This window comes from Boleophthalmus pectinirostris, unplaced genomic scaffold, assembly GCF_026225935.1.
Source record: "Boleophthalmus pectinirostris isolate CB_2022bp ecotype Guang Dong unplaced genomic scaffold, ASM2622593v1 HiC_scaffold_17, whole genome shotgun sequence".
In the NCBI taxonomy this organism is placed as follows: domain Eukaryota; kingdom Metazoa; phylum Chordata; class Actinopteri; order Gobiiformes; family Gobiidae; genus Boleophthalmus; species Boleophthalmus pectinirostris.
In genome coordinates this window covers 22623482-22747723 of record NW_026571115.1, presented here as the reverse complement: position 1 = coordinate 22747723, position 124242 = coordinate 22623482, and the positions used below count along the sequence as shown (strand labels likewise).

The following is a 124242-nucleotide window of genomic DNA, read 5'->3' as shown; positions in this document are numbered from 1 at the left end:
CACAGCCATCGCTGCAAAGGTTTCTAATGCGTATCGGTGATGGAGGAGAGGGAGCTGTTCTCCTGAGGATGTGGTTGTCAGGGTGACTAGCTCTGTCCTGGGCTCTGTGCAGAGATCGGTGAGGAGGATGTTATAAGCTGACGTCCATCATGATCAACAGGTCTCACCCACTGCACTTTTAGAGGCAGACTGAGTCACACTCTGTAAAGGAAGGAGTGCTACTGCAACTCCTCCTAATATACTCTGATAATGAATTACAAATTGAACTGTAGCATCATATTTGTAAATGACAAAATGTACATATTTGATAGAGGAATACATTGTTAGTTTGTTTATATGAATAGGTCCCAGATCCCACAGTTACTTACTATATAGACCAGTGGGTGTACGTTCTCATTTCTGGACGGTTATCTTTATTTTCAGCCCCCAGCACCATCATTGAGCAGCAAACCCTCTGAGCACCTTTAAAGCCATATACGATAGAGGCCCAGTGTTACCATGGCAACAGCATCCAATCCAGAATAGCTCACTCTGTTGTATCTTCTTCTTCGTGTACTCTTTGGTTTTATTAGCATCTTCTATCTAGAATCTTCTGCCTCCCCCTCGTTGTTGTTTTTTCAGGCCACATGTCTTCCTCATGTTCTCCGGAGCGTCATGTCAGCGCCGCACGTTGCCTCTCTCTCTCTCTCTCTCCCTCGCTCTCTATTTCTCTCTCTCTCTCTCTCTCTCTCTCTCTCTCTCTCTCTCTCTCTCTCTCTCGCTCTCTCTCTCTCTTGCACTAGCTTTCTCTCTCCATCCCCTTCACCTCCCACTCATCTCCCTGTTTTTTGCGGTCACATTGTGTTGAGAGGGAGATATTTTTAGCAGCAAAATGTGAGTCCTCCTCTGCTCTCCTCACTTCACATTGGGAGCGAATGTGCCTGTTAATAATGACAGATCCATCTGAGACATCTTTGGTTTAAAATGTCAGTGTATGTCAGTGTGTGTGTGTTTTTTTTTTTTTTAGAAATTAAACATAACAAAACTGCTGTAAGCTATAAACATTTAAGTTTATCTTTTGTCATGCTCAGTGGTGATACAGCTGCCCTGAGGCAAATAGACAGAGACATGGCTGCCATTCTTTGTCGATGACTATAATATGTTCAATGTTTAACCCAGAACTGAGCACATATAGTCATCAGATGTTCACGCCTTGATTTGCCTTCATTTTGAGAGAAAAATATTTCAAAATGCAGGCAGTATTTTGTAATAAATGTTGTAATAAATGTTGAAAGTTTGCTGCTAACATGAAACACTTTAAGACTTAAAATCCTACTAGTGTAGCAATGCTTGAATTACTTAATACTACAGCACAGTAACAGCATGGTAACTAAAAGTGTTACTACAGTTACTTCATTTGGTCTTCCAGGATTATTCTTAAATAAATGTTCTTTTACACAGACCATTGTAATGTTTTTTTCATATGTCATACTACTGACATGTTTCAGATGCCTTCTGCATCCGTCAAAGGGTCATGTGGTGTTATAGTGTTGACTGATTTACCAGTGCAGGCCTGGTGCCAACATTTGTGTAAATCAGCTGGCAAATCACGTCACTGTAACATCACGTGAGCCTTCAGATGAAGGATGCAGAAGGCATCCAATGTCAGTATGAAGTATGAAAAACTCATCACACAGGTCTGTTTTAGAGAACATTTATGACGTATGAAAAGCACACCACACTGTTGTGTTTTAAAGAACATTTAGGCCTACAGTTATTGTAGTTACAACAATTACATACAGGACGCACACACCTGTCATTCCACCTAGGATTAATTTCTCATAAATCTCTTTATCCCCAGTTATGATTGGTATTTCTCTCATACCACATTACTACTAAAGTAAAGTACAAACTAATATTTCTGTTATTAGATTATTTCTAATAATAACTGGTTTAATGGTTTATTAGAAAATGCAGTAGCCCATGTTTTGACAAAGTTAAGGTTGAAGTGACAATTTACTTTTATTTTTAATTATTATAACACATGCATAAAACATAATGCATTTGTAATGTATATATAAAGGGAACTGTTTTTTGGTGCTGAATTTATCCGTTTATTGTTTTCTTTTTTTATAATCAAAATATGCATTAAATATGACACTTCTTTGTGAAAGGGGGTAGACTCGAATAAACTTTGCTTCTGCCTACTCCTTTTGAGCATTGCATTTTCTGCTCAATGTATTTAAAAAAAAGTGTAGCAGCTTGCTCAAATAAAATAAATGAAATGAAAATAATGTGGTTGGAACTAATTACTTGTTGCAGGTTTTGCACCACTGGGCACTGATTCCTTCCTTTTTAGTTTTTATCACTGCAGATCTTGGGTAATGCTCCTCTCAACCTGTGGTCTGTGGTTGTTAGAATCATGCCTCTTTTCCACTTGCATACAACTTGGCAACATTTCATCCATCAACAGGTGTCATGATGTAATCTGTTTTGATGTGCACCTGCTAGAAGTATAACCGGCATTTTGACAATTTTGCAAAAGGCAAAAACTGCGAGCCCCTGCAACATGTCCTACTCGTCTGCATGAATATACGCAGAGAAACAATGAACCTTGTTTAGTTCTTGCTGATAACCTAACATGCAGAGAGCCTGTGTGTGCCCTGCTCGCCTGCCCGGGTGCCCGTCTCCTCGCGCACCCCGTTGGTTTCTATTGAGTCTATTTTTAGCTCGCGCAGACTGGTCACGTGGGGTGGAAGGACGTCAATAATGTTGTTGTTGGTGGTGGGTGCGAGGGAGGGAGAGGGAGGCACACTGTAAATATGGAGGCGGCCAAACGGTAGGAGGTGAGACGGCGATCGACTTTTCTCCCCGACTAAATTCCACGCGTTTTCATTCGGGACATTTATGGCGGATTTGGAAAAGGGACTGGGCGCACCGACGCTTTGACCGAGCAGACTCCGCGGAGAAAGCGACCTCCGCACGCGTACGCTTTCGGGGAAGAGCCGCTGACATCCACGGTAAGGGTGACTTCACGAGACGGGAGGAATGAGTATGTGAGATTACCCCGTAGAAAGCAAATAATGTCCAATAAGCTTTAGTAAATCTGTTAAATGTTTATAATAGTCAATCGGTGTTGAATTATATTTGCTAAGTTGCTGCACGCTAGCACATTCAGCTAACTTGGGAATAGTTCTCCGCTGCTATTGCTAACCAAAGTATACCTGGCAGGAATGAATGCTAACAGTGAAACTTGTGATTTTGAACAGGAATGAATCTTCTAAACCAAAGACCAGTTTATTCCCCCTGCATATCGGAGGACAGTGTTATTAGATTGCTTATAATCGAGGAACAACAAGCAAGTGACAGCTCAAAGTTGACTACTAGCCACTAAACTACCAGCACCATCAGCAGCTGCAGCCAGGAGCTAACGAGGAGGAGGAATTAATGAAGTTGTAGAGGTAATAGTTATATGCATGTGCTGTCATGGTGACAAGGGGCCAGGAGTGTCCAACCAAACAGGTACTGCTACTGCAAAGTCACCTCTCACCTCTATAGTTAAAGGTAAACCAAAAGAACTTTTATGGGGACTTTTATCAGAGTTATTTCCTGCACTGATACTGAAGATCCATTTGATTGATCTGTTTAGGATGCTGATACGAAGCATGACGTGAAGTGAAGGTGCACGAGTTGACACCCAAGGCAGAATATTATTTCATGTGTGAAGTAATCAAAGTTACTACACATTTTGATTAGATTGTACAAGCAGTGTTTGTACAACTTCTAAGCACATGCTCCAAAACAGTCGGAAGTTGGGTCATTGATTATTACATTATTATACCATAATTGTAAACATTTTTGGGCTTGCAATTCAGAATTCACTCTTTTTATTTTTCTAATTCAATTTCCCTTTAATTAAACTTTGAAGTAGCTCTCTCTGTGTTGTGCCCAAACATGTTAGCTCTTACCACTTGCTGTCCCTCCTCTCTCTCTTTGTATTTACCTACTACCTTTTTTCGTAGCTTGATGTATTTATTTAGTTGTCTTTTTTTTTGTATTTTTGTTGTTGTTGTTTTTTTGTTTTTACACAAGCTGCACTTTTATTTAATCAAGTTTAACTTTTTGCAGTAGCTTTCTTTCTTTCCAGCTGAACTTTTTTGACCCGGCTTTTTCCATCATTATCACAGGTATAATTTTGTGGATAGATACTCAAATATTGAATAAACCATGAGACACTGTAGGGGTGTAAGTCATTAGTTATTTAGTTGGTTAATAAGTCACTGGTGTCTTACTTAGGTGACTAATTATGTCATTATAATGATAAGGATTTATACTGGACAATAGTTGAAAGTAGAGGTTATGGAGTGAGTTAGCTGAAGGGTGAATTTAGTTGTGAATCTTTGTGAGTTTTATCTACTTTTTTACATACTGTATGAATACACATTTGCACTCCTGCATTAACTCCCGTGCTGTTGTAGTCTTGTGAGTGCAGGTTTGTTCAGATATAATTAGGGAAACGCCCCCTTTATAGTCGATTAATCAATCTGCAAGGCATGTCTCTAGTCAACCAAGTATTTCTTTTGTTGACTACAGCACTACTACTGTACTTTAGAAGTGTGCTTAAGAAGTTATGTTATGATGCTTGTGTTTCTCCTAGATTGCAGGTTACCATCAGGACATGTTGTTGTTAGATGCACTCCATCGAGCTTGGCATGTTTGATAATTACAGACTAGAGCAATGATGCATTCTGAAGCCCGGTCACACCTTATGTAATCGCCCAATATAAGCCTGTTCAACTCTTTTGGATATTGGCTCTGTAATTACCGCTGACGTAAAGAGGTGTGGGTATTAACAAGCCAAACCTGCAGCTTCTCTCCTTTCTTTCCTCACAGGCACCAGCTCGCCCCCCTCTCAAGTACTACAGTCACCAGGTAGACCACACAACACGTCAATGCAGTTATTTAGCGTGGTCACAAGTTTAAGTATAGTACTGACATGGCTAGCGGCGAGTCCATGCTGCAAGGCTTTCAATGACGGTGGTTGTAATAATGATAGTAAATGGTGATTCATAAGTGGTGGTGTTTGACCAGTGTCCACTCTAATGTGAGTCAACGAATGTTTTCAGGTTCAGTAAATCCTACAATTTTTTTTAATAGATTAGTTGTTTGGATTAGCATCTTGAGGATATATTGATTAAGTACACTTAAATAAAATACAAAGTTTACATATTTCCTATGCAATATACATGAAATTACTGCTTTATCAGAGTCATAATCTTTCTATAAACAGTGAAGATTCAGCCCCACGTTATGTTAATTACTATACTGTTCAATATATGAAAGAAGGAACCATAGTTTTGGGGGGGTCTGTATTTATTGGGGGTATTTTTTTCTTTGTACTAGAAAGGAACTGTTTGTTATTTTTCTGTACTATGATGAGATTTGAGGTATAGAGGATTGAATAAATTACTTCTGTTACTATTCCTTTATCGATGCAAACTAACTACAAGGGCGTCTCCTTCTGCTATAACTTTAGCAATGTTCGTTGTTTGAGAGAATCCTACTTTAGGTTTATCATGTCAGTGGCATAATTTAGTTTCAGTGTTATAATTTTTATTGGCTATATTTTCAACAGCAATATATCGCACTTCAGGCATTTTTATTGTGACAAGCCTAGTTCTTACGAAAGAAAAAAAGACAGTAAAACTAGTAGCAAACTACTAGTTTAGTTTAACCACTTTCTAATGACATAAGTTGGGCTGCATCATTTTTGAAACTAAAGGTAAAAGTAGTAGGGATTTTGATTTGATATGTTTTCTATAAGGATTCTTTTTAAACTACTTTGTAACTGCTATAAAACTACAAGAGTGACGTGCACATGTTTATAGGGGTTTAACTACAGGGTTAACAGGGTTATTTTGCTGCTTTCAGATGACAATGCTATACTATAAATTATGTAACCCTTTAATTTTATAATTGTAATTCATTGTACAATGGTAATTACAATATAACACACCTAAAAATGCTGCTCGTGCTTCTTCTGCCATAAATTATTATGAATGATTGGTTAAGTAGTTTGGTATCTTTCTGCATACCAAATGTAAGTAGCTAATCATAAGTATTATTTGTTTATTCAACAATAGTAGTAGTACTAGTAGCCGGTGGAGGAAAATAATAATTACCTCCTTGTAGGGTTTTTGAAACTACTAAAATCAGTATCGAAACTATATACTCATTTGAAGTATCAATACGATAAAGATCACATGAACAAGGCATGACCTTTCCTGGACAATAGGATGTCAAAAGTATTGAAAATCAGATTCAAATCAATACTAAAACTAGTCTTGAAACTAAATACTCATTTGAGTAGGTTTTGATACAAAATAAAATTATATTCACGTGGCAGAAATGAAACTTTCCTGAATAGCTTTAGAATGATCCTGAGCTGTATCAGAACACCACATGGTAATATAAAAGAAAGTACTATTTAAAGTTGAAAATCACACTCTTTTACTAGAAAAAGTGTTATTAATTATCATTCTGGTATCGGAATCGGTATCAACTCTATTCCTAGTATCAAAATCGAGTTTTAAATTTGTTTGTATTGTCACAACACTAATGGGTAGTTTAAAGTGGATCTTGAGCTCAGAACTAGTGTAAAACCACATGGTAACATAAATAAAGTTGCATTATTTAGTGTCGAGTATCAAGCTGATACCTTAGTAAATGAAAATACTCTGTTTACTAGAGAATGTATTTTTTTCTATGTTTCTACTCTCATGTGAAAGAGCATTTATTGATCAAGTGACGCTACAGGGATTCTTTACAATAGTCATGGGATGTCTGCGGGCAGTAAACACAGACTGAATTGTACTGTATGTCGTAGATAGAAGAGCTGGGTTAGTGCGGATCTAATGGGGCGTCTGAATGATTACAGCAGCAGGCCCAGTGTTCTCCTTAGTGTTTAATATGCAACCTGCTGCTCTGCGCTCCAAGGACATTGTGGATGTGTCAGGACTGTCATGGGTAAGCTGCAGTTTGTGAGACCAGGTGAAGTCACTACGTTACACTTGCTTCTATTTAAAACTATAAACTCGCTCCTAGTGTTTGTATCATGGTTGTGTACTGCTGCGCTGTAACAACTGAATGTAGAATCTGTTGAAGGAGCAGAATTCATAGTAATCCCTTTGGGCAAGCATTGGCAAGATTCAGCGTCCACCTCCCCAAGGTCATTACGTCCAATCTCTGTCAGTGTCAGCATGTGTCGTTTGTTCCATCTCCTTTTCTTTAGTTTTCATTGTGAACTGAAACGAAGCACAAACTCCTGGAAGAAACTATATCATAATAGTAATTAGGGATGCAACGGTACAATATTTATTGCAATATTTTGGAGAGGCTAATATAATTTTAGATGGGACTCTTTATTGCTTTTAAAATACCTTGACAAGATTTTGATGTCAGTTATTACTGTCATAATCCCAAGAATTTAAGTAAAAAACATGCACTAAAAAGAATCATGGGATATGTAATTCCCTATGTTTATAAGCTGTTGCTACTATACAGCCACCCATTTACGCAAAGGAACTTGTAATTTGATATATTGTGACAGCCCACGACATTATTGTGAGACTTTTGATGATATGATATCACAATATTTCGGTTATTCTTACATCCCTAATAGTTATGCATTTAATACAGCCATTTTCATGTTGCTGTACAATAGTATTGCTTTTCATTCAGTCCCATACTCAGTGATAGCTACAGCTACTTCTGTATACATATAGCTTTGCCCAAGGGCCCAACAACAATATGCAATAAATTAGTTGAAGTATAACTCATAATTCAGCTGTTAAGTTCCTTTATTACTTAAGTTAAGTTCCTAAATTACTCTTGTGAGCTTTAAGCCATGTTAGAATATTGTTAATGGGTCAAAAACATTCTGGTTGTGTTTTGTTTTATTCACATGTTTGAATAATCCTTTATTATTAGTCTGTCTACATTTCCAAAGCTCAAAACGCTCTGTTCCACCTTTGATGAAGTTATGAAGTGGTAGTTAAAAACTACCTTTTCTTTTATGTTCAGTAGAGATTGGCAATACCAGGGTTAAAATTATCCAGGTGTATAGAGTTTATAAACACAATGGAGTACTTCCTGTATAAGCACATGACATCACAAGGTGGAACAGAGTGTTTTCAGTTCAAGAGAAGAACTCAGCCTAAATATGTAGGGTTTGAGTGTTAAACGTGTGAATGAAACCAAACATAACTCTGGGTAGGTTTCTGATGAGGAAAAACACTATAACATAGATCAGAAAGTGATGTAATATGAACACTTTAAATAGGACCAACTTGTGTTAGATTTTTTTTCTGAAAACATTTACTTAAGTTAAGAATAGATCATAACAGATTTCACAGTTGTAAGGCCCTGCTCAGACCAAACTTTGGTTCTCCGCTCTCCATCTCCTGCTTGATCACACCTGCTGTTTGTTTAGGGAAGAGGTGTTCAGGTGAGCAGTTTCCACGGCAGCCCGGTTGCCAGGCAGCACTTCCGGCTGGCTCTTCTTGTCGGGAGGGGCCAGGTATTTTAGGAAATGCTGGTGTGAAGTGGAGGAGGTGGCGCAGCCAGATTGAGAAAGCAATATGGATCTATTTCTAAACAGCGCTGGCCATATGAGGGACTCTTTCCCTCTTCTCCGCCACACCCAAGTCATGTGACCACAGCTGAGTGTGTGGGTTTGCGTGCACGGGGCTAGCAGAGCAGTTGGCCAGCAGCAGGTTAGTCTGTTAGGATTGGGCACACACACACACATTGGCACACATACACACCACGGATGCTAACGTCTAGATCCCATTAACCAAGCGGATAGCCACTGACACTGACTTGTGTGACCTGCCCTGAGCTAATGAGGAGTGGATGTGCACAAACACCTCCTCAGTGTTCTACCGCACAGGGCTGCATGCTTGTGCTGTGTGGCAGTGTGCTCCTTTCACTGTGATTATGAGTAGTACAGCCATGTGATGTAATACTGCGTTTAGATCTGGCGTTCAGTTGACCCATGAGAGCTGCTTTACATTTTGTGGCAGTTATGGAGATTACAGTGGGATGTCCTGGGATGTCCTGTTTTCATTTTTTTGTGTCTTATCTTATGTAATGCTTGGACATGGAAATATCTGGGTATCTGGTGCGTTGCTACGGTGACTCCAGAAATGTTTATTGTGTCTCAACAGCAGACTGCAATTTCCCCAAAATTGCAGATTTGGCAATACCCGTTTTCAGAAATTAAAATGAATTCTATGCGTAGAAATCAGAAAACAGATTAAACTCCACTGTAGCTCCTTTCTACATAGCCACACTCACTGTCAACAGTAAGCACAATTCATATCCCGTTATAATGTGGTTTAGTCACCTGGAAACATGAGCCTGTTAAAGGATCAAAAAGGCAAGGCAAGTTTATTTGTATTGCACAATTAGACATAAAGTAATTCAGAGCTTTACAGAATAAAAAAGATACAGTGTAGAATAAAAGCCTTTCAGTCAAATGCACAGAAGTGTTTTGACTGAGCCTGGATTTAAACCTTGTCAAAATAGACACCTGTCTCACATGTTCAGGAAGACTGCTCCAGGTTTTAGCTGCATAAAACTGAAAAACTGATTCCTTATGTTTAGTCCTGTCTCTGGGCACCAGCAGGAGGCTGGTCCCTGAGGTCCTCAGCATGTGAGATGGTTCATATGGCAGATGCACTTTGATGGTAAGCTATGGAGAGACTTGAAAGCACTAACCTGTTGTGTGATATATGAAGCAGTTCTTCTATATAATCAATGCTTTTTTTATTATGTAATATTTTATACTTGATTGTTTTAATTGTTTTATTAGAGTCTAGGTTCATATGGGTTTTATTTTATTTATTCACTGAAGATGGGAAACACTTGCTAAAAATCTAAAATTAAAAACTGTAGGTGATGCATAAAACTGAAAACATTAGTGTGTTTTTTGTTTGTTTTTTTCACATTCTGTTCCTCTAGCTATATTTTCTATATTATATCAGTGACTGTGTGTTAAGGCCTTTATATTCATTTACTATAGAGGTTAATAAATATCTACACTCACTTGCTCCATGTTGTGTTATGTACTGTAATGTGTTTGTGAGCGTTAGATCGTTGGACAAAGTCATACACATAATATCCTGCTGACAATGAACAGCTGGAGCTCCTTTTAACAAAGTGCATTTTCAGCCTGTATGCAGTTGGCCTATCTCTGTTGAATAATGTGTTAAAACATGATTGGTAAATATCAGCTTTACTTATTGTATAAGCATCAAAGCAATTTCTTAAATATGTCATTTGCTGACTATGAAGTTGCAGTCAACAATATGCAATAATATGTGATAATAATGTGACCTGTGATATTCAAAGAGGGGCTATTTTACTTCTAGGGAGTATTCATTGCTATAACACATAACATATTTAGATCACCATGTTACCTTCTGAGCTTTATCACAACATAATCAGCATGTGTCATATTAATTTCTTGAACATAAACAATACAGTATAGGACTTTTAATCATTGTCATTTAACAAAAAAATTGTGACATTTCCAACTCATTTGTGCTCCAGAGGAGGAGTATAAGATGATAATGATGATACAGTGTAGAATTCAGTCCTCTTGTTCCTGGCCGTCTGTGTCAGATCCTGCAGTTTACTGTAAATCACATTATAGCTAAGACGGGCTTTTCTTGTGTCACACTCATCCTTCCCTAATGAAGGGCTCACGGATCCCCTGAAACTGAACAGTTTAGAAATCTAACTCAATTCTTAAAAAATAAATAAATAAAACACAGACATTAAAAAAGAAAAATATATATAAATAAAAAAAAAAAAAAAAAAAGATAAAGCAACTTTTTGAGACCTCCTCTTAATTTATGGTTACATTGTAATGAGGAACATTTTTAACCTGGGGAATGCAAGAGCCATACGTTTGCTACAGTTCTTTTATTTTTATAGTAGTTTATAGTTCCACAGTGCATCGTTTTTGTTTAACATTTGAGCAGAAACCCACTGGACCACATGGTGGAGCCAGACTACAGCTTCACTATAACTTAATAGGTCTATTTCTACCTTGTAGTCCACAGTGAAGCAGACACATCTTATTCTAACTAAGCTAATTCCAGTGTACATTAATAATAACATAGTTACAATTGATGATGTTTTCATTTTTTTATAAACCTTTGTAAATCCAAAATCAGGTTTTACCGCAGAGAATTTATGTTTTGCACTCAAAAAAGACTAGAAAGATAGATAGCTAGATAGCTACATAGATAAATAGATACATACATACATACATACACACATACATACATAGAAAGATATTTAAAGCATCCTGAGGGAAATTCAAGTTTACATACAGCAACTATTGCGCATCTCAGTCGTCCTTGTGTTTCAGTCAAAGGTCTCAATGTGCATTAACAGGAGAATTGGTCAGATAGGCTCAGCAGATCCTGTGTCAGTGCCGGTGAGTAGCAATCATCAGGACAAAAGTGTAAATCTTTTGCAGCGTCATAGCAGCCTCCAAGGGGAACCAGTTGATCTTCTTCTCATTCCAATCTGTTGTTTCAGTCAGTGATGAAATGGTTCATTCCCTCGAAGAGAGAATTTCTGGACAGTTTTAGAGTATTTCCACTGGAAGGTCTTCTGCCACATTTGGTGTAAAAAACAAATTTAGTGTAAAAGGTTTGTAGCATCTCAGAGGTTCATTGCTAGTTCCTTAGCAAGCTTCTTGCACAGTCTCAGTGGATACAGGAAAACAAACAGCTCATTTCACACAGTCCAGTAGTCATTCAAGTTATGTCCTTTGAACTGCACATATTGTGCTTCTTGGTTAAAATCCCAAGATAAGGTGTTAAAAACTGAGCTCAAAAAGGTTTCAAATACTATACTTCTTGAAATTATGTTTTTAATTTTGGACTTCAAAGGCTGCTGTACCTGCTGATGTAGTTACTTTTCAGTCTGTCAGTTCTCAATATTACATATGGTGTAGCTTGGTTTTCGTCATGGACACATATGGATGGAGGTGTGCTATGGGGGCTGCAGCCTGTTGCTTGGGTGATTTCCACATGACGCCCCACAAGCACACACACGCAGGCACACACACACGCACATGCACACACACGCGCACACACACACACACACACACACACACACACACACACACACACACACACACACACCCACACACACATACTGAGCCCGGTGAACATAGGTCACAGACACACAGAAAGAGCTAGACTGTTGCACTACAGTTGTACACCTTTAAAAAGAGGGCTAAAGTCATGGCACCATTTTGGGCTTAGCCCCTTACTCAAATAAACAGCAGAAGTTTTCACAGAGTTTGTCTGTTTAGGAAGGGATAAAATATTGCAATATAATTATTTTAAATATTTTTTAAACATGATTTCACTGCTCTGATTTTAGTAGATTCCAGAAAATTGCTTATAAATTTTAATTTAAAACATTTTTGTGTAACTATCTTAAGATTATTTTTGTTTTTGCTAATAGACATTGCATTGGTTCGTGTAATGTGAGAGATTTGCTGTAATATATTTTTCAGTGCTCTGGTGCGGTTTTGCCAGAGTGCGAGGAGGCCTATATTGCAATGGCAATATTTGATGGCCTTCTGTGTGGAAGTAAGTTGACTATACCTCATTTGTGCCTTTCTGATTGTATGCTGTTCTAATATTGTGTACTCCTACTTGAGCTTGTTTTTCCATGTAATCAAAATGACATGGCGCCATTCTCTCTACTCTTAAGTTGGATTAAATACAGCTCATAAGTGTGTTTTTGTAAGTACCAAAGTAGTGGTTCTCATTACAAGAATGGGTTTTGTTCTATTCAGGGGTTATTAGTGGTAACTTCATTAAAAGCAGCTCTGAAAAGACAAGCTTACAAAGAGAGAAGGAGCAAGGCTGTGTGACGTGAGGCTCAGGTCAGGAGGGACAGAAAGCATCAGGTGTGACTGCTTTATCTCAGAGCGGTCAATGCAAAACCCACACCAAAAGCAGCCTGGGTTTTCAATACATGTTATCTTCCAAACTACAAATAGTGAAGTGAATGCTAATGCGACACAGGGCCTAAATAATGAATGAGCTTTCTGGGAGTAGCATTTTGTACAAGGTTAACATTGATCAGGCCTTTTTTGCCGCTGTGCACGGTGCACACCTGCCCACACATTAAGTAAATGTCAGCGTGCCTTTATGTGTAATTAATGACGTCTGCTGTTGCGTTTTGTCTTGTTTGCAGAGAAGGAGCGTGACTCACCTGTCTCTCTGCACCTCCGCTGCCCGTCATGGAGGACTCACGCTAACGGTGGAAGGGACCAGGCAGGAGCAGGAGCAGCAGCCAGCCTCATGAGCTCACCGCACACCTCGGGTAAGCACAGCTGCAGTGAGGCTGGCCGGAAGTGCATGCTGAACTTTAGAAGTCCCAAGTGTTTGGAGGAAAGCTGTTTAGTACGACTGCACAATATGAGGATATTTGAATAACTAATACTTTAATATGCTTCTTGACACAATTATTTAATGTGGCCAAACCTCCTTGTCAAAGCCTGATCTCGTCAGATCTCTGAAGTTAAGCAAGGCTGGGCCTGGCTGGTACTTGGTTGGGACACTGGGAATACCAGGTGCCACAGTGGAGTGCAAACTTGTGTCATTGGCAAGACACTTCATTCACATTTGTTAGTGTGAATGCGGTGTGTGCGCAAGTGTTGGTTGGATTGGCCGATTGCACTGATTGGCAGCCTCTCTTCCCTCAGCCTGCCTTAGAGCAGCTGTGGCTACAATAGTAGTTTACTACCACCAAGTGTGGAGTGGATGAATAATGCACAAAACTGTAAAGCGACTTTCAGCGTCTAGAAAAGCACTATATAAGACTAATGCATCACTATTAAATCAAAACAAAAAACATAACACGCGTGTCAAATTAAAAACTAAACCAAGAAGTAAAATATGCTAATTTAGTTCATAATATGGAAAATCATTAATAAAATCTTCTTTTAAACTATTTACCTTCAAAAAACAGTTTATTTCTGCCATATGGAGAACTTTGTGTTGTTGTGATATGTTTATTTTCTTGAGATTTCTATTGCATGAGCCAATATGGAAATATTGATATTTCTGTAGCAGCCCTAGCCCTACCATTTATCTATAACAACGTTACTAATACATTATTTGTATATGTACTGTTATGAATAATGTAATTAATGACTCACTATGCATCAGCATCAGTGATTTATCAGAACCCACTCTCATTTTTGGGACTTGAACAGGAGTAAGACGAGACTTTAATGACAACGATTGGCTGAAAAGAGATCGACTGTAAAGGTGACCAATCAGCAGTGGCATTGTAGCCAATAATTTCCTGACATTTGATTGGTTTATTGGCATAGACAGACCATATTCTTCTCTCTGATTCTAAGGCATATGAGGAAATAAGTGGAGACGAAACTCACTGAGATCCTGTAACACACTTAACACTAACTACTTGTTTTTACAGTGACTTGCCCAACGCATTTCCTCTTTGGTGTATAGCACCGGAGCCTAGTTAATTCCTGTGATATAATTTAAAGGACACATTTGCCAAATGGACTTTTAATCGCAGAATTTTAATCACAAAATGTGTCTGCATAGAGTTGTGAATCACACTGTTTTTAGCTGTTCAGTTCTCTGCAAGCAACATAGACAAAAAACAGCACAGAACACTGAAGATGACCACATGTTTACAGCTAGAGTGGGGCTGTTTCATATGGATTCTGTGCAGTGTATCAGATCACGCACTGAGTGTGTATGAGTGAGTGTGTAGGATTCTATTTAAACACTGCTCAGTAACTCAGTTAGAGTTCATCACTGTGGCATCATGGGGGCTTTATTGTTGTAACAAAGTCACTATCCTTTATGCAGAGGGCTGTTGTTTTGTGAACTCATGTTTGTTGTCATTGTTTGTGATATTTTTATTACACATTCTATATAGGAAATAATGCTTGAACCACCAATGTCCAGTCCAAATGACGGATTGTCGGCAGTCCAAACTTTAGTTAATTGTAGTTGTATTTATGCACAAAAGAAACAAAGTTTGACTTGATTGTTGGGTGTAGAATTATTTTTTCAATTAAAGGTAAAAAAAAAAAAAAAGATCTTTTAGATATCTCTTTGTTTAGTGTGTCCTTTTTATGATCAGAATTTTAGCAGGTGACTTGCATAGTGCAACACCTATAGCATGTTTTGGCTCACAGTGTGACATATCTACCGCTGGGTCCTGGGGTGAAGGCTTGACTGACTGGCTGTAACTCGGTCGTCATGGATACAAATATAGTACATACAGGCGGAGTACAGACAGCCGCAGCACAGACTCCTGGGGTTGATGCGCCTCAAATAGAAACGCAAAGATGAGTCATCGGCCGGGCTGCTGCAGTGCTCACCTTTAACAGATGTGTTTAGTATGGTTCTGCAGGCACCTGGTCACTCACCTGCTCCTGTCTGCTGTGACGCTGGAGCTCTGAGCCTGGGCCAGACAGCCAATCATCAATGAATTATTAGACCTAACAGGACTGTGAGTTTGACACGGTGTCAGAATGGATGTTGTATACTTGTCTTGATGCCTGTTGTGTTCTTGTGAGTCATAGTGAGACATCCCTGAAGCTGCTGGAGGATACTGAGCTGTTTACACCGAGCTGAGGCAGAGGAGGAGGGAGGTGATGAAGAGGAGGTGGGATGAATGCACCAGGGAGTGATAGGAAAGCAAACAGGAGAATATTTGGGCTAGTGTCAGAAAGTTCACTTGCTATTTTTATGCACTATTCTAATATCAGTCTAGGAATTGCTTTGCAGAAATGTAGGTGTTTATTATAAATTTGTGTATTTATATGAAAGGGAGGTATTACAGGGAGTATTCATTATTAACAGATAACATATTAAGATCACCGTGTTACTTTTACTGTTCTGAAAATCCGATATTAGATGCAGACAATGTAAAATCTCAAATAATTTTCAGTTTTATTTTTTGACGATCCCCCTGCTCTCCATACTGCCTCTTCAGGGGGCTATTACAACTCCAACAGCGTGCATTTTCCTAATGAAACAACTTCACATCGCATCAGGTTTGTCGAGATGTAGTGTACTGTTTTGTATATTTATGAAAAATGGCTTTGTAGGAACATGAGTTACGTATGCTTGTGGACTGAGCATTGCACAGGGTAGTACTGCCCTAAGTGACCACACCTGCACAGATAAAACATTTTGAAGTACAGTATATTGATACAGAGAAACGATAAGCGAAAATATTGAGACTACTGACACAACAACAAAAACACAAGTAGGGCCCAACCCATATGGAAATTTTTTTGGTGCTGATATGATACCGATTTCGCATTGGTTGCCGTTGCACATTTGAACTGCACAATCACTGAAGCACTTCAAATCCTTGCTCACCATTTTTCTCCTTGGCATTTTCCCAGAGTTAGGAAGAGACACCTTAGCACCTTGCTGTTATTATTATTTTTATTTTTATCATTATTATTCTGGTTGATTTGCCTATTGTATGTTTTATTTCACTGTTCAGCAGTTTGGTAAGCGTTGACTGTTTAAAATGTGCTATACAAATAAATTAGATTTGATCTAACAGGCTTTGGAGGTGCTGATAGCCGATATAACAACTGATATATTTTGTGACGTTAAAATTCACTGTAAATCTTCAACTGCTTATAAAACTTAGGTTTGTTTGGTTAGATTTTAAGTTGGGTTTGTTTAGGCTACATTTACTGTTATTTTGCCTCTTTACAGTCATATTTAAAGACAGTAGGTAGACCTAATGGCATTTGTGCATGACATTCTAGCCTGTGAACAAAGTAAAAACTACCGCTGTCAGCCTTTAGCAGTAAATGCCTGCACGCCGCAGTAATTAATTATATGTGTAAATGCGGATCATTCACATCTCTATTTACGCCCATATCTGTATGTGTCTCATGGCATTTTACCTAATCTAGTTAACATTAGCACTTAAGCCCATTTCTGTTGCATATTTTGACCAAAAATTGTGAATGTTTGTATCATTTGGTGATATGGTTATTGTGCACGGGTTTTAATTATAATGTAGTAAAGCAGTGATCCCAATATGGTTATTCTCTATACTAGTCACCCCACTTTTCAATATTAAAAATTAACTAACTGGCAGTATACCAAATGCTGTAATACTTTTTATACACCAGAAACCTTCACTTTCATTTTGTGATAAGCAATATTTCTCCATTAGCTATTTGTCTGTCACTATACAGAAATATCGTTTTACCAAATCATGCACAGTTTGACATTGAACCAGTGCTATCTGTGCATTCTGCTCATCGTTATAAGTCCTTTTTTGCTTGGGACTCAAGTGAATGGAACAAACAAAGCCTATAAATAGCAGCCAGCACTTTCAATTAATAATATGCACACTGACACTGAAGTGAGTGCTGCCTCGTCTTCTGCTTCTAAAATAGGCTTTCCCGTGGTTTTCCGTGGTTTTCCGTGGACGTTCCCTAGCGGCACTACACCACCTGATCAAGTACACGACGACTGTTTTATATTGACTTAAATATTAATACAGACTTATTTTAGCTTTATTTTGTAAGTGCCTGGCTGCAGTATTTGGCCTGGCTATTTGTGGATCCCTTTAATGCATTATGTACATGGTAATAGAACTAAAGACAAGTGCACATGCATGGTAAGCATTAACGTTTGATATGCTAGAATATAAGAACTGCTAAAGTAATACCAGAACCACATCAGTGCTCAGAGATATGATGAAAAAAGAAGGATTTGAGATTGAAGATTTTTTTTTTCTTGTATTTGCTTGACTGATCACAATTGTTGCTTGGATTTTATTTTTTCTTGTCAAAACACAGGAAAATTGCTTTCAATATTCATTTTATGAAAACAAACAAAAAAAAAAGACAGACTTTAATCAGTGCCATTTAATACAACAACAAGAAACAGTCGAACTCTATTTCAAACCCGACTTGATTCAAATTAATTTAATTAACTAGCCCTAAATCAGAAGCTTTTAAGAACAACCTAAGCTACAGGGTTAGTTTATTTAATTAATTTCATTATAGTTTTTTTTTATATTGGAGGCTTGTTATTAGTTGTCTGTGGAAAAATTTTTAAAAATTCATTGTAGTGTTGTGACAATATTAAAATTCCAAATGCGATTTTGATAATAAGGATTAGGCTCAATACTCAATACCAATTCTGATGCCACAATGATAATAAAAAAAACAATTTTTTTCAGACAGCTAAATGTAATTTTCAGCATTGTATCATAGTACTTTCTTTTATAGTGCCATTACTAGTGATCCTGGTATGTAGTGGTCCATGTGCGTATTCTAATCTATGTGGTCTTGTTGCTCAGGTCAGGTTCAGATACAGCTCCACATTCTAAAGCTATTCAGAAAAGGTTTCTTTTTTAGTACTGATACTTGTTCAAATGCCTACCTACTTTCAATACTGGTTTTAGTATTGTTTTACTCTTGACAACACTATTCCATTATGTCTAATTTTACCACACAATCAACGATTATTAGCGTCATTGTTACTATCAGTAAATATGCCTTGAATTGCTGAGCATGTTTATCAAAGGTCAGTGCGTTCCCTATTATTTTCTATCCTTTCAAATCAATCTTTGGATGATTATGTAACCAGTGACAGGCCTCATTAATTCAAGCATCTGCTGCCATAAGCTGCCATCGTCCCACGTTGCTGCCGATCCCCAGCAGACGGGTCAAGGTAACAGCGCAGGTCGCCATAGCTACCGGGGTTAAAGAGTACACCAACCCCTCCTTCCCTCCTCTCACCTGGGGGAGGGCGGGGGGGTGCTTATAAACACATGGAAATGGACGAACAAGTGCTGTTTTTTGATTGACCACCAAAACTGTAGACAAGAACGTTCCATCTTGTTTCCAATCGGCAGGTGAAGAAGCCATATAGCGACACGACAACCCCCCACCGACAACACTGGCTGGAGGCTTACTGCTCTACTCTGCGCTATTTTTATCCAGCGGCTCCTCCTCCCTACAAGGCTATTTTCAGCTTCGTGCCCCCCACCACCTCCATCTCTCGCTCTGTTAGTAAATGTCTTTTTTCTATAGCGGTAAAAGCAGCACTGTGAAGCGAGGATCAAAGCTTGTATAAGGACTCCCCTTGTCTCTCCACTTCCTCTCCTCTCACTGATCCACTTTCCCTCCCCTCTCTCTCTCTCTCTGTCTCTCTCTCCCTCTCTCTCTCCCTCTCTCTCTCACCCTCTCTCTCCTCCCTCCCTCTCTTTTTCTCTCTGCTGTTGTTCATTCACACTCGCAGACACTCAGTATTAGCAGTCTGACCGGCAGCTGTTTCTCCAGCTCTGTTTTTTTCTAAATTTTTTCTCTCTCTTCTTTCATTTTTTTTTCTTTTTGATTTGTTTTGATTTCAACTCGTTTCTTCTGCTTCTTTCCCTCTTCCCTCTCTTCTGTCATTCTCTCAGCGCTTGGTTCTAATTTTGGAAGCATGGAACCTCGGGGAGCTCTCTCCCAAAGCTATTTGCGTCCTCGCCTCCCTTCCGCCGTGTCTTCTGGGCCAGTTCTCGTCAGACAGGAGGAGATGGGCACGAGGAGTCTTTGATGCGGCGTGCAGGGGAATTCACCTTCTGTTTGTTTTTCAGCTGCAGCCTCTCCACTTTCTCCACTTGCTCTAGTCTGCACAGAAGGGGGCTGAAGGAGTTTAAGAACTGATGCTAACGGGACTACCTTCATGTATAGGCATCTATTTTGTTACCGATATTTTTCAAATAACCAGCATTTTTGATTGAAATTACCAACATTGTCACTGCTTCAGAAGATTGGGTCTTTTACTCGCTTTCTAGACTCTTTCTCTTTTTTTAAAACCACCCAAAAGGACTGCATAACATCAGATTTGGTCTGAACTGTTTCTAGACTGACCATCATAACACAAGCTGGAATTTAAAAGCACATACTGGTGAAGGCAGAGCAAATCCAAAGCACCGGGAGAACTGTCTGAAGTTTGCTTATGTCCGGATACTTTCTGAGAGTAGGGCGCTTGGAGCATTTTTCAATGTCAGTTATTCAGTGACATTTTGCAGTGTCTCTTGAGAAAGCCATGCTGACATCTGTGCCGACACACTGACTGGTGTTTAGGGTTGATGCGCCTCTGGTCCTGGCATGCTGTTGCATCCCCCCATGTCAGGACTGTGCACCATGTTGCAGACCATCTATGAGACAGAGTCTTGCTTTTCCACGTCGGGAGCGGACAGCCACCAGCCTCTGGAGCTCCTCAGAGACAGCAGCAGGAGCTCCGGCGCTGCTGTGCCCACGGCCGGTGAGTCATCTCTGGGAGAGCAGAGGGAGGGAGAGGCGCACTCATAGGGAAACACACTTAGAGCTGCAGCTCTGGAGTGGAACCTCAGCACTGGTTCATTCTACAGTGCAGGCACACACTAAAGACAGTTTTGTGCTTGGTCCTCAGAGATGTGTCCTACAAAGTGGAGTTTGATTTAGTGGGCTTACAGCAATGGCATTAGCATCAGAATGGCTCTGCACTCCATCTGAGGGACTGTTTTCAGAATGATGTCAGGTATGGAAATAGAAATCGATGTGTCTGTTTAATCAAGGCTGTGTATTTAAGAGTCAGTGTATTTAATACAGACATTTGTGTTTTCATGTGTGCCACCATCTTCTAGATTACCTTTCAGAGCAATTATATAATCTTTACATTTGTCATTCATGTTGTATCAGGTTATGCAATGCAGTGCAGACTAGTATGCATATTGCTTGCCATAAAGCATAAAGTATGACTAGTTAAGTGCACATATCTTCTCATGGACTGCTTGTGAGCCAGTTTCTGAACTATTGCTAGGGCACACAGGAAGTAAATTCAGTCTAATCTTGTGTTGAGTTGCGTTTACGCTATTGGCTCACTGGCAGATGCAGGTCAGTGGAGTGCACAGACCTACAGGCTTAAGGTCACAAAGTCCAGTCTGTCTGTCAAGTCATGTTTGGAGGCCAACACCTTTTGTTATTGTTACTGAAGCTCCCTGATGTCATAGTGTATGTATGTGCATTTATTTTTAGTTGTGTTGTTATCACGTTGTCTCTGGTCAGTATATGTATTCTGAGACTGAAACTATAACTTATTTTGAGCAGCACTGGCCCATTAATACCAGCACAGTGGGCCTTTCCTAACATAGCTGTGTGCTTCCCCAGTATCTTTTTGCAGGTTTCTCTATGATGAACATCTAGAGCAGCAGTTTGATATAACACTGTGCTTTATAGGGCCTTCCCCAGGGATCTGAAGTGGCTCCGTCAGCTCAGGTGTAATACACTGAATGGAAATGCACAGTTAAAAATATGTTCTGAAAACCACAGATGCTGTCATAGCACCCTAATTATGTAGCACAGGTGTTTTTCACATATTTCAGCCTCGCAAACAATACTTAGGCGCTTAGTGAAATTACATGGTGGAGAAAGCGTACATTGAACAGAGCATATCAAACATTATGCCATTATAAACATGCGTCATTTCCTTAAGATTGATACATCCATTTGCATTCTTGTGTCATCATGCCCAGTGGTAGCTCTGCGTGCGTTATTATTCCAAATAGATAAAATGTTAAGTGTGACCAATATAATAAACTGTATAATTTCTTGTAAAGTACAGTGAAGAATAGTGAACCAAAAACTAAATCTGTTAATTTGTTCATTAAACAGACTTTGGCATGCCAACTCATTCTCATAGAGGTTTTATGACCAATATGGGGTCTATTTAAATTAAAATGCTGATTCAGTATCCACTCTATATCATTATTTGAATATCAAACAATTCAACAGTATTCAACAAGTTAACAGACCATGGTCACAATAACAAACTGCAAACACAGAACTGATTTAACATACTTTATACAATGACAAACTATATGCAGATTGAGTTGCAGACTGGCCATATAACTACATACAAGCAACGTTAGTGTTTTTCCTCATACTGTGTAGCAAAGGTCTTCAATTACATTTTTCTGGGGGCCAATTTTTTGATGGGCTTTGGTCTGAGGACTGGACTATTAAGCTGTACCACAATTTAATGTTTTATAATATTTTGAAACAATAATAATATTGTTGTATGTTATATTATGTAACATTATTATATACATTATAATATTGCTCTACTAATAGGCATGGCCAAGACAAACCTGCTGTGACAACCAGAAACCAGTTCTAGGACTACACAGGTTTAAACTAGAGCCCGACCGATATGGATTTTGTTGTGGCCGATATGAAACCGATATAATGGAAGTTGAAGCTGCCGATAGCCGATATAATCACCGATATATTTAGTGATGTAAAAATTCACTGTAAATCTTGAATTGATTAAAAAACTTAGGTTTGGCTCTAGTGGATTCTAAATTGGGTTTATTTAGGCAACATTTATTGTTATTTTGACTCTTTACATCATATTTACATACAGTAGATTGGCCTAATGGCATTTTTGCATCACATTCTAGCTGCTAGTGATGGGTATTCCAGTTTTTTTTTTGGAGAACCGGCTCTTTTGGCTCGGCTCACTAAAGCAGCTGGCTCTTTCGGCTCCCAAGCGACTCTTGAGATTGTTTTGTTGCAAGCAGGACTAAACCAGAACTGAACCAGGACTGAGTGTCGGGACTCGGTTTCTATCTCTCTCCTGCACTCGAGCCCAAGATTAGTCCTGGTTTATTCATTTTATGCTGAACTGCAGCCAAATATGTACTTTTTTTATCCTATGCACACGCAGATTTCTGAAAGTTTCGTTTTCAGCCGCTGCTGCTGTCAAACTACGGGTCTACATGCGGCATGAAGAGAAAAAGTGAGAAAAAGAGAAAACACGGCTCCCAATAAGAAGCAGGCTCCCGTTGTTCGCTCTAAGAGCCGCTTCGATCGCGATCGACCCATAACTCCTAGCTAGTAAACTATCGCTATTAGCCCTTAGCCGTAAATGCTGCGCAAAGCGGTAATTAATTATATGCATAAATGTGGATCATTCACACGTCTATTCACAGCTCATTTACATATCAATGCTGGTCCAGTAGCAAATATACGGCCAATGTAGTCACTTTACAATAGACCAATAGAAAACAGCCTGTTTATGTGTGGGAGCTACAGCAGCTAACCGCTAACAAAACCTAAGCTAGCTTCAAAGTCGATGTATTTCCAACACTCACCGCTCACACAGGCTCCTCCTCACATCACAAGTCTGCACTAATAAATGTCCTTTTAATCCAGACTCAAACCGATTGTCCGAAAAAGAATATAATCTCAATGTTGCGCACCGCTGCGGGTGTAAACAAACCACACGAGTGAAGTGACGTCACTCTGGTGGTGTGTTCAGGTACAGTAGGGACACAGACAAATTACACCGCAGATAAATACTGATGCGGAGCCACATATTAGGACATTTATCTGTCTGTAAATTGGATTAAATGAACATAATGTAGAGAGTCTAAGCTTTATAACAGGTAACATGCCCACGTGAAATATCGGCCCATATCAGCAAGCATATCGGCCGATAACCGATATGTCTCCAGGTGCCCATATTGGCCGATAATATCGGCCAGCCGATATATCGGTCGGGCTCTAGTTTAAACCAAGGCAGACTTACCACTATCTCCGATTTACAGTGTCTATCCTAAATTATGACTCCTTAACCATACTTTAAACAAGATTAAATTAGGTCTAAACTAGCACTAAAGTAGGACTAAGGTAGATTTTCTCAGGCCTAAATGTAAATGAAATTACAACAGGTTCAGGTTCAGTTGAAGTTTAATGCATAGCTCAGTAGGCTACTACAATAACAGAGGTAGCTTTGCTGCTTAGTGCAATAAGCAGAGATGCAATTATATTAGAACATACACAGGTGTCCTCACAGTCACAGGTTAAGCCCATTCAAACAGTGAAGCCTGGGAAATATGCTGCCAACGTGTCCTTCGGCGCCACTGCACATTAACATTTGTTAACATGCACTTCAAAACAGTTATCAATTAAGCTTTTAGTCTGTGTGTGTGCATTTCACAGATGTGCTTAGACACTGGTTTCAGATGAACGGGGATCTCTGGCTCACTGTGAACAGCTGCAGAGATGCCGCAAATTAGTGCAAAGTGTCCCAGAAGTGATGCGGAAGTGTCACAAAATATATATATTATTTTTTTAATCATGGGAAAATGGGCTGCAGGTTGGACCTTATTGCTTAGCTGGCTGAATTTGGTCCATAGACTACCTATTGATATCCCCTGCATATAGTATCTAATAATACATTATTAAACTACACAGAAGTAAAAGGTGTGAGTAATGCTAGGTTTGAATGTGCTTTTTTGCTAATAGGCATCTGAAAAAAGCTGTTCTAAAACCAAACATGCACCCAAAATATCATGCAGGTGAATATTAACAGTTTGTGAACACAAGGAAATAGTTAGATTTTAAACATACTTCCTTCTTTTGTGGTTTGAAAATCAGCTAATGTAGATTTAAGGGCTGGTGTTTTCTTGTTCCCTGTGACCTATACACAGCTGTAAATAGCTTACTGAACAAATTACCGTCCCAGATGTTTAAAAGATGTACTGTTCATGACAGCAGCAGAACATAGAACAGCCCATGACCTACACACAGTCAGTCCATAATACGCACAAGCCATGCCGGTCGTCTCTACAGTAACCTTGCACATGTGTCTCGCCTTGTTCTTCTCTAAGCTTCTAATTTGTCTAAAGTACGCTTGGCCATTATACTATTTTTACCTCTCGCTCTTTTCTTCTCTGCCGCTGTGTCTCGCTTTCTGCTGGCATTTTTTTTTTTTTTATAAGTGTTTTGCTGCACTGACGTCATAGTGCCTATTTATTTCAGCTACACACACAGGGGCAAGCAGAGCAGAGACCTCAGTCTGACGTGAACAAAAAGACAAAGTTGGACCTATATGTGTTGATTTTTCAATTCTGTGTTATTTTTTACAGTAAATATTTGAAGACCACGTTTAAAACAATGTTCTGAGAAGTTGAACAACATAAAGGACCTCAAAATTTGATCAGAGCTGACACACCTTACATTCCCAAAACACATGCACACACACACACGCTGGAAATTCCCAGTTGGTGGTTTGTAGCTCCATGCAGTGCGTTCCAGTGGTCGTCTTTATGAGAAAATAGCATCTGACCTCAGGAATAGTGTAATGTAAACAAGTGACATTGAGACAATAAGACCAGAGGCTGATGTCACCACAGCGTTAGCATTCCCCGTCTTTATAAACACCAGACATGTTTAATACGTTCTTTGCATACCAAGTAACTCTGATTGGTGGTCTTGTTAGTTTGGTTAACATCACTGGACTTTCTGAATGTTTACATGTATTGATAGATACTGGTATAAATATTAGTAGGTCTAAAGTTTAGTCTCGTCTCAAGTAAATCAACATTTAAAACATGATATTAAAGGTTTCAAAAGCATTGTCAATGTGCACTTAAAACAATGGTATTTTGATCCCTGATTGAGCTTTAGAGATGCCAAGGCCTGTCACAATGACAAATTTTGAAGTGCAATATATCGTTGTACAACAAACAATAGTACTAAAACGAATTTATGCCCCTCTAACCCAATAACCCTGAAGTAGAATTATCCCCCAAAACTTTTCTAAATGTACAATATGGTTAAAAAACACAAATTGCAATAAAAAATAGCAGAATGAAGCACAGTAGTTATTTTGTGTATATGAGTCATAAAAACTATTTATTCAAACGTCTACAGCTCAAATCTTATCGCAGAACAGAGACAAACTAAAAGTTCACCACTAATCCAAAGAAAATCTCCACGATAAATATTAACCCTAAAAATGATTGTTCCCTCTAACACATATTAAATGATAACTAGATATAGTAATTATTGTGACAGGCCTAGAGTTGGCAGTGTAATGAAGCAACATGTAAAAGGTTGACACCAAAAATAACCTCAGTTGGAAAAGTAAAGTTGGTTCCCAGCCCTAACAAAACAATAGCTTGCTTCCTTGTTGTTTCCCAAACCCTTTAAATGAGTTTTATAAGATGAGCATGTCCCATCTCATTGGCCTATCATGCTTGTAAAATATGTATAAATGCTAACCTAATCTATTGCTTGTGCTAAATGATACACCTAGTCAGTCTAAATCAGTCAAGGTTTCTAAATATCTATTTTCAAGTATATTTTTACACACGACTCTCTGCCCAAAATAACAGCCAATCTGAAAATAGTGGTTATATTTTACAGAAAGAAAAAAAGACATTAGAAGTGTAGAATTTAATGTGCATTGTTCTTGCACATTATCAACACTCCAGCTCCATGAGATTAAACTAAACACACTGTAGATTAGCTAAAACATCAAATAATTATTGAGTTTTTCTAGTTTAACTGACTAGACCAACTGAAACTATCCGAACACAATATATCTTTTTTCCTTTCCTTGGATACCTCCTCACTGCAAGAGAAGAGTCCGTTAGGAGTCTCATTATACGATCAACTTAGAACATTAGCCCTGCTTGTAACTAACTGTGTGTGTGTTTACCAGACTATAAATGTCCCTGCTTTGACGTCAGACGCTGGCTGTTGAGGAATGCTGCATGCTTGCCAAACGCGCACACACACTTGCGCCAGGGCCCGGACAGTGTGTGTGTTGTAGTAGAGCGGAGGACACGTGCGTCACTCTCAAACGCCACTATATTTGTTTAGGTCATTTGGATACGAGGGCCCGCCGCACACACTTAGATCGTTTATTCCCATCTCCTTGCACTTTTTCAGGCTTCGGAGGAACTTTTTCAACTGAAGTAAACCATCATAACAGAGTAAACTTAAAGCTCTACGGGACTGCGGCTCTTGAGTTGCCCTTTCATTGGATGTATGAAGTGAAGTCATAATGCCTCTTGACTGTGGAGGGGATAGAATAGAAGAGAGGCCATAGCAGGATAAGAAACTTGGAGGAGTGGTGATTTTAACTTGAGCATGAAGCATTGAGGAGTATTGCATTTTTAATAAATATTGTGTTTGTTTTTTGTTTTGTTTTTTTGCATTTTTTTTCTTATTTGATAATACAGTTATAGCACTGACTATATGTATAATACATTTCCAGTGCAGCTTTTCTTTATGCTTAAGTTATGTTAAGTTCTGTATTTTTTATCTCAGACTCATTGACTGATACCTTGCGTTCAGTTCATACAAGTGAAGTGAGCCTGAATCATGTCACGGTCAAAGGTCATGTCTGAGCTGTGGTTTCACATTTAAAACCATTGTAAAGCGGACATATTGTCTTCTGTTCACATGCCTCTTTGATTAGCACTAATTAGCTTATCGTTCTTACTTTGGCTGCCTGCACTTGATTGGCTTAGTTTCCAGTGAGCTCTCTGTCTGTCTTTAAACAACAGCGCTCCGCTTTGTATAAAAAGGTCAAAGGTCCTCTAATAGGGTTTGGGTGCCACATTGTGGGGTAGTGGGTTCAGCTGGAGTACCATGGTGAGACTAGAGTAATGGGCAGCCCTTCTCCTTGGCCTGTGGATATGTGCTAATCTGCCTGCAGCCTCCTGACCCATTGCCCCCCTGCGCTGAGAGAAAATAATGCATTTGACGTCACTGTGGCCAGGACTGCCTTACTACTGTACATATACATGTACAGTGATCACTGTAAGCTGATTGGAGAGACTAAGCTGATTGAGAACTTCCGATCTGAGTGACTCTGAAACGAGTTATTGCAGGAATACTGGGAAAATATCCAGAATATGATGAAGTGGTCAGTGTGATGCGGTGGAGGAGGAGGAGGAGGGGATGGGCAAATGCACAAATCATAAATGTGTGATAATGTTTACTAATACACAGTATTGATGCCATAGTTATATAATTTGTGTAATCTAGTTGTAATCTAGTCTCTGTTAGCAGCAACTGTGTGCAGACCCGAATTGCATAAATGTGGATTTTCTGCCATACCAGCATTGACAATTTAAACTTTGAATTGTTTAGCAACCTCATGAATAATCAACCATTATCATATTAACATTTTGCACCATTAAGATGCCCAGAGCACATTTCGTTATGCATCTACAGACATATACGTATAACATGAATAACATGGCAGGAAAAATCCTTTGTGACAGAAGGACAGTGTCATGGAGTTGCAGGATAATAATTTATAAAATACTCACATGAAATATCAGCCATAAAGATTTTGACCTTTTGGCTGATAATATCGAGAAACCGACACCTAGCAGGCCCTAATGTTAATCACCACAACCATAATATCAAGACAGCTTTAAACATTTCACTGAATAGCATCATTCATTCCTGCACATATAAAGCGTTTTACAGATTGTGAATTTTGCTTTTCCCTGCATTTTTTTAGCCTTTACAAAAATACAGTGACTGTGCCAAGTGGGTTTAGTTACAATTTGCAAACACATAATTGATCAATCAACCAACCAATCATTGGACCTGAGTTTTTATAAATTGCCTGTATGTTATTGTTTGAGTTATAATAGTACAGGATTGCACAGTTTGAATAGCTAAAATTAGCAAATTCCAAAGGCTGCAGTTATAGGCTGAGGTAATATATTATCCACAACAAACAAATAAAATATCCTGTCTCCAAGGGAACGTACTGTGTAAAAACCTGCTGACCCTGTAGTTTACAAACACATTGTAAAAGACAAGGCATGCTTGTATTAGTTTAGCTGTTCATTATATTTCAGTCTTATCTCAAATGCAAATGCTTCTGGATGTATTTACATTGTCCTCTTTGAACTGATTCTTGATTTCTAACCATAAGTCACACGTCTAATTACAACAAACATCTATTTGATATTTTTACCCAAACCTTTGAGCCTTAGTAATAGATACGTTGAACAGTGTTGTTTGATTTGCTCCATGTGGTTTCCACCGTGTCAGCTCACAGCTCTCCGGGGTCTGAGCAGCAGATCAATATTAATCTCTTGTAGTGATTAGCTCAAGTGGTGCCACAGATCCACATCAGCGTGAGGCGCGTTGTGCTTGTCACCAGGCACAGGCGGCTGCACTTACATTCACACTCACTAGAACACTGGAACACTAACACTTGTAAATTGTATTCACAGTCGATTGAATGCTCCTACTTCCTTTGTCCATTTACGATGACGATGATGAAGTTCCCCAATAATTATCTAAAGAGGGCATAGTCCAGTGTTCTTGTCAATTGTTTAGCTTAACATCACTGAAGCATCATAGAATTTACACAAGCAGCCAGGAAATAAATGTATTAATCAATTAATTAAATAATGTATTAAAGATGGCTGATTGTGTGTTGCTGGGCAGTGCTATATTCTTAGCTTATAATATGCTATGCTTTTTGTGTCTAGTTTTAGCCATGGTGTGAAGGCATTCTCTTGGTTAATTTATTGTGCACTGCTTTGCATACAAAAAATACATTTACATAGAAATTGGCAATGATTTTTATCCACAGCCTTGTTTCATTGCAAAGCTATGAACACATACAGAGCTATGAATTTAGTCCATCGCAATTTGTATTGGTTTTATATGTAAAATAATAGTGCATAATTTATGCATAATTTATGTGTATTGACAGACCCTCTGTGTGTGTGTGTGTGTGTGTGTGTGTCATCTATGAGGGCAATTCCATACACTTATCATGATTGAATAATAGAGAAAATATCAACTGTCAGATAATGTTGAATTTACAAATTCTGTATACCATGCTGCTTTGGTCAAAGCAAAGCATAGCATAACACCTCCTATTTAGTCTTAAATATAGGAAAAAGTCTGTCGATTTAGTCAATTTATATGAGTGTCTTAAACTGTGTTAGGGGATAACAGTAGCACTATAGTATTTCAAATTGTGCGTTGTGCTAATGCAGAGACACATGCTATATTTAGGTGTGAGGACTGGGTGTACTTGAGCACGATGGCAGCTCATGTGAATGAAGTGATGTCACACAACTCTCTGTGCTCTGTGTTACAGTGGAGGTGAAGAGCGGCCTCCCGTCCAGCATGCACAGTCTGGTCGGAGCAGCTGGAGAGCAGAGAGGAGTGCCTGGAGACACTGGTGAGTACCAGTCCAACTGCTCTTCAGACACTAACAACCAGCAATGGGGAGACAGCACACAAATACACGTATTTGTGTGCTGTTTGTGTATGACTCTGTATTTGAGTAAGAGAACGACAATAACTGAAAGATCCATATGAAAACTGTCAGAGTAATGTTTTGAACCTCATTACAAGCTTCTTTGCTTAAATGCAATCTTTTGTTCCAGCCCAAAAAATAGGAGGGCTACAGATTCACAGTTACAGGTTAACTTCACATTTTATGCCATATTTCAGCTACAATATGGACTGCAAAAATTTTTTTTTCGCCATATCGCAAACCTATACTTTTTATCAGATTAGAACTGTTTTTAATATACATTTGTCTTTGATGGAGTTTTTGTGTGTGTGTTTTAAAGATAAGTAACATGTAGTTGTTGCTGTTTGATTAAGGCTTCAATACAGTAAACGACACATGCATAAAAAGAAATTATTTTAGTGAGCGCTGCAGTCAAGTGTTTCGCATTTTGTTCCGGACATTTTGAGCTGTTTACAAAAAGCTATCATTACATGTCATTTTCTTCCACTCACTTTTATAGCAACAAAAGAATGAAATAAAAGAGTGAGTGAGTGGGTGCTGCAGGAGCTGCTTAATGTGGTCACAGAGAATGGCTCTCTGTGCACTTGATCATAATTATATGTGAACACGGCACAGCTCCACTTTCTCTTTCAGACAAGCATGACTTGGGCTTGTCTGTGGACTTATTCAGTTCATGATGAACTGTAGAGATATGTACCTTCGTCTAGGTACAAACTAATAATCAGCTGTAAACTACACTGTAATAATTACTGTCTGATTATTATAATCTTGGGAGGCTGATTTTGTAACACACTTAATATTGAATGAATTTTTCATTAGGAGTTTAGACATCTGAAACATTAGTCCTGTGTCCTGAGACAGAATGTAAGTAGTTTTTACAGCACTACACTGTAGGTGCCTTCCAAATGTGAATTAAGGAAACTCTTATTTATGGACAGCACAAATAATGGTGCGTAGGAGAGTTCCTGAGTGCACTCTATGTTCCAGGTGGGGGTCAGGGAGAGGGGCCGGCAGGAGCAGGAGGCCCAGTGGACCTGCGCACAGAGCCCAGGCCAAGCTCTCTGTCTGGGAGCAGCACAGCCGTGGACACAGCCCTGAGAGAACAGCAGCTCCAACAGGAACTGGTCCTCCTCAAACAGCAGCAGGAGCTTCAGAAACAGCTGCTGTTCGCCGAGTTTCAGAAGAAACACGAAGTTCTGACCAGACAACATGAAGTGCAGCTACAGGAGCACCTCAAGGTACTGCCCCTGCCACATTGTCCACTGTCTCACTTATTATATACAGTATTCAGTAGAGATGTAGTACTTGTGTCACACAACTTTACCATTAACATTCAAGATGTTCACAAACCTTCTAAAATGCTAAGTTTGCCCTGGCCCTGTATTTGGCTTCAAAATGGCTTTGGTGCTTTTGGTCTTCAAGTATATGAATTAACTGATGTGCTAGCCTTAAACTAGCCTTAATCTTCAATGCTGTATTGTATGTGTCATTGGATCACATCGCTCATTATAAACACATGGCTCTGTTGTGTGCCTCAGCAACAGCAGGAACTTCTGGCAGCCAAGCGTCAGCAGGAGCTGGAGCAGAAGAGGAAGCTGGAGCAGCAGAGGCACGAGGAGCAGGAGAAACAGAGGCTGGAGCAGCAGCTGCTTCTGCTCAGGAACAAGGAGAAGGGCAAAGAGAGTAGGCCTACTCCTGCCTTTAGCTCATACAGGCCTGTGTCACACCGTCCACCCCAGCCTACACGTCTCTCCTCTGGTCTTCTAGGTGCTATTGCCAGCACAGAGGTCAAGCTGAAGCTGCAGGAGTTCCTCCTCAATAAGAAAGAGCCTGGCCCTGGTGGACTCAACCATTCCTTCTCTCCAAAATGCTGGTGAGAAGTTCATTATGAACACAGTGTTCAAAAAAAGTGTAGTACTAGACATCTCCTTTTCAGTATAGTATACAGTAGCAAACTTCCTGTTTTCAAAAAAAAGAGTTTTCAATGATAATTGCTCGTGCAGTGACTAAAAGAATGTGAGTAATGTACTCCATACTATGGGTCCATTGGAGCAGGCTTATTTTAGCTTTCTCACATAAACAAAAAGTGGAAGTGTGTCACTGATCTGAAACATCAAACACAATGGCACCATTCACTGTCAGACCTTCAGAGCTCTTGCACCACATCCCCACACTGCAGCAATACAGGACAGCAATAAAACAGCGATGCACACAAAATGTCCACATTCATAGAAACAGGAAATAACACTAAATGCATTCTAGGAAATGAAGGAAATGGCTTTAGGATGCTGAGGCTGAGCTCCAGAGACTGCTGCATTACTATTGTTCTAGCAACTAGTTTAACCTGCTTTGTCTTGTTGTGCCTGTACATGCGAGTGCAGTTCTGTTGTCAACACTGTGATAGTAACGTTTAAGCCTTACACATACATGCATTTGTCCCCATATTAAAGTAAAAGTATTTTTATGTGTTCACAGGGGAGGCCAGCACCCATCACTGGAGCAGGGCTCACCTCCACAGAGCAACACCCCAGGAACTCCCCCGTCCTACAAACTGCCCCCTCTGCTGGGCAACTATGAGGGCAAAGATGACTTCCCACTCCGCAAGACAGGTATTGGCCTCTCAGAGTATTTAGATATGTATTCAGGAGTACTAAACCTCAACTTTTTTTGGTTTTATTTATTATTTAAATAACAAAAAAAATCACATTGGAGCTGCAATCCACAATCTGTAAATGAAAGTTTGGATAGCACTTTCAATATTTTACCTTTTTTGTCATTAGCCTAAATAGCCCACTAGTATTAGGTACTGCGGTCACCCATTAGCCTGACCTCATAAACTTAATAACTGAAGTGTAAACAGCCTTTTAATCTACATCCTACTACAATCCTACAAATAGATAAAAGCCTGATTTAGTCTCATTGAATCAAGGATACTATAGCAGCTCATCTGGTGAACAATCTGCCAACAAGGTCTGGCAGCCAAAGTTGGTTACACATCGTATCCGGCTTAACGCTGGCAGAAGTAAAAGAAGTTACAATACCTCCTGAAAACTTGGCGAACGAATAAATCCTAATAGGATTACATAAGTGACACCAATGGCAATTCTTTTATCTTATTTTCTGTATTTTACTTTTAGTGTCCGAGCCAAACCTCAAAGTGCGCTCCCGGTTGAAGCAGAAAGTTGCAGAACGCCGGAGCTCTCCGCTACTCCGCAGGAAAGATGGAACAGTCATCAGTACATTCAAGAAAAGAGCCATAGAAATATCTGGTAAGTATTTATTAATATTGATTTCTCTGTTCATATCCAACACTACTTTGCTTCTGAATGTTAGAGAGTGCCAGATTTCTGAATTATACTGGAACTCATTACCAAAACATTAACACAGGCACATTAACCTCAATGAGTTCAAGTCTCAGATCTCACTTTATTAGATTTTCCAGGGTTGTGTTGTGGATTTTAAAAATGTGTTATTTTTGTGTTTCTCTCCAGTGTCGTCTCTGTGTAACAGCGCTCCTGGTTCAGGTCCCAGCAGCCCCAACAGCTCCAACTCAGCCATCGCCAACGGCAACACGGGATCTGTCCCAAACATTCAAACGGAGGTACACACATGCTCTTTTATGATTGTTTATGTAAACACATTTATGACAAATTTAAGACTTTACCAACAAAAAATTTATAATTTGCACATATATGGACTATAAAAATGACCCACCGAGAGGTTTGCCAAGGAGTAATATACAGATATTATAACATATCAAAACAGTAAATGTGAATGTAAAATAATTATATACACTAACAACATGAATGTATGGTGATGTGCCTACAGCTGAGATCTCTGCACCAGACGCTAGGGGCTGATGGGACATTGAGTCCTTTGAGTCTGTACACATCCCCCTCGTTGCCCAATATTTCCCTGGGACTCCCTGCCAACACACATATCACGGTGAGTCTCTTTCACACGTATGCTCCCACACACTCTCTTCTATAGGCTCAATATGCACAAACTGTCTGCAAATATGGCCCACCATATGCATTGTCAGGCGCCCATATGTTTTGGATGTCTTCATTTGGCACACAGATTGTTCTGGTGATGCAAAGAATACATTGTTTAGCAGCTGATCTCTTTAAAGTGATGTCAGGCCTAATGCTTAGGGTGCAAACCATTTGAACTCTGAAACTCAAGTGATGTCATAATACTGTCCTGGTCAAATTAAAAACACTGTTACTGCTCTAAGGCTTTCATCTACACTGCTGTAGGCAGTGGTGAGAACTTGACTTTATTATTTTAAAACACATTTTTTCAATGAAGTTTTTGTAAGGGGCTGGCTAGATAGACTGCCAATATTATTTGTCCTGTTGTGAAATAGAAACATGACTGAAAACTACTAATATGAATAACTTTTATCTTCGTTCTCCAGGCATCACAAAAATTGACGGCTCAACAGGAAGCAGAGCGTCAAGCCATCCAATCACTACGAGGGGGCGGGGCTCTAACAGGAAAGTTTCTTTCCACGTCCTCACTACCTGGAGGTACTGAAACTTATATAATGTTATTCATTAAAACACATGCAAGGACTTAATAACACACATTTTAAGTGTTATCTACAAAATATTTAAAAAATATTTTTCAGGGGTTGGCCATGACGTAGAGACTCCACCCCCAAGCTCCCATTCTACCCATTCCTCTTTGTTGCAACACGTGTTACTGCTGGAACAAGCCCGGCAGCAGAATGCCATGCTCGCTGGTACATACACACTCACTTAAACACCTCCTCATGTTGTCAGACAAAGAACTGTACATAGTAAATGTGTCTCTATGCTCACAGTCCCTATGTACAACCAGTCACCGTTGGTTACAGCTGAGCGAGGTGTGTCCAGCAGCATGCGTCCTGTCAACAAGCTGCCTCGACACCGGCCCTTATCCCGCACACAGAGCGCCCCCCTGCCCCAGTCGCCCCAGGCCCTGCAGCAGCTCGTGGTCCAACAGCAACACCAGCACTTCCTGGAGAAACACTACAAGGTACAACCCTCACTAAACAGCAAAAAGACTCACCATACAGGCATACCCTAGATACCATAACATATAGTGACTGTGTGTTCTTAGATGTTGTCCAAGGGGGCGGAGCTTCCCAGGCCTCCACCCACACATCCCGAAGAAACAGAGGAGGAGCTAACAGAGACCAATGACATGCAGGAGGATGATGCCGAGCCCAGGCTTTACAGGTACGGTTGTTAATTGTGTAGTTTTATACTATTTCAGATTTTTTCTAAACACACATAGGTGTCTATAATAGAGACACTGATAATAAATATGGTCTTAGCATGTCAAACAATAAGATTTCTTGACAAAATATTTATGCAGAGCTGTTTATCAAAGGAAGTTGTTGTTTAAATTGTGAACTTATTGCACTGGCTCTGTTGTTTTCAGGCTACAGAAGGACGGGTCTGACGAGAGCATGCCCTCCTCAGAGCGACTGGGCGTGCATGTGAAGGGCGAGGAGGAGCGAGGGAGTGTGCACGTGAAAGGAGAGAGCACGGAGAGCGAGCTGGATGAGGAGGAAGAGGATGATGATGTCATCCAGCTGAGGGAGGGCGATGAAGATGAGAGAGGCTACAATCAGGTGTGTGGCGCTCTCGCCATAATGCAGTACTGCAGGACTGTTCAGGACAAGCACGCTGGCCCATAAGCAAAAGATAATGTTACTTTAATCACATCAGCTTAATAGCATCCAAGCTTTCAAGTAAGATCAAAGGTACCTGATTTTTGCATTCTTAAAAACATGAAAAATATAACTAGATCTTTTTAAACAGTTTCTTCACTTACTTTATGCATTCTGAGCATCGTAATTATGCACCGCTTTGAGTTTATAAGCTCTTTTGACAACCCTCAGCAGACCAGAGCTGAGTTTGCAGTAACAACAACTAGCATGCTAATATGTACTTCCTGATTATCAGACAGTAAAACACTTCAAAATTAGATGAAACGTCATGCAGCAGACATATTTTGACTTTATACAATATCTCCTGGAGCAAGACAAAAACTCACTCTGAATCAGTCCTATTTATTTTACCTCCTATCAATAAAATGTCTTTTTAATTTTTCTTTATCACACTCTTGTTACAGCTCATCTTGACTTTGCTTTATTGCATCCAACCCAGGTTTATGATAGCAGTTACACTCTACAAATCACCTCATAAAAAAGATGGTAGTGGCGATATGGGTTAGCTCTATTTGATTCCCAACTGCGCTCGCACTTATTGAGGCGTCATTTGTCCATTGTTAAAACAACAAAGCTTGTGTTTACGCCGCGTCATAAACACAGGGGATGAATCACGCTGTGCATCAGCAGCCCACCTCTGCTGCTCCCAGCCTCACTCTTAAGCTCCATGGCAGAGGCAGTTGTGCGCTAGTGTTGTGACTCATCTGAAACGCGTCGGCCCGCTCCTTCAGGTGATTCTCACCCTCCCACAACTGTCTGTTATTGTGATAAATACATTCTTTTTTTTAGAAACAGCCAATACAATTTTCGTTCTGTTTGTATACATGAGTCAAAGGGATGCTGGTTAGGCCTGTTAAAATAGAAGTATATTCTGGTAGCATACACAGTCAAAAAGAAAATGTATTGATTGTATTGCACATAGCCTCCAGCTCGGTGAGGTACAGTGAGCTGCTTCTAACGGAAGGAATTAAGGTTAAGGTACACTTTATGGTTCCCGTAGGGAGGTTTGCCCTCTGCATTTGACCCATTCTTCAATGTCACTGGGGCATCTCCTCAGGAGCAGTGGGCACTGTTCAGGGACCCATTTCCATGGTCTTGTGCTAGGCTTTATCACCTTAGCTGGGGGATTTGACCTATTGTGCATGTTCTGAGTTGATTACACTTGCACACTGAAGCTTTAAAAAAGGGCTGCACAAATTCAAAACAAGCGATTTTTCTGGTGACTGTTGTAATTGCGATACAGTTCTGTGAAGTATGTTTAAAAAGCTGAATTGTGTGCACATTGTAACATTGTCAACTTCTGGGGCATTAGTATTTGAGCAAAGACTGGGATATGACCTGCAAAACTATTACAAAAATCCCATGTTTATAGATATTTAAACTGTAGGTACAATGAGATCTTTCTATAAAAGACATATAGACAGTATAGATTGTTGTTTGTAGTGTACATTCGTTTTGCAATTTGATAATCTCTCCAACTCAATTTGAAATTTGTTTTGACTGCGACATATTGTGCAGCCCTGCTATTAACTGAAACGCTCTACAAGTTGAGCAGTTAAGTCCTTGTGTCACTATGGATAATGCTGCCGCTCAACACAGAGTTATACTGTTTGATTTCCTGAAAGCCAAAAAAGGTCCTGTTTACCCACAACATGCCACTCACTTTTGCTTCTTTGTGTCAGTTTGGCAGTTGGCTTGCACACAGTTAATTTAGTTGATGCATAACAGAATAATATAAAATGCTAATAGGAACCGTTCGTAAATGGCAGCCAATTTAAAGTCAAACTATTCTTTATATATCGGTGTTGAGTGGGCGCAGTTTGATTGACACATGAGCTGAAGGCAGGAGGAAGAGGCATAGTTTTAATAGGGCTATTGAAAAGTGACGGCCACATCATGTTGCATTTACTAGTCTGACTAATTGACATTTAAATGACAAGATCTCTGAGGAAGAGCATTGACATGGAGAGCGTGGAGGGGACTGTGAAAAGTACAGGCACTAATGATGCATGACATAGTTTGATTGACAGAGCCAACGTGTTGCACAGCCAATAGAAATAGATGAACTTGATGTCCATTTGGCATAAATACATTACATGTGAAATACATTTTAGCTAGGTTATTTTATGGATTTTTAACCCCTGCTCTCACAAGAGGAAATGAAAGCGCTACTATTTATATCTTTAGATCAGTTCACAATTTATGCAGCTTCTATCCAATGGCCCTAATTTTTCAGAATGATGACAAAGAAAAGGTCCTATGCTACGCAAAATTGATTCTTGTGATCTTTTAGGCATGTTAGAGTGTTGTTATCTCCTCAAAAATATACCTGGAGTTGTGTTTTGTTTCTTTCACACATGTTTGAGTAACCCTGATTTATCTACATTTTATGGATTGTTTACAACGCCAAAGTCTCCTATGTTGAATCCTTATTATCACTGATGTATTTAGAAGAGTCTTTAAAGACCCTGTATTACACAAAACTGGCTCTTGTGACTGTAAGCATTAAGCCATGTTATAATTGTGGTACCTTCTCAAAACATACCCAGAGTTGTATTTTGTTTCACTCACACATGTTTGCTAGAGAAATCCTAGTTTATTAGTCTGTCTACATGCTCTGTTCCACCTTGTGATGTCATGCAGTGTTAGTTTTCAAGTTACCAGCAACTTTTGTACGATCTTTAATAACCATCATCAGTTCAGTAGAGATTAGGGCTGGGTATCATTAAGAAGTTGCCAATACGATACCTACCTCGATACGTAGGTCACAATGCGATACATGTCTCGATACAGTGCGCTTTCAATTCAGTACGATATATATTTCAGATCGATTAGAATCGGTTCAATAAAAAATAATGGCTAAATCATGGCTGTGATGCTTAAAGTCTTTGTTAAATCACTTCTTGTGCAAAATGAATACGAAACACACACATTTTAATAATCAAAACAGTGAAAATATTCAAATGTGTCGCATAAATCAGTTTCCTTCCTCTAAACAAGCAACAACACTGTTAGCCTGATTCATCAGCCAGTTTCTATGAAATTAAACTGTTTCTACGGTTTCTACGAAGTGAAACTGGCTGATGAATCAAGGTTTTTGTGAACTGTCTAGTGTATTCCGATTCCAGACCTAGTTGCTGGAGAGAAATGAAATTGAGCAGAGGCACTAGGTGGCGCCACCTGGGCTACAAAACTGTAGCACTGTAACAAAATAATTTAGTAAAATACACCAAAAAAATACTCTTGGTGATATGTCGATACAGCAGACCACGATAATGATACTGTATCACATTAAATGGCATGATATATCGATATTTTGATATTTTTGCACAGCCCTAGTAGAGATGATCAATTCTAGAGGTTAAATTATCCAAATGATTCTAGAGAAGGTGTATGAAGTATTACCATACCATAGCCATATTACCATATGACATCACAAGGTAGAACAGAGCCTAAATAAGCAGGATTTGTGTGTTAAAACATCTGTGAATGAAACAAAACACAACTCCGGGTATGTTTTTGATGAGGAAACATTAAATTTAACATTATTATAACATTATAACTGAAAACAACATAATAAAGACCCTTTAAACTCCTGTCTCAAACACTTGATTAGTCCTAATAGTTGAATGCTTCATGTCTTCACTGTCACTGCTCTTTTGGAGAGTTGATATCCACACCTGCACTTTGAGCACAACTCTTGGACCTTTATTTACATTGATAGCCCTGGCTGATGACACTGCTTTAATGCCAGACTCCAGAGGAATTTGTCTGACTTCAGAATCCATCATCAATTTGTACTTTTTGTGCGCCTTGAGTGGAGGGTGAGTCATCGGCAGTGAGCGCTGACATTTCGCAGAGGAGGGGGGATTTGAATAGAAATGCTAGATGTGTGCTGCAGCATTTTTGTCATTAGTGCACATTTAAAAAGTGTGAAAGCCTCGCTGTTGGTTGTCAGTCCAGCTGTACGCTTGACACATGGCAGTGACATCATCAAGCGGTGACTCAACCCCTGGACGCACCGCTGTGGAGCTGTGTGTTTGTGTGTATTTGTGTGCGTTTGTGTGCGTTTTTAGTTGTCCACCCACTCCTGATGAGTCACCTCCAGCACAGCAGGGCCACAGCAACGCCAGCTATATATAGACAAAAGTGGAGATGCAGGAGGAGTCGGTCAAAGTGGCTAAAAGATGATGGTCATTAGAAGCCCAGACTGCGGGGACAACAGTGTCTAATGTGTGAAGACAGAGCTGTGGGACGACACATGTGGACAGGATGTGTCCCCTAAGCCACTGTTTCCCAAACTACTTATATTCACTTTGATGATTAGTCATGTGCATACATACGTACAACACACTTGATGCAAATGGTTGTAAAGTAAAAAAGAGATTTAGTTAAAATCACAGCTTCATCTTCATCCAGTTCTAGTGTGGTTCACATTTGTTGTTGCATTGTGTGAACAGTGTGTTTACGTCAGTAGACCTCACACCTCTACAAAATATTATAGTGAGGATAAAATAGACTACAAACTTCACTGAGTCAAATGATTCTGGCCACTCAGTTCTGCAGGAATCCAATGAATGAAGTGTGCTCTCATTAATGCTTCAATGATGACTCATATCTTTCTCTTTTTTCCCATCAGGCCTTGCAGCAGGTTGGAGTGTTCCAGTCGGCGCTGCCCCACAGAACTCTGGGTAGAACGCAGTCGTCTCCCGCCACAGCGACTGTCAATCCCATCAAGCACCTCTTCACCACCGGTCAGTGTGCTGCCTGTGGAGCTGGACTGTGATTGGATGACACCTTCACTTTAACTCTGCTAACATACGCCACAAGGCTTGTTGCCTAGCAACAGAGAGCTAACAGTGTGCTGTCCAACATCTCAAGTGAACCAAGTAGACTGAAATACAGACCATTATTTAATCATATTTATTGTTTGTCACTCATTTCTTCCTTTACATGAGTCATTGTTTTTGATGTGTTTATTAAGATGTCATGATATTCTTAAATGCAACTGAATGTTCCCTAGGCTTTCTTAAAGGTTGTATAGAGGATTTTCCAAGGAACGAGAAATCCAGCGACTGTTTGTCCTTTTTCAAATGTTGCGCATGCGTGAAACCACCCCCCCTCCCCTACAGCTCCCTACGTAGAAACGCCTCCTCCCGCCTCCTCCTTACGCCAGAAACAGGTTTGTTTACAGCCGGTGCTGCACATGACTTGTAAACAACTAACTACAGTGTTGGTTAGGCAAGACGGAGAAGTGAGGAGCGGGGGGAGCGGGTGTGCGGACATTTCGTTCGCGGACGAGAAGTGAGGAGCAGGGAGAAGAGCGGAGCAGGGAGAGAGGAGAGGAGAGAGGAGAGGGGAGCGGTGCGCGGAGATTCCGTGCCCGGAGAAGTGAGGAGCAGGGGGAAGAGCGGAACGGGCAGCGGGGACAGGAGCAGGAAAGGGGTGCAGAGAGGTTGCGCGGAGATTCAGTGCGAATGAACTAGCTACAACACGCAGCAGCAAGCGGACTCTTTCTTTGCCTTGAAAATTACGTTTTCAGACATAGGATATCGCTTTCGTGTCCTGAAAAACGTTTGTCTAGCTCTTGGAAATAAAGTACCTTTTCATAATAAGCAGAAGTGACCTGTCCAGGAGTAACTTGGCAACCAATGCGTCAGTCTTTAGACCCTGCGTCTGCTTCAGTTGCGCCATCGCTGGAATGAATCTATAAGAATCACCTTAGTTTGGCTTCGCTGCTTTTCCCCTTGTCTTCTTCTTTCAGCAATCTCAAAAACTGACTTTCTTTTGCAGCTAACTGCTCCTGGATTCTTGTCTGCCATTGCAACAAACTTTGTGCTAACTGCGAGGAAGATATAGGTCAAAAAAAGCCGCTAAGAACTGTTGCGTTGGTGAAGTAAACAGCGTCTGTGCGTCTTGCGTCTGTGGACTGTGTGACAGGCGTACGCAAACCACGTACCGGCGGCGCGCAGGCAAGTCAGTTACGCTAGAAACGTAGGGAGTTTGATTGACAGCCTGTCAGCTCACAGATAATGAGGCAATGTCGTTATCTATTGGCAAATGTTTAGCTGGCCCCACCACATCCAGAGTTGATGAATTTTTATTCTCTTTTTTTTGGTCATCATAATTACAAGGCTACTGCACCTCTATAATGCTATCATTGACAACTTGAAACAAAAAAAAATCCTCCATACAACCTTTAAGACACATAAGGTACATTTGTACCACCTCTCTTTTACCTGCAATAATTGTATGTTCTTAAACGTTGTCTCTCTTGAGTCTCTGACTAGGTACATTATGATGCATTAGGAGATTATTGATATCTGCATTATATGTGGATTAGAGATGTTATTATGAAGCTGGCTCTCCTTTTTTCTTAAAGAAACTACAGTTAACGCTGAAATAGTGAGGATTAAAGCATTAATGAGTGTAGTTGAGCAGTGTGAGATGTGGTTCTGTTGTTGGTGTGTGCAGGGCTTGTTTATGACAGTCTGATGCTGAAACACCAGTGTATCTGTGGGAACGCTCACATCCACCCGGAGCATGCGGGCCGTGTGCAGAGCATCTGGTCCAGACTGCAGGAGACGGGCCTGCTGAGCCGCTGTGAGGTACACACCACAATGTCTGTTATTACATCAACTTTGCTTCTGTTAACGCACATGAGCAGCTACAGTAGTCGTCAGATATCTCCATTATTTGTCTGGCAGATTTAAATGATTGAAAGATTTTTCACAAACCCAAAATCCATACATAGTGATCATTTCTATATGAAGCTAAAGACATTGATGTACAAATGCTGTATTATGAGAAAACAAACTTATTTGAAACTATTATTTATGTCAAAGGATCCATCTTTTAAAAGCCACTGCTACATATCATTCAGTGCAGGATTAAATAATGCATAATAATTGCATAATGCTGTCCCATCTGTCTGAAAATACTGTTTCTCGGTATTTTAGTCAAATGCCAAAGAGCCTGTTGCTTTCCTCTGTCTTGTGCGAATGGAAAAGCGTTATAGCTTTACTCATCATTGTGTGTGTGTGTGTGTGTGTGTGAGCAGAGGATCCGTGGGAGGAAAGCGTCTTTGGATGAGATCCAGACGGTCCATTCAGAGTTCCACACTCTGCTCTACGGCACCAGCCCGCTCAACCGCCACAAACTGGACCACAAGAAGCTGCTAGGTACAGTCCCCTCTGCCTGTCTGCCTGGGACAGACTCTCAGCCATCACTTTACACTCATCCATAACATGTGTTCCCAATGTCCAGGTCCAATCAGCCAGAAGATGTATGCTGTTCTCCCCTGTGGCGGCATTGGGGTAAGAGACATCATCTACTGAAACTACATAAAGCGGAGACTTTTCACATTAGCAGTTATTGGAAGGATGTTCTTGTTGCCTTTGAATGTGGTATGCAAGTGGTTATTGTAGGCAGCCACATTTCCTTCAGGCAGCTCCAGGGCAGCTGTTGCCACGCTCCACCACAGAGTGTGGAGAGTGTTTTGGTTGTTTCCTCTCTGTTTTTACTTGAACTATTTCTTTCAAGCCATTTTTATACTGAAGTGCACCACTTTAGGATGCAATGACTTGGCATAATGTTTTTAAAGAATTATTACCTTATGTTTTTTCTGCTCTACAGTTTTAATCTTTGACACCAGGGGATCATTACTTTATGTTTTGGGCAATTAATTGCAATATTGATCTAAATGTACTTTTTATTTTATTGTATTTTATTTATTTATTTCATAAACAAATGCACTGATTTGAATTTAATAATTGTGGTGCTATTTCCTCCTGCCCCATTACGGTACGTTGCCGTGGAACACATCCAGATGAAAAGCGCTGCCAGAGTATTTCAAAAGCCCCGCCTATTAGCTGCAGTACACAGTAGCAAACAATAGATTTGCCAAAATGGCTATGCAACTCTTCTGAATCCTTTGATTCACATATTGGGGGGAAGGTTGATGAAAACAGGAATTTTACAGCACTGGCGCCTTGATTTCAGGAGAATAAAGATGCATGAATCACTAAATACATAATTGGATAAAATGGGTAAATGAGAAGGAAACACATGATTAAGATTAAGGTCTTCAGTTTTACATAATATGTCCCCTTTAAACATTTTGCTCAACATGACCAAAGTTACTTTCACTATAGATCTTTGTATAATTTTGTTTTGTAATTTTGAACATTTTCAAGTAAATCAGGTCACCCTGCAAAGAAAGTCTGAATCAGCATCTATATAAATATTACTAGGGTTGAACTGAGGTGAGAACAGGACCAAACAACATCCTAAAAGTTAACCAATGGACTAAAGGCAAACATGAAGTACCTAAAGGCAATGAGAAACTGGAGTTAACTATAGTCAGGCCACTACTCAGCAGTAATTTTTTTTGCACAATCCTTTAAAGAACAACAAATTTATCTTTACATTTTGTAAATGTTAATCACTCATGTATGTACTTTATTCAAGCACACTCTTGGTGTAAAAACGAAATGCATTGCTGAAATGAACTGTCTCCATTGACCCTGTACTGCCCCCTACAGGTGGACAGTGACACAGTGTGGAATGAGATGCACTCCTCAGCGGCCGTGCGCATGGCAGTGGGCTCTGTCATTGAGCTGGCCTTTCGAGTGGCAGCGGGGGAGCTCAAGGTAACACACACACAAACATACACAAGCACACACAAACATACACACAAACACACACAAGTGCACTCTGTTTTTGTGCTCCTCTAATAATAAATCTAAAGGCACAGGGCCAGAACAAGGCCAGGGGACCTTCATCTGCTCACAGAAACAGGAAATCTACACATTCTCTCTGCACTTTACACATGTAATGTGTGTTTTGGGTGTTTGCTGTTTAAGTTCTTTTAAACTTCCCTCTTACTGGAATGTTCCCTGTTACAAAGACAATGTTTAAGGGATATGTTAAAGCAATGAGACTGTTGAGTGATGATTTTATAACTGTACTTTGTCTTACTTTTTAACCTGCTCCTGGGTTTTGCATTATGTTGTTTAAAAATGTATGACCAATTGTTTGTTAAGTGCCCACAGACAAAGATAATATTATAGGCCATATAAATTATTGTCTTTCATTATGTGAGGTACAAATGATTTATTACATATTCTGAACTGTCTTTGTGTTGTGTTTACCAGAATGGCTTTGCAGTTGTGCGACCACCAGGGCACCATGCAGAGGAGTCCACTGCCATGTCAGTACAAAGGACCGCTTACTGTACATCCTTTAATACTGTTCTTTACTCTGTGATGGTTTATAACCTGTTATCATCATCTGACCACAGGGGCTTCTGCTTCTTCAACTCAGTTGCCATCACTGCCAAGTTACTGCGACAGAAACTGGGAGTGGGCAAAGTCCTCATAGTAGACTGGGTAAACTCTCAGCTTATACTCACCATAAAAAGCAGTTTTACAATGAACTGCTTGGAAAACATGGGAGAGGTCTAAAGTCACATCTTTGCTGCAGGACATTCACCATGGCAACGGGACCCAGCAGGCGTTCTACAGCGACCCCAACATCCTCTACATCTCCCTGCACCGATACGATGACGGGAACTTCTTCCCTGGCAGCGGCGCCCCTGAGGAGGTACTGCTATTTCAGTTCCTGCTCCTCCTTCACGCACACATGAGCATGTAGTAACAAACATGAGCATGTAGTAACAAACATGAGCATGTAGTAACTCTCACATGAACATGTAGTAACAGTAGTATTTCTGCAGGTGGGATCAGGTGCAGGTGTGGGCTTCAATGTAAACATCGCATGGACTGGAGGAGTGGATCCACCCATGGGGGACGTGGAGTACCTCACTGCTTTTAGGTAAAGGACTGTACAAAATTGAGTTAAATGTGCTGTAACACATTGTTAAAGCATTTGCTACCTTTATGAAATGAAAATAACAAAGACATAAACCATAATGAGAATGTAGTGCCTGGTGATCTGTCCACACACATGTAGATGTGCTACTGAGTTTCTCTGTGTTCTGCAAATGTGATGTGTCTGTGAGCACACACACAGGTAAAGCAGTGTGAGCACACTGTGAAGCTGTGAACAAAGCCACATCACAGTGTGTTCAACTGTGAAGTAACAGGATTCCAACGTGAGAAGTAGGGATGCCCTCCCGCAGCGACAGGCTTTTAACAACATGAGTCTTGACTTTAACTCTGTATTTGTATCTCAGGAGTGTGGTGATGCCCATTGCCCAGCATTTCAGCCCTGATGTGGTGCTGGTGTCCGCAGGCTTTGACGCAGTGGAGGGACATCAGTCTCCTCTGGGGGGGTACAAAGTCTCAGCTAAATGTGAGTACACCTGCTTACCACAGTGAGGGTGCCTGGTTCATGTGTTTTGTGATGGGGTGCCACATTATTGCGGGTGTTGTTTGTGGGCAGGTTTCGGTCAGCTGACGCAGCTCCTGATGGGTCTGGCTGGTGGGCGGGTTGTCATGGCGCTGGAGGGTGGTCATGACCTCACTGCCATCTGTGACGCCTCGGAGGCGTGTGTATCTGCGCTGCTGGGAGAGCCGGTGAGACACAGCACCTGCCACTGCCCTACTGCTTTTGACAATAGGGCAGAGACACCACTCTGTGACACTGCAAGACTTCTACTTCTGTTGTTGGAAGTTTAAAATACTTTTCAATAACAATAATAGATAAGAATCTAACAATTAGGACCCCCTTAAACATGGACAATATTAATGATTAATATGTAATAACACAATAAATAACACAAATATAGACTGCCTCAGTCCAGGCGGGCAGCGTGGACTGACTCTTTTAAAATATACTGTCTTCATTTTATCATTACTGCAGCATTATGCATGAATGAATAAATAAATAAATAGACTAGTAAAAACAGTTTGTTATTATTTATAATATATTTTAAAGCTATATTAACTGACATTGTACATGGTTCTGCTACAGCATGGTGCCATCTAGTGTTGAAACATTTAACTACCACTTTAGAGCAATTAGCAGTACACTTGTCTTACTATTTGTTTAGTACATTTGATTTGTTCTTTGAGTGATTTTATGTGTGTGTTTTACTGTGTGTCAGTGTGAGTCGTTCCAGTGGCCTCAGGAGCAGCCCTGTCCAAAGGCGTATTCGTCACTCGAGGCTGTCATAGACATCCAGAGTAAGCAACAGCTTGTTCACTTTCATAATACTTCTCTAGTGTGTGTCATGTGTGAGACGGTCTGACTGTGGTGTCCCTTAGGTAAACACTGGCCCTGTCTGCACAGCCTGTCCCCGTCCACAGGACACATGCTGCTGGACAGTCCCCAGGGACAGTCAGAGAGGGACGAGGCCGAGACCGTCAGTGCCATGGCCTCTCTTAGTGTGGACGTGGAGTCCAGCTCTGCAGCAGACAGCTCCCACACCACAAGGTCTGAGACTACACTGTCACTAGAGCAAAGCATCAGTAGTTTATTACCAACTTTTCTACTGGACAAACAAACCAAGCACTATCCTCTCGTGCTGTTATGCACCACTCACATGAAACTCCACTCACAGCCCCACAAGTGTCTCCCGTATGACAGCTGAAGCAACAATTCAGCTACACACTGTCTGTGGTCCTTCACATTTATGTAAAGCAGTACACTCCCACTAGATAAGAAGTTTTATATATATATATATATATATATATATATAATATATATATATATATATATATATATATATATATATATATATATAATATATATATATATACATATATATATATATGTGTGTGTGTGTGTGTGTGTGTGTATGTATGTATGTATATATATATATATATATACACACACACACACACACACACACACACACATATACACATATATATATATATATATATATGTATATATATATATATGTATATATATACATATATATACATATATATATATTAGTGCTGTCATGCGATTAAAAAATTGAGAGATTAATTAATTATGATCTGTAATTAATTAATCTAATTAATCTCATTTTAATATCACCTAAAAATTGCTGAGAAAAGCCTTCAATTTGAGGTATTTTCATTTAAATTCATTATTACATTATTGTGGCAGATCAAAAGACTGATATAGAACAAAAAAAAGTGACTTTAAAAAGTAATTTATTGTTTAACAAATCTCTTCAAATTGGCTGTTGAGCCCAAGTCTCCATGAATAAGAAACTGTTTGCTGTAAAGTAGCAAAGACGAGGAAATCTGAACATAATAACTTTTGTCTACTTAAAGACAATAAAAAGTCCAGTCTTTCCTTAACCATATTAAAAATATTATTGATAGAGAAATGCTTTATATATGAGATCACTGGTTTTAGTCCTTGTTTTAGTCCTGGTTTAGACCTACTTTAGTCCTAGTTTAGTCCTGGAATGGGTTAATCCTGGTTTTAGTCCTGGTGTTAGTTCTGGTTTGGTCCTGGTTTAGACCTGGTTTAGACCTGGTTTTAGTTCTGGTTTTAGTTCTGGTTTAGTCCTGGTTTAGTCCTGGTTTTAGTTCTGGTTTAGTCCTGGTTTAGACCTGGTTTTAGTTCTGGTTTTAGTTCTGGTTTAGTCCTGGTTTAGACCTGGTTTTAGTTCTGGTTTTAGTTCTGGTTTAGTCCTGGTTTAGACCTGGTTTAGTCCTGGACTGGATAAGTCCTGGTTTTAGTCTTGGTGTTAGTTCTGGTTTAGAGGCGCACAGGAGGAAGCGCGGTTTACGCAGTGTACGCGAGAAAACACGATCCACACGCGGCTCACGGGAGCACGTCGGTGTCCGCGCAGTAACTACGGAAGGAAACGTGGTCCGCGCGTTCTCAGGTTAATGACGATGATGAAGGTGTGTGTTTGTTTGTGTGTGTTTGTGTATAGGACAGTAGTGCAGACATCATGAACCTATGCAGGTTGTTTTCACCAGTGACATTTAAGTTGTTGGCAATATTATATTTTACCTGTGCACTGCTGACTCTGTTCTACTGGCTCTTCGACCTCGTCCATTGTGCGACTGACGCCGCCAACGTCAACATAACGTTTACGTCGCTCTTACTGCGCGCGTTTTGTGTGGGTTTCCGGCAATGAGTGGAATTACCGAAAGAAAAAAGTGTATAAATGTGTTTTGTGTGTGTGTGTGTGTGTGTTGTTGTCCCAACAACACATAAAAACAGGTTTTATAATAAAGCAACTCGCATACAGAAACAGTAAAGTTAGAGATTAAAAATGAGATTAACGCGATTAAAAAACATAACGCGCTAAATATGACTGTAATTAATTAATCGCAATTAACGCGATAATTTGACACCCCTAACATATATATATATATATACATATACATACATATATGAAATATAGAAGCTGTCTTCATCTCATGAGTTCATAACACAGTGTACTCGTGTGTGTGCAGGTCCACAGAGGAGCCTATGGAGCAGGAGCCTGTTTTGTAGGAGGACTCTTAAGAGAAGCACATGTAAACTCTACGTCGCCTCCTTGTGGCACGTCCTCTTCTTTGCCCTGCCTTCACTGGTGTGTGGTTGGCACACCTGCAGCAGGGAGGACTTTTATTGTGAGGCGCAGGATCGGGGCTTGTGTCGCCCTTGGCACAAACTCACAGCGATCTTGTACTGGTTAGAGGAGGAGCAGACGACTTGTTGGCATCTCCGTGGCAACCAGAGGGAGGACAGTCGTTACAGCACTGAGCTTTGACCTCATCCCTTTTTCTCCTGTCTACAGAGGATTTTTTAAACAGGCAGCGAGTGGACGACTTGTCCACTGACCTGCTGACTTTGAGACAAAAAGGAAAAAACTCTGATATGATCAGAGCGGGATGAGGAACTAGGTGCCTTTTTGTCCACAGAAATAAACGGTTGAATTTCAAAACCACATAAAACCACCGCCGGAACACCTCAGCAAAAAACTCAACAAAACAAAAACAAAGATACAATCAGCCCACTTAGGCCTGAGTCATGCTCACCACTGTCAGTGTCACCTCATCTTCTCTTCATGTCGATGCCTTAATTTGTTGTTCATTTAGTGACCACAAGAGGGAGGTGTCATATGCTGTTTAGATTTGAGTATTCCAACATACAGTGAAGCCATCATACCTCACCACAGAGCGCCATGTAACATCTCCACCGAATATTGTTTTATGTAAATACAACTGTACATAGTAATAGTCCAGAATATTTACAAATGACACAGTACCTTTTAATAGGTCATCTTAAATATGTATAAATATTTATTAATGGGTCAGGGCCCGTTCGTCTGCACAAAGAATGTTACATAGAACAAAACATTTTGAAAATGTTAGAAAGGATTTAAAAAAAAAAAACTAACATCATAAGATTAAATAAGAAAATCTGCAGCTGGTAGTGAAAAGCCTAATTTCAGTGCATGAATGTTTTAATACTATAACTTTTGTACATGGGGTCTTGGTTCGGGAGATCAGTGGAAATGTTACATTCAAAGTGATTAATGAACCAAATTAAGTGTTCCAGATCCAAACAAAATGTTTCCATACAGTTGTATAATTGTATGTACAGCAGTTTGACTATTGTACTACACAATGAGCTAGTACAGTGAGCTCCATTTGAAATACACCTGTTGTACATTTCTTGAAAATGATGACAGTTTACAAGTGGCTTGTAATGACAATATTGCAGATGACCAAAGCCCTGCTAAGTGCTAATTTGCTAATTCAAATATTCTTGGAGCGTTCGATGGCGTCTCTGCTGGTGAAGGTGCCTCAGGATCCAGTGCTCATCATGTGACTACAGCCCCGCCCCCTTCTTTCCATTGGACAGGGAACTCTCCTTTTCCTCAAATATTCCTGTTGGATGTAAATACTGTGTCTTGTCCAGTCAGACTTTTCTATGACTGTACATGGCAGACCCTACTCTTGAGTGTGGGATCAGACTGGTACAGATGTGGAGGGCTTTGGGAGTTGGCACACATAGGGCTCACACCACCTGTCTGTTTACACATGTTGACTACAGCTGGAGCTGATGGAGGAGCAGTGGTCCAGCTCCTTTGGCAGGACCAAGCAGGCACGCTGCCCCCCACAGACCAACACCAGCAACTACATATTAGCTCAAAGGGGGACAATTCAGTATGCTGTTACTGGGGTTCTGTGAGGAACAAGATAGACATGTTTAATTTACATCTGTGTGAAACTTTATATCACCTTAATTGAAATAGGCTTTGCAACACTGCAAAACTTATTACCAAGCAATAAGTGTGCTTTCCAAATGTAATAAAAGATAGTCTGTACTTTCAGCAAATGTATATATTTATAAACGGAGTTCTCATTCAAGAAAAAAAAAAAATCACACGTTTTTGCATGTCCCGTTTATTCTGACAATGGACAGTGTGAACGTACAGGTTTAAAACATATTCTCAAGTAGAAATGGGTCACATACATAGATGGACTCATCCATACACATACGTGATATGTGTAAGTAGCACAGCACAGTTATAGGCAAAGTTAAGTCCTCATTCTCACTACAGTGCATTTACATTACGTTCAGTTAAGTGCCTGCTTTATGTTTGAGCTGCCATGTTTGTTACCCAAGTGGAATAATGATAAATATCTCATAGAACCCTTTGTACCAAATACTGAGCCCTCATAAAGGTCAAGGGTCAGGGACAGGCCCCGCCCTCTGGTGACACATTGAACACAGGTTTTTATCATGTCCATTAGCCATTGTACCACTCATCCAGGAACAGCTCTGGTGAGGTGAGACTGTTGAACTTTTGTTAGCTTGGTCAGCAATCTCCATTCATTTGATGAAGCACGGTTCAGAATTGTCCTTTACAAAAAGCGGATGCAAGCCCCATCTGAGTGTCAGGTTAACTATTCCGCAAAGAACTAAACATCCAAAACCATTATGCACCTATTATTAACTGTACATCACCTTACTTGAGCAATAATAGACCCCACCGCTGAAGACGTGATCCAACTTACATGCAAGTGAAAGTGAGCGAGTTTACTTTATAGCCATTGGATATTTTTGCACATTTCTAAAGCCATATTTTTTACTTATTTGTTGCTTTTTAATATGCATATAATTTAAATAATAAAGTTTAAATGGCAACTACATAATTCCAGTATAGCCTTAAGCTGCAACTTAAGCAATGGTTTTGATGAGGAATCCCACTCTTTTCCGTTTTGTTCATTTCCACCAAAACATCAAGACACATATTCATTGCAAAACGGTTATGTTCCCTGACCTGTTTTTTTGTTTTGGGAGTCTAATATAAACATTATTTGTATTGTAACAAGGTGAATTACCTGATACTCTAATGGGGCTGTACATCGGCTGTTTTTAGCACCACAAATATCAAATAGTACATTCCTGGGCAGGGGAGAGGTTAAGTTGATGCACATTGTAGAAAGCTTTAAGGCTGCGAAAGACTGTTTTGGTCGTCCACGTTAAAGAACAAAATTGGCTTAAAATTCAGAAGGAATGCGTTCCAACCATAGACTGTATGCACACGGTCAGTGGTTCCAACTCAAATAGGGACTTATTCAAATGTTAAATATTTGGTTCATGAATGTCTTTGCTACACCACTATGTTGATCATCTCCAAACTGACATCACAACGCTATTGAACAGTTCACTATTTTGTCTGTTTAGAGAACCTTCGGTAAGATAACTTCAAATCAAGAGACTGACAGCTGTAATTTGTGTCTTACAAGTGGAAAGTTACTAAGCAGTGAATAATCGAGCCTCATTTTCAGAAACTTAAGTGGTGTATTTGTACTATTGTTAACTAAGTCCATTTGTCTGTTGGTAGTTGGTAAAAGCAAGGCACAAACTGGGGCTGGTCAGATTTTTAAAGATGAGTATTAATGGTTAACAATAGACTGCTTACTGAATAATACCTATTTAGTCTGGACAGTTTAGTTTTGTAGGTGTAGGTTTCCAGACATTAAAGGAACTGTATGTAAGATGTTGTTTTTAGATTGTATAAACTTGACTTAAATGTGTTACCAGATAAGTTGTTTGTGCAAATCAAATATAGCTTTCACTGATATCAGTTCTAATGCAGATTTAATCTTAATTACAAAAACATTGGACATGATGGCTCAGTATGATCAGAAAGCAGAATGGGTTGACAGTATCGATGCTGAAATCCAGTTGGTTTAAATCTGAAGACTACAGGCTACATACAGTTCCTTTAACAAATATTAAATTTACTTAATAAAACATTAACACACCAAGTTTAACATATTAATAATTTCTTTCCGTTTTTACTTCAACACTAAAATACTAAATACTAAAATACAGATTAACTATTTTAATTATGCTGTTTTTAAGAATGGCTTAGTTAATAGTTGTCTATTGCTAAACATTTGAGATATCGAAAATGATCTCCCCAGTTAAAACCTTGCGATTTTATTCACTTCCAACCACACACTACAACAAAGCGCACACTACTTTTCTCTCACCATTTGGGCTCTTTTGCTACATGAGCGAATACTGTATATTTCTTGATATGTTTGATACTGTGGTGTAACTGTAGTGTCCTGCTCTAATCCGGGGGGCTGTATTTGGGGACGGGACATACCTCCTCCTTTTGTTTTTGTTTCTGAGGGGGGCCCTTTCTGTGTCGTCTATCGTTTGTGGCTAAAACCTGGCGCCAATCACAAGCACATTCCTGACTATTTCTTCTGTCCTTGCCGTTGTCTTTTTTTTTTTTTTTTTATCTGGAGGCTTTCCTGTTGCAACAATTCAACATGTGTGTAGTTCACATGTAAATAAAAAGTGCATCATTGTGTTCACATGTGCAATACACTATCAGAGCAATCTTATTACTGTGACTATTACTGGCAATGAAAACGCGCCCCTTTTCTCTGTCTTTTCTGTTGTTGGAGTCAGGAGTCAAAGGGAAGCTGATTGTTCACTCATTACAGGGTTTTGTGGACATTAAAGAAACCCTTTTTATTACTCACTGTATTGTTGTGACGTTGATCCTCAGTATCAGTTTCTTTTTTTAAGTGGGCCTGTTGTTAAATTTGTCTGAAAACTCAATAAAGCAATTCACTGACAAGATGTGACCCAGAAGTTGCTCATTTTGTTCAGTTTAAAACACATTTAAGTTTTAAGGATTTTCTCCACAGCTGCATTAGAAAGTTAAATTGATAATATTTTGAACTTTATTTCTGTAAAAAAAAAAAAGCAAAATCTATCTGGCACTATTACATAAAACTTCATAAAATATAATTAGATTGTATTTTTTATCAAATGTAGAATTTTAAGCTTATACAAATATTTCAGCAATACAATAATTTACAGATAATTAAATGTTATGAAGTCCATCTGCTAAATTGCTCATAGTTCTTGTTTATGATTAAGTCTGAATAGTTTGCCTGGTTTGTCTGGCGCTAGCTCTCGGGAGAATAGATCTTGATGAGCTGCTGCAATTCGCTGGGGTACCCAGTGACAGGGCATCGGCGGTGGGCCTTCACGTAGGTGTACACACAGCGGTAACAGAACACAAAGCCAGACGTGGACAGGACTGTGGCGTTGGTGCGTGGTCTGTGACACAGTGGACATGTATGGAGGTAGCGCTCGCACTCTGCAGCGCTCTGATTGGCTGGCTGCAAGTAGAGGGGGGGTGGAGGGGCGGGCAGAGTCGTCAGGGTTTTCACAGTGCTTTGATTTTCCGAGGAGTACCACCATTCCAGGAACTGCAGGAAAAAGACGCCCAGGGACAAGGTGGTGGACAGGGACACAGCGAACCCCCTGGTGGCCTGGGAGAGCAAGTGCCACATTCTTTGCAGAGGGCTGTGTAAAAGACAGGGACAGTCACAGCGGTTAGTATCACAAACACTTAATTGATATGATAAATGAGAAACATAGAGGTAAGTATACGTATAGAAGACCAACGAATGTATATATGATGAATGAATAACTGTTATTTTTAATCTGCTTCAAACACATAAAGTTTTCCATTTCTATTTTTCAAAAACAAACAAAACTAAAATAGTAATTAATCAAGTGTAATTTGGCCCTTTATTACAGTATTCCAGTGTATTCACAGGTTGTATTACAATACTTACCTCCCCCCTATAGGTCCCCTCTGGCTCTCCTCCCTCAGCTCCATTTCCTTGAGGTCCTGAGCGCTGAGCCGGGCTAGTCTAACCCGGGCTAACCACAGCAGAGGACTGTGAGTCTTGGCCACTCCAAACACAAAGAGCAGCTGCTGACAGAAGACCAGAGCCTGCCAGGCCGAGCTAACATAGGGGTATGCTGCCACCCCAGCCCGGTACATTCTCTGGAAGCGGCTCTGGCTAAGGCGAATAGAGAAGTCCTCCTCGTCTCGCTGCTTAGCCAACACTGCCTCCACTTTGGCTCGCAGATATGGCACAAGGCACAGCAAGAGGAGGGAGCGCCAATAGGACCTGCGGTTTAAAGGGAGCTGCCCCTGCTGGCCCCCACACACCCTTTTGAGGCCGTAGAAGTTCTCTGAGAAGGAGGCGCTGCAGTGGGACAGGAAGTGTTTCTGTAGCAGGAAGTCCAGGAGCAGGTAGAGCTCATCGAAGCACTGCCACAGGAAGCCGTATCGCGATGGATTCGATTCTGCCAGGACCTAAGGAGGGTGCAGCAATGTATAAAGTGAGTTAAACCACTAAAAATACCACTGTTCAAAAGAGCCGTTAGAGCTGAGGAGCAGTACCTTGACAGCATGTCTCAGAGCAGGTTTCACAGCATCCATGAGGGACTCCTGGGCCAGCACCTCAAAGATGGAGGGCTGCTCCTGAGCTGTGCTGCTGGTCAAGTGGGCCCCGGCCTCTGCCATTGTTCACACTAAATTATAGGGACACAGAAAAGCAACTGAGTAGAGCAACTGAATCAAAAAGTAAAGCAATAGTAAAACAAGCACAATCTGCCAATGCATGATTGGATGTGGTCTTCACATAACAAAGTAGCTAATGGTAATAATGCCTGCATCTGTTTGTAGTTTTATAGAACTTAAGTTTTAACTTCAAGCGAAATGTACTTCTACTTCTTACTTCATGGATCACATGCATTTTATAAACACTAATAAAAATAGGTGGTATTTGTTTTATAAAGGGCACAATTTGCACAATCAGATAAAAGTACATAGTGTGACAGTTAGCACTTACCTGTGGGCTGTGGCTAACTAGTTAGCTCTAAACCAACATAGCTGCTGTTAAAATTGAAAAGCTGTAAGTTTTCTTCGTGTATATTTGGTAAAGTACGGCATTAGACTTAATGTCATTTTTACCAATTAACAAATTAAGCACGTATTATATATCAACAACAATTTCATGTGCGCACAGTGGAAAACACAACCGTGCGTCACTACTTCCTGAAACCAGCGTGACGTTTACCAAAAGACCGCACATGATTTGTCTTTTTTTTTTTTTTTTTTTATAGTTGGACATTTTTTTTAAATATTGCCTATTTTGAGAAATGTAAATAATATAGAAATATTTCTGTCTTCTATTTTCCATAAAGAAAATCATTCTCGACATCTCGTTTATTTTCGTGTTGTACTTTCCACTGGCAGCCACCTGGTGGCGTCGTAGACCTTCATTTCACTGATGGTTACTCTAGTGACGGTTCACTTTGGCCTTTACACTTGGTGTGTGGTTCGGTCCGGTTATGAGAACTGTTAAAGGAACAGTATGCAAGATTTTGATGTGTTGGGTAAAATTTTCAATCAATTTTTAAAAGAATTTCTTTATTTAGAGATCCAAGCATTTGTATCACAGCTCCTGTCTGCACCTATGAATTGTGTCCACAGAAAAAAAAGGGCACAAGTTTGTCAAACCTGGCTCTTCAACATGCTCTGCACTATACACGTTATAGTATATATAGTTTTCAGTGTCACACTGAAAACTATAAATACTCAAAAATCCTGCAACATTGATTTGCAAGTTGGCTTGCCTATCTGTGCCATCCCTCCAGTTCCTTGTATATTACATATACAGGAAATGTATATTTAGCGATTAGAATGACATTGTCAGGCAACAAGTTTGCAGCACATTTAAGACTTTATGAATGAAGTGAATGGTTCAGTGTTTATAGGTGAGTAGGTTATTTGCTGCTGATGCTTAAAGGTCCCATATTACACAAAACTGACTCTTGTGGGTTTTAAGCCATGCTGTAATGTTGTTACCTCCTATATACTTGGAGTTGTGTTTTGTTTCATGCACACGTTTGAGTAACCCTTTACTATTAGACCATCTACAGCCCCAAGCTCAAAATGATCTGTTCCACCCTGTGATGTCATGTAGTGGTAGATTTCAAGTTAACAGCTTCCTTTTACTTTTACTTCAGTAGAGATGGACAATTCCAGGGCTGAAATTTCCAGTTGATTCTAGTGAAGGCTAATGGAGCTTAAAAACACATTGGAGCACTTTCTGTAGTACCACATACCATCTCAAGGTGGAACAGAGTTTTCTGTTGCAAGAAGAACTCTATGCAGGGTATGTGTGCTAAATAAAACAAAACACAACTCCAGGCAAGTTTGTGATAAGGAGACATTATAACATAGATCATAAAATAGTGTAATATAGGCCCTTTAATGTTCATCAGGCTACAACAGACTGTAACAGAATCAAATAACATTTTATAATATATACAACTGATATTACTTGTATCAAAAGCATGAGCAGAGCAGAAGGCACAGTATCAAGGCTAGAGCAGTGAGATGAGGAGTGGCTACAGAGCTCTGCACAGATGTCCCATACATGCCCCCTCCAAGCAGGGGACAGGAGCTGGACGTGCCCCCCGTGTTGAGCAGTAAGACTCCAGAGAAAGTGATGGTATTGGACGTAGCACTGGACCAGGCACAGCTGCCCTCTCGCTGCCTCACCCACACCATATCACCCTGCTTGAGAGATTCCACCAAATAACACGTGGTTAGAGTTGTGTCTCCATCAGCCACCTGAGGGCAAGAGAGGGCATGATTTATTTTTTAGTTAGTTATTCTATCATTTAGTTGCACAGGAATGTCAGCCCAAACAATACCAAGTTACTGAAACAAACAATACATAAAAATAAAAATAACATTTGGTACATAATTTGACAGTTGCCTGCTATCTGTATGCCTAACCTGAGCATGGCAGAGAACCTTTGTGTTTTTGTTGACCACAAAGTGCCAGAAGTTGTTGGAACCTCCGCGGCAGAGCTGAGCGCTGAACATAAACTGATAGATGCCCGTCTCCGGTGCTGTGAACACTCCGGTTAGGTTGTTGTACCCCGAACCTTGATTCATCCACACTTGGTTAAAAATTATTGGATCAAACAATATGTCCCTCAGCGAGCCTTGGTGTGCAGTGAAGAAGACCACAGTGGCCCCTGCACAGCACAAGAAGACATATTATGCTTGTGTCTGCTATACCCCCCTCAAAGTCCGCTGACTTCTGGATTAAACAATACCACAACAAAGAGTTGGCACCTCCAATGGACTACACAGTAGTGAACAGCAATTTTTTTTTTTTATTGCACCAAAATGACTACACGACACCGCCGAATCCTGCACGATTATTGATTAAGAAAATAAAATTGGAGACCAGAGTAAGCACAAAGCAGTGGCGGTGGTAGTGAAAACAGGGACTGATGGGCAATATTTATGGTGTCATGAAAATAAATGACTAAAGATGGCTCAAACATACATAAATCACTACAAATACAACTATGAGTGAGTAAATAGTGAGAGGTTGGTTAAAAGTTCTAAAAAGTCAAATTTGCATAATAGGTCTGCTTTAAGGTATGTATTTGCACAGAGAAAGAAACAATAGATTAAAAAAAAAGAAATAATCAACCAAATATGTATTTTATATTTCCCAGTGCCAGCCAGATCAACAGACATTCAGCAAATGGGAACAGAACATGCTATATATGCTGATAATGTTTACAAATTTAGAGATTAAGTTAATAAAACGTACTTTGTGTGGTTGCGGTCTGAATAGGTACCTTGAAAAAGAGAAGGATATTGAAAACAGTAAAATGCTGATTTGTGTATCTACTATGTTACTTACAAATTTGACTGGTGTCACCATGGTTGAACTATAGGTTAAAAATAAAGCAATTTTAACAGCATAATAACTCATCTGTGGATAAAATATAAACAAAGGTTAGTTAAGTGGATCTATACCAACTAACCAACAATTTAATAATCCACTATATAATAGCAGTCTTACCCTGTTGTTGCTCATTGCGAATTTGATGGTTAATTTAAGTCCAAGTGAAGTGGCTGCATGCCCATTGAACAAAGTCCCCACACTGTTTGACTTGTGCTGTGTTATTATTGCTGCACTCTTCAGTGTATAGCCAGTATTGAAATTTAGTAGCCCATATACATTATATTCACAATTACAGTATAACAATAAAGAAATCACTTTCATCAAGATGTGTGGTTTAAGGAGAATTTATTGATCAAACTAACCAAGCCAGTCAACAAAATCAGTAGATGGTAATTGAATATTATACAGCGGAACTAAACATTAAATCAACTTTTTTGCAACTAAACTGTATATTTGCAGCTTCCGGGTCAAAAATGTCTAAATCTAAGTGTATGCTGCCTCTAGAGGACACTGCAATTTCAAGTACAATGTGACATCACACAGGACTGCCCTGATTACAGCCAGGAGTTTGACGTGTGGATACCTGTTAGACTAAGATTAAGATGAGTCAACTCTGTGTACTTACATATGGCTCATCTGTATATTACAAGGCATTATCCCATACTCATTTTGTTAGGCATTATTTACAAACAGAGGACATGACTTCATGACAGAGGACTTCTATCTTTCCTCTTCCTGTTCCTCTCTGCCATCACCACAGCTGCCACTACAGTCACTAACACTGTTACTGTAATGACCAGTACCGTCGCGGTCTCAGCCACACACAGCCGACTGTCCACCCACGCCAGAGAGTATCCAGCCAGCAGTGGGGGCTCGTGGCATGTCACGTTGCGGTAGTCGTCGATGTGAAGGTAGCGCACAAACAAGATCTTACTGAAGACACGGTGTAGCTCACAGTCGCAGCTCCATGGGTTACCTGAGGAGAAAACATACAATGCAACTTAATAGACCTTTTTCATAGCGTCTTTTGCGTGTTGTTAATGTTTTTTATGGCAAAATGTCTGTGGAAATGTCTTGCGTATTCTCCGCCTTCTTAATAAATCTGCCTGCCCCATCACCAAGTTTTCAACCAAAAAGGTCGACAAAAGATATAAGGATATAAATTCTTCCATGAATTTATTTACAATTATCAATTCGAGAAAGTTTTGCTAAGGAGTAGTTCACTAATGCTAGTTGTTGTTTGCCTTTAAGCTTTTGTCTTTCTTACCTTGATAGTTGTGGATAAATTTAAAGAATTTAAGTCCTTTGTCGACCTTGTTGATTGAAGTGGATAATGGAGTAGGCAGATATATTAAGCTGGTGGAGAATACGCGAGGCATTTCCACAGACATTTTGCCAAAGAAAACCATTAACCAGAAGTTCCGCAAACCTACAGGGCAGGACTTCCGGCCACTGTGAAAAAGTTCTATTTAAGAGACTTAATTTTGTTTCCTTGTTTCCTATTAAATACAAAAAAAAAGTTTGTTTCCAACTCTGACCCATGCATACTGTTGTTGTGTCCTTGGGCAAGACTCTTCACCTAGGCTCTGTATGAATGTTGTGTTTGATTTGTTATGGTTGGAAGGGATGATATGTGAGGAGTGAATGAACAATGCTCAAAACTGTATTGTGAGCATTTGGAAAAGTCTAATGAATTATAAAGATGAAGTATAAAATGGATGTCAGTGAAACAAACACAGCAATTACACACCTGAGAGCTGAATGTGAGTAGCGGTGGTGTGCAGACTGATGAAAGTCTTAAATTTCAGGTTGTGCATGTTGTTTCCCTCCAAAGCTAAAACAGCCAGACTGTAGAGAGGAGCCAGAGCATCACTGTCAATCTGCGAGATGTTGTTATAACTCAGCTGCAGCACCTGCACATGGAAGAGCCAGTGTCATGGACCACTAGGAACACAGTATTTACTACAGTATGGACCACAGTATGTAAAGCAGTATGAACACAGTATGAACACAGCAAGTACACAGTATGTACAGTAGAAGTTGTGTGTGGTGTGCACCTCCAGGCCTGGCAGCATGTCCATACTGCCCTGCTGTACCACGCTTAGTCTGTTGTACTGCAGGTGGAGCTGCCTCAATCTGGACAGTCCCTTCAGCACACCGGGGCCCACTGCTTCCAGCTGATTGTAACTCAGGTCTAATTTTTCCAGACTGTCCAGATTCTCAAAGCTGCCAACAGTGGGTACATACATAGTTAGTAAAATCTAGAATAACCAATACATAATAAGATTATAATATAATTAGGTCTGATTTTTGGTGTGTTTATGTGCCATGCACAAGAAACTCTTTTGTTTTCTTTTCCACATTCGATTGTCCTTTTTTGTATTTTTTCCTTTTCAGGATGTGCACAGGTTGTAAACAATCTGACAGAAATCCAATTACCTGCTTCAGAAGTAACTGTTCATAAGACCTTTCAATAATCTGATCCAGAAATCAGATAATGATTTCATTTTTGACCTTCATATAATAGTAACCATTGACATACACAAGAAAGTTATATGCAATATTATGTGGGAAATTGTCTTCCTCAGTAATCAGTAGCAGGGAGATTTGTTTAGTTCTTGTTTAAGTGTTGACCTACCTGTTTGGAGGTATCCTCTGTAAGTAGTTGTGCTCCAGCCGCAGCTCCTTGAGTGCTGTCATGCTAGAGGAAAAGTCCACCGGGACAGTGGTGAGCAGATTCCAACTCAAATCCAACTTCTCCAGGAAGGACAGAGAGAAGAATGCCTGCACAGAAGAACCAGGCTTATCACTTCAACCACAGTCAGGTGGACTCCAAACTTTGAACAATTCCTTATGCTAATGCAATTTTAATCCTTTTGATCATTTATGCACTTTGGATAAGACAGCTTTGACTGCTGACCCTTATTTGATTATAGAATTTTTTTCTAAGAACAATTTGATATGAAATTGTAACATTTTAGTTATATTTTAATTTTTTATTATTATTATTATTTTTTAACCAATACCATCGTACAGTGTAGACAATCATGAATCAGTGCTACTGCAGCCTCAGGGTTCTGAACTTTCACAAGAGACATGACCTACATTGGTGTAGTCTGTTTATGCTTGATCAAACAAGTGCATTTCAAGTTGTATTATTGCACATTTTCACCACTTTCTAGTATACAGAAAAGTGCTCCAGTGGTGTACCTTGGGCCGTATGTATTGGGTCTTGCTGACACCGAGGTCGAGTACCCGTAGGGACCACAGGCCGACAAAGGCGTGGGTGCCGATCTCTGTCAGGTTGTTCCCTCCCAGCTTCAGGAGCCAGGTGCCGTGAGGGAGGCCCCGGGGCACATGTGCAAAGCCCTGGTCTTGACAGTCCACCAGGTTAGCATGCTCATAACACACACAACGCACTGGGCACACGCGAGAACTCAGGGAAGATGGGTGTGGGTACGAAATAGTCAGGAGAAAGAGGATGAGAGAAAGAGGAGGCATTCTTCATCCACACCAGGAGGATGGAGAAATGTTCACGCCATAGAACAGCAGCTGGAGCAGACGTGAAGATCAGAGGAGAGTGCAGACTTATTTCCCTTTGTTGTAATTTAGTGCATCTGAAAAATATGAAGATGTATTTAAGAATGTAAAAAGTTGTACAATGGAAACTTGCAGATTTTTTAAGTTTTACAGTATTGTGACTGAAAGATGCTACCAGCAAGAGAATAAAAATAACTAGATAAACAAACAAATAAATAAATAAATAAACAAACAAACACATGAACAGATTAATACAATGAAATCTACAAAATCTGTGGATAAACACATAAATCCCTTGCTATTGTAACATGCTTGTCTTTACGTAATAGGTCATTAGAGGCAGGGAGGTTGACAAGATTACACCGGTTAAGTGTGTCTGCCAACACAGTTTTATAGCATGTAATAATATGTTTAGAATAAAACAAGGGTCCATGACCCAAAACTGGCTGGGCCACTAGCCATCTGCTACCAGGTCCCAGAGGAAATGGTTTTATATATATATCTTTTTTATCAATACGGATTTTGTTATTTTTAAATATAGAATCAATTAACCAAATAAAAAGCAAACATGAGTAAAAAAATATATTTAAAAAATACAGGATAATCGGTTGTACTTGTTTTGAGCTGTTGCTACTGACTCTGCCCCTTTCTGTTTGTCCTTGGAACTAAATCTTGTGAGTCTACCGGTCCCTAGAGGAAAAAAGGTTGTATCCAAGTATTTGCTAAATACAATTTCTTTTTCAGTGGGCCTATATTATACATAGCATCAGCCACACTCCCTTTTAAAAACTCACCTGTTTTCCAGAAGAAAATTCCATCTCCATTCTGTAAAATAAACACAGGTAGGCTGTATTTTTCAGTGCAGTAGTGATGGTGAGACAGACTGCTTTTGTAATAGTGAGAAAGTACTGCGACCGATGTCATAATCCTCTAATCCTTCCATCACCAAATGTTCCTGTTAATGCTCGAAACTCTGGCAACTGCTGCTTTCATTATCATCCTGTGTACAGCTGTGTGCCTCCAATCATCTTTCAGTATTCATTAAAATTAATAGCAATTATTAATAAAGCAAAAATAAAAACAAAACTGAAAAGCAGGAGGATGAGGCAGCTGCCTTGTTGTTGGATTTCACATGTGACTGGTCCCATGCAAGATTTATTTGAATGATATTTGTCCTGTTCCCATATAGATATTATAAGATGCTTATAACCCTCTCAGGCTCAAATTAATTTTAGTATCAGGAAAAATCTGATATTTGAGGAAAATTATCATATGGGGTAGTAATACACAGTACAATCCTGACTTTTTTATCCTTTGTAAACAACAAAAGTACTTTGTACTTCTGACAGGCCGTTTGTGTGTAGCCATTCTTGCACAGTCTGCATCACCTACGTTTATCAGCATGGATGGGAGAAAAGGCTCCTGAGTAAAAAAAGCTCATAAAATATGGATGTGGAGTAAGTTGGTAATTGGCATTTAGCTGTTTCAAATCTGCAACGCCTGCTTGGAGAGGGTTAAGGTCAGTCTGCTGTGTAGTGTCTGCATCTAATGACAAAGCATTTCATTGTTCAATTATCAGTAAGTGCATGTTAGCATGCTAGCTCTGCACCTGTCTCTGAGAGTTGTGAAAAGTGCTCATCAATTAGGATGCTTAGATTGCATGAGGTAAGTGAAGAATAACTCGTTTAAAATGAACTAGTTCTGTTTTTATGTTTTTAATCAAGTGCCTTTAACTGCCTTCTGTCAGCTATGTAACAACAAAGTTTTTAATAACATACATTAAGGTGTCTGTTAAGACACTTTGAAAATGTCACTTCAGGTCAACATCACAAGGGTTGTAAAGAGGTTTCAGATACTAAGCTTCAGTTACAAGAAGATTTCTTTTTATTTATTCTTTTATTTATTCTTCTATTTTATTTATTCTTTTTATTATAATTTTATTTGACATATCAGCCTATAGCCTAAATTAGTCACACTGCTTCACTCACTGTCATGATGCAATTAATGTCTTATGAAAGTCCAGTTTTTTAAATGCTAGATTGGTGCATGTTTAAAGAATAATAAAGTAATCATGTAGTCTAACATAGGCCATGTCTAGTAGCCCCTAGTGTTTACTTAATGTAATGTTAATTAAAATGACTAGTCAGTTCAGCAGATTGTGAATGGTGTGAGTTCAGTGTGCCTCTGCACCTGGCACAGGCTCCACACAGACCAGTGTTTACCTTGTGAGGGCTTCCCCGGCTCCACACAGTACCTCCTCTGTGAGTGAAACCAGAGAGGGCAGCATTCCTCACACTTTACCTTCAAATAGAGACCCAAATAGTTGAAGAAATAATCCAGGGTCCCACAGGGAATGAAAGCCTATCCGCTTCAAGGTGGACAACAGTGTCTTTGTGCAGCCATGCTAATGCCCACAGCCTCAGCATGTCCCACACAAGCCAAGGCATTCACTCGACAGTCTCCAGGACGAGAGGAGTGCTTCACTGGGGATGAAAATGATGAAGAATAGTCATAAATACAACAGATGGATACACAAGCTTCCTCCATGGACTAGCATCATAACAAATGGATGACAGTGGAATATGGAATCTCAACATTGGATTACATTTGCAGAGAACACCTGCTGCCTGGGAATATCAGCACCCACCATGATGTCCAGTGAGAAGAGGTAGGCCATGATTTCTTATTTAGTAATTGTAGGTGCTGGAGTGCTAACAGCTAGTCATGGCTAATGTTAGCATTGCTACATATTAGCCACTATGTTTCTCAAAGCAATCACTGAACATGCATCTGAACAAATCAAAGTGGATACTCTTGCAGTTCAAAATTATACAGTTTACATTATTTTTCTAATTTAAACACAGTTACTACTAAAAAGAAAAGCTGAGTATCATGGGGCAGTCAGTGAGTCAGTCAGGGAATAGGCAGCGTTCAACATTTAGACCACTTAACATGCTTTATTTCAGCATTCAAAATAATTAAACACATCTCAATTATTATACACATACAAAATAGGTACAGATCCATGTGCTGTTGTCTGTCTGCTCACAAACTGTTGGCTCTCTTTCTGTACATTAAAGATTTGGGGATAGATTCAGAAGTAAGGAGTCTATGGGGAATGGGAGGGGAACAAAATGAAAATGTATAGATCCACTTTACAAAACTTGACCGTCTCAATCTAGACATCAGAAAATTTTAAGATGGATTTTAGCACCAAAAAGGTCCCGACATTCCAACACGACCTCAACGATACAATATCACCATGTTGGACGTCACAGGACCCTTAAGAAACAATAGCACCTTTAGATTTAGCTATTTTTGCTGCTGAAAGCGATCTGGACTACCCCACTGACTGCCACAACAGGCTTCCCTTCACACATATGGGCCCCTTTTCGAAAGCTGGAGGTAGCCGTAAGACATTTTGTTCTTTAAAAAAGAGGTTTCAACCCATGTGTTCTCTGCTGGTGGTTTTAATGAAAGAGGACAGGAAGGAACAAACAAGAATAAGTCCATGCCAAGTCAAAGGAGGGGCAAAAACAAACATGGCTGTCAGTTTCACCGTTTATTCATCAACACCTGAACGTGGTACATAGCATTTGGGTTCTGTCTGTTGGGACTGTCCTTTCATTCCTCTCATTGCAGTGGTGTAGAAAAATAAGTCACTTTGTAAACTCCAGAGAGGCCTATCGGGGCTTGGTGGGATGTAGGGGGAAGTACATTTTTACACTTTACAGAAGCATATATTATTTTCTTGTTGCCAGTGAAACAAAACGTCTTTACAGGATCCTTGGTGTTGTAAAAAACGAACTCAAAAATCAAGAAGAAAGTAGTGGTCCCAAACACGATGATGCCAATATTTCTGCATCAGCGCCATTTTGTTGAAGTGCAGGTTTTTAGGATGGAGGGCTTGCAAATTTCTTAATGTTATGATGGGTATTTTGTAGAGAGATGACTGCTAGAAAAAAACAAAACTCACTCACGCACACACACAACAACAATTTCAAGTCCAGATTGCTCTTTTTACAAGAAACAGACAGGTCCCACTTCAATGCCAAACTCTTGGTCTGGAGCACCAACGTCCATAGGAGCGATATCAATAATGGGCAGGCGAGATGTTTTCGTTGTCTTGTAGTCAATGACTGTCTTTCCCCATGTTCCGGTGTGTGACTGAAAGGAAAAGAAAGACATGGCAAATTAGTTTGGCACAAGGTGATCAAACATCTCAGGGAAGTACATCTGAGGTGTGTATTACAATATTATGCAAAATGTAGGCATATTGCCATTGTAATGTATGGCTACATCTAGTGGTGAAATTACAAACTGCAACTTTATACCTTTTCTTTTTAGACAGTAAAAAGTGAGCCCTACAAGAACACTTATTAAGGTGGGTCGACTGTGGTCTGATCCTGAAACCTTATGCTGTTTTGGATTATTTTTTCATATTGTGATTCAAATTTTTCCTGTTTTGCTCCTCCTATTGGTCAGTGCCTGACAGGTGGATCACAGTGAAGTGTGAACTTTCAACTTCATATTCTTCAGCACATTTTTGTGGCCTCTGCACAGAGAACCTTGTTACTACTTACCGTGCATCCGTCCTCCAGAACACTGTAGGTGAAGCGGCTGTTGCCTTCGGCTCTGATCTCAATCTCGTTAGAGCCCTGGAGGAGCAGGGCCTTCTTGAGGTTACCAGCAGCAGCGTCCATGTAGGCCACGCTGTTCTTGCAATGGTAGGTGATGTTCTGAGATGCCTCAGTGGACATGAGACGCAGGAAGGTCAGCTGAATGTTGACATCCTCTGGCTGAGAGCCTTCGCTGCCATACTCGAACTGGGGACACAAGCGCAGTAATGCCATTGGTCAGTTAAAAAGTCTAAGAAGAAGACTAATGAAAATAATGAAATGTAGTACCTGGAAGCCATCGTTCATGGTCTCGCCGAACCAGACGTGCTTCTTCTCCTTGATGTTCTTGCTCACGTACCAGTTCTTCTTGGCCACCTCAGGCTGAGTTGGTGATACACATGTCTCGCCTGTCTCCATGTTGCAGTAAACTTTGATGGCATCCTGAGTGCAGCCCTGGTCAGGGTCGATCCAGTAGAAATCTAAAGTAATGGTGAATGTCAAATCATGGCTATATTATCTGCCACATCCTAACAAAATCTTAAACATTTGTAGTACTCACCACTCTTCCAGTCTGGGTGGCACATCTTCAGGTCACGGCAGGTTCTAGCAGGGTTCTTACGGGTTCCATCTGGACTGCGGATCTGCTCGATTTGCTGGCTCAAGCTCTTGAGGGTGCTGTCCACCTCCAAATCGCGGTCACGCAGAACATTAGCGTCGTCAGCACGGAACATACGGAAGGGATCAGGGGCCTTCTCCTGAGGCTGGGCAATGAAGCCGAGGTCGAATCCACCACCAGGAGCACCTGGGGGTCCAGGGGGTCCAGGAGGTCCAGGAGGACCCTGGAATAGGAGACAAGAAAGTGTTAAGTACATTTAAAATTACTTTTAATAACTGCACTGCAGTTTTAAGACTTTCACTCACAGCAGGTCCCATCTCGCCAGAACGACCACGAGGTCCTGGAGGTCCAGTTGGTCCAGGGAGACCACTCATACCATCTTTGCCAGGAGCACCAGCAGATCCAGCAGGGCCCTAAAGATGACAGTTAAAAAACACTCAGTCTCCTCGGGAACAGTCATGAATACACATCTTCAGGTAATGTCATTAACTTACTCTAGGTCCGGCAGGTCCAGCTGGTCCAGCTGGTCCTTGCTCTCCATTAGATCCCTTGATTCAAAGAGAGATCATTTCAGAGAATGCTCTATGTGATGTTTGGTCTATATGAGCACTAGAATTTTAACTCACAGCTGGTCCAGGAGGTCCCTGCATGCCAGTGAATCCTCTGTGTCCCTTCATACCCCTCTCACCAGCCTCTCCTGACTCTCCCTTGTCTCCACGGGGTCCAGCAGGTCCCTGTTTGGATGATTTTGAGTTTGATTTCATATATGTTTGGCATTCGGTGGTAGACATGATTTTGTCAAGTTACTTACAGCAGGGCCACGAGGTCCAGCAGGGCCAGCGGCTCCAGCAGGTCCAGCAGGTCCCTTTCACCAGAAAAATTTATATTAGTTATCAAGTTGATCAAAAAACATGTACTGCCCTCAGGATTGCCTTGACACATACAGACTCTCCACGGTCACCAGTCTTTCCAGCGGGTCCAACAGGTCCAGGGGCACCAGGAGGTCCAGGAGCACCAGGGGCACCAGCAGCGCCGCTCTCACCACGATCTCCCTGATAGCAAAATTAATATACATAAATTAAATGAATCAACAATCTTAAGCTCTCTGTTCACTCACTGTGCACTGTGTTGGACTTACCTTGGGTCCAGGAGCGCCATCACGTCCAGCTGCACCCTCGTTACCTGGGGATCCCTACAAACAAACATAAGGCAAGTTAACAATGTTAAATGCAGTGAAAATGAAAAATGTATTAAAAGTTTGGAAAGCGGTCTATACCTCACGTCCAGGCTCACCGGGAGCACCAGCAAGTCCTGGGGGTCCCATGGGTCCTGGAGGTCCACGCTCACCACCGGGGCCAGCAGGTCCTTGCTTTCCAACCTCTCCCTATAGAGAACAATAAACATCAGTAACAATATTTCTGCCTCTCTGTGACTAACATCCAACATTGTAAGTAACTTACAGCGGGTCCAGGCATTCCAGGGAAACCTCTCTCTCCTCTCTGTCCAGGGAGACCAACAATACCACGCTGTCCACTAAGACCCTGAGGGCCAGGCAGACCAGCACTACCCTGAAGGGAAAAGAGAGAGACATAAGAACCTAAACCTGCCAATTTTCAGGACATAAATAAAGGAGCATTAGCAATATTATTTAAGAACTTACAGGAGCACCCTCAGCACCAGCGCTACCCTTCTCTCCAGGAGCTCCAGGAGGTCCAGCGGGACCGACCTCACCAGGACGACCAGCAGGGCCAGTCTCACCACGGTTTCCTTTGGGTCCTTCTTTGCCAGCGGGTCCAGCAGGTCCGGCAGGTCCAGCATTGCCCTAATCAACAGGGGAAAGTTGACCAATTGAGTTTAAAATGCTGTCATAAGTAAAAAGTTGCTTCAACAAATCCATATAACCGACAGAACTTACAGAGGGGCCGGGAGGTCCGACTCGGCCAGCAGCACCAGGGAAACCAGTAGCACCCTAGAAGAAAATATTAGAAACACTGTTGTGACTTATTAAACAATATGACAGATTGTAATAACACACCCAAATAAAACGTTAAGAGGAGAGTTGAAATAAGTGACTTACAGGAGGTCCAGCAGGTCCACGGGCTCCTTTAGGACCAGTGTTTCCAACAGGACCCTGGAAGAGTAATTGTATGTTTAGTCTAATGTAATATGTATCAGAGACTTCAGATTTGTCAAAGCTCTCAAACCTGAGGTCCTGGGGCACCAGTGGGTCCAGCAGGTCCAGGGGCACCAGCATCTCCCTTAGCACCATTGTCTCCAGCCTCTCCCTTAGCACCAGGCTGTCCATCAGCACCCTAAAGAAGCAATGTATACGTTAGCCCAAGCTTGACTTTAATCAAGATTAAAATGAAAAAATATAAATGAAATTCACTAACAGGAGGTCCAGCGAAACCAGCTGGTCCAGGTGGTCCAGACTCTCCACGCTCACCCTAAATGAAATAAAGAAAAATCAGAGGACCTGCAGCATTATTTAAATGTGTAAACAAAAATTGCATTTTATTTTGTACATACAGGGGCACCACGAGCTCCAGAGGGTCCAACAGGTCCAGCAGGGCCAGGCTCTCCCTTGTCTCCAGTGGAACCAGAAGGTCCAGGAAGTCCAATAGGTCCAGCCATACCACGGACACCATCCTTGCCAGGGGCACCATCAGCGCCCTTTGCTCCTTGATCACCCTAAAGGAATAATTTCACATGTTTAACAAATAATTCAGATGATCTCATTCATGTAATGAGATTTTTGAAAGGGAATACACTGAGCCCTTACTCTGTCTCCCTTCAATCCTGGAAGTCCAGCAGCACCACGCTCACCAGGCATTCCCTGCAGTCCGGGGGGTCCTTGGGCTCCGGGAGTACCAGGGGCACCGGCATCTCCCTTGAGTATTAAGAAACAAGGACATTACTCATAAGTTTTAGTAAATTAAACTGAAAAATAATACTATAAATTTAAATCTTACCTTAGCACCATCATTTCCAGCAGCTCCAGGAGCTCCACGAGCACCAGCAGGTCCAATAGGACCAGGGGCACCACGCTCACCAGGGAATCCTCTGTCACCCTGAGAAGAACACATCAAACTGTTAAGGAAGTTCAGAAAAGAATCTTTTTTCCTTCACAACTGTGGTTTCACAAAATGAACCAAAGGTTGAGCTGAGACAGAAGTTACTTACTCTAGATCCAGCGGGTCCTGGGGCTCCAGCTTCTCCGGGCAGACCCTACAAAGGGACAAGAGGACACTAATAAGATCAAAAAGTCACATTTTGATATGTCTGTAAATAAAAATAAAGGTAAATACCTGCTCTCCAGGTTTGCCAGTCTCACCAGACGCACCCTGAGGTCCTGGAAGTCCCTGGAATCCAGGAGGTCCAGCAGGTCCGGCCTCTCCTCTCTCACCAGAAGGACCCTAGGCAAGAACAATAAGAACCATCAGTAGCTGCACATGCTTTAATAGTTTGCTTTGATCCATGGTTTAATTGACTTACAGCAGGGCCAGAAGGTCCCTGAGCACCAACTTCACCATCCTTTCCAGGAGCACCCTAAATATAGAAAAGCACATTTCAGTATCAGTGATCTGTTATTCTTTTATTTTTTGCCAAAATAAATTAGTTCTAATGAAGAAATGCTGAAACTTACAGCAGGGCCGGTAGGTCCCATCACTCCTCTCTCTCCAGGCTTTCCGGCCTCACCCTAGAGAGAAAGTGCATGTTAATATTGGTTCCTTTAGTCAAAATTTCTGTACACTTTAGCATCACATGAACTACTCACAGCAGCTCCTTTGGGTCCAGGGAATCCCATAACTCCAGGCTGGCCTCTGGCTCCAACAGGTCCTGGGGGTCCAGGGCGGCCATCTTGTCCAGGGGCTCCCTGTGAAAAACATCAGCATTGCTTTCAGTCTGGCATAAATCACAGTACCATGCTCATCATCTGGATGTTTGTGATTATGGACTCACAGCAGGTCCAGTCTTTCCATCAGGTCCAGGGCTGCCAGGGCTACCAGTCATACCCTTAGCTCCAGGCAATCCAGGCTCACCAGTGCGACCAGGCTCACCAGTGGAACCTTTGGGTCCAACCAAACCGGGGGCACCACGCTCACCAGTGACACCCTATTAAAACCAAATATGGGCATATATGAAAATAGAGACAAGTGGAAAGAATTGGTTAATAAATATGAGTGTTAACAGAGTTTCTATAACTGACCTTGGGTCCAGCAGGGCCATCAGCTCCAGGGAAACCACGACCACCAGGGGCACCCTGAATGAGACACAATCATGGACTATGATGAGCACATATGAACATATTGAATTATTCATAATTCATCCCTCATAACTTCACTTCTAAAATTCTGCATGTCTGAATGTATGTCTAAATGTATAACATATGTTGACTCCCTTGAAAAAGAGATCATTACTGATTAAATAAAGCTTAAATTAGTACATATATTTCTCATTTACTCCTACAGGGCGGCCCTAGAGAGCCTGCCCTACTTGACTGATCCAATAGCACTGGCTAATTAAAATAAATTGACAGCATATCAGATACGTACTCTCTCTCCGGGGGATCCACGAGCTCCAGCAGCACCAGGCTCACCTCTGGCACCTCTCTTGCCTTCCTCACCAGGAGGTCCTGGGGGTCCCTGAACTCCAGCAACACCCTGGAAATGCACACACCATATATCTAACTATGCAGTCATGCATTGAGGCATACTGTTATGCTCAATATGAATAGTGCTGTACTTACAGCCTCTCCCTTAGCACCAGGCTCTCCCTTGGCTCCAGGGGCACCAACATCTCCCTGAGAACAAACAAAAGTTATCAAACAAATGTAAGTTTCACTGAGTAAGACAAATTTAAGCCTTACTCACAGTGTTACCCTTGGCTCCAGGGGCACCGACAGCACCCTGAGGTCCAGGAGGCCCACGAGGTCCGGGGAAACCAGGAGCTCCAGCAATTCCAGGGGCACCCTGTAGAGGGCAGCATAGAACAACATTGTCTCATCTTGCTGCAATATTGCATTATTGTTTCTTTTTCAGTCAGACTGTTTACTGTCACTATCTCAAACTTGGCTTAGCTGCTTGAATTTAGCTATTTGAACTGAATCACTTACAGCTACTCCCTTAGCTCCAGGGGCTCCATCAGTTCCGGGGTTTCCCTAAAAGAAGAAGAACACTTAGCTTTAGCTTTTAGAACTTTTGATGCATTTACATGTTTGATGGCACATTGGGAAGCACAGTGATGATGGTTGTCACTTACAGCAGGGCCAGCGGGGCCAGCAGGTCCAGGGTTACCGGGCTCTCCACGGGAACCAGCGGGGCCTTCGGGTCCACGAGCACCCTGAGCTCCGACATCACCCTGAAAGAGAAGAACAAAAATCAGGAATTACACTTAAAATACATTATTTATCCCATGGGACAAAGATACATGGGATTATAACACACTAACAAAACAACCACAAAAAAATCATGTGACACAGATATTGGTCAAAGGTCAAAATTAGGTTAACCATGTAGACACAGCAAAAATCACAATACTGGCCATTATCATGGGTAAAATACATAATAATGAGAATGGAGCCTAAAACACATTGTCAGTAAAAATACCTTGGCTCCAGGGCCACCAGGGAATCCAGGAGGTCCAGCAGGGCCAGTGGGACCCTAAAAGATGAGACGGAAACACAATCAGTACAAATGACAAAATAATTTTGTTTACATTTGTGAAAAGCTGTGAACACTTACTGGAGGTCCAGCAGCACCAGCGGCACCATCGTTACCACGAGCTCCCTACAACATAATACAAATTACAATAAATTAACATATTCTAAGAAAGCATGTATAAACTTATTTAGGAGTCATATATATTATATTTCTTATTTTTAGACATGCCTTTATTTTTTTACTATTGTTTATTCTTATGCTGCACAATATGATGAAAGCACATTTGTAGTATGTGATCTGTGTGTTTGTGTACTCACAGCAGATCCAGGAGCGCCAGTGCGGCCCCTCTCACCAGGAAGACCACGAGGTCCCTGAAGAAGAGCAACAGGAAGTCAGACTCCAAACTGAGAAAAATGACTGTTCAAGATGGCAGCAATGTGGCTACTTACCATAGCACCAGGAGTACCATTCTCACCAGGGGAGCCAGCCTCTCCCTACAACATATAGGTATGCACACAAAATCAATTAATCAAATCAGTGATTCATACTTTTACATAGTATCTGTATGTCTTTCTACTGTTAGGTAATTATCTCATGGTCAATGGTACAAAAGGTAAAGAATTCAGTTTCAGTATATGTTTTACCCATATAAAGGACAATATCATTTAAATAAATGTCAGCCAGTCATGGCAAACAGTACACACAGATTGTATTATTTAACAACAAAAGCCAACATCTGGGTTAATAAATAAATAAATAACAGTATTAGTGTAGTAAATATGAATAAAGGTTTCAGCTTTCAAAAACTAGCAATTGGATCAAAACTTATTCTCAGCCTAAAAAGTTCACTTTTGTTACAGCTTTTGTCACTTGCAAACCTGCTTTAATAGAACTTATATCTAGGGGCTTCTGATTGCTCAAAATTAAGCCTTTTTGACAACTCATGATATTCTCACCTACTTTTGAGTGCTAACAGTTGTATTTTGCTCTTTATACAGCGAGTGTTTATATACAAAAGCTCAGCAAATATATATAGCTGAGGATATATATAACACAGCCATACCTTGGGTCCAGCAGGGCCACTGTCTCCCTTAGCGCCATCGGCACCACTGAATCCCTATAGAGACAAAGCCCAAACCATGAGCATATGTTTCATTGTCAAGCCAAATGTGCAACTGACAATGGGAAGACACTCACTCTGTGTCCTTTGATTCCGGGCAATCCAGGAGTTCCGGGGAATCCACGAGCTCCCTAAACACATGACACTTAAATAAGTTTTTTCCATTGTTATGGTTTCGTGCATTGTCATGTATGAATCGTTTATTGAGATTACCTGAGGGCCAGCGGGTCCACGCTCACCAGCACGGCCAGGTTTGCCAGACTCACCCTAAAAACACAGTCAGTGAAGTTTCACACATGCAAAAAGGAACTGATGATAACAACAACTGTTCTATTGATATGTTCTTACATCCTCTCCATTCTTTCCAGGAGGACCAGCTGGGCCACGTGGACCCATGGGACCCTAGTGAAATAAAAAGATGAGGAGAGTCAGGACACAAGATGACAAGCACAAGTATGTTTTTATAGATCAGATACTCACAGCAGCTCCAGCCTCACCAGGCTCACCAGGGGGGCCAGTAAATCCTTGAGGTCCCTGTAGGGGGAGACAAAGACCATTATTACTGAACTCTTTGATAAAGACAGAGATGGGGGAAATACCAGGACAAAATTATATACTGACAACACATACTCTCAGATGAGATAAATATGATAAATAAGCATGTTATGTGTATTTAAAATAGTGTTTCTCTATAGAAATATAGAATGTGTTGGAATGTTGAATTTTGAAAGCCTCTTATAACCATAGACGATCTGCAGCAGACTGGATTTGACCTCCCTTTGAGTGCATCTCAAGAACTTTTTTTTAGTTAATTATTGGCAATGAATGTGGCATACAAAACACAACACCATGTTTCTGACTTAGGCAGGAAAAGGCACGTTCTAAGTAAAGGGAGCTACTGTATAGCTAGTAGCTAGAATGTTTTTTGTTGTTGTTTTTCAAATTGCATATACATTTTAAATGCTGTATCATCATTTGCTTTCATTATTATTATTATTTTTTTTTGCAGCGAGTGGTGTACTTACACTTGAGCCAGGAGGTCCAGGGGGTCCTCGGGGTCCCATAGGGCCCTATATATATCATACAAAAACAGGTTAGTACTGTTTTTTTTTTTAAGGAAAGATATCTTGTCTCTATATGTTTCTGTCCATACACACCATAGGTCCAGGCACGGGCATGGCAGGGGATTTGTCATCATAGCCACCAGACATTTGAGGGGAGAAGTTCTGAGGGGAAATAAAGATTAAAAATGGTAGAATCACAGTCATCAAATGAAACAATTATTACTTTAGTAAGTTTCTAGTTTAAAAAAAAACATTCACATTTTCAATTAGCTGTTTTGCTTTTATTTCACTCTAACCAAAGGCATTTCTATACTAATCTTGCTTACAGATGTATACTTCATAAACCATTACAGTGTCTACTTCTCTTTATGACCCTGTGACCTTTCCCTGACCCCAGACTGACTGGAATTGTTATGGTTAAGAGCATAGATTATTAAATGGCAGCTGATGCGGCCTGAAAAAACTCTCAAGCACTTAACCTCACTGAAGAGATCAAGATTAAACAACGCATTTATCTGCAGTAGCATCTAGCATCACTCCTGACTTAACCAAAAAAGGACAAATTGAAAAATAGGAACATAATTAAACCCAAAACTTACTCCACCAAGGCCAGGAGGTCCAGGGGGGCCGGGAGGTCCAGGAAGTCCAGGCTGTCCTGGGATACCATCTCTACCAGGGGGGCCAGCAGGACCCTGCAGAAAAATTATAAAGATATATTAACCACACAAATAATCAAAACAACAACTGTTTAATAATGCACTTCAGTTTCCACTTAAGTTGCAAATCATGTGACCGATCAGGAAGTAAATAAGGTCTTGGTCATGTGATTCATTAAAAGGTCAAGTGTACAAAATAAACTTATGATCTGTATGAAGAATTCAACCAAACACATTATGAAATGTCTGTAAGGTCTATAAGTCTTCAACACAGAATAAGTACAGACTTTATTTAACGTACACATGTGCTCCCCAGACATTTGGTCTTAAATGAAACTGAACCAGGTAAAGAATCCACTTTTGAGCTGTGCGTGTCGGAGCTTGGCCTCAGCACGTTACATGACATTTCAGCTTTCACCCATCAGACTTTCCTGTAGCCCACACCAAAGTGGACTTTGTATAACTTGTCACTCTATATAGACATACTGATGCATCATTTATAAAAGAATAACATCCTCATAATAAACACATTTCACTTTTCATTCACTCATGAACTAGTTTTGCTAAGCTTCTGTTCCCACTATCATGTAGCATCCTAGCTAGACACTAGCTTTCTACACAGCATTCACTTGACGACAAACCAAAACTCCCACATCAGACACTAAACACACATAATGTCTCAAAAATGTTGGCTTACCCTGTCTCCCTTGGGTCCACGCTGTCCTCTGGGTCCCTATGGGAAAACAATAAAATGCATTGAATTTATTAAAAAACAAAACTATATGTACAAAATAAATAAATAATATAAAATCTGTGAATCATGAACTGCAATTAGCCAGAGTTTGTGCATTCTATAAAGCCATCCTTGTCATCATTATGTAAAGAGTGTTTTCTGAAATATCACATTTAAACAACTAATGTATAGAAATACATATAACTTTAAATAGAAAAAATACATATAAATACATCATATTTGCTTTATCTGAATGTGTCAAAGTGATTGCTTACCTCAACCTGAGCATCCTGGAAGCCTGTAGAAAATGTAAACACAATTAGCATTTGTGGTTTAGTATTTGTTGTGAAAATAGTCTACTCTATAAGTATTTTATCATGACTGTGTAAAACATGTATGTTACCAGGATTACAAACTCATTAAGATTACACATTTCTTTTGTAAGAGTAGAGGACAAGAATTAGCAGCATAAATGACAAACAACACCATCATCACATAATGCTGTCTGCTGAACAGTCCTTCTGTATTCATATTTCATATTTTTTGTATAATATACTGACAAGATTTACATTTACAGTTTATTTTAGCACTTTTATTTCTGATTTGAGATGTATATACTGTAGATATAATGCAGGGCTGTTTATGTTTTGTGTGACAATCTGTCCAGCAACATAAGGTCAAAGTAATTAATCGGAGAGGTAAACCCATGGAGAGACACAGTTAATAAATGACAAACTGAGTAAATAGTGCTCCCTGAAAAAGTATCAAAATCAGTGGTGGAAGAAATACTCCATTTTATAAAAGTACTAATACAGGATCAAAAGTATAAATAAATACTCAAGTAAAAGTGATTCATTCATTATTAATTAAAGTATCAAATAATAGTAATAAAAAATACAGTTAGTATAAAAAAGTATTTGAGAATGTTTTAGGTCCTAAGTGATTTTGATGACGAAGTGACAGAATTGATTTCTTTCTTTGTCTTTTTTTGGTTTAAGAAGTTTAGATATTTTTGCTCAGGACTTGAACCCAAAACCTTTAGGCAAAATGCTATCATCAGGATCCCCGGAGGTTGCTTGGGTAAAATCCAGATACCTACAGGACTACTTAAGTACAGTACTTTTACTTTTGTACTTTTGCACCATCACTGCTCAAAATTCAAATAAGAGAACAGCCACTTTTTCTGAGTGTGAGATTTTGTAATGATCAGCGTTGCTCCACAGTTCAGTCTACACGGGGACACCAGCTGACAAACTGTTCACAGACGCAAATGTTGAAATCTGCTCGTAACACGTGTCAATAGTGCGCATGCGTTTGGCCATACCGTCGTCGGGGCAGACGGGGCAGCACTCGCCGGGGGGGATGATGGGGTTGGGGCAGTCAGACTCCTCGCAGATCACATCATCGCACAACACTGAGCCGCTGTCACACACGCAGATCTGGCATGGTTCTGGTTTCCATACGTCCCTGTCATTAAACACCTGGCCGGCTACTTTGCAGCTCCCGCCTGTGCCTGAGGGGGGCGCCAAAGAGAGGGGAGAAGCAGAGGTCAGACATCTGGGATCATAAAACAACTAAGGCCTAGACTAATGAAAACAAGAAGATACAGCAAAATAACTAGCGAGGCTTAAGTTGTTGTTTAGTCTGTTTAAGTAATTTTGAATGTAGTTAGTACATTGTGAAAAGTATGTAAAGTTATGTTGTGAGAGGTACTGTATATTTGGTAGTATAATAACCAAGTTCAGTCGTAAAATATTTTTTTAAATATGGCCGTAAAAGCCTCTTGAAAAGTTTTTTTTTTTAAATTTAATACATCAGCTTTATGGTTTGTCTGTTAAATAAAATAATATATAGTGTTGTTGATAAAGACCTGTTTTGTTGTATTTTTGTTCTTTTAGGTGACAAAAGTGATAGAAGACATCTCCAAAGGATGCAAGATACAAAGGAACATGTTTGGATATGTCACGGGCAGCAAAGAGGCCATCTTACTGAGAACTTCCTAAAACTCCAATTGATACTGCTACGCCAAGTACCTAAGAGACCTGTTCCGTCAGATTTTCCTATATCATCTGCAGTATTACTCAAACCTAGGCTTCTCTGGCCTCCTACTAAGGCCCTACACGACGTGCCTTAGTGCTGAGCTCAGAGAGTGCAGTCGGCTTGGCAGCAGGGCCTGGAAACACTCCGCATGTGTTTGCCATTAGGAACAGCAAAAAAACCCAAAGAGAGTGGAGGGAGGGAGGGGGAGAGAGCGGGGGACGTGGCTACCAGATGTTGATGACCGTAACCTTGAGTCCCTCTAGGTGGCGCTGTGAGTCCATACACTTAGCACAGGCCTGCCCCCCCCCACCCCCCAAACCACAGCTGCTGAACTCCTCCAGACAGAAGAGCCACATCTGGAAAAAGTGACTTGGGTTTGTGCTTGGTTTTTTCCAGGGCCTCCTTCTCCTTTTGTCTTCCCAGATTTCACTCATTGTCATCCATTGCAGGCAGAAAAAGTGAAAAAGCATTCTCTTCTCCTGTCAACAGACAAGACTACGCCTGCTCACCTTAAACTCTCACCTGGCCTGCTCTACTGTTGGCCTCAGGGTGTGTATTTCCCTGCCACATCACTGAAGGCACTCAAAATAAATGATCAAAATAAACTCCTCATTTAAGGCCCTATCTGCCACCTCCAAATTCAAATCCCAAATTCAAAACCTGAACATTCAAACAATTCTTGCCTGGAAACATCTTGTACTTGGATTGTCATTTAGGAGCTGCCTGCAGATTTTTAAAGCTATTGAAGATATTTATTACCCTAGTAAGCCTGCCTGGTTGCTTTTAAAAGAAAGCCTTGCCTGGAGGAGAACCTGCAAAGACTCGCTCTACACTTCCAAAATGTGAGGACGACCCAGGCAAACTTGAGGAGACTGGTCTTGTGAGATGTGCTACACCCAGTTCAATCTCTCAGTATCCTTTTGACAACTAAAGCTAGAATTTTCAAGGTTGAGCATCATCAGGCCCGACTCCGCTCTCCTCACTCTCTTCTGCCTCTAGTTCTCTGCAGCGGTCCACGCCCGATGGCATATCCAAAATACGCAGCAGGTACAAAAAAACAAAAGCACAAGTTGCTGTCAGGACCTCCCGGCTGAAACTTACTGTCGTCCTCTCCCTGGGCATTGACCAGGAGCACCGCCGTGCTGAGCAGAAGCGCCAGCCGCATATCCACAAAGCTGAACATGTCTAGATGCCACCAGACATGTAGACTCTTTGGGGCAAGAAAGGAAGTTCAAAAGGAGGGAGCTGGAGGGGTCTTCTGCGTCTCCTACACTCCACTCATACACCGGGGTCTGGGGCAGGGTCCTCTTGTCCGATCGCCGGTGTTCCTGACCCCTGCAGAAAACTCCCTACTGCCTACCCTCGGCGTCCACAGGGGCTTTTATATGTGGAGCGTGGAGGACTGGGAGGTACCACGACGCACCCTCATTAGCCCTCTGCCTGCTCACGTTTAGGGAAGACAAGAATGGACCCCTCCTTCTTCCAAGCAGGAAAAAAGGACAAGAAGTGAAGTGGTAAAAGAAGCAAATCCCTCCTTCTGTAAGGCCAGAGTCAGAGGAAACCCGATCTACACAGCATCAACCAGGACTTCCAACACTATTCTTCTACTTCCTTGTTGTTTTATGTTCTATTTAGTCTTAATCCTTCTACTTTCTGCTGATTTGCTTCCATAAATGTCTTTAGTTTATCCTGCACATTTTGTTTGGTTTGTTTTACTTTCCAAGAGGGTTTTACGGCCGTGCTGTCAAGCTGTGAACATGTGCTGAACACGGCTCTGTTGTTTGATGTGTTTAGCTTACTTTGACTTTGTCTCATGCTGATTTAGTTTGACCTGAAACTTCCATTGTTCTCATACACCACGTTCAGCTTTGCTCATCAGCTCTTGGCCTATATGTGCAGTAATTGATTCCAGTTATTTTCTTCTGTCAGGAGTATGCACATGGCACCTTCTGTTCTGTATTGTCCTTCGTATATTCCTGTGCAGTGCTTAAGATGAATAGAGTTTATCTGTAACTTGTCAGAAAAAGGTTCATTATTTGTCAGTGACTTCTCAGAAGTAATTTGGATTGCTTAGTGCACAATGTAATTTGAAATGCTACACGACATAGTGCACTGTGAGGCCTTAAAAAGAAAAATAACTTGTCATCCACATAAATATTCAGCCATTGTATAAGCCTCACATATTGTTTGTGTCATGATTCAATAAGTGTGTTTGCCAAGGACAAAATAATACAATTAATAAAAACAAAAACTAAATTTCAATTCTTAGTCTTTTTTCATTATGACATGTGGCACATTTCTGGATTAACAGTGGATGCAACCAGGTCACGTGACTCATTTGGAAACAATGATCTCAAGGAGATCATTGATCTATACCACACAAATATATTTACTAGAGTGCTACCATCAATAATAGACATGATCTAAACTTGAATGTCAATGAAATGATCTGATGATGTTTGAGTTTGATAATTAAATATGTTTTCTTAAAATGCGATTATTCTGTTACTGAAAGCACAAAACAGAGATGAACATCTCTGACCTCCTGCAGTGGTCAAGGCCTGATGAAGTTAGTGTCTACCAAAGTTTAACCGTCATGTTCCCTATGAAGCAACCAGATGTTGCATTTTTACACAAGTTGAGGAGCTCAACTTGCCCCTTTTAGAAATACCTGCACAATTATGGGGTCTGCAGACGTTATGATTGTTATTGGCAGTCAATAATAAAAGCCCTTTTTAGCGGCCCCCAGTCCAAATAAAGGTTTATACGGACGATCCCCTGCCTCCCCCTCAGAGGGTGTGAGCGCGCCGGGGTGACTGCAGGTGGGCTGTAATTAAGGTCAAAGCACACATTAAGAAGCAGATGAGCTGAGGGAGACAAGCGGTCGTGCCATCTGATCCAGAGGAGCAGACACGTAGCAGTGTGCAGCCTCTAATCTCCTCCTCTGAGCGCTCGCTCGCCAGACACCTCCACATTACCCATGAGCCTTCACTGTGAGCACACATCATGGAATGCTCTGCCTCTGAGAACAAGAGAATAGAGCAGAGGAAAGGAGAGGAGAGCAAAGCAGAGGAGAGGGAACCGCCAGCTCATCACTCCCTCACTCACCTCTGATTGGATCATTGCAACGTCACTATTCAAAATACAACCCCATGTTCAGTGTAACAAAGTAATCTTTCTGTGAAAAAGAAGTCCCGTCTGCTCCAGACCAGTCTTTATTTGAACTAAATGCTATTTTCAGTAGACACTAAACAGTAATTAACCAATTGTATGCAAAGAGCCTGCCCATACATCACAATGACCTGAGTTGTGCATAACACATGTAGACGAACAAAACTGAACTTTATTCACAGGGCGCTTGACTGTAACTTTCTGCTCTCAGTTACACATTTACTTCACAATTAAATTTGTTCTTCAACACTTGGAGCTGAACAAGTCTTGGAAGGGAAGTGAGACGTCTTCAGCTCTTCAAACTTAGTCCAATTGTCTAATCGCCTTTTTGCAATGGACCTAACCTGGATCATTAAAGGAATAGATAACTACACTACAGAGTCTACCACCGAGTACCACCAAGAGTCTGTGGGAATTAATGAAGATCCATTTTGAGTGTATACAGTGGTAAACAACAAATGCATTGACTTTGCAATTTAAACTCTAGAGAGACCTTTTCCTTGACTGACCTTAAGGTCACGAGGTTAAGGCTGATTGTAAATGATTAAGGCAGCGTTGTTGGTTTTGTTTAACCTTTTAATTGAAGAGCATTCTTGGAGACACCAAGAATGCATTAAACAGACAGTAAATGGTTGTATACATGTAGTGTTGTGAGTGTTGCTCTGGTCTAACTTATTGCGAGGTTAAATGAGTCCTTTCAGACTGGAGTGCATGTTTGACCCAGGCGCATTATGTACTCTACACACCTCTATATCACTACATGCTAATTACAGCTTCTGCCAAAGCCTGGTTCAGTAAAGGCACAGTGATTAGTAAAGCAAATAAAATATAGTCTGTAATTTCCGATTTTTGTCCAACAAAGCAGCTGGACACAACAAATGTTTTAGATTCTTGGCATCAAATGCGTGAATGTAGAGTATAGGGAGTCACATGATAAACACAGGTTTGTTGAAGAAAAAACTTTATATAAAGCCTTAGATGTAAAACATGCTGTTTTTGAGACAAAAATAAAGAAACTCTGCATATTGTAGCTCATTTATGTTACAAGAGGGAGTTGTGTATGTCTTCGCCACAGGTTTACCCACTGCATAGTCTGTATTGTAGATGGTAGACCAATCTTCAGCCAAAAAGTAGATTATACTACTAGGCAACTAGTTGTTCTGAGCTAATGCTCTCCACAATGACGCAAGTGTATTTTTGCAAATTTAAGTTGATGCTGATTACAATAAACATTCAGCTGACTACACAATGGTGCACTGCTAGCTCAACTGCTTGCAACTTCACTGTTTTTTGCATAGTAGCACTAAAATAAATCACAATTTGAACCTCAGGCAGTGGACAGAGAGCTGCAGGCGGATGTCACTGACAACATGAAGACTTTACAAAAGACCAACCACCGGGTGAGAACAAATGGGAATTTAGACTGGGTTTCAAGAGAAAAGGATTTGACTTCTCACGCCTGGGGTCAAATATTCATTATTTCTAGATGTGACATGTCACTTGTATGATTGTATAGAAATAAAATGTTAAACCCATATTTCAAAACATTCTCCATGGAGATAGATATGTTTAATGTCATACTATGGAATATTATAGCCAAAGGAACAACATTTCCGTGGAAACAAGCTGGAGGAAGCCCACTCTGAGGCCAAAAGTCAGGTTTGTGGAGATGCAAGGCTGGTCACAGTAAGTCCCATATTTTTTCTGAGTTTTAAGTGCAATAAACACAACCAAATATACACTGTTTAAAAAGATTCATACTATGGTTTTAAAATTGTTAACAGGTACTAATACACTGGATGAAATGAGTACAAGCAGAAATGACTGCCCTTTTGTTGAACTTCATACAGGCTACTACCATCAGATTATTAAACAATATACAAAGATAATATAAGACTTAAATGTGGTAACAGTTCTTTTAGTTAACATTTTTGAAATATTTTCTCATTGAAACAGCTCCTTCGCCATTTCTGACAAATGACACGGTTTGTGCTTTCAAAAGACCAGAAGGTAAGCACGCAAACACTCATTAGAAGCGCTCAAGTCCACACTTTTGTCTCCAAAGTGCTTGTCAGGTTTAAAAGATGCTTTATCTATTCAACAATACAAGTTTACTGCCCTTTTCACTGTAGTGGGTGCACACTGCAGGTGAAGAGGGTTTGGAAATTTCATATAGATTCAGTAAAATAATAAATAGTAAATATAAATCAAATAGGACTCCAACTTTTCACTTATTTTAGGCATGTATAAATTAAGCATTTCACACATAATCATGCCCAATACAGAATGACTAGGTGCCATAATAATAATGCCATAACTCCAATTCAATAAATGCCTAATGCTGAGCATTAAAACTGAAAATAACAGTGGAAGTCCACTCCAACAGAAACCACGTTTCACGTGATAATTCATTGTCAAATTACGTCTCACCCACCAAAACTAAATCAGTCATGTAAATATCCTTTTGGACTTCTGAGGTGTAGAAGCAGGTTGCTGAGGGAGGTCCGTCCAGATGTTTTCCCCCTGGTAACAATGAGCTCTTCCTCATTTAAGTTCCTGCATCGTTAAAAACACATTTGACCAAGTTGAGAAGGTGGGTCAAAAATGTGACATTGACACATGGTGGAGAGGTGATATCAAACTTTCAACAAACTTTCTAAATAAATAAAACTACACAGATTAACTTGAAACTTGAAAGCACTTCATGAAGATTGAATTGACAAAAAAACCTGTATTTTGTCTTGGACTAAAATGCCCTAATATGACACTGGTGCTGGAGTCTTATGTAAAACAGCCTGATCATCATTTGACTCATTCAGTCTGGGATGTTGGGTTTACCTACAAAGTCTATGGATTACATGCATCTAGGCTGCCAAAAAAGCCAATCAGGAGAGAGGATATAAAGGTACTCGCCCCTTCCTACTCACACCGCTGATTTGGCAGGGGTGTCAAGTCAAACCTGTAACTAACTCTAGCGGTCGCCAGCCTCGGGGAGCACGTGATTGGCCTGTTATTACTGTGCATATCTTGAGGGACAAAATTGCGAAATCAGAAGGCCAGGATCATGTCGATCGGCTGCCTGACCAGCCAGTCCCTTCTAAATTCTGTTCAAATGCAGGGACAGTCCAACCACAGCCACGAACTTGTACCATGTGTCTCTCAAATACAGAAGATATCTCCAGGCAGTTCCTAGTGTCCTTCAGCGTTCTGAGTGGGTTTCCTCACTACTTTTGCCAGATTGTTCCAGAAGAATAAAATAATTAGTTAAATGGACTAGAGTCTTCCTCCATTTTGGAGATACTGAATAATATTAGTCCAAGATTACAAAATAAACAAGGAAAACATTTTATAGAAAGAATAGTGTATAGGACAAAGGAGTGTGTGCTTTGGCAGAGTAGTGCATTTTCCAAACAAACTGAAATAGAAACTATCATTACACTTTGCGAGGCCTGTCTGTCTGCCAGCCTGTCGCTCCCACTGATGCTTTACTTCTTTTGCCCTCTACCTGCATGCAGACTACTCCAGATCTGGTCATTTCAAAAACATGAAACAATCCACACAGGGATTTGGTGTTGCAGCAAAGTTACAGAAAGCTGTTACAGAAAGCTTCCTGAGTCAGGAAGGAATGCTACGATTATTACATTAAGAGCATTCGTCTCTTTTGTCTCAGCCAGAACATTCCTAATCATAATTCTACAGTCCATCAAAGTTTCTGTGCGTACATGTTTTGACATGTTGGCATTTTACATTTTATCACTTAAATGATGTATATGTACACAGGAAAATTGATAGAGCCCTTTATTTCATGAATAGAATAAGTCAGGAACAGTTCTTGTGCCCTTTGCTGGAGCCAGTGGGGAACGTCAATAGTAAATGGTCGCTGCCAGTGAAGCAGTGCAAATGACATTAACAACAAATGCTAAGTTGGACATTAGCAATGGATATATTTGAGATGAAGGCCTCTCAAGCTCTTACATAATGAAATGAATGAAACTCCCAGGACATGGATATTTGATGTACATTGGTGCTTTCAGCTCTTGAGCAAAACACACAGCCTCAGTACGCAGGATGACTCAAACTCTCGAGAATGAATCAAAACACAACTGCAGGTATGTGTTTGATGAGGGCACATGAAGACGTGGTGAAAAACTCCTCCAAAGTCCATTGGAACCTCATGGGAATGCAGGATGAAACTTAGGGCTACAGTAGCAGCCTCTTTGAAGTGGCAGTCGCGGCACGTTTGCACTTCCTCCTGTGTTGTAAAACTCAAGATACACAGCTGTCTGTCATCATACGCAGCCAGGAGTCCTGAGTGTGTGCGGGGATGACAAGCTAAGGTTACCTGCTGCTTTCTCATTACCACCTCTAGGACCCAAGCTAATGGCCAAGTTACCGTGTGTGTGCGGAGATCTGTGTGTAAAACAAGTCCTTTATGAACGGAAACGCTTGCCTGTTTGAACTTAACGCTACTGGCAAAAAAGAGGAAAAGTCTATTTTATTTTATATGTTTGTGGATGTATATGTATGTTTGTGTCAAGGGCCACCTCATTAATAGTCATTTACAGCCAGGGTCCTGATGGCGAAAGCAGAAGGGTCTTAGCCAATAAAAACAGTTCCGCCTCTTAGAACATTTTATATATGAGCATGGCAACAATTAGATTGAATAGACTTTTAGGGGAACCTCAGCATGGTGTATCTGAGCAGTTTCTAAGGTTGGGGTCTCCCTTAAATGGGATAAAGGTAAGTCTACTACAATAGTGATGATAGCAACACCTGCTTTAATGCTAAGTGCAACTTCTTTTTGTCATCAGATTTTATGAGAGAGATTATGAGAGGGTAAGTTAAAGACACGTTATGCTTTTGTCTGTAAATGTATAATCTATAACACACACAGGTAATTGTTTGACATTTGTTCATTTTTAATTTATATAAAACTACTTTATAGAAAAAAAACAGATTAGTTTGACTTCTTGTTGAAAACAGCAAAGCATGTTTCTTTCCCTTTGCGGAACATGAAAATTAACAACAACAGTTAAAGGGGCAGTCCAAAATTTTAATTTTGGACATAGGACCTGATTTCCTAGTTAGTCAGAGTGTTGGAGACGTGTGGAGACACTTTTTAAAATATTTCATCCAGTCCTTGTATTTGCAGAGGTCACTGGTGCTAGGCTAGTGCATGTCAATGGCCATAGTTATCCTGCCATAAAAACAGTCTTACCCACTCCACAAAACACCTGAGGCAAAACAGTTATTACACCAGATTATTGATATAAATGTTTGTGTTGATAGAATAATGTTTGAAATAAAACTAACCTTACGTCACATGAATCACTGCATGTTGAGGGACTATTTTCTCAGTAGCAGCGGAATTTTACTTTACTGGTAAGGTAGGTGGTAGGTGATATCAGTCCGCCGCTGCCAAGCTTTCAATCAGGAAGTACAACTCGCTGCTGCTGCTGCTCAGACATAAATCCTTCAAATGCAAGGTTGGTTTTACTTCTAAAATTATTCTATTGACACAGACATTCACATTGACAGTCTGGTGTAATAATAGATTTGTTTCGGGTGCTTTGTAGAGTGAGTTAGTGGCAGGATAACTATGGCCATTGACATGCACTAGCCTAGCACCAGCGACCTCTGCAAATTCAAGGACTGGATTGAATATTTGAATATTTTAAAAAGTGTTTCCACACATCTCCAACACTCTGGCTCACTAGGAAATGAGGTCCTATGTCCAAAATTTCGGACTGTCCTTTTAAACAGATGAATCCAGTTAAATCCACTTGTGAAATAATCTCTGAAAATCTCAAACTCTGCTTTTCGAGGAAAAAGAGGGAACAAAGTAAGTATGTATAGGTGGAATGGTGTATTGAATGCAGATGAGCAGAGTACTCAGACATATATGGATCACTCAAAATAAAATGTTAAGTGAGTTAATAATGAGGGGCAACCATTATCATGTGCTTACAAGCTCTTAAAGTTTATTCATAATATGTCTCCTTTAAGATTAAAAACACTGTTACACAAGCCATGTTAAGAATAAGACTGTTAACTGTCGTGATCTTATTTATTGTCCTGCTTAAAGTGTCAACAAAATATTTTCATCGTGGGTTAGACTCCATATTTCTTAGGACTTGTATATGAGAAAGTGACTCCCAACTTGAAGCAGGATTTCTGAGTTAGAATACAAAGCTCCAGGCCCTCCTCCTCTTTTGCTGCCAAGGACCCATAATTGAAGGCTTCGCTCTGACTTGGGAAGCATTCGGAGATGCTGGAGAGAGAGGCCACGTCCACATGTGAGTCACAGCTTTTCTCTCTGCTCCTTAAATCTGAGCTCTCTCTCTTTGTCAGGGAGGTCAGACTGAACCCAGCTGCAGCTAACTTCCACCAAAACACTATCACACTTAGCATTAGCAACTTAGCCTCGATCAGTGAGGGTCTTTAGATGAACGTAAGCAAGACAATGATTCTTCCTCAGTGGAATTACACGTGAGGCAGACATTAGCAGACGTCGGTCTGGTTTGATGTGTTTGCCAAGATAAACTCAGACAGACTGAGAGGTGGGTGTCTGGCATCCCCTTTTCTGTTAGGACTAAATGACACGCTGCACAGACAAGAATCTTTATCAGCAAGTCAGGAGAACATGCTAAACAATAAATGTCAGAACATATAACATAGACGTTTACAGTGCTTTTATTTGCTCTCACCACAAAATCATGGGGTTTACATTCTATGTGTGAGAGGTCACCAAGTACACATAAAAGAGAGTACAAGCCAACAGCGTTTAAACATAAAGTCTACCACTTTGCTACAGAATGCCTCAATATAGTTCATAACCAGGATGCCCTTTGTCACCTGAACTGTTTGTGAGGAAAAGTAAATTGATCACTGGGGCATTCACATTTGCCATCTGAATAATTACCCAGATAAACTCTCATGTAGGCATATCAGTTTCTCAACTCTAATAATGCAAACACATATGTGTTTATGCATGGCTGTGGTAGCTTTCAGGGCTGTTAGTTTGTGAGAGGAAGGGGCGGAAAAGCAGGGTCAGGCCTCACTCTGGAGCCTTCAGAGGGGAATGAACACAGTGTGTTTCTCTTGACTTGTACTTACTCTGTTTCCAACATGTGAAGAATATCAGGCCCATCCCCCGCCTGGACTCAGGCAGACACGCTGAGGATGGAAACTATGAGCTGTGCTCTGCTGCCAGACAGCTCTCAGAAAAATGATCAACACACAGAGAGTCTGAGCTTCTGCAGTGCTGTTGTGTCCACTGTGCTTCTGCAACTTAAGACTTTATCAGAGGCAGATCAGGTTACACACATTAGCACATACAGGTGACTTATTTGCTACAACAAACTACTTGTTTTGTTCTTGTGAGAATAAAACTGATAGAGCCATAGAGTCTATCCATCCCATCCTCTCCCATAAGAGTGTCCAAACATGATGCCCTTCCCAGCACTAGCAGACATGTACTTAAGTACATAGGGGTGCTAATTAGCATCAAATGTTCCCATGTAACCAAAGAGAGTCTGTATTTCAAGAAGAAAACACTGGTGATGTCAGCTGCATTTTTTTCCAAGCAACAACTAAAGAGGCTGTATGCAAAGAATCATGAGTATATTGTGATTTTGTGGACATAAGATTTGGTAAAATGCAGCTCTTGGTGAGATCAGATGAGTGAGTATTTGGACTACCACCTGTCGGGTCCAGACTTTGTAATGTAGCACAAGTCCTTTAAGAGTAGGCTTGTGTACAGTTAAGGACTTCAGATGCTTCAGATGTTCTAAGATCACATTAATTGCATTCATTTCAGGCTTACCAACATGTATTTATACAGTAGGTGTTTAGGAAATGCACACATGCCGCTGTCCCCTCAAACACTGTGAGACCGCACTGGGTGTGTGTTAAGTGTGTGTCATAAGTCGGTTGTGTAGTTGTGAGCTGTGCACTTCCTGAGCAGTAAACCCAGTGCCTGCAGCCTGCCTCCACACCTGTACATGTGCCGCTGTGGGCCCACCTGATGTCACGGTGGGTTGTGGCGCCATTTGCATACTAAAAACAGGCAGCCTGCTGTGTGGAGACTGGAGACGCTGATTATGCTCAAACTGGTTTTGTTAACCACTGGCATGCTAACTCACCAAGGTAAGAGAAATCCTATGTTTCTGTAGTGTGTGTATTGTAATGCACAAACATGGCAGACTTCTAATTTTAAATAGTGTCATTAACATGTATTCATAAATAGTAATGCTGTCACAGTTTAACTATTTGTAAATCCAAATTATTTCATCCTAAAAAGATTTACCAAAAGTGTAATTTATTACTATTATGAACAGAGGAAAAGCCACCAATCCAATGTTTTAAATTGGGCTTTTATTAAGTGAAAACCTGAATTCTTGCATTGCAGTTCTTGCAGTGAAATATGTATTACTTGCATTAAGTAATAAATATATCACATAAAATGACAGGCCTATTGATCCACAAGGGGAATTAGGCCTACTTAGATACAACAACAACATAATAAGTGGCATATTGTAGTGAACAGGGGGGCCTCCTGCAGATTTGGGGACTGAGCTCCAGGTTGGTGCACATTCTCCCAGAAGGAAATGGAGCAATGACATAAGCAGGAGGGTCACACACATGGGATGTTATGTCCACAGACTGGGCCCAGCGCCATTAGCTCAACAGCACCCAGTGCTTTGTTAGCACTGTTAGCAATACTAAGTGCTCTATTATTCACGCTTTTCTACACTTGTGTCATTTCATCTGGCGCTGTGAGTTTCTGCTCCCAAACGTCTGCACTGTGAAAACCAAAAAATATTGAAGTTTATACTGAATATAGCTTTCTTTGTTTCTTTGAGTTTTTTGTTAACTAACTAACAGTAATTTAGCGAAGAACATATGGAAACACTCAGATCTGTGTTGCTGTGGTTACGCTTAGACAGGACGATGTAAATCAACCCCTACTCCATGTCCAATGGAGGTGAACGGCATGATGGGAAAGTTCATTTTGACGCTATTTCGAACATATCAGCAGGCCTATGTTTAGTTGGAAAAAATATACCTATAAAGTTGTTTCATTTAACACTGTCCTGGTTATGTTAAGTCATGATTTTGTCCACTTTAAGTCTGTTCAGTCTGGATTAGCAGGCTCAGTTCAGTGTGCTCATTTATTTATTTAGAGACAGCCCTTTGTGTTGATCCATATATTTTTCTTTTGGACTAAACAGAATATAATTATGTCAATAAACTGAAAGGTCTGTTATGAGTTCATCCATCTGTATATAAAGCTTATAAAGACACTGATGCTCATCCTAAGGAGCAGAGGCCAAGGGTCAAAGGTTATAAAGTCTTGGTGGGGCCAGGCCGTTCCTCAGCCTGACTCCATAAAGCCTTTACCAGTCGTTCAAGGCGCCTTGCTTTATTCTTTTAGGTTGTTTTTTTATCACTCCAGTTATGACATGGGTGGAGCAGTGGCAGCCTATAAATGTTTAGGTGATATGGACTTTTTGAGTTGAGTTTTCTGTTTTAAACATTTTAAAGATTGTAGGATAGGCAAAGGGACAGCTGTATCTTGTCAGTTTTTTGTGAATGGGAAGTAGGGCTGCACAATATACCACAATCAAATAAAAAAGAGTTGAGAAATGTATCATTTTGCAAAGACTGTAATTTTTTGTAGGTAATAGCCTGTGGTTTAGACCTCTACAAACATGTTCTGCTATTAATGATTATCACTTAATATTTCAGTTTTCTCTTAAATGTTAATGTTCCTGGGTGTGTTTATAATGTGGACTCTGGCCAGAATCCTACTTTTTGAAATCTAATCACAATCATATATATGAAAATGTATTTCAAATCAAGCTGTAAAGATATTAAATTGTATAAATTGTTCACTCTCCACATGGTAAGCTCATCACTGGAGATGACTGGGCCTCAGAGGTCACTGACCCCTGAAGCCTGTCAAAACACAGTCAAGTTAGAGCATCTCCTCTCCACAGCTCACAGATAATAGTTGGATAATGTAAAGTACTCCATTACCCACAAACCCCTTCTGTACCAATGTGTACAGTAGGCAGTCTTTAATAATATGAGTGATCTAAAATACACACTTTCAAAAAGCAGAGGTGTGAGATCATATATGTTCAGAAAATGTTTACTAGTCTAAAGTCTGATTCTGAGTTTACTCAAACATTGATCAGTACATCACAGTATAAAGGGTCTTCATTTCTTCATTCAGTTGTAACTTTATGCCACGTCCAGAGCTGTGATGACCTGTGCCAATATAAAATGGTCCATAGCTGCATCTGCCCTCTGGCCAAAATAGTAGATTATCACCAGAACAGCTGAAGAATGAATGAAATTGACTATTCTTATTGGGTCTGTCGGTAGTTTTAGAACTGCTGACTCATCTCTAAATCTTATAGAAGTTGGAAAATTAACTGCTGCATTATTTAATTGTTATTCCCACAATGCATTACAAAAAGACCATTTTTGCTGTCAGTTGGACAATGTAGTCTTCATTTGAGTGTTTTTGTATTAGAACTTTTAAGACGTGTGCACATGGGTGAAAGTTGTTGAATAGTACCTGCAGAGAAAGATCTGAGGAAAAAAAGTTTGTACATGTCTTGGGTCTTCTCTCAGCCCTCGGGCTCAAGCTTCACTTTCATTTTGTCTGCTTACTTTCATTGCCTATAACTCATCTTGCCTGGTGCCACTTAAATGCGTCTGACAGGTACAGGTGAATGCTGTTCTCATGTGGTTGTTTTGATGATAACATGTCTGCATTGTGCTGCTGAGATGTTGGACATGGCAGCTCTTAGCAGCTCAGAGCTCAGAGCTTAGAGCTCTCCTCTCAGATCTTTACCTCTGGTGACCTCCCTGTGTCTGTGTCTGTGTCAGAAACGGAGCCCAACACACAAGACAGAAGACGTGGCAGGGTGACGCAGCAGCAGATCTGGACCAGCCCGGCTGGGAGGAGGCAGCGCCGCTCTATTTTCTGCTCTGTGGATTTAAACTATAGTCTTTGTGGTACTTTTAACCATTGAATCAATTAGGGATTTTAAAGTCACACAGTAACAAGCAAAGTTAAGTCTAGTTCTGCACATGAAATCAGTGCCTTCACCTTATTCCTTCAGTCCAGGTGTTCTACAACATGGTAAAAGAAATCATTTTGTGATTGCCTGAACAAACAAACAAACAAACAAACAAACAAACAAACAGTTAAAATGCTTTAAATATTTAAATATCAAGATGTAATATACAGATACATTATTTTTTATTTAGCTTTTTATGGCTGCAATATATGTACATTGTGTCTATCTCCAACATTGTGCTAAATATCCACTCCTCTCTCCCTCCCTATATGAAAAAAATGAAATAGAAATAGTGCATTTTGATCAATAAATAATTTTTAAGAGAAATATGCCAACTAATTTTTATAATTATACAGCTGATCCTATTCAAATTCATTGCCAGTTTGTTTTGTGTGTATGTTTTTTTTATTTGTTTTGTTTTTCAAAGTGTATCTTTTTTCCCCTCAAAAATACTTCAGTGCCCTTAAAAGTTTTTTTGTTGCTCTTGACAACCACCAGGCACAGACCAGATAATGGAGATTGTGATAGTAACTTGCTTTAAATCACTGTACAGAAAACAGCGAGAGAGAGAGAGAGAGAGAGAGACAGACAGTGTAGAGCAGGTCAGATGTGATCCCTCTCCTCTTCTCGGTCTCTCTCCTGCTCTTCCTCTCTCTCTTCCTCTCTTCTTCCCTCTCTCTCTCTTCCTCCCTCTCTCTCTCCTCATCTCCTCGTGGCACTCTAATGTAAGCAGTGTGTGCGACACATGAGGGGGCGGGGCCTCTCAGACCCACATCCAGAAGAACTGCATTCTTTTCCATTGAGCTCAACCTCAGAAGAGCTTGACCACTGCACTGTTTGACTGGACTTGAAACATTTTGGCCAGATTTGACGATTTGAATTTTTTGCATATTATTATTATGGTTTTATTTACAATGATTTTGAATCTGTGGAGCTCATGAAATAAAAAAAAAATATTAACCTTTATATACAGAATATTAGATTATTATTTGCAAGAGATCATATATCTGAAAGTCCTATGCTATATAACTATACATCCCAAAATAAACGAGTTGAAAAACCTTCAGTAAATGAAGCTTCCCATTGCTTGAAGAATACACTAGGGGGCGACATTAAGGAGAAAAGTCTTCCATCCTTTTATGTCTTCTCTCCTCAGTAGTCCTGCTTTCCCTTTAACCCTCTCAGAGTTGCTCATATATAGTATTTCTTATATGTATTCATTATTACACAACATTTTAATGCCTCAAATCCCTGGTAAAACTGCTTAAATGTGCACCGTCGTATGATCGAGTCAGTGAATGGAAGACAAACAGTTAATTTGTGCATGTGTCCTCTCTGCTCTGGTTTCTCTCACCACTCCCTCTAACTTCAACTTCCAAAAGTCTGCGTAGGTGTATGTTATAATCAGAAGCACTCTATTTTGTTTGATGACGAGACGAACTAAACTAAAGACTCGTAAAGTAACATTTTGGAGAGAGTGTGTTTAACTCCTTTCACTAGCTTAATTCTCTCATCTGGTTTGTCTTTGCTCTGTTGTTTTCTTGGCCTTCCTACAGGGACTTCGATTTCCTCCATCAAACATGCACAATGTACAGAATCATATAGCCTGGTAAACTAGACCCTCCTGCACTCAAATGTGGGAAGGTCTGGGTCAATTTTTTTGCATTATAAAGTTTAGGGCTCCACTCATGCTCCATGTCCATGTTGTTCACCAGTCCTCTAAAATTTTTTTTTTTTTTTTTTTTTTTACTTGGACTAAGCCATGTGTTTCTTTACTGGGTTAAGCTGCCCATCAAACTTGTGGAGACAGGACCCGGTTCTAAACTACACGTCTTTGTATGTGTAGCAGAGGGGGGAGGCTAGTGCAGGATCCCCACTAACATATTTTTTAATTATAACACAGGCAAGTCTGGCCAAAACACAGGATAAATGCAGTGGAAAAAATACAATTTAATAACAATAATATAAAAAATAAATCATTTTACACATTTAAAAAGTACACAGTCAACACAGTGATTTGGAGCTAAAATCTGGGATCCAACTAAACAAAATCATACAAAAAACACAAAATTAGAACTGCAAAAAACAAAAATTAATCAAACCAAAACAACCAGTTGAATCCCAGATTTCAGGAACCAAAGTGCTAGTGCTGTGCAAATATAAAAAGGTGCTGTAGTATTTATTTATTTTTTTTTAGATGTAAAGTGCTAGATGTGTGGTCTTGAAGTGCTTACAGTGAATTTAGGTGTTCTAAAGTGCAAGGTGCTGCTACGTTGGCACTGTCCTCTATTGCACCGACTACCCCAGCCGATACATATATACACACACTATAGCAACTACACTAACTCTACACATAAAGGAATTTATGGGCGAACTTTGAGATCAGACTTTGTGAGAGAATTCATGAGGATTTAAGAATCGAGAGAATATGAGAGCAGAAAAACACAGCAGCAGCATAATCTGCCACATAAAAATACACTGATTACCACACAAACGCCATCAAATATACACCACCCCAAAGACACACCACCAAGAGACTCTACCTGGATTCTAGAAGGAGAGTACCCTACATGGGGCCTGGAGCGCATTCGGAGCGGCCGCCATCTCCACCACCTGCTCCAGATAACACCTTTAAATGTAGTAACCAGAAACATTGAGAGAAACAACTCCCTGTACTTCTTCTAATCTAATCTTCTTGGTTAGATTAGAAGAGTGTGGGTGGGACTAAATACATTTTCTTCTTCCCACTCCTTTTTGGGCAAATTTTTAGTTGTGATTATTTTCATTTCAGTTATGATTTCACTGATGTTATAGGTTCCATTATATAAGAATGTAAGTCTTTACTTGCCCAAAATAAATACATAAAGTAAAAAAACAAAACAAAACGTATGTGCGCCACCAAAAGCCCCAACTGCCACCCTACGGCGTGCGCACCCTTTTCTAATCGCTACTCAGTGACGCCGGGAGCCACAGGCAGATGCATTCATGGACGCACTACGATATGAAAATATAGTCAGCTAGTCACCCAGTTACTTACGTTTGAAAAGCGAGTAGTCTTGGCCAGCCAGAAAACAAAATCATCTTATCGCCCACAGTGGCCCAGCAGCAGGTAAGGTTGGGACTAAATCAGAGGATCTTTTCTCTTTGAGATCAGACTAATCCAGTGGTGTCCAGACGCATCCCTCAGAGCAAGGTTTGTTGACCCTCAGGCCTGTTGCTGACAAAATGATCATCAGAACATTGTTACAACAAATTACACTATGTTTGTTGTGTCTTAATGTCCTTTGAATATGTTTAGATGTGCAGCTCAGTGAAAAATCTTTGGACACCCCTGATCCTTGTTTTACAGAAATACACTTGGTGCTTGTGGTTAGACTACTGCTCAGATTGAGACTGCAGGTGAATTTACCTGAATTTACCTTTACCTAATTTACTTACCTTTGTAATGTGTAGTTCATATGTGTGAATGTGAAATATAAGATTTCAACACAGTACAACACAGGAGAGCAGCAGAACATTGGCAGATCGGAGAACCAGAGGACATCGGCAACTGCTGTAATGGTTAAGTTTGCAGTTTTGTAACTCCAAAGCGTATCGCCTAACCATAATAATGACACTCTTTTGTGCACATTCCTCTTCATGGTCGGCTGTTAAAACACTCCAAATTACACGGTGCCCCCTCCCCCTCCTTGTCTTCCCCCATCTAATACCACCTGCACAGGCTCAAGCAGGTGTTTCCCATGATGCCACAGGCTCTCTAATATGTGACATTATGAAAAAGAAATATGTGTGCTTTTATGAAGCCCTGACAGACCTGTTATTTTCTTATGATTACAGGTTGACAGCAGTGAGGATGCAGTAAATAAAGAGAAAAGACCTTCATAAAACAAGGGTTAAACATTTGTGTATTTAAGCATTTACTGCTCTTACAAATAAATCTGCTAAACATAAAAATATAAGTGGATTTTTGTTAGGCTATTAGTCATTTTATTGTCACTACTGTCATAAACATTTAGTGCTCTTCTCATATTTCATCAACCATAAATAAATAAGTGTGTTTATTTCTGGGTTGATATAAAGAGAAGAGAGCTTTAAAGATAGTTTGTTTTGTTCTTAAAAAATAATAAAGCATTCAATTTATAAAAGAAAGTCACAGATTATTTACATAACATTATTTATCCTCTCTTCACATGACAGCTGGCCTCAGGCAGACTGACGGAAGCAAGGCTGCAAGTCTGCTCCTTCAACCCCTCCAACCAATCAATCAATCACACAAACACACACACGCACACACACACACAGGCAAAGTGGATGAAGTGTCTTGTTCAAGGACACAACAGCAGTAGTCATCAGAGCCACTGTGACCCCACTGTGACACCTGGTATTCCTTGTGGTCTCCCATCCAAGATCTAACAAGGCCCAACTCTGCTTAGCTCCCAGGATCAGAGAAGACTGGGCGTTCTTTAGGTGGTATGATCAGGTGCATAACTTAGGCTACGCTCAGACTGCAGGGCTTAATGCTCATTTCTGACTTTTTTGTAAAATCTGATTTCGATTCTGATTTTTGTGAGGTCGTTCACATTTCTGCCCCAAAAGTGTCCCACATGTGCACTGGAGGACACGACGACGTCACACTCAGTGAGCATGTTCAGTGTTTACAGAAGTCTTCTAAACACTGGGCTTGTCTCCCAAAATATGGTCCAGTTCTTTGTAAAATGGACAGGTTACATGTACACGGCTGCTTCATTTGTTGGAGTCTTTAGCCTCCTTGTGTTTGGTTCGCAGGCATTGGTTGGTTCACTGACACTGGAGCCAGGATCACCTGTAGCCGCGCTTGGCCATTTCTTTGACAATCATTTTAAAAAATGCCTGGTTCCAGTAAAACCGCTCCAATTTGGCCTGAATACAGCAATCCCCCTAAATGTTCATTAACTCTCTAACCTCGCTTTCCCTCCATTGACTAGACTCCAATCCTGACGTGTGGGTGGGATGAATGTGATCTGGCCTTTCAGACTCAAGTCGAATGTCAAAAGATCAGATATGTCTCGGTTTTAGGAGCACATATCCAAGTTGCCTAGGTCGCGTTTGAAAAAATCAGATCTGTGTTGTTCAGACTGTTATTAAAAGATCAGATACAGGTCACATAGGGGCGTAAAAATTGGATTTGGGTCACTTTAGGCTGCAGTCTGACCATAGCCTTTAAGGCCCTGCACTTGACACATTCATCTGACAAGGCAATTTGGATCAACCCAGTAACATGTCTTTCCGGCTTCTGTCTGCGCAGATGAGTCTGGGTCCATGTGTGTGTTGTTTTAGTTTTTTTTCTGCTCAGAACGTTTCTCTACTGTCAACAGCGTGTACAGTATAGTCCTCACCGTGTATTTAGCCACAAGTGAAAGAGAAGACCAGTGGTACAGCACCAGGAAAGAACATGCACATTCACTCTATCTACTTGAAGTTTGTTGTCATGGAAATATGTTTAGTGGTCAGCTGGTTATCTCTCATGTGACTTATGGTGCAGTGTTTGAGGTGAATGAATGTGAATGGGACCAACCCAAAAGTAAAGTAAATCAAATTAAACCTAGTGTGTACTGCACTGTGCACAGAACGCAGTAATGTGAGAAAATGAACTGAGAAACAGAGCAAATTTCTGCCGAATCAACAATCGAAGCACAAAACTCTTTTTAATTTTCTTTTATGATATATTTTATTCATCTCATGTAAAAACTAGTTAAACATGTTCTTATGAATGATTCGAGAATGTTCTAAAGGAGATGATTTCCGCATTTGAGAAACATGTGATACAAATTAGCAGCTTGGGTTGGGCCGTCCCAAGTTAGGCCGGAAGTTTGTCATGCTCTGTGGCCCGATTCCAGACCTAGACTAAAGGAGCTGGCCGGTCAGACAAATGGATTTTAGGTGGTCTATTGGAATGGTCCCACTGATTTGGTCTGGAGAGGTCAAAAGGTGGCGCTCGTGCAGACTTCCTACCCTGTGATCATGTCGGCTCAGGGTGATTAAAGGACGACTGGGCACAGAGGAGAAACGCGGCAGGCAGGACAATAATAACTTCTGCACAGAAAGACTGGGCTGTGGTGAGCTCTGCCCTTTTGGATGAAGCTTGGACCACAAAGAAATCTGTTTGCATTCTACTGCACTTCAAAATGAGTTAACTATAAATCCTATAGGGGTGTTTTTTGTTTGGGGTTTTTTTGTGTGTAAAATGAAAAAGTGTTTAGTTGGGGGGTTGTTGGAGTTTAGCCAGGCTGGCGCCACCTAGTACCTCTGCTCAACTTCATTTCTCTCCTGCGACTAGGTCAGGAATCAAAATACACTAGACGGTTTGCAAAAACCCCAGAAGTGCGAGTCCAGGCACCATACATTCTGTGTTGGCAACGATTCCCGAGATCGAGGATTTAAAGCTGGAATAAAGAGAATGTTTGGTGAATTTTATCAATTTATTGCCCTTCCTCCTACGGAATTTGGGAAAAGCTTAATATACCAGTTAGCCCTGTTAGCGGCGCATTACATACGTCACGACCAAGTAACAGTGATTGGTTAAATTAAAAAATCGAGCGAATAAATCCTAATGCTGCGAGGTCAAACCGTTTCCACGAAGTAAAACCGGCTGATGAATCAGGCTAGTTGGACTTTGGCTGTGTTTTCGTGTCTTACTGAAGTGTCTGTTTTTTTTTCACATACACATACACTTATAGTGTGTTTCCATGCTTTTTGGAGACAATACATATACTCATATTCATTTACTCTAGACGGATCAGAACCTTAACTATAGTTATTAGTTGCCTAACCTATTTTAACCTGTTTCTGAACTTTAAAGTCCTGTTGGGGATCTAATAATAAAGGATTTACAGAGTCTTGTTCTTTTAAATTAAACAGGTTCCCATGATGTGAGTGTGAGCACAGACTTATTCCCCACAATCTGATAAATGTGATAAATACCCCACATGAAAACTTTAACCTCGCCACTGTCGAAACAATGTCTATCTCCCTCGTTCCACTACAGGGGGCAGTTTGGTCTTTTTTTTAATTCAAAGTTAATGCGGCAACAGGACCTGCCCTGAAAAAGACTCTAGTTGAAACACATTTTTATAATAAAATCATTATAGCAAAGACCAAAAATGCCTTAAATATATCTATCTCTATATCACTTCTTGATAAACTGCAACTGCCCTCTGTTTTGAAGAGCACCTGGTAAACCACTTAACTTTCAAGATACAGTGAGGTCTCCTTTAGCCTCCTTTCTTCTTCTTCTCTGTTCTAAATCTCACAAATGCCAAAGTAAATGTCAAGTACTTTCCTTTTACATGAGCAGCTAAAACATATTTAACAAACTTCATAGAAAATGTATTTTGCCAAAATCTTTACTTTTTCCCTCAGAGTGAGAGCAGTAATGGTCAAGTCAGAAGCAGAGGAACAGAGCAGGAGGCTGGGAATAGCAGTGTATAATCTACTGTATCCAGCGTGGAGTCCTGGCCACTCACACGCCTATAAATACACATTAAATTAGAGACTTGCATGGAGTGTGTATGTGTTCTCAGCCTAATGGTCCGCACACTGAGGCTCTCTCACAAACTAGATCATATGTGACAATGGCCAATAGGCACTAACTTCTAGATGTCAATATTCAGCAACATCTTCAAAGTGATTAAGGTCACATATAGAGTGTATGGTGTGTGGAGCAACTCCAGGCAACAGTCTCAACTACCTGCTTATGGACAGAAGAACTGTGCCGTGGAAGTCAACCGCCCAATGTGGGTAGAAGAGCTGTCATGAACAGGGTGCTTGTCCTGGTGCAGCCAACCATTGTCAACAGAACTAAAGGAGTAAAGAACGAGAAGACAAATTTGGCATAAAGTCATAGAGATCACAGCATCACAAAGCAACAACTGGAGAGAGAGAGACAGAGAGCTAGATAGATAGATAGAGAGAGAGAGAGAGAGAGACAGAGAGAGATACATGTAAACAATTCACACCACATCTTCTGTTTTGAGTTTCTGTGATGTATAAATATATGTTGCTATTATTTATGCAAATCTGTAACAATACAACCACACATTTGTTAAAAGACCTCAGAGACTTTAATGTGGAAGCTCAGATTTATCCATCCGTTTACTTCCATCTTATCCAGGGCTGGGTCGCAGAGGCAGCAGTCTGAGCAGGGAGGCCCAGACTTTCCTGTCCACACACACTTCCTCCTACTCTTCCGGGGGAATCCCGTGGCGTTCCCAGGCCAGTAGAGAGACATAGTCCCTCCAGTGTGTCCTGTGTCTTCCCAAAGGCCTCCTCTTGCTGGGACGTGCCCCTGGCAGACATCCTGGAGGCATCTGGAACAGATGCTTGAGCCACATCAACTGGCTCCTCTCCACGTCAATGAGCAGCGGCTCTACTTTGAGCTCCTCCTGCATGACTGAGATCCTCACCGTATCTCTGAGGAAGTCCACAGCCACTCTACAGTGGTAGATTAAAAAAACAAAAACAACATAAAATAAAATAAACCATAAAAAATAGGTGGTAACATTGTCCAGTTCTTTTGTCTGAAGTAGTAAGCATTCACTTTATTGCCCCATGTCCAGGGCAGTTTCAACCTATCCTTCAGTGCTGCTGGGGGGTTGCAGTGTTTAGTCACAGTACAGTGCCCAGGGACCCATCCCTAGATCTTGAGTTAGTTTGATCTTGGCAGCCTTAGCTGGAGGATTGTAATTATTGTGCATGTTTTAGGTTGATGGGGTAACCTAAGTTGGCCGGAGGAAACCCACCGACCTTTGCTGTGAGATGAGAGTTGTAGAAGATTGTACGATTCCCTTTCAGTATAAAATATCAGAAGAATTACTTAATTGTGTTTAGAGAGAAATGTAAAAACATTTATGTCAATCAACAAGGTATGTTCTTGCATTTAGCATACTGGGCCGGTGCAGGTGTGATGCAGTGTGTCAAAGTCCTGGACCTTTTCATTTAGCTGCTCAAAGGAGGAGAGAGAAGGCACCATGAGTGCTCAAACAGCCAGTTAGCATGCTGCTATTAACATTACTAGCACTGGTGCACCACCATTACAGGAAGCTGAACACTGTAACCTGCTACAAAACAGCTGTTGGTAAGGTGCTTTTACTTCCAAGCTGCATTTTGCTCTACACTAGCCTATATTTCTTTTCCATTTAAGTAGTCATATATTATATTATGTCATCGATATATATATTTTAGAAAGGCCTTAGATCTTTGCTTCTCACAATATATTCTGCACAGCCACCAAATAGGTTTATGTCCATCCATCCATCCATTTTCGTCCACTTATCTGGGCCGGGTCACGGGGACAGCAGCCTAGGCAGGGACTCCCAGACTTCCTTCACCCCAGACACGTCCTCCAGCTCCTCCGGGGGGACCCCGAGGCGTTCCCAGGCCAGCCGAGAGACATAGTCCCTCCAGCGTGTCCTGGGTCTTCCCCGGGGCCTCCTCCCGGTGGGACATGCCCGGAACACCTCCCGAGGGAGGCACCCAGGAGGCGATGCCCGAGCCACCTCAACTGGCTCCTCTCGACGTGGAGGAGCAGCGGCTCTACTCCGAGCTCCTCCCGCGTAACTGAGCTCCTCACCATATCTCTAAGGGAGCGCCCAGCCACCCTGCGGAGGAAACTCATTTCGAGCAAGAGATTTCGAGAGATTCTGCCAAACCGTCCGGCGCCTCAGGAGGGGGAAGCAGTTCTTCACCAGCACTGTTTACAGTGCGGGGGAAGAGCTGTTGACCTCGACTGGGGACGTTGTCCGGCGGTGGAAGGAATACTTTGAGGATCTCCTCAATCCCACTGTCACGTCTTCCGAGCAGGAAGCCGAGGCTGGGGACTCAGAGGTGGACTCATCCATCACCCTGGCTGAAGTCACTGAGGTGGTTGGCAAGCTACTTGGTGGCAAAGCTCCGGGGTTGGATGAGATCCGTCCTGAGTACCTTAAGTCTCTGGATGTCTCTTCAACATCGCGTGGCGGTCGGGGACAGTACCTCTGGACTGGCAAACCGGGGTGGTGGTCCCTCTGTATAAGAAGGGGGACCGGAGAGTGTGTTCCAACTACAGGGGAATCACACTCCTCAGCCTCCCCGGCAAGGTCTATGCCAGGGTACTGGAGAGGAGAATCCAACCGATAGTTGAACCTCGGATCCAAACCTATATGTTAGCTTAGTAATAAATAAAACATGAAGCCCTGAACATGCACTGACATGTATTTTCAGACCATGAACAATGGGAAAGACTCATAGATAGACCAAGTTCTACTGCTACAGCTGATTGACAAATGAAGGGTGCCATGTCCTCTCACTGAGCATGTGCTCCGGAGAGCTGCTGCTTCTGCTGCTGCTGCTGGCGGCGACGACAGGTCTCACATGGCACAAGATCAAGGAGAACTGAGAGAATGCTGGGATACCTGTTGTGTTTACGACTCTGTTGGAAACCAGATCCTTAAAATGGAGAGCTTCTGTGAGTTTGTGTGAAGTCAGCAAAAAGATCCCAGTGCCATGTTAACAGGTAAGCTACAGGCTCCAAGTTGCACTAACGACTCTGCTCACATCCTTTTTCCATACTGCTCTTAAAACCAACTCGATTTAGATGTCACCCTCATGGTTTTGATTGTGTCTAAGTTACCCTTCAATCACAAGAATCTAACAAAGCTGACTGGTTAATGTCACATGGAAATAATGTATAACTTAATGAATGGAGCATATATTCCTCATATAACTGGTTATTGTTGGGAATATTTCAATGCAGATGTTTAGGTCTACAAGGGATTTCAGCAAATCCATTTATCATCTGTTGACAGAGTTACACTGGGAACATGTGAACCAGTCACCAAAAACGCACATACTCTCCACTGGTTTATATTCCAAAAGTGAATGATGTGAGATCAGCAGCTACCTGCCACGCTGGCTCCCAAACTTCTGCAGGCCTTTATAGAGTGGTTTTAACACAGCCCCCTCCCAGTGCTTTCCAGTATGACTTCGGCAGGGGGCCAGGGTCACCTCTTCCTCCTTTTTTCTTTTCTTTTAATCTTGCTCATTCTACCCCTCTCAGCAAATTTTAAACTGTGCTTCTTTCCATATTAGCAGCTTTGTGCTCCAATTAACAACCGCCCCACACACCTCTTAAGCCACTGCTGTTTTCTGTTAGCACTTAGCCACGTTAGCAGGGGGCTGCTGCTTCATTTACTGATGAACAAGGGGAACTGAACAGTTCGAGCCTGCAACTTTTTGAAGTTTTATGGCAATCTTTTAAAAGTGCATTCTACATCTCAGAACTTTCTGATCATATTTCTTAATAAAATCACAATTTGATGCTTCAGAGTTACTCATATTCATATGAGCTATATTTTGTGTACTGTTCCACAAAGTGAATCTGAGAGGTTATAATGGTGAGATGGTAATGTTCTGGGAATAGTTTAGCCCTAACCCTAATCCTCAAACTCATGAAACCTGTGCTCCAGTAACTAAGATTTACAAATGAAAGCCTGGTGTAGTATTATGTGACCAAAGTTGCCTAATAAAGATAATAGGCAATAACAAGATTTAAATCACAGTATTATATTTATTACAAAATCTCTCATAGACCATTTACTCACATGACTCTGTCAAATGAGTCAAGTAATGTTTATGTGCCGTTAAGTTAACATATCTATTTCTTCAGATAGGCCAAGGTTCGAGGAAGCTTGAGTCTTGTAGGCACATGTGGGTGGAGTTTAAAAATGGGCGGGATTTTAAATAAAACTCAGGAGCAGCAAGTACTAGTACACATGTGCCTCAGAGGTGGGCTCTTCCACTGTGCATGACAGTGAACTCCATCCTCCTTCAGTGACCTGCCAAACAGACCTCTGGCTGAAACTTTTGACAAAAGGGTCATGTGCGTTAAAATATTAGATGATGAGTAGAGAAGATGGATTTGTAGATTTGTGAGAAAAATAATGACATCTGATGTTCTCTTTTGCTTTCAACTGTTCCTTTTATAAATATTTGTCTTCCTCTGATTAACTCCATTCTTTTATAGTCCTTTTCCATCAGACTGGTGCCGGGCGGATTGAGCCAAGTTGGGAGTGTTTATACCAATGCGACTCAAACTTCTGCGTTTGAGAGGTGAGGGGTGTGGAGTAGCTCATACAAGGTACTACTCCAAAAAGATCAGGCTGATATTTGCACTTTCTTGTTTATTAGCTGTAGGCCTTAAATCTCAAGCAGTAGCTGATATTTATATTGGCCCAACCAGTAGCCTAAATATGCATAAAGCTTTGTTTGAACTCTTTAGTCCATAGAGGGCAGTGCAAAAAATGTGACTACACTGCTCTCTACACAGTTTATAGTAATTGAAGGTCATGGATGTTTATACTGAAGTGTTTACAAGTATAACCTGGCTCATGCCAGATGGATATCTAGAACATACAGCATTTGTGTGAGTTTTACATCACTCTACAAAGCTTTTGCTGAAAGTGGATGAGAAAAGGTGAAACATCATGACATATATATGACTCTGATTAAGATAAGCAAATTTTATTAAATCCAATTGAAAGAAAAACACATATGCACAAAGCAATTACCCTCTTCATGTTTTTTAAAAACAACATAGTTTGTATTTCTGCTAAAATAGGCTAAAGTAGGTCCATCCACGTCGCCATGTTTGTTTTGGTTGGTTTGGGCGCTTCACTTTTGGCTTCCAATCAAACCACACTTCTGCTCTATGATTGGTCTGAACCACTGGTTAACTAGACCATCGCAACAGTGGGAGCTGGTCCACATGGATTCTCAGGAGTTTATGAAGTCACAAATATCATGAGGGTTCATCTTGCTGGCCAGGTTAGCACCTGTATTCAGTTTAGTTATTTTGACTGTCAATGAATTTATATCTGCCATTGCATTTCAACTTCAGAGCTTCTACACAGCCATATCTGTGTACTGTTGGCTTTAGTTTCGCAGCTGTTGAGCAGTCTAGCCATGTCTCCCTCTGGTGGTCATTTTGACATACAGCAAAAACCAGAACTTCCATTCATACAGGCAGACCCTGGCGTGGTACTGACAGTGCAGTGACCTTCTGTACTGGGATGGAGCTCTGTTTGAACTGGGACAATGTTCATCACCTATGGAACAAGGCACAAATAACAGATGAACCTTATAGTTAACACCAGAGATCCAGAGATGGGGCAGATTCGGGGTGCTAGAGGGTGATGGGTTGGAAAAGGAGGGAGGGCCATGGGATACCATGGGAGAGGATAGTGGGCGGGGCATTAAAGGGGTGGAGCTAAGGTCAAGGCAGGCCTTCTGCAAATGGAAACAAATGATGCACGATTTCCCACACGTCTGTTTCACCCATATTCTCATTCTCATTTTTTCTCATTATTTCTTCTGGAATTATTTTAACTTGTTTTGAAGCTCTGAAATTATGGTTTATTCTAGTTTATGGACAACTTGTGACACCATAACCTTATGCTGCTTTTCTTAGTGAACTTTAGCACTATAACCTGGCAGTTACAGAACTCTCTTTCAGGTTTTCCACTTGAGACTGGTGTTCGGGTCTGACACAATAAAGCTAAGGGCCTTATTGTATCAGACCATTGCCATTAAAATGGTGGATACTTTACTAGTATATACAGCTTTATAATAAGCACCACCTCTGGACCCATACCAAACAGGGATGAACTCTGGAAATGGCAGGACTAAATATGCAGTAGTACTGAAATATGTCCAGTTTAAAAACTGGTTATATTCATAATGTTGAGATTGTTCAAGTTTTTTGCTCTTTCAAACATTGCTTATGTAATGTGGTTTCAGTATAAAGGACACAATTCAATACTTTTAAAAATAAAATATTTTAGTTTGTACGGACCAGAGAATAATTTTTAAACACTTTGTAATTGTACACGTTGGCTAGATTAGAAATTGCTCCTCCCAGCGTTTGCTTACAAAAAGAAAAAAAAAGCTGTGTACTTCCAACAACTTTGCTCACAGTTGAGGCTGAGGGGGCGTGGCCTAATACCCTGTCGAGATTGGGTCATCCTCTGACTAATGATGTGGACAACATAAGCGAGCGCCAGTGCACCAGATGTGAGGAGGGGGAGTGACTTTGGCAGGAGGGCTGGACCCAAAATAAAGAAGGTTTCATCTGATAGGCTGATTTTCTTTTGGAGTCGTTGCCACGCAAATGAAAATCACATCATTTTACCTTTATGGTTTCTTCTCCTTTGTCCATACAAGTCTTTCTCGCACATGTACTTGCTTCTCTTACATTTACCAGCAGGTCACAGTTAAAAGTAGCTATTCCTTTTTTTCTATAGTAAATACTTGTGGTGTAACAAAGCAACCTGGATTTAGATGATATTGTGTGAACATATTAATGTCAAGTGAGTCAGTGAAAGTGAATTTCATCAGACTTTGGAGATCATAATAACCAGAGTCAGAGCATGGTTTGGGATGAGGAGAGTGCCTACCAAACCAGTAAGACTTCCACGAACCTATGAGAAGGTCATGTACGCCACTCCATAAATGAGTAAAGTCATTTTTAATCAAATTTGAATTAATTTGTTTTTATGACATTAAAATCGGGTTGGTGCTTTTTCCTGCAATATATAATAAATCTGAAATGTCTGTCATTTTCTCACAAAGAGCTCATGGGTGCAAAACTTCCAATAATATTCCTTACTCAGGTTTATAAAATAGTTAAAATAGTTATAAAATAGTAGTAGTCACTACCTCCTTGTTTCAACTTTATTTTTTCTTTTATGACTTTTGAGCTTTCCCTTTGCAAATGATGCTCAGATGAATATGTCATTGCCCTGTGTTATAGTGGGGAAAGGAGGATCTTGAAATGTTTATTAAGAGCACAGCTATTAGCAACATAACCCCAACAAATATGTTTTTCAAAAAATGTAAATACATGTTCATCTACTGATAAGAAGACAGACTCACCATTTGTAGTTTTAGAGCAAACTACACTATCAGGCAAAAGTTTGAACACAGTTTGAACATTTACATTGCAGATTCTCTCTAAAGGCATCAAAACTATGAATGAACACATATGGAATGTAGTAAACAAAAAAAAAAAGTTCACTAATGAACCCTGCCAAGGCACACCAGTGAAGTGAAAACCATTTCAGGTGACTTTATCATGAAGCTCACTGAGAGAGGGCCAAGGGTTTGCATTTCATTTCATAGTTATTTCAGTATGGACTTACAAATTTAAAAAAAAGTATACATAAAGAAAAAACACTTTTTCTGTTCCGATACTGATGTTGATACATTGGAATTAAGTTTTATATATATCAATCGTTACTAGTGCAGAGGCTGACAATAGTCATTTAATATTTCCTTTTTTATGGTAAAAAAAAAAAAATACCCAAATGTGGTTTGTAACTATCATTAGTAACTACAGAACAATGTTGAAAATGTACAAGTTTAATATTATATTGGCCAGTAAATCATCCTATTACACCAATTTATATAGACTGAATCAATATCTTGGGACCAATATCTGATCCATCAAAATGTTCAGTATCGGCACCGACATCTGATACCAGTAGTGTATTGGTGCATCCCTAATATAAACATGACTATACCAGGTCTCATCTTTATTGATATCCAGTAGGTCTTCTTGTGTGGATCCTCCTCCTGCTTCTCCGCCTCTTTCCTCTGCAGCCTGTCTGTGCCTGCCTCCAGCATACCTCAAGTTCCAGCCCACTTCTAATGGCTTTTCCCTCTGTGTCCTCAGCCTCCTCTCTCACTTTCTAACCAGTATTTTTAGTTACTACTTTTTCCTCAATCTGTAAAACTTTCTCTCAGACGTAGTTCTTGCTATGACCTTTAATATAAAAAGTGCACAGGCCTGCACAAATTATCTATATCTATATCTATATCTTATATCATTGCCTACTGAGTCACACAGTTTCATCTTCACATAGCACATGGAAATGATTTCAAAACATGCACCCTCTAGTGGACTTTAACAGCAAGTCTTTTATTGAGCAAAACATACTCAAGTTGGATATCCTTCTGTCTGTTAAATTACTAAGGAGTGAATTATGGGTGGTCATAAACTAACAATTAATATCACGTCATGAAGTCTTAGTGTCTTAGTTAATGGCAGTTGAAATCTTTCATGAAAAGGAGCCTTCCAAAGCTAAAAAAAAAAGTGCGCATGTTCCATGATGGAAGCTCGCTGATGCCTTCTGGTGGAGAATTGAAGACAAAACACTAAATCAGCATGAAAACAATACAGAAGGAGATATATTTACTTTGTTGACATGTTTTCGGATTGCTAGATGATAGAGCACACAAAATGAAAGTTTCTAGATTACTATATCAGCTGTCCAGGACAATGTCTAAACCTGTAATGCTGTGTACTTCCTGAGGGGACAGAGGAGTTCATTCTCCTACAGCTCCTCTCAAACAGTGAAAGACACAGGATTACACTCATACACTCATGCCATGCTCCATACAGCTGTACAACTCACTCTTATGTAACAGATAACCCTATGTCCTGTCAATCATTATTTCATCTTCACGCTATTTTTCTCCTCATGTAGATATATTTGTATTACTACTTTTCTACATTTCTATATTTTATTTTTACTTGTACATATACTTTTACATAATTATGCCTTATTTTAAATTATTATTCAATTATTATTATTATTAGTAGTAGTAGTAATAGTAGTAGTAGTAGTAGTTGTAGTAGTAGTAGTGCCATTCATATTTTTTACTCTTTGTCATTATAATATATTGTGATGTGTGAGCTACTGTGTCCAAGTAATTTCTCTAGTGGATCAATAAAGATGTCTAAGTTTAAGGGGAGGGGGAAAAAGGTGTAAATAAGTTATTTCATTTATTTTGCAGGATTATATTGACAATTTTTCCCCTTCAACATCAAGAGTCATTAACTGAAATGTGAGGTCACTATAAGATCGACAAAGAAAAGATTGAATGGTTTAAAATTTAGAATGATCTGAACTCATACTATACCATCTCATGTCCACTTAATACCACCAATAGTAAGGAATATTTTGTGATTCCTGTGCATTGTTTTCAGTCTTCATATTCGTCCAGCTTTAAGCATTGACACACCTCATTGAATTTACATACATTCAAGCGTCACAGGCAAATGACTTCTTATAATATTGTGTTTTCTGTTTTTATGTCTTTCTTAGGGTTTGGGGTTTGCTGGTTCCATCCTTTGAAAAAACAGTGGATTGAAAGTCTAGCAGACTCCAACTCTATTTTCTACATTTTAACAGAAACAATATGTTGCTTATATTCCTAAACATTTAGCGTGACATTTATAAATAAAAAAAACAAAAACAATTTAAATAAGAACATTAAAGCTGCTTTGAATGAAAGCAATCTAGATGTAGAAATTATGGTTTGTCAGTCCACAGGCAAATTTATTTGTAGAGCACTATTCAAATGAAGACATCTGAGACACAGTTACCCATTTCAACTGGAGACTGTGCAAAGGCTTACAAGTTACTTTTGTCATATACTAGAAAAACAGCACATCTGAAAGTGAAGGCAAATCAGAAATATTTGATTTGATGGCATAATCTAAAAAAAAGCATTTTCCATTACTACTACAATTCAAGTTGTTGTAGAAGAAATTAAAGAAGTGCATTGTTTTTACAAAACTCAAGAGTTATATGACTCTAGACTGCTGAAGATTTCCGGTAGCAGAAGAATTTCCTTTGTTCCTCACAGTTAGCGATATTGTAAAGTTGGTTGGTCATCTTGTCCACCACACCACAGCGCTTACTCTCTGGACAAGTGGTTATATCATTATACTGGACTTTCTCTCCACCGACCCACACCCAGCGATCTCCCAGGAACCTCAGTCCAGTCCACACCTGCACGTCACATAAACCACATACATGAACTGCACAACACTGTACTGCTGCAGAGGGTCTTACCTGGTTTGTAATCTGGCTCTTCACAAAGTCATGGTCCTCCAAAGTGAGGACAGTGGCCAGGTCATATCTGCGGTTTCCAGAGCTCAGAGACCTGCAGTGGACCAAAGCCTCCTCCCATGTCTTCATTTGTCTCTCCAAAAACAGTGAGTCATCAAGACAGTAGAACTCATGAATTTCATTGCATTTATCTGTCCTCCAGCGACCTCCATCACGGCTGGATTTGTAAATGCAGTTTTCCTCATAGTTAGGATCTACAAATGCAAGACAATTTTAGGTACTATTTCCATGTCATATCCATGTATTGTAAAGAGTGAGGTTTTGAACCATGGCATGTGTGGTGAGCTGGCTACAGTGACTACTGAGGTGATTTCATTCCTGGTGTTAAGCTGCAAAGTACAAAGTGAAAAATCACATGCTATTTGATCAAGTTGTACATGATTATGTGCATATTATGTGCATATTGGAAAATGCATATATTATTTCTGTCTTAAATCTGGTATTTATGAGCCGGTTCAGCTGGCTCAAAAATATACCTGGAGTTGGATTTAACTTCATTCATTGAATGAGCCTCAACAAATACAGTTTGAATTTTCCCAGGATTGTTGTGTCATAGGTGCTTACATTAAGGGAATTATATAAGATATTAAGATTGTCATTCATCATAAAGTTGACTTATCTGTGTCCCCTGATATGAGGTAAACAAGTTCAAATCAAATATAGCTTTTACTGATAACAAATCAAGTGCTGATTTATTCTTAATTATTAAAAACATTGGACATGTCCAGTTTTTGTTCTCAAGATGATTATGCAATCAGAAAGCAGAAGAGCCTCACATCAGTCTCTCATTTGGGTTGCCAGTTTTAATGCTGAAATCCAGCTTGTTTAAATCTAAAATGACCCTGTTCTGAAACCTCAAATGTAGCACCTGCCTCCAGACAATCATTAGTCAGAAACGTGTGTGTTCTTTGTCTGTAGGTTTAAACACTGGCAACCCAAGTTCAGTTGTGGTACTTTTTTAAAAACAGTAAATTATGTGAGAAAGTGAGAAAGTGAGAAAATAAGCCTCTTATTCTTACTGCAGTTGTCATAGGTAAATGAGAGTGGGCAAAAGAACTGCACTGTCTCTGCTTTGTATGCAACACATAGACCTACATAATATGGTGAGTTAAGGAACAGCAGTAGGTATAAAAGCATAAAGTCAATTTGTGTTGTATCCTTTTCTCCAATCATTTTAGTAATACAATCAAAACAAACTTCAATTTCCACATTTTTAATCATTGGCTTTACATTGTGCTCATGGTAGATACAGTATATGCCTACAGTCTGTGGTATTCAGAGCCAAATCTAAAGACGTGCTGATGGGCATGCACAGGAAACGTGCTGTTAAACATGGACTAAACTTTATCCTATAGTGCTGCTGACAGACAGAGTCTGGAGGTCATTGTAGTGGAGTTGAATCTGAAGCATTAATGAAACTACTGCACATCGCATCGAGTTTGCGCAGTGTACTGTTTTGTGTCCTGATTTTGTATATTTATAGAAAATTGTTGTGCAGGAGCATAGGTGATATTGGCTTGCAGGTTGTGCATTGGACAGAATCTTGGCCCATCATTTCAACAAGTAACACACAAACTGATCTGTGCACAGCGTTTGGACTGAGAGGCGTCTGCTGCATTGGGCACCTCGTAAAGTATCCAAAGGATACTTACCTGTTTTCCATTCATTGTTAAATGTGTTAGGCTCGTCTCCTCTGGACCATTTCCAGGCAGAACTTGAATTGTCACGGTACATCCCGAGCCAAGTATCTTCATAGAGTTGGTCATTGTCTCCAGTCGTCCTGACAGTGACCAGATCAATGTAGTGCTGTCTGCAGTAGACCTGAGCATCACTCCAGGTCAAAGCCTGTGTAACATATATGATTTTTTGTTGTCCTATGACTCCCATCACCCAGAGCAGAGAGAGGAAGAGAAGCACAGTTCTTTCCATGGTAAAGAGCTGTTCCTGTACACATATGCAAAACCACAGATGAAGTGAATTATTAAGTTGCCAAATAGTGAATCTAACAGCACAGATAATACAGTGGGTGATATTTTTATCATAATTTTACCACATGAGTACAAAAAACAAATGTTCAAAAATAACAATAAATGATACATGATGGAATCAATTTAATTTCACCTCATAATTCCATCCTCTCTCATTATTAAGCGTCAGTTATCATTACATTTTTTAAATATTTTGTCCAAAATGTTTGTGTTGTTTTCAGTTACCTTGGAATTGAAGCTCCTCAAAAAGTGCAGATATGTTCAGTGGACTCTTCATGTTATGCTCTTGACTATAAATGTCTCATTTCCATATGATTATTCGGACAGAGACTGCACCAATCAGAGCTGTGGTCTATGAGAGGAGGCTGGGGCAGCACTGCCCACTCTGGTAATTTGCTGTTTCACCTTCAACACAAATGTGATGTTAGATATGTACTGTTGGATTTATCTTCCCAGCTTAAGCAACCTGGACATGTCTCCCTCTGGTGGTCATTTTGATAAACAGCAGCTCAACAATCAGAACTTCAATTCACAGACTCAAACATGACACAAACCTTATAATTAATGCCAGTAAAAGAGGGGCACAGGTCAATATAATCCCATGCTTATGAAATCCTTTTAACTTGGTTTAAAGGTCTGAAATGATGTGTAGCAGAATGGCCTAAAGTACTGCTGAATTCTGTGGCTGAGGTGTGGAGGTGCCCCATAAAAGATGCCTCTTACCTCTGACGCCACGCACCATCAGGAGCTAGCTATCTACCGTCAATAAACTGAATAAGTCACAGACTGTCAGGTAAAGCCAGGTGAGTGCACAACTATTGAGTGCTCAGATTGTGTGGGCTGTTGGTGTTAGGCTGCATCTCGTTTCTCTTTCCTTGCCTCTTTCTCCTCAGTTCTTCTTGATTCTGCAAGAAATGGGTGAGAAAGTCCTGGCCACAGGAGGAAACATCTGGTTTAAATAATGTAACAATAAATAATCCATTTGCCTTGCACTAAATTATGCAAACTGGTGTATTTTTAAGAGTGTGAATGAATGACTGAGATGGTCCCAAATTCTCGTAATTTAAAGTGAAAGGATTTTGTACACATCCTGAACTAATGTTAAAAAAAAAAAAAAGCATCATATTTTCTATTTCTATATCTCTGGTCCATTCAATCACTTATCTGTGTTTGCCTGTGTGTGGAGTTAAGTATCCCACTCCATGGAATTGTCCAGGGTGGCATTGTTGAGCAAAATTGGGTATAATCTGTCAGCTGGATCAAGTGAAGGGCAGCCTCTGCAGCTCAGTGAGTGAATTCTGGAGGTGCTGAGCTTTCACATGAGGCCTTGAACTGTCCATATACTGAGAACGAGAAAAGCTTGTTATATGAAGTTTATAGTTCTGGCAACTCTGATTCAAGTGTGATTGTAGTGCAGTAAATTGCTATGAGGAATCCTGATGCTCATGATTCTTTCTGTTGGAGAATTAGAGACATAACCAACATCAGTGCACATCAATACACTGGTCAAAGCACACACAAAACTTTATTGATATCCAGTAGGTCTTCTCATGTGGATCCTCCCCCAGCCTCTCCGCCTCTTTCCTCTGCAGCCTGTCTGTACCTGCCCCCAGCATACCTCAGGTTCCAGCCCACTTCTAATGGCTTTTTCCTCTGCGTCCTCAGCCTCCTCTTTCACACTCTCTAACCAGTATTTTTAGTAACTACTCTTTCTTCAATCTGTAAAAATGTTCTCCCACATATAGTATATTGTAACTAATCAGTATGACCTTTCATGTAAAAAGTACACAAGCCTGCACAACCGTAACAATGCACGATGAGTAGAAGTATTGACAGAAGTCATATATGCTTATAGATTTAAGTTACATTCACTGTTCAACTCATACTTATATATTCATTATTGCCTATAGGCTCTAACCTCTCACAAACCAGGAAGACATTTGGAAATATGCAAAGTCAACTTCCGGTGTAGTTCCCGACACTGGGCTCGTCGACCCGTTGAAGTAAATGTCGTCAGCGGTAAAATAAAAACTGCATACTTATGTGCTGTTTGGAATCTTCTTGAATTTGGCGTCCTCATCTCCTCTAATTGCATGTACCCAGTGTGCTCAGAGTTGTGTGTCAGTGGGGAAATTATGAAAACTGATGTATGATTGTAATTGTTGATTACATAACGAAAGGCTACAGTGACATGGAGATGAAGAAAACTGGGACATTTTCTCATTTTTCCTAGATTTTGTCAGACTTACTATCGCAAACAGAGCTCAACGAAAGTTGTTGTCACCTGTTTCCACACGTTATCCTGGTTTGTAGTGTAAGCGTGAATAAAGTATATTGAGACACACAGTTGCATCTTCACATAGCACTGTCTAGTGCAGTGTTTTTCAACCTTTTTTGAGCCACGGCACGTTTTTTACATTGGAAAAATCTTGTGGCACACCACTAACCAAAATGTTACAAAATGACACTATACAGTATATTTAATTACAATATAATTTCTACATTAATTTCTACTTACTCAGTGTGAGACCTGCGCCTGTTTAGATGAACACAAAGCTGATATCCTGACAGGAATAGAAGAAAGACACACACGAAGCTCTTCATCAACAGCTCTCAGTCTCTCTCTGTTTTTAGTTTTTATAGCAGTTAAGTTTGAAAAGCTCTTCTGGGTCAGAATCTTGTCCAGGGCCCAGTTCGCAGTTTGCATTCGTCCGTTCTAAAAACTTCTCCATGACACCATGCACATGCGTTACTAATTCTTTTAAAGCAGGGGTGCTCACACTTTTTCAGCATACGAGCTACTTACAAAATGACCAAGTCATAAAGATCTACCTAATACAAAGCCAAGCAAACTGCACTGAAACACTCTGTGCCCCTTTTTTGGACCCTCACCCACAGTTTGAGAACCCCTTCTTTAAGAGAACTTCCTCTGGCACTTTACACAAAACTGTGAAAAAAGTGAAGGAAGGTTTTTAAATCTGTTTTTTAAAGTTCCAAACTGGAGTTTCATTCTTTTCTGGTTTTGTAGTGATATTTACCAGCCTCTGCACGTTTACCAAATCAAACGCACATCGTGACAAACACAGATGCATTTGTGCACTTTTGTTTGGCAAATTTCAGCCAAATGTGGCAGTAGGTCTGTTCTGTAGATCTGCTCTATGCTGTAGACCTGCTTTGTGCCAACACTGTAACACAACACAAATTTAGACTGGTTTTTGCTTCACGTTTCGTGTTGCTCTTCTAACCAACGCGCACTGTGGAAGGGGCTTGTGTTCGCTGTACGCAGGAAGGAGCGAGAGCGTGAAAAGGCGAGGGGCGGCGTGCTGACGTGAGGCAGATGGACAGGTAGGATGTTTAGGAAGTTGAACCTGCCCTGTGATGCACGCTGGTGCACGAGGGCACACGCTGTTGCAGACGAGCCGTGCGTAGGGAGCGTGTGTGTTTGTGATGCGCCGTAGAGTCTCTGCGGGCTGCACTGAGACGCCCCACACGCTCTGGCACACCTGTACAAGTTTATTACCAACAGCAGCGGCCGTAATGAAATATGATCGCACTTGTTGAGTGTCAGACCTTGAGTGAGAGACAAGACCGAGTCCAAACGCGAGTCCGAGACGAGACACGGCGATTTACCCACACGACCTTGGCGATCGACTGGTAGATCGAGATCGACGTATTGAGCACCACTGTTTTAAAGGAACGAGGCAATTAGCTGCCTGTCTTGATTAACCAATCAGAGAGACTTATGGTCCATTCACATCAAAAACAAACATGTCTGTTTACACTCTGTGTGTCACATTCTCAGACTAAAACTAACTTGACGTCTCGGCATCAACGCATGGATTAGACCTCTGCAGTTATTCTCTGGGACATTCCTACTCTTTTTCTTTTTCTTCTACGAGAACACTGATATAACAGGACATTGTCATGAAAAACAGATACTTTTCAATATTTGCAGATTATTTAATATTATTTATGACCCATCCTGCTCCTCAACCCCATAAATAGTACTATCAATGGATGCCAAAAAGCTTTTGTTGTGGCAAGGGCTGGCGAGGGCCTTTAACACCACGTGTGGTTTTAATTTGTAGTTTTATTTTGTTTTGTTTTTTTCTGTGTGGGAGGGTCAAGCCGTTAAAATAACTTATCATAATGCTTTTTTGTGTAATAAAAAATCTTTTAAAATAAATTATATAAAAAAGAAAAAAAAAGCATTGTTTTCAGTCTTCATATTCATCCAACTTTAAGCATTGACACACCTCAATGAATTTACATTCATTCATGCGTCACAGGCAAATAACATCTTAGAACAGTTTTCTGTGGTTATGTTTTTCTTACAGTTTGGGGTTTGCTGCTTCCATACCTTGAAAAACAAACAAACAGTGGATTTGTATAAGAAATTGTCACAAAGAATAACTAATGATTATAATCATTTTTATAAGCATAATATAAAAATGAAAAACATTTTTAAAAAAAAAAAGCATAAGCTTTGACACAAGACACTTCACAGATGCCTTTTGAAAGTTTAACAGAAATCAGCTCTATTTTCTACATTGCAGCAGAAACAGTATGCTGCTTATATTTCTAAATATTCAGCATGACACATGTCGCAAATAAAACAACAATTTAAATAAGAAGATTATAGCTGCTTTGAATGAAAACAATCTGGATGTAGAAATGATGGTTTGTCAGTCACAAGCAAATTTATTTGTTGAACACAATTCAAATGAAGACATTTGAGACACAGTTACTCATTTCAACTGGAGACTGTGCAAACGCTTCCATGTTACTGCATAATGCAGAAAACCTTTGTATAAAATAGGAAAAAAACACAAGTACATTTGAAAGTGAAGGAGAATCTGAAATATTTGACATAAAAACATTATCCATTACTACTACAATTCAAGTTGTTGTAAAAGAAACAAAAGAAGTGCATTGTTTTTACAAAACTCAAGATTTATCTGACTCTAAACTGCTGAAGATTTCTTGTAGCAGAAGAAATGTCTTTGTTCCTCACATTCAGTGATATTGTAAAGTTGGTTGGTCATCTTGTCCACCACACCACAGCGCTTACTCTCTGGACAAGAAGTTAAATCATCATACTGGACTTTCTCTCCACCGACCCACACCCAGCGATCTCCCAGGAACCTCAGTCCAGTCCACACCTGCACATCACATAAACCATGTACATGAACTGCACAACACTGTACTGCTGCAGAAGGTCTTACCTGGTTTGTAATCTGGCTCTTCACAAAGTCATGGTCCTCCAAAGTGAGGACAGTGGCCAGGTCATATCTGCGGTTTCCAGAGCTCAGAGACCTGCAGTGGACCAAAGCTGCCTCCCATGTCTTCATTTGTCTTACCAAAAACAGTGAGTCATCAAGGCAGAAGAATGTATGCTTGATAAGGCAGGCAGTGTTCTTCCAGACACTATCCAGTTCCCTCTTGTAGACGCAGTTTCCCCCAATTTCCTCAGAATCAGCTGAAAAACAACAGAAGAAGTGTTCTACAATTCATTTCTAAGTCATTTGATCTCAGCCTTGTGCTGTCTCACATTCATTAGCACAAGAAGCCAGATCTGGGCTCAAAAAAGTAAAGTGGCTGTAATAATGTCAAAGGGGATTGAGCAATTCTTTCAACGTCCCTCTTTGCTGTTGTCTCATTATGTCGTAGGTAAGGTATGATAACTAACTACACAATATAGTAACACTGATTTAGAAAGGCCATGTACCGTACTCATATTTATTTATTTATTTTATAAAATGGTAACGAGCTGTTCCTGCACACACATGCAAAAAAAAAAATATATATATATATGTGTGTGTGTGTGTGTGTATATATATGTATATATACATTTCACCACAACAAAATAGATAAATAATCAATCTTTAGAGATCATGAGGCCACACAAAAAAAACATTCTGTATACAAATGTTACACTTACCACTAAGCAAGTTATATGTGACTGTCTCATCTCCTTTGGACCATTTCCAGTCTGCACTTGTGCTCTCACGGTACATCCCGAGCCAACTCTCCTGATTGATTTGGTTGTTCTCTGCATCACTCTTGATAGTGACCAGGTCAACGTAGTTCCTTCTGCAGTAGGCCTGAGCATCAGACCAGGTTAAAGCCTCTCTAACATGTATGAGTCTTTGTTGTCCTATGACTCTCAGCACCCAGAGCAAAGAGAGGAGAAGCACCATTGTCCCCATGGTAAAGAACTGTACCTGCAAACACATGCAAAACTATAGATCAGTTGCTTCAGTTTGAACCTAAAGAACAGAATAACAAAGTTAAAAAAGTGTGAACTATGAAGTTGCCAAATAGTGAATGTAACAGCACAGATAATACAGTGAGTAATATTTTATCCACATGGCATAATTTTACCACATGAGTACAAACAAACAAATGTTCAAAAATAACAATAAATGATAAATGATGGAATCAATTTAATTTCACCTCATAATTCCATCTTGTCTGATTATTCAGAGTCAGTTATCATTAAAATATTTTTAATATTTTGTCCAAAATGTTTGTGTTGTTTTCAGTTACCTTGGAATTGAAGCTCCTCAAAAAGTGCAGATATGTTCAGTGGACTCTTCATGTTATGCTCTTGACTATAAATGTCTCATTTCCATATGATTATTCGGACAGAGACTGCACCAATCAGAGCTGTGGTCTATGAGAGGAGGCTGGGGCAGCACTGCCCACTCTGGTAATTTGCTGTTTCACCTTCAACACAAATGTGATGTTAGATATGTACTGTTGGATTTATCTTCCCAGCTTAAGCAACCTGGACATGTCTCCCTCTGGTGGTCATTTTGATAAACAGCAGCTCAACAATCAGAACTTCAATTCACAGACTCAAACATGACACAAACTTTATAATTAATGCCAGTAAAAGAGGAGCACAGGTCAATATGATCCCACGCTTAAGAAATCCTTTTAACTTGGTTTAAAGGTCTGAAATGATGTGTAGCAGAATGGCCTAAAGTACTGCTGAATTCTGTGTCTAAGGCCCCATATAAATTTCCTCTTACTTCTGACGCCACGCGCCATCAGGAGCTAGCTGACTACTAACATCAACAAACTGAAAAAGTCACAGACTGTCAGTGTTGGGGAAGTTACTTTAAAAAAGCTGTGTTTTCTCGTTACTTGTTGCTGGAGGTCCCTCCAGGGGGAAGTAAGGAGAAAGCCTGGTCAAAGCCTGATCTCGTCAGATCTCAGAAGCTAAGCAAGGCTGGGACCACTAAGGCCACTGGGAAAATCAGGTGCCACAGGGGGGCGCCTGTCCCTGTGTCCTTAGGCAAGACACTTCACCCACATTGCTGTTCGTCAGTCTGCCCCAGGGCAGCTGTGGCTACAATACTAGTTTATCAGCACAGAGTAAGAAGTGAATGAATAATGTTCTGTAAAGCGTCTTTGAGTGTCCAGAAAAGTGCTATACAAAACCGATGGTTCTTCTTCTTTCTTCTTCTATGTAAATGCTGACATCTCTCATATATGATGAGATGCTTGGGCTGATGCAAAGCACTTGATCAGAAAATACTTACATAGGATATCATACATTGGGAAAATGTCCTAACTGATAGCCGTAGGAAACAGTCATGCATTTTAAACAAGAGCATAGGCCAGCCTTCGGGAAAATGTCTAAAACTGAGGCTGCACGAGCCCTTTGTGCTTCATTCATTTTGTCATGTAGGCTATCTGCGGAGAACACCATCTAGCCTAAATAAATTACCAATCAAGTTCAAGACTTTATTACTCAACTCTCGTAAAGTGGTAAATTTAAAGAGCAGCATGTCATCCATATTATCCATAGAATTTGTCCCCCGCAAATAATGACATCCAGTCCACAAAACCGAGCTATGAATCCAGATTGAGGCGTTCTTTGAAAGTAAAAAGGCAAAAGTAGCTGTGTGTTTACATCTACACAGCGCCTGAGTCGGGGTGAAGCTGCAGATTAGAGATAGTGACTTCATGTGTACTTCAGCACCAATCATTTATGTTTTAAAAATCCTGTATCTGAAGTATTGCACCATATTTCACAAATAATAATAACACAGTTTTGATTTGTATCTAAACTAGAAGTGCAGTGCTCTGATCTTTTGAACACTTAAGAGTCTCAGAGCGAGTGGTTTTACTGTAGACAGGAAACAGCAGACGTGACTGTGCTCACAACTTTAGAGCCTGTGGTCTGCACACATATCCCGTAGCAGTCATTAAGTCTCATAAGATTCTCTTCATGTCTGTGGTGTGCCCTTTTTGCCACACATTTAAAAATATTTTAAGACCGAAATGTCCTATAGTCTGTGGCGGCCTTAAGCGGTTTTTAATTTTACATTTCAAATGTCTTGTCACACTGATGTGTCCGAGTCCAACCAATGCCAAACATAAGTTCAAAAAATTTGGTCGGGTTCTGATGGGTCCCGTTGAACTTCTGTCGGGTTTCCATGCGCTACTACCTACCTATAGATCGATCTGCTGCGTTCAGCACCATGCACAGCAAGAGACGCACTTGGGTAGACTATCGCAGCTCTCAAAAAAAGTAAGGACTAGTGATACCAAAAAGTGTCAGAAAACCGGCATGTCTAAGTAGAGGCATGTCGTAATGAAAGGATGTTGGAATAGGTTGTGGACCCCATTTACACCCCCTAGAGTCTGACGCCTTCTCCAGGACTGCATGTGTGTGAAAAGGTGTATGTTCCCTCATCATGATTTTTGCTCCTTGGACCTTGTTTGTGAATCTCGATGGCCATTCTGATCCAGAGGTGAAGTTTGGTGCATTCAGCATGCATGACATTGGCATTGTTTCAGTCTATGATGTGGTTGTTGAGACAGGTGCACAGCAGACAGACAAAAGGTCAAAGATGAGAGGTCATCAGTGCATGTGACTGACCCATGAGTCACTGAAAACCAGAAAGGTTACACTGTGATCAGCCATAAGTTCCACAACCCTGACAGAGGCATGCCTCAAACTCATGCTGACCTTTGTGGAGACATAAAAGTGGAACAAACCTAAGAGACCATCATACTCCTCCATATCAACCTGGGTGAACTCACTCTGATTGAATCATAAGCCTCAACCCAAGAATCAGAGTAGATGGGGCATGAGTGGTCAAATGTCCTGAGGAGTTGGTAAGTGCACTTCTTTCCAAGCATCTTCGGGAAGTTTTTCCTACTTCACTTTGTGGGGAAGCTGGCCAGTGTGGCCAAAGGAGGAGGCAGACTAAAAACAAACAAAAAAAACACAAAAAAAGACTCCCAATTAAACTGTTCAAACAAACAGAAAATAAGTTACTTAAATTAAATCAAAAGCAACAACACCGTACACCCAACTGCACAGAAGTCTCTCCCCTTTTAAATCAGTGTGTTTAACATAAACTATAAACTACTGAAAATAAACTATAAAACCAAATACACAAAACAATGAAACAGATCTTAAACCAGTTCTTCCCTCCACATGGTCCAGCCCACTACCGCCTCCCAAATCTTAAAAAATTGCCGACATGGGGCACGCCTCCTCTTTTGTCTAGACCATGTGGAGCACAGTGAATATGGATGTAACTGAAATGAATTAACAAATAAAGTATATTTAAACTAAGAAGTGTTGTAATAATTGAACAAATGACCTCAGAATTATATGTCTAATTGTACTGATAGGATATTGAGAAACTAACAAAATGTGTGAAATGAAACAAATTAATGTGAGTTTAAAATGGGACAAAGGCTCACTTTATCACACACTTCACTCTTTTCCTCTTCACTCTCCTTCTCTCTATTCTCCTCCTTTTTTCTCTCCATTTCTTTGTCCTTGAATTTGTTCTCCTGCTCTTCTTTGTCCCCTTAATGATGGTTCTTCTGCTCTCTGTCAGCCTCCTCTTTCTCCTTTTTGTCCTTTTCCTCTTCTTTGCTCTCAGCCTCAAACTTATCAATTTCTTCATCTGACACCATCTGCATACTTGTGCTTGGATATCCTTTGGTTCCTCCATGAGTTGAGCTCTCATCCTCCTTGTCAAAGATCCACTTCTTCAGCTATCTGTACAACAGCCTCCTCTTTGCTTTAGCTTCTACTCATTTTATAACCCAAAATGGATGTTGCGAAAACAACCTGGTCAGTTCGTGGTCTTTCTTTAGACTTCGACACATCAAAAAATATATCCATGAACTTTGTGTCGGCCAATCAGAGGGGATTTAAAATATAATTTTCAACGTGACCAGAGGGTTAAGTCTAAATAGTTTAAACTGCAAATCAGATCAAAGAGCAGAGAATACGACCAAGTATTCTAAAGCTGTCTCTAAATATTTTTCACTTGAATACCTAATTGTATACGGCTCAATAGCATGGTATCTCAATAAAAGAACTGAACTTTACAATGCATTGTTTACAGCTTTCTTCTCCATCTTGAAGCATTGACATACCTCATTGAATTTACATTTATTCATGCGTCACAGGCAAATTACTTTGACTAATGTGTTCCCTATCGTGCAGCTTCATTGTGCTCATTTCAACAGAAACACTATTAAACATTTACATTATACACAATGTCTGTGTAATTACTTCACAGGGTATTACAAAATATCTTAAATCATACATAATTCAATTGGAAAAAAAAAAAAAATATATATATATATATATATATATCTTTGAAATGAAAGCATCAGTTTAGTTTAATCTTGTGCTCGACCAATCCTGGATAAAGCAGTAAGGTTGGCAAAAATGGTGATCGAAGGCACATGAAAGTACATACGTCAAACTCAGACATAACATGCATAATGTCATTATAGACGACCTAACCGTAACAATAGCACAGATTTTTGTAACTCTAGAATAGCAGAAGAAAGTCCTTTCTTCCATACAATTTGCGATACTGTACAACTTTAAGCTTGTGTTGTCCACCACACCACAGCGCTTATTCTCTGGTCAAGTAGTTATATCATCATACTGGACTTTCTCTGCACCGACCCACACCCAGCGATCTCCTACGAACATCTGTCCAGTCCACACCTACACA

At 40.3% G+C, this 124242-nt stretch overlaps 4 protein-coding genes, 1 long non-coding RNA gene and 1 pseudogene across 7 annotated transcripts; 3 read left to right on the top strand and 3 right to left on the bottom strand.

The window, feature by feature from the left end:
* The first annotated feature begins 2774 nt into the window (after window positions 1-2774).
* Window positions 2775-53933, top strand: hdac5 (histone deacetylase 5). Of its 3 annotated transcripts, none has more exons than XM_020927276.2 (29): window positions 2775-2999; window positions 13273-13401; window positions 30024-30107; window positions 31173-31423; window positions 31724-31868; window positions 31953-32058; window positions 32661-32794; window positions 33323-33454; window positions 33677-33786; window positions 34014-34130; window positions 34606-34717; window positions 34819-34932; window positions 35014-35207; window positions 35292-35410; window positions 35616-35808; window positions 40547-40661; window positions 42382-42515; window positions 42968-43088; window positions 43174-43223; window positions 44451-44558; window positions 45063-45118; window positions 45209-45296; window positions 45391-45510; window positions 45644-45741; window positions 46103-46221; window positions 46312-46445; window positions 46976-47054; window positions 47136-47304; window positions 49281-53933. In XM_020927276.2, exons 2-29 carry the CDS (start codon window positions 13380-13382, stop codon window positions 49318-49320), a joined length of 3264 nt encoding a protein of 1087 aa, XP_020782935.1. In that variant the 5' UTR covers window positions 2775-2999; window positions 13273-13379; the 3' UTR covers window positions 49321-53933. The 3 variants fall into 3 exon arrangements, with proteins under 3 accessions (XP_020782935.1, XP_055008233.1, XP_020782934.1); XM_055152258.1 differs by adding an exon at window positions 3249-3440 and having other exon boundaries at window positions 31724-32058; XM_020927275.2 differs by having other exon boundaries at window positions 31724-32058.
* LOC129408787 (5S ribosomal RNA) lies at window positions 13549-13663 on the top strand (annotated as a pseudogene).
* Window positions 53934-54001: 68 nt separating the features above from the next.
* Window positions 54002-56217, bottom strand: pex12 (peroxisomal biogenesis factor 12). Its single transcript, XM_020927278.2, has 4 exons — window positions 56007-56217; window positions 55556-55686; window positions 54939-55468; window positions 54002-54663 (listed from the first exon to the last, which is right to left on the bottom strand). Exons 2-4 carry the CDS (start codon window positions 55676-55678, stop codon window positions 54261-54263), a joined length of 1056 nt encoding a protein of 351 aa, XP_020782937.1. The 5' UTR covers window positions 55679-55686; window positions 56007-56217; the 3' UTR covers window positions 54002-54260.
* A 3424-nt stretch (window positions 56218-59641) lies between these two features.
* On the bottom strand, window positions 59642-62438 carry si:ch211-237i5.4 (slit homolog 2 protein). The gene is made up of 5 exons (XM_055153081.1): window positions 62148-62438; window positions 61576-61721; window positions 60995-61163; window positions 60688-60850; window positions 59642-59913 (listed from the first exon to the last, which is right to left on the bottom strand). The coding sequence occupies exons 1-5, from the start codon at window positions 62436-62438 to the stop codon at window positions 59642-59644; spliced, it is 1041 nt and encodes a 346-aa protein (XP_055009056.1).
* A 3586-nt stretch (window positions 62439-66024) lies between these two features.
* Window positions 66025-80229, bottom strand: col1a1a (collagen, type I, alpha 1a). Its single transcript, XM_055152257.1, has 48 exons — window positions 80090-80229; window positions 78273-78461; window positions 77224-77246; window positions 76913-76948; window positions 76159-76251; window positions 75653-75721; window positions 75521-75565; window positions 74976-75029; window positions 74844-74897; window positions 74709-74762; window positions 74573-74626; window positions 74439-74492; window positions 73825-73869; window positions 73693-73746; window positions 73457-73501; window positions 73322-73375; window positions 72975-73073; window positions 72829-72873; window positions 72587-72685; window positions 72463-72516; window positions 72269-72376; window positions 71923-71976; window positions 71676-71828; window positions 71491-71589; window positions 71359-71412; window positions 71208-71261; window positions 71021-71128; window positions 70896-70940; window positions 70685-70783; window positions 70495-70602; window positions 70242-70403; window positions 70106-70159; window positions 69917-70024; window positions 69790-69843; window positions 69628-69681; window positions 69373-69534; window positions 69173-69280; window positions 68989-69096; window positions 68851-68904; window positions 68657-68764; window positions 68524-68577; window positions 68339-68446; window positions 68207-68260; window positions 68018-68125; window positions 67656-67935; window positions 67385-67575; window positions 67061-67303; window positions 66025-66644 (listed from the first exon to the last, which is right to left on the bottom strand). Exons 1-48 carry the CDS (start codon window positions 80169-80171, stop codon window positions 66498-66500), a joined length of 4341 nt encoding a protein of 1446 aa, XP_055008232.1. The 5' UTR covers window positions 80172-80229; the 3' UTR covers window positions 66025-66497.
* Window positions 74881-79160, top strand: LOC129408538 (uncharacterized). Its single transcript, XR_008632008.1, has 3 exons — window positions 74881-74948; window positions 75505-75588; window positions 78847-79160. It is a non-coding gene; the product is annotated as an uncharacterized LOC129408538 (long non-coding RNA).
* Window positions 80230-124242: the final 44013 nt, after the last annotated feature.

What these genes read in the sequence shown, in the direction of transcription:
- hdac5 (XM_020927275.2), top strand. Translation starts at nt 13,380, where the DNA reads ATGAGCTCACCGCACACCTCGG. An exon ending in GCAGAGGAGTCCACTGCCAT is followed by an intron (nt 45,119 to 45,208) that starts GTCAGTACAAAG and finishes ATCTGACCACAG; the next exon opens with GGGCTTCTGCTTCTTCAACT. An exon ending in GGCTGTCATAGACATCCAGA is followed by an intron (nt 47,055 to 47,135) that starts GTAAGCAACAGC and finishes GGTGTCCCTTAG; the next exon opens with GTAAACACTGGCCCTGTCTG.
- pex12 (XM_020927278.2), bottom strand. Translation starts at nt 55,678, where the DNA reads ATGGCAGAGGCCGGGGCCCACTTGACCAGCAGCACAGCTCAGGAGCAG. An exon ending in CTCTGAGACATGCTGTCAAG is followed by an intron (nt 55,469 to 55,555) that starts GTACTGCTCCTC and finishes CACCCTCCTTAG; the next exon opens with GTCCTGGCAGAATCGAATCC. An exon ending in AGGGGACCTATAGGGGGGAG is followed by an intron (nt 54,664 to 54,938) that starts GTAAGTATTGTA and finishes TCTTTTACACAG; the next exon opens with CCCTCTGCAAAGAATGTGGC.
- si:ch211-237i5.4 (XM_055153081.1), bottom strand. Translation starts at nt 62,438, where the DNA reads ATGCCTCCTCTTTCTCTCATCCTCTTTCTCCTGACTATTTCGTACCCA. An exon ending in ACATGCTGCCAGGCCTGGAG is followed by an intron (nt 60,851 to 60,994) that starts GTGCACACCACA and finishes TTCCATGTGCAG; the next exon opens with GTGCTGCAGCTGAGTTATAA. An exon ending in TACTCACATTCAGCTCTCAG is followed by an intron (nt 59,914 to 60,687) that starts GTGTGTAATTGC and finishes TTTTCTCCTCAG; the next exon opens with GTAACCCATGGAGCTGCGAC.
- col1a1a (XM_055152257.1), bottom strand. Translation starts at nt 80,171, where the DNA reads ATGTTCAGCTTTGTGGATATGCGGCTGGCGCTTCTGCTCAGCACGGCG. An exon ending in CTGGACCTCCTGGCTCAAGT is followed by an intron (nt 75,030 to 75,520) that starts GTAAGTACACCA and finishes CTCCCCCTACAG; the next exon opens with GGACCTCAAGGATTTACTGG. An exon ending in ATGGTACTCCTGGTGCTATG is followed by an intron (nt 73,747 to 73,824) that starts GTAAGTAGCCAC and finishes GCTCTTCTTCAG; the next exon opens with GGACCTCGTGGTCTTCCTGG.